We start from the raw sequence: 144,179 nt of genomic DNA on the forward strand, positions 1-144,179 counted from the left end.
TTTATAATAACTTCCTAAATTTGGTTTAAGTACAAAATTTTCAGACAAATGACGTTAAAACAACTTTAAAAAGAATAAATAATGTCAGATAAGAAGTTCAACGTTCGGATTCTAAAATCTTTGAAAATCATAATTAATTTATTAATAGATTCAAAGAAGATTAAAAAGAAAACCGTCTGTTTTCTTTACCCAGAAAGCAGCCCCAAATATTCCCCTCTTGGTTGCTCAGCAATGGAGAAACACGTATTTTGTCTTGTGATTCCTTCACCTTCTATGGCGAGGTAATTTGGTATTTTCGTTTTTTAAATTTCCGCCATATATATAAATCTTTATTGCCACTCAATTTTTTCGAAAGTTTGTCTACCCCCCCCCCTCTTATTTCAAGGGTCAGGATTCCAAATATGTAAAAAAAAAAATGTTTATTCAGAGAAAGTACGTTTTTGTGTCTGATTTCGCAAGCACTAATTAATTAGCATATTTGAGGTCACCCCCAGGAACTATTAAGATTGACACTTAGTTCGTGAATATCCGATAATTAGAACGAAAGTTATTCAGGGTGATATCTTTTTTTTGCCGACTGTACATTAGGGTAACCCTTAAGAGATATGTAGGTGACAGCGCGGCTATGAAAGGATGAGGCTGACAAGAGAATTTTCACATAGTTTATTGATTCATATGAGAAGCTATTCAAAGTGGTTAAAATGACACTTCAAATCTTAGTTATGAATTTCAGCAAAAAAAAAATAAAAACATCAGATATACAATCTCATAGTAGAGTCCCATTAAAAATACTAATTATAAAGGTGAAGATTCAAATTTTTGTTACTTCATAAAGCAAACTTTTAGTCAATTTCACAATACATTTGAGTGTTTCAGTTAAACAGTTCTGCTGTCTCAAATCTTGTGTCATAGGCTAAACTGAAAAAGTTTTCAGTATTTTCTAAATTGTTTGGTATTTTTTAGTCTCACTAAAATCAGCTTTAGGCCAATTAGTAAATGGGCGAATTACAGACTGAATTTGTTTAGGCTTATTACAATTAACCTTTAAAAGGCCATACTTAAGGTATGTGGACCAAATGAAAAATCCTCCTAAGAAAAAAATACTGGGCACTTCTAAAGCTAGTTCGCTGCATTGCAAAACGATGATAGCTGTTTGCAAATTATTTCATTAACCTAAAACACACACAATTTTTCCAACACGTAGAAAGGAAAGTACAAAATGATTCCTTCAGTGCAAAACAAAAATAACATGAAAGGTGTTTAAAAATAAATGTTTACTTAGAATCACACTTATGTGATGGTTATTCTAACCCAAATGCTTTAAGTAACAGGGGTGATTGTGAGCCCAAGTCAAAATTCCGGAAAATTTCTTGAGTTTAAAAAGAAAAAAAAAGTTTAAATTGAAAAATTAGAAAAAAATTTAAACAAGTTTTTTTTCCTTTTTCTCAATATTTCTTAGTTTACTTAAAATATATTAAAAATTTTACACATACCTGTGACGACCTGGAGAAGTAATTAAAATTTACAAATATGTCTTTCTTTCTTGATTTAATGATTATAACTATTTACTGATAAAAAAAATGAATATTAATCATGAATATAAGCTTATAAAGTATCTCTCTGGCTCTCCCTTACAAACAAATAAAAGAAACTGTGTTTTTAAGTTCCACCTTAGAAAATTTGATTTCCGGAAACTTCTGTGATCAATGATTTTTTTAAACGTCTGGACCTTCGATCTCCGGAAACTTACGGATAACTGTTAGCGAAAATTCCGGAATTTTTCCGGAGCACAATCAGCCCTGAAGTAATCCTTATTTAAAATTTTATTTTATTTTGATGTGTTTCCCTCTAAACAAAAGTTTTGCTGTCATAATCAAATTAGGTATAATTAATAAAGTATACATAAGGGTATTTATAAATACCTTATTACATAAAGTATGCATAAATAGTTATATATTATACGAAATATACATTTCTGTACTAAACTTCTACTTGATAAGTCATCTCACAATTTTCGAATCAGGGTGAAAAGTGCCTGGCCTTTAAAACAAGAATTTAAAAAATTGCTTATACTTTCTAAAAAAAACATCAACTAGTAAAAATTTTTACACCAAGTCGATGCAACAAGTCAACAAAAAACAGCAAGATACAATTTAATCTGGGTTAACTAACAGCTTTTTTTTTCCTTTTCTGAGTGTAAAGGAAAATATCTCAAAATATCGGAAAATATCTCATATATCTCAAAATTTTACAAATTAGAAATGAAATTTCTTTTTTTAAAAAAAATCAGACACTTCTTAAGGAAGAATTTAGGTTCAAGAGGCCCGATTTCGGAAGACTGAGCTTGTCATTTTGAAATGCATGAATGGATAGTCCTAAAACACAATCACTTAAATGTTTGACTGAAACACTCTAAATAGATCAAAATCATCAGATATGCATGTATAAAAAATGGTTTCTTGTACAATTTTTTATAAAAAATAGTCAATTTATACACTTGGAAAGGAAGAACTGTTTTTTTTTTTAAACTCCAATTTACAATATGTTGGTGTGCGCTCAACAAGCAGTTTTTGAGAAGAAAAAAAATACTTTTCAAATGTTTTTTAAAAATGGCAAGTTTTTTTATTTATTAATATAATTGAAAAAATTGAAAATTTTTCCCCCGATCAGTTTTTTAATAACTTTATTTACAGTTTTTAACGCAATAACGATGCTATTCTATTTGAAATTAAAACTAGAATACGGAGTTGCCAACAGAGAAAGCAGACATCTCATTTGCAGTCTTCTGCCAAAATTTTAAATGTTTTGGGAAGAATAGATTTGAGTTTTGAAAATCAATGAAGCCTTTAATTACATTAGACTCTCGATTGAGATATACTCAGATTTAAACAAACTTCAATGATACATAAAAAAAATTAGTAATAATTAAAATAAGAAGAGAGAGAATATAAATGTCATTTTTAGTATAGAATAACTTGCAGTGCAAATAAAAAGATCTCCCTGAATTCCCAGTCTTGGGATGCTCCATTCGATATGATAACAGTTGGTAACTCTGCTTAAGATATATTTTCTCTCAAAAAATAACATTTTAATGTTTCCAAAATTTTTTTTAAATACATGACTTAAGTTCAGTCAAGTATCAAAAGGTCCTTTTTAAAAATTTATGTTCATTTATGTTTGTATCGATTCGCGTACAGTACATCTAAAAGCGCTTTCCAGATGTTTTGCACAAAAATCAACTGAACTATTGAAACTCTTTTATGCAAAATATCCACAACAAATCTTGTACTGAAAAATACCATTTGTTCCAATCATCTTTCAACGCAAATGGAAGCATTACACGAGTATAAACATTCACGAAGAAACATATTATTTCACACATTAAATTGCTTATTCAAAATTAAATAGGAGAAAGTGAAATGCTTTATCACCGATATCCAAGACACATTAATATTTTACAAACAAGATTGAAGATTTAATTCTCTGTAAACGTAGCTGCTACAGAAATTTAAAAATTTCTATCAAATCTTATACAACACATCAGATCTTCACACAAAGGAAAAATTAACACACAGACATCCTATACACACACTTTAGAATTCAACCTTAACAATTAAGATGGATGATTTTCAAAACATTTTACTTTAATTTTATTTGCATACGTAAGGAAAAGAAAATCTAAAATAATATTACAGAAATTGTTTAATAAAAAGTTATGAAGCTCATCAAATTGAACAACTAAAATAAATTATAAAAGAATAAATAGTCTTTAATAAAACAAGTTTAAATTAACTGGTTTATATAATATATAATTCAAACACTCATTATCATATATTTACACAAAATTTCCATTTAAAACAAATAATCAAAAAAATTTCCGATTATTTTTTTGGAAAAAAAAGAATGTTTTACAAAATATTTCTAAATAAACATTAACCTTAGATAACTTAAATCAGAGTTAAACTGTAACTTATATGACAGATTACAAATTAAAATTTTTATATTTCCATTATCAAACAAATTAGCATAATTTTAAAGGGAAACAGTCTTAAATTTTAATTAAAATCTAAATAATTGATAAAATTTAACTATCGCAATCTTTGAAGATGTTAAAAAGTTAAGGTTGCTTATTAAAGACATTTTAAGAATGTTGCACTTTAAAAAGGAAATGAGACCTCCAAACAACTTATACAAATTTGTTTTGAAATTAATTTACAAATGTTCAATGAAAATTTTTATCTATTGTTCTAAGGAAAGAGACAACTAAAACTTTCTTTCTTCAGCTAAGAATTGTTTTTACTTGGTCCCATTTCATTGAGTCATCAACACATTTAACATAATTATTAACATATTTAAAAGAATCCAAATGTCTCATTTGCTTCACTAAAGTAAATTGAGAGGTACGTATATAAGTTCTTTTTATCTAATATTTTAAATCTTGAAAACACATTATTAATCAAATACATGCATAATTATACTTTATTTACGAGTTATTTATTAGTCTTATTTATGAGAAATATATACAGTAAAATCTGTTTGAGTTCTCCTTTAAGTAGTTCATATTCTCATTACATATTTTGTTCCGTCTTTCTACAAAACAAAAATAACCGTTCTGAGAAATTTAGTTTTAAACTTCTTTTTCTTTCAAGCTACAACATTTTCTCAAGCTGTTAATTTTTATTTCAAAACATTGGAATTCCTCACAAAAAAGTTAAACAAATGTCTAAATAAATAAAACTTAGCCAAGCAAAACAATGGATTCTTAGGGAAGGGGGACACAGTCTTGTTCGACATTTGACTTACTGTGAACGAAACTTTTCTTTAAAATGAAAAAATATTAAGAAATATTTAGTAAAACTAGTTTTATTATTTTTCTTCCTTTATTAATATTTTAAGCCTGCTAAAATCTAAATGAAATTTCTATAAGTATGACTCAATGTGCATGATATTACAACATAAACAAGAACAAAACATAATTGATATCTATGATTTTTTGACTATTTTATTCCTGCCAGCTCAAAAAGTTATACTGCTTGAAAAGTTTCTTTTAAATAGGTTTTATTGTATAACTCGCACATTTCATCAAATAATCATTTTGCAAATATGCATTTTTCTTAAAAAATAAGCGTATGAAAAGCTTGGACAAGTAGAAATATACATCAAAGCAAATGTAGAAATATTTTACAATGGCTTTACATCTCCTTAGGAAAAACAACATTTCTACAAAACAAAGATAGATAATAGTTTGTTTTTTACATGATGAGTTTATTCAAGTAGTTTAAAACTAATGACACTTTTACATTCCATAATTAATAGTGGTTGCAAGATTTTTTGTTGGATATTTGAAAAAAACTAATTCAAATTAAAAATTTACCCCTCATTTCAGTTTTTGCTAAAACTAATAATAAACAAAATAATAAGTGCTTAGTTTAAAACTTTAGTTTAAACTAAACACTAAGTGTTTAGTTTAAATTCATACAATGACATTTTCTCTATTAAAACACAAAATTTAATTTTAATATTAAATATAATAATGCTGCTAAAATTTTATCAATAAATGACCATCACCTAGAAAAAATGTACACAAGAACACAATTCAATCACAAAAGTGAATTTGGACGAGTCTAAGTAGCAAAAAATAAAATTTTAAAAAATGAATCTGATTAAGAAATTATATTAGAGAGAGACTACATTAGCATGAGTATTTTGATATTTTTGAATTATTCTTTGAATTCGACGAATAAATATACACACTTTACAGATATTAAATACATTGTAGAATAAAAGTTTGTAGTTTGAAGTTTGTAGAATAAAATGATTTCAATTTAAATATATTACTCATCACTGGACACGAGAAATATTTTAAATAAAATGAAAGAAAAAAAAAAAAAACTACTTGAGTGATAAAAACCAACTTAAAATTGCACTTTCACTTAAAATCTTAAAAGGTTGATTATAAAACTTTGTACATAAAACAGCAAATTAAATATTACAAACACCGATGAAAATAGTTAACAGTGTGAACACAATGTCAAAGTAACAAAAAATTACTAATACGTCAGAAAAAAGAAACTACTTGCAACAGAAGTTTAACCAAAATTGACTTTTTAACACCACATAAAATAAAAGTCTAAGCATAACATAATAAAACAAATATTTAATCGTACCTCTGCCATAGATTTTTTAAAAAACAAATTATGATTACTTCGACAAAATATTAAAATTCAGCAAGTTTTTCTATGAAGCAACATAAATTAATTTACGTTAAATATTCTTAATCAATAATAGGTGTTTAAGCCAATAAAGTTATAGCACAATAAAACGAAAGTTAGAAAAAACTAGATCAAAGATATCAAATAAACTCTTAAAAAATAAATTCTATTGGTAACATATAAAATTTAAACAATATTTTCAACAAATCTCAAGATTAGACTGATATCAGGTATCAGCAATTTAAATGCATTAAAATATTAGATCATTACTATAGTTTGTAAACATAAAAAAGCATGTGAGTTAAACACAACTACACACAAAAAAAAAAAAAAAATTAATAATAATTAAACTTTATTTTTTAATACTATGTTTGTCCAATCGAACACAAGTAATTATTATTTGTTCCAGCAAAACTGTTGTTATATAAGGGTAGACACTTGCATAATTTTTAATTAGAACCATAGAGACATGCACAAGTAATTCTGAACAGTTTAAAAAACTAATTTGAAATAGTTATTAGTTGTTCAATTTAAACCATTTCACTTTATACTGAATGTATCACAAAAAAAATTGGTCTCAACATGTAAGTAGAGATTTTAGGCAAATTCCATGTGATGCATTCGTATGAAAATATATCACAATGTGTTTGGAATGGCATAAAAAGTACACATAAAAATTTAAAAAAAAAAAAAAACAATTTCATTGCAGATCGGCTGAAGTGAACTGATTTGTGAATATTGCAAATTATAACAGCTCTCCAGCATAAAAAGCAAGCATAAATTGATTTTATACAAAGTTGCCAACACAGGTAATAGAATAAGATGGTAGAGATTTTCGGTCACCCATGCAAAAAAATAATAATAATAATAACTGGAAAATGGATTTTGTTCAATTATTATTATTGATCAAAGACAAAAAGAAACAATTGCAATGTTAAACAAGTCATTCGGATGTTAATAATATCATTTGGATGTCAATAATATCATTAGACAAAGTCATTTGGATGTTAATAATATAACCCATCTTTATAATTATTTTATCAACAACTCATAACTTTTTATTTCATTCCTCTAAATTGAATTAATTTTTAATCCAAAGTCAGAGTCATTTGCAGGGTATCTGCTACATTTTAGATTTTCAAATCCATGACTATTTCCAGGTATTTTTCATGACTTAACGAAGTTACTATTTTCTCTGACAAAAATACAACAATAAATTCAAAAAAAGCATTGTAATAACATTAATCGAAATGATAGGTATAACCAAAACTGTTACACTCTGCCTTCTCATATTTAAAGATTTTAAATTTAAAAAAACAGAGTAAAGAAAGATAATATTTTTTTTCTTTTTTTTTCTGCAGAACTATATTCTTAAGATATTTTTCTTGTTCGTTGGAAAGGAAAGAAATACTCCCGAGAAATACTGGCTTGCTTCAGCTAAAATTTTAAATTGCTAAAATAAAATAAAAAATAATAGAAATTCTGAAATCACAGAAGTTTAAAAGAAAATCCGCTCTAAAAATGCTTTTTCTTTTATTTTTTGAAAGAATACCATAATTTTTAAAGAACATGATAAAAACATTTTATTTTTTAATAAAATATGACTGTCAGAGGGGATTTTGTCAGAAATTAAGAACACCATGAAATTGGGCAGGGGGGGGGGGGAGGAGATTCCATTTTAAAAATTTGATTTTTCGGCAACCTAAATCCATGATTTTTTTTTTTTAAATAGTTAAAATCATGACATTTCATGACAAATTTTGTTCAATACCGAAATTCCTGACTTTCCAAGATTTTTCAAAACTTTCTAGATGCGTGGATACAAAAGAACAAAAGTAAGAAAAAAAAATTTAAGTGAAAAAAAAAAGTTCTTTGCATCTTTATACTAAAATCTTGAAAGAGAAAAGTACTTTTTAAGGTAAATAAAATGACTGAAATGAGATCAAAAGTGAAACAATTATTAACTTCTAAAGCAGCTGCAAGCATGAAGCAACTATGTTGCGTGATTCTCATATACATGTGCACAGTCAGTTTACTTGCAGAGTGAAGACAGGGGTGAAAATGCAAAAATTATGTGTTGTCCCCAATGGAATGACTTCATCCAACCATTTTGTAAAAGATGATCATTGCCATTTAACAAATCCTTTTGTTAGGTATTTTAAATGTTATATTATATATACTATAGCTCAATTGGACTTACAGCATTTTTTTATCGTTCATACTTTATTTATATCAATTTATTTTAAAATGCTAATAGCTTATCTAAGCAAAAAACCATTTTCTTGACTTCTTTAAAATAAAATCAATTTTCTTTAAGGATGTTTATTTTTACACTATCTCTGAAGAGAAAGTTGAAATAATTTTTTTAAAGGAAATTTTTATTCTTATTTATTGAAAGAAAAAATTTATTTTTACTATAACTTTTAAAAGATTTAATTTTTCTTTTTTTCACTGTCACACCTATCATGATTAAAATGAAAAAAAAAATTAAAAATTACAAAGGAATTAACTTTACAGTTAATTGCATATTTAAGATAACTAACAATGTCAAATTTCACTTAAGTTTTAAATCTTGCCTTAAGATTAAGTTACAGGAATCACCTTCTATTGAAAGCAGAATATTTAGGTTAGTTTAGTCTCAACATGACATTTGAACAGCAGCATCTTATTTACGGCTGACAAACAAGACTCAAATGTTCGCTTAGTAGTGTACTAAGTTTATCTTGGACTAAAATAATAATGCAAATGTTCGTTAAAAAGCTCTTTTCTTTTTTCAGATTGAACTTAAAACTAAATCTGAATTTAAGTAGATGAAAGAAAATAAAGATTTGAGATGTATTTGCTAAATATTTAAAATAATAATAAAACAATCTTTTCTAAAACATCTAAATTGCTTCATTATTTAGCAACTTTATATAAAGCAAACTAACAAAACGAATTTCAGATGATTTTCACTAATAAAAAGAAATAAATTAAAAAGAAATAATTTAAAAAAATATTTGTTTTTAATCAGAAATAATGAATGCAGTTTCTAGCAGCCAAAGAAATGCTATTCAATAAAATAACTGTCCATTAACAAATCTGATTTGCATAATTTCATTTTTCTTTTTAGATCACACAAATCAATAATAAAAAGATATTTTGTTTCAAAAGAATTTTTTTCCATCATGCTTATGTACAAAATTGTATGCAGTCCACTAAAATGCACATTAAAGTTCAAAATACAATTTATAAAATAAGCCTTACACAATGTGAAGTTTCAAACTCTATTAAAGATATCAGCTCAATATAAAGATTTTCATGGAAGGTTCTTCATTTCCACTAACTTAGGTGCATTTTTTTCACTGTTCCGGTAACATCACCATTTAAAAGTCTGGTATCATCGCAGCTGCCATTGCTTTTTGCACTTCTAAAAAATAAAAACACTTAATAAAAAAAAAAGAGAGCATTTTTTTAAACTCAATTAAAACAAAATATGCCCTTTTAGAAAAGGGTAAAAGGGACGAAAGTAAAGAAAAATACGTGTAATTGAAAAACCAACAAGAGCTACAAAAAATTTGAAATTGAGAATTTTATATATTTGGCATCTTTGTAAAAATAGCTACATATTGCAAAAACTTTTTCTTCTTTCAAAAATCAGTTTTTTGTAATTTCGTTTCAACGTAACTCCGACTAAATCTTAAATTTGCAAAAATGTTTGTTGCTGCAACAAAAAGTAGCTATCTATTCAAGATGACCTTTTTGAGCTGTAGAAAAATGGACTTAACAATGACTTTTGTATCACAAGTAACTGATCGAGGGGAAAGAATAGCCTGGCAACCCTCGTACTTACACTGTTTCTTCTTTTCTTTTTTTCCATCTGTGGTGTCATTTCTTTAGCATCTTGTGCTAATTGAGTAAATGTTGATTTGAAAATTGATTTCACTAAGAAATATAATTTTTTTCAAAAGTATTACAAATCAGATAATTTCATACTACCAGAGAATTTTGTGAAAACTTCATCAACATTACAAAGTCTCGTTTTCGACTATGTGATCCGGCGAGAAAGTTTTTTTTATTTAAATGTAACAAATATGTCTATTAATAAAAACCAACTATTATTAACAATAAACAAGTTTTTGGTAAGTGTGTTTGGTAAGCTATGTACATTCACACTAAATAATTAATAATTGCCATTAAAGTTTGGTAAGTGTAATTAATTAGGTATAATTTATTGAAACTTCAACTCAAACGTAATTTTTATTTTTCTATGTGCTGCGAAAATAAATCTGCCAAGTAGAATTAAAAATAATGAAATGACTTTGTAAAATGCAAATTGTTACCTAAGTTTAAATTTAAAATGGTAGCTTTAAAAATTCAATCTTAACATTTCTATTGATGATGAATAATGTTTGAAATCTTGAGTTTATAAATTTTAATATTCTTATAAAAGACGAATGAAAAAACTAGAAAATAGAAAACAGCTATTATTAATAATCAGATTAGTAAAAGTTGCCCAGTTTACTCTCAACTGATGTTTTGTAAGGTTAAGTGTCTGTTATATGCCCGCACTGATAGTTCTTACTTAACATTTTTAGTTCACTGACATTCTTAGTTAACCTTCCGTTAGACGTGCGCACCTCACAGGTGCATCCCTACTGCACTTCCACCTTCTTTGCCGTCAATAGATTTTTCCGGGGGTCGAGCCTAATGTTATGTTCCTAACTTTGGATTACTCAAATGTCCGGGTAAAACCGACCTTAGAACATGTCGATGGAGAGTTGGAACAGCTCAAATCACCCCTCTGGTGCAGCGCGACCATTGACACAAGTATTATGGATATAATATTTTTATGAATTAAATATATATATTTTATCTCATTTTCTGTCCTACTCAACGTAGCAGGTATAAATGGTCAAGTTATATACACAGAAAATGGTTACGGAGTGAAAAACCGCAGAACCTTCTTGCGTCAATTGGCTGAACATCTTGTGATGGAGGAAGAGATCCGACGCGGGAGCAAGAAAAATTTATCTTCGGTACTTCGCTAAATAAGTTTTTTGATATTTATCTCTCTAAAGAGTCTTAAATTGGTAACAATTAACTATTTAAACTAGACTAAATTTCATTTGGCTTTCAAAAAATCAGAAACACCTCATAGGTGCAACGCGATTAACCATGTCGGAAACAAGTGCGCGACTAACGGAAGGTTAAAGGCAACCAAAATCAAGCCAAATGCATTGAAAATTATGAAACTAATCAAATTTCATATATAACCTGTAAAAGATGAATCAGAATGTAGTAGTCACCTGTAAATTTGATCAATTCAGATAGATTATTCACTTTAACAACAATTTATCATACTTGAATAACATGGTGGAGTTCCTAAAAGGAATTAAAATTTTCTGAGAACTTTTTCAAAGATGGGCAGATGTTGAGTTCTTAAAACCGTCTGTAGCAAATAAGAATCTCTAGTAAAACTTTATGCACAAGACACTCCTCACATAGACAAAAAAAAAAAAAAAAAAAAAAAAAAAAAAAGAAAATACGGCATTAAAAATTTTTTGGAAATTTGATTCCTGAAGCACAGTTATGATTCTGAATCAATTTAAATCATCTGAAACATCGAAAGATTTAATTGATCTCTAATCAAGATTGCTGATAATATGAATATAATATGAACATATATGCATTATTGTATGTATAGTTGAATTAAATGTTCTTAACCTTAATTCCCTTTTGTCTCTTTATTAATTTTTTTTTCTCCTTTGATAACGGTAAAAATCTTAAAAATATAATTAAAAAAAAGCAAATAAAAATAATGGAGATAAATACAAGAAATGTATTTAAAAAATTTTTAAAAATAAATAAATAAAAAACACAAAAAAATTATCACATTGTTGCAAGAACATGCAGCGCACGTGCAACTCATAAAGAGGAGAAATTTGTGAAATACGTTGATTTTTAATTTGTACACAAAAGTATAACCCGTTGCAGAAAATCATCTTAACTCCTAATTTGTTTAAAACTATTCATGAATAACATATTGGCAAAATTTTTTTCACAATAATTTAATATTAAGGTAGGAGCATAACAAATTTGAAATATTTTGAATCGATAGTATTGAAATGGCAAAAAATAGCTGTTAAGTCATTTTTCACAAAATTTTCTTGAAGCACTTACATTGTTTTTTCCATTGCTCGTCACAATCGTCAGGGAATAATAAATCAGATTTTGAGGTAAAAAGTTCCTAACTTTAGTATCACTTTAAGAGTCTTTTCAGACTTTTTGTAAATGCTTTCTACTTATAATCCTGTGCATCTACAATCAGCATTAGGTTCAATTAGCCAAAATTATGCTATTCATTTTTTTTTTAAATGTCATTATTATTATTCAGTTTAGTGAAAGAAAATCACAGAAACCATTAATCTTTCATGTTGCAGTTGTTTAAATTAAAAATAAATATAATTTCTAAAAGAATTCAAAATATGTGATTTGAAATGATGCTTCACAAGCATCTCCTTCCAGTATCTCTTTTGAATGATTCATCAAAAATACCATTTCTAAGGAGAATAGAACGATTCAAGTTTTGGAAAGATAAATTATCTCATGACTGAAACACTGTTGCCGCATAGTTTTGTATCCTACCTGCAATGCCTATAATCTGGATGACCTCATCTTTTGCTAAGCTCTCTAGTGAACCACTACTTTGAAGCTTCATCGCCACAGCTGCCTCTCTACAGTTTAGACACCTCAAACACACTTCAGAGTCTTCATTTTCTGAACAATAATTGTTTCTTTGTTACATTATGAACCAGCAGAAATTTTAACGGTTGGCTCCTTTTTACTAATCGCTTTAAAATCACAGTCTTTTAAAAGTAACTCAGATAATGAGTTGTTTCTTAAGGTTAAACACAGTCACATTAGTGCTCATGAGGGGGAGGGACATTAAGTCCAAAATCAGTGATTTTCAAGTTAATTTTTCTATCAATTTATATTATCCAGCAATCAACAACACAATTTAAATTAGAAAGAAATTCTTTTTTAAAAAAATTAGGGATCTTATCAAAAAGTGTTTTTATTGATATGTAAACCATCCTTACCAATATTTATAAACAACAGTTTGAAATATCTTTTTATGAAAATTGTGTATAGATGGAAAAATTTGTGAATATTACGAATTATTTAAGAAAGATCAAAAAGAAAAAGTTTCTAAAATGTAAACTATTTCACTTTTTACAGAACGTATCACCGGAAAATTGGTCCAAAAAAAGTACTGAATATTTAAGAGAAAACAGTATAAATTTCTAGCAGCGACAAACAAATTTGTGTTATTAAATACTTTTGAAAAAAAGTTGCATCTGTAATTTTAGTATTAAATAGTACAACATTTTACAACAGTTCTTTTGTACAAATAATGGCAACATTATTAAACCAAGTAAAGTAAAGTAAACCAAGCAAAGAATTCAAACATTGATCAGAGCCATAGAAAGGATTTTTAAAATAAACAAAAGAAATATCTCTGAATAATAATCTAGATTTTGTATATCACAAATTGTATGTCACAATGAACATTACCAAATACATTATTTTAAATCAGGCTTAGTGTTAGAACAATTTACAGCACCAATTATTAAATTCATTGTCACTGTTTCGATTGGTAAGTTTCTGAATTAATATCAAAATCGGCTTACCTAAGATTTCTTGCTGCTATAAAAAATAATGTTAGTTATCTGAAGAATAGTAATTCGATTTATTATACCAAGAAATGGGACAATAGCTACTATCTTCATTCGACATATTTTGATTTGTGAAGATGAATACCACTATAGGAACCTCGCTAGCCTCGATTTGAATGGTAAGCAGAAGAAAACAGAATGATTTTTTTAATGTTATTAATAAAAGTAAAATTTTTTCATTGAAATTGAAAACAGCGCCATCTATCGGCGAAATGTTTTATGAACTAAACATCCTCCTCCGCCTGAACTATGTTCAGCAATCAAGAGGAAGAGGACAACATTTAGTTATCGGTCTCTTGAAATTTCCTTTCACAGTCTTGATTTCTATCACCCTAACCACACCATCACTGCCTGGAAATGTTTTCACAATTCTACCTAAACTCCATTTCATAGGTGGATGATCTTGATTCTTTAAGAGAACTAAATCATTCTCCTTAAAGTTATTGTTCAGTTTATTCCATTCACACCACTGCTGCAAATGGCTCAAATAGTCGCTTCTCCACCTAGACCAAAATTGATTACGGAGCAATTGAATCAGGTGCCATCTCTTTTTTAATGAAATGGATTCAGTAGGGGCCTTTTCTGGAAAATAATTTAAAGGAACACCAATAAAAAAGTGTGCAGGAGTTAAAGGTTCTAAATCATGAGGATCGGATGATAATGGTGTCAATGGTCTGGAGTTTAGACATGTTTCAATTTGTGCTACGAGTGTACAAAGTTCCTCAAAGTTCAATGTGGCTGATTTGCACGTCTAGGTGAGATGATGTTTTGCTGATTTAATTCCTGCCTCCCATAGTCCACCAAAATGAGGAGCTGCAGGTGGGATGAAATGCCAGTTGATTGATTTATGTGACACATCTTGAATTTTTGGTGAATGAAGGGAGTCTGTTCATTTAAAAAAGAAGATGTCCCCTTGAAGTTAGTAGCATTATCTGAGTAGAGGTTGGTAGGCTTGCCACGTCTAGAAATAAAACGACGCAATGCAGCTAAGAATGCATCTGTTGAAAGATCAGAAACCACTTCAAGGTGCACTGCTTTAGTGGCAAAGCATACAAAGAATGCAATATAGGACTTCATCTTGATTCTACTTCTAGGTACATTAGGTTTAGTGGTAAATGGTCCACCAAAGTCCAGCCTAATGATTAAGAAAGGTCTACCAGTGTTGAATCTACTAGCAGGCAGGTCACCCATAATTTGATTACCTGACTGTGCCTTAAGACAGGAACAAATCAGACATTTTACAAGGATTCTTCTAACCACATCTCTGCCAGAAGGAATCCAAAATTTTTGTCGGATGATACACAATGTCAGCTGAGGTCCACTATGCAATTGGATGCATCACTAAATTTTGGTGAAATTATGATTTTTTGGAAGAAGCATTGGGTGCTTTTGATTTTGGTTTAAATTTGAATTTTTCAATCGTCCACCAACTCTAATAATGTTATCTGTATCTAAAAATATACTTAGCTGATGGAGTTGCTGTTCTTAGGGAGAGGGATTTGATTTTTTAGATGATTAAGCTCCTGGTAAAATCAGATTCTTGAATGATCTTAATAACTGTTTTTAAGGACCTATTAATTTCTTTGAGATAAAAGTACGCTAGAAACTTTAGTTGACCAGCAGTTATTAATAAATCGCAAGCACCAAGAGATTACTCGAATCAGACATGTAAATGATAAGTTCTCAATAATTGTTAAAAAATAATTGTTTTTGTTAGAAACTGTCATGTTATTGAGAAGTACAACTGATTGTTCTTCACATTTTTTATCTTCTTCAGTTTGCGATGAGGCAATAGATGGGAACTTGGAGAAATCTTGTCTTAACCACTGTGGTCCGGTCCACTACAAATCATGATTTTTCAATTTTGATGCAGAAATACCACGAGAAGCCCAATCAGCAGGATTTTCTTGACTTTTTACATGCTGCCAAGTTACTCCTGATGCCAATTCTTGAATTTTGGAAATAAGATTACAAACAAATGTTTTCCATTTAGTAGGATCCGACTTCAACCAACCCAAAACGACGAAAACAAAATAGTTTTCTCGATTTGAATGACTTTCTGCAAAGATTCTAGAACTGCAACATAAAGTTGTGAAAGAAGAAGAGCTGCCATGAGTTCCAGTCTAGGCAACATTATTGGTTTTACAGGAGCAACTCTTGTTTTTGAAGCAATCATTGCAACATGCATTTTTCCAGAGCACAATGTTGTTCGTAAATAAAAAACCGCAGCATATGCGCACTGAGATGAGTCGCAGAAACCAATTAGTTGAATTTACTTTATTAATGGATCATCAGAAAGATATCTGAGAATCTTAATGTCTGCTAAATGTTCCATCTGATCTTTGAATTGAAACCATGTTTTTTCAATCTTGTAAGGCAATGGATCATCCCAAGAGAGGTTCTCTTTCTACAGCTCTTGCATCAGGATTTTTAACTGAATTGTTGTAGGTGACAGGAAACCAAGAGGATCGTAAATTTTACCAATAATAGAACGAAGTTGACGTTTTGTCAGAGTGTCTCTGGAAATAGGATTTATTTTGATTCGGAAAGTATTTTCCTTGGCATCCCAGATAATGCCAAGATTTTCAAAATGTGATCTCCTTCAATGTGTAAAGATCCTGAGGAGCTGCGCAATTCGGGTGGTAAAGACTCAAGGACTGATGATTTATTAGAAGCCTACTTTTGACCTGAAAATCCTCCTCTTTTCATAAGCTCTATCATTTGACTGACTAGTTGCTGAGCTCCCAGTATTTGCTTCAGTTAGAAGATCGTCAACATAAAAATCTTCTACGGCGGTTCTAGAAGCTTCTGGAAAGTGCGCTGATTCATCTTTCGCCAGCTGTTGAATAGTGCGAATAACCAAATAAGGAGCCGGAGCTGTACCGTAATTTACGGTGAGCAATTGGAATTCAAGTAATGGATCTTCAGGTTGTTCTCTCCAAAGGATTCACTGGTAATCCACATCGCTACTGTTCACTTGAATTTGACGGAACATTTTCTCAATGTCACTGGTTAGAGCAACAGGATAACATCTGAATTTTAAGAGAACATTAAATACAGTGGAAAGTCGCATATCCGGAATCGGTGGGACTTTTGGAAGTTCGGATATTGGATTTTTCCATATAATAGACCCCCAAGGTAAACAAAGCTTAAAACGATCTGAATCTAAGAAGCAAAAAATAAATAAACATTATTTTTCGGGCAATGTTTTAGTATTAGAATGATATCTAATCAATCAAAAACAAAATATTAGAAAAAAATAATTATTGCTTATGTAGAAAACGAAAAAAAATTGACAGTTATGAAAATATTAATTGCTCTCTCCGCCATTTTGAACTAGAAGGATTCAAGCAAGAAGGGGAAATTCCAGTCATTCATTAAGGTGGGTAGGTGAAGAAAATTAATTTCCTCCTTATTTGTCATTCAAGTTGAGGGCGGGGCAGTGATAAATTCTTATTTTCTCTCCCATCATTAGCCATCAATCAAGCATAAAGGCGCGGCATGCTAATTGGGTTCTCTTTACTATTTCTTGTGTGACTGAAAGTGACTCCCCCTCCAAGTTAACATTTGCTATGTTTACCCTTTTTCACAGTATTTCTTCTTCCCCTGACACTCTAATAAAAAGGTTCCAGGAATTGCGTCTTTCACTAGCCGCATGCATAAAAAAGATGGGGGGGGGAGGGAGGAGACTCAGTTGTGCTCTTTTGAAAACAAATCTCTCTCCTTTCCTGATTAGGAGCATCACTTAAGGTCTTGGAAGGTCTTCTCTTCCTCTTTCTGTAGATTTATGGGTTCAATGCATGAACCACTAGAAGCTAGAAAAGGAAAAAAACGTGTGTGCAAAGACATTTTTTTTAAAAAAAAGAGAGGGGAAGATAGATGTTTGTTTATTTTGATTGTCAAAAAGTGCCCTGGAAATCGACCCTTCCAGATACGGAACGTTACACTGTAGTTCGTTTTGTAGTTTCGGACCCACAAGAAGAAGGTCATTAAGAGAAATGCCTGTCTCGGATTTTGCGGATGCATCAAAGACAACACGTAATTTGGTTGTCTCACTCTCTTCTCGAATGATACCAAAATGTGGCAAATAGAAGCACTCTGAAGTTGGTTTGGAAAGTTCATGATGCGGAGCAAGTTGCATATGACCCAGATCTTGATATTTTCTTATAAAATTAACATATTGATTTTCGAATTTAGGGCTATCACGAAACCTTTTTTCCAATGAAAAAAATCGTTGTTTTGCCTGATTCCGAGAATTTCCTAAAACTCTATCTTTCTTAAAAGTTAAATAACAATGTATCTACCATAGCGATTTCTTTTTGTTGCTTGAAGGTAGAATTTTTCGACTTTTTGATCATCGATAGATAAAGTAGTAGCATTTGGGACAGATTCAATTTCGCAGAATTTGTTCATAACATTATCTAATTCCACTAATGCATGGCAATTAATTAATGACATACTCCTTCTTTCACTCCTAGAATCAGCAGAAATTCTACCAGACAGTAACCAATCTAGTTTCGAATTTAAAGCAGGTGGTTGATTTTGGAACCCTGAAATTTTTCCATTTTGAATTAAATCAAAGAATATGTCAGTGCCCAAGATTATATCAATAGGTCGACTGATATAGAAAGTAGGATTTGCTAAGTTTCAATCCTTGAATATGAGGGCAGTCAAATTCTGAGATTCTAAGTAAGGCAGATTTTTGACAATAAGGGCATTTACATTAAAGATCTCTTGACTAAAATACGACGAAAAGTTCAAAGCGACCTTTCTAGTTGCAAGAGCTGTAACTTTTATCATCTAATCCTAAGATTGTATTTTCAGATTTTTGAAATTGAAGATTTAAATTCTTGCAACATGATTCCGTGATTAAAGAAGCTTGAGAACCCCCATCAATTAAAGCACGGCAGTTAACATATTTTTACAGTTAATAGTCCCCGACTATTTTTAACTCTTACAATTGCTGTTGATAGCAAAATTAATTTTGAATCAGTCATATGACCTGTTAGACAAATTGGATTATTTTCAGCATTTGTACTTGGTCGTGTGAGCTCTTGGCAGCTGATTTTGATTGGATTACAACGTCCAACCGTCCTGAAAATTCATTTTTAAAAAATTTTCACATTTATGTAGAGAATATGGTAAGAAACAAAGCTTGCACGATCCCCTGTCAGATAGTTTGATTTAAGTTTTAAGTGCTAACGTTCCCCGTGGCAGGATCGCGGCGACATTGTCGCAGAGCATTACAGAGTTCTTGCAGAAAGAATTTCCTTTTAGAAAGTAAAAAATTTTGGTTTTCTTTTCTGCAAAAATTCTTACATTTTTCTTCTTCTAAAATTATGTTTAAGAGATATTTTTAGCGCATCGGAGGGGAAAGAAATGTTCCGAACTTTTCGATTCCCATTTGAGAAGAATGAAAAATAAAGAATATAGAAGCAAAAATTTCTTTTCAGTAGAAAAGTTTGAAAGATTCTTTTCCCTCCACAATTACACTCAAGAGTAGGACTGGGCTATAAATCGATATATCGCGACATATCGATTTAACGCCTATATCGGCAAACCGATACAGCGAATTTCATTCCAAGCGATGCATCAGAAATCTGATTTAAGCCGTCGAGTGAAGAAGACGATATAACGATACACGCAAGGACTTTCTCTTACGCTCCGATGCCAACTCGCGCTGTGGAAGACGATATTGTTTCGTTATGTTGAGACGGCCTTGACTGATGAGCGGTAGAATCAGAATCACTTTTGAGACCTTATATCGTTATATCACATGTTCGTTTTCGCAACTTCGCGATTTGAAATCGTTTCTTGTAGATTATTTTCAATGGGATTAACTTCGTGATCGCCGTCGTAACCTTGTTCTGAACGCAATCTATTATTGAAAAGAATTTATAAAGAAAAGTTTCTTCATTAATTAGGTAAGTTTTTTATTTATTTTCTGACAAAACTTTTTTTATATTTTTAAATGTGAAAATTATCGGAAATCTAATTTAAGGCACCCATAAGGAATTAAATTACAAAGTAAATAAATTTGTTAGGTTATTTTTTTACTTTCTTTTAATTTATTAAAAACCTTTCGGATTAAACTTCTAATAATTTAATGGGCTTCTATTACTGATTTTAAATTTATAAATATTGAGTTGTTTTTATTTTTAGAAATAAAGTTAAAACAAAACTTATTTTTTGGACATAAGTCAATAAACTTTATTTGTTCAAAAGAATTTGAAAAGTTTGCGAATTTTATTCATTTCTTTTTTTTATTTTATCAATTACTACTTCGTTTTATTAGAGAGAAAAATCATTATTTTTTTTTAATTTTCGTTTTATATTATTAGTTAATTAGCTAAATATATTACCGAATATCACAATTCTTTTTTTATTTTTAAGAATTTAATTAAGAAACTTTGCCTTACTTTGTTTTTCGTTCATAATTCGGTCATTATTTAATTTAATTTAATTATTTATATGAAATAATAATAAAAATAGTGTTTAAGAAGCATTTTTTTTTCTAAAATTTATTTAGCTCTTTGTTTTAAGCGTACAAATAATTTTTTAACGAACTTATTTTTTAAATTTTGTTCCTATGCTGTTAGGTAAATATATTGATAAATTTCACTTTTATTTATTTTTTTATTTTTAAACTAAGAAATCTTTTGTTATTTGCGTGATCATTTTTAGAAAATATAACAAAACTTGTGTTTACTTCTTCATTAAGAATTTGAACATTACGATCGAACTTAATAATTCTGTAATTATTTACGCATAATAGTACAAGCAAATATTGATTTGTTAAAAAAAGTTTCTTTTTTAAAAAAAAAAAAAATATTTTTAAACACTTTGTTTTAAGTGTATAATGAATTTCTTAACAAGTTTTTTTTTAATTTTTTAAATTTTCTTTCAATAATTTCAGCTAGATATCTTTATAAAATTCCCTTTTTATTTTTAAACTGAGAAATCTTTCAGAAAACGAAAATTTTAAGAAATTATTACAAATCTTATGTTTACTTTTTAGTTTAAAATTCGAACATTTTTAATTTTGAACTTCGGCTTTTAGTCAATCTAACTTTTATTTTAATTAAAATATATTTTGAAATTTTAAAATCAGCTTTTGTTTAATAACAATATTTTTTTTCATTAAGGGTGTTTTAGGGGTTAACTTAAATTAAGACTGCTTATACCTTATAAACGATAAAGAAGTGCAAATATTTCATTCTGTATCTACACACATTTTTTCAATAAATATTTTAAGTAAGATTTGTACATCTTAGTCAATTTATTTAATATCTTTCTTTAGCAAAACATATATATTTTCAAATTTATAAATTGATTTAAATCAATATGCGTATGAAGTCTTGATAGAAATCTGACTTTCTGTGCCTTAAAGTAAATGAAATTCAAAAATACTATATCGCGATACATCGCGATGCAAAACTGACGATATATCACGATATATAATTTCTAATATCGCCCAGTCCTACTCAAGAGGTACCTTTTTCACTCATAAGAGGGGAAGAAATGCTGGTGTTCTTTTTATTCCCATTTGGGAAAAATAAAGATAATTTGGTTTTCTTTTCTATTACTGATTTTACAAATTTTAATTACTATTTTTTTAAATGATTTACGAGATGCGAAAAAAGAAATAATTAGTGTGTTTTCCTCTCACAAAATGTGAGAATATCGCCCATGATATTAGAATAATAAAATATTACATATTCATTAAAAAAAAAATACATACAATTTTATTATATCCAAATAGGCTTTTCTTTGCAAATAAAACGTTTCTGTTACTTTAAATTTAATTAATAACATGTATATTAGTTATTATTAAAAGTATATTGCAGAAAGATATTAGTGCTAGAGAGTTTTGTTGCAGAAAGCCCAAAGAAATTCTGCTTCAGGGCTAACGTTTTATTTATGTTTCTATTTGATTTTTCTGGGGTTTGATTTTGTTTAATCCCCTGGAGACTCCTAGCTTGCTTTTCTAGGAATGAAAGAAAGTTTTTAAGCGATGGAAAATTAGTCTCTTCAAGAGTTAAATCCCACTTAACTGAATCCTCTAATTTATTCTGTAACATGAAAACCAACAATAATTCAACCAATTTGTTCGATTCTAAACCTAAAGTTTCAAAATTTCTAAGTACTTCATTACACGCATCAATCATTACTTGAATGGAATCTGCTGTTGATTTAATATTTTTCATGTAAAACAATTTTTTACCCTGTGAAAATGCTAACTCTCTTTTATAGCCATATCTATTTAAAAGTGTTTCCCACGCATGTTTATAATTATCACTAGCTATAGCAAATCCCTTAATTAATCTTGACGCATCACACGCTACTGAACTTTGCAAATATTGCAATATTTTAATATCATTTAAAGATTTATTTGAATCAATAGAACTTAAAAAAATAGATTTAAAACTCAACCAGGAATCAAAACGTACAGAAAAAGTAGGGATATCAAATTTTGGCAAATTAACATTAACATAAGGATTGGGAGTGGAATTCATCTAACTTTAATTTATCATTAATAGAATCTAAAAATGTCTCAATATTTTCGATTGCTAAATCAGCAGCATCTTTTGATTCAGTGAATTTTTTTATATTCAGCTTCTTCTTCGAATTCATCAAGAAGCAACAAATCATAATAAACTTCTTCGAGCTTATTGCGACATTTCAAAATGTTATTTTTTAACACAATTATTTATTGCGCTTTTTTAGAATTAATAGCGTCATCAACGCAATCGATATCTTTTGATTTCTTTAACTTGAGTATCAAACATAAAAGGAACAGAATTTTTTCCTTTCGGCATCTTCGATTTATGGGGAACCCCCTTTTCCACTTAAAAGTTTCACTTCGGATTTGGAAAACAGGAAGTCGTGATAACCTTGACCGAAATTATTTGATTTGAATTAGTAAGGAAAATTAAGTTTCGAAATAAGATTAAAGTGACATAAATATTTAAAAAATATATCACACAAACTAACCATAAATATTGATTACAGCTCTATTTATTATAAAGTTAATGTTAATTGATTCATAATCATAGCAGCAAATCATTAAATATAAATATAAGACTTTCGATTTCAAATGATAATAATTTTGATTTCTTATCTTCATTAAGGCATATAAATTTTAGATTCCGAATTTACTTATAAATAGAAGTCCTCACTGGTGGCTCCAAAATGTTTCGATTGGCAAGTTTTTGAATTAATATCAAAATTGGCTTACCTAAGATTTCTTGCTGCTATAAAGGATAATGTTAGTTATCAGAAAAATAGTAATTCGATTTATAAACCAAGAAATGGGACAATAGTTGCTATCTTCATTCAATTTATTTTGATTTGTGAAGATGATTACCACTATAGGAACAACATCGCTAGCCTTGATTTGAATGGCAAGCAGAAGATAAACAGAATGACTTTTTTAATGTCATTAATAAAAGTAAAATATTTTTTTAAAATTGAAATTGAAAACAGCGCCATCTATCGACGAAATGTTTTATGAACTAAACAGTCACACTTATTACTATTTTGTTTATCAGAAAATGGCATCTGATAATTATTATCATGCTTTTGTTTATAATTAGTTAGCTAAAAATAAGAACCATTAATATGATAATAATAATCACTCAAACAAATAACTACAAATGTTTTGGTATCAGTTAAAAAATACCTGATATTTAAGTAGTTTATTGAAATCTAAAACAAAATAACAAATATTTAGTTAAAAATTTACATATTTAGCATGTAAAAATTTGGAAACCTGCAGTTGGAATTAAAAATCAGCTAGCTTTTTTTTATTATTATTTTAATCATAGCTATGATTAAAGCAGTACAATATACAACTGATTTAAAAAAAATTGGTTAAACTACCATTTCCTCTCTTAGTAAAATTATCTAACAATAATTTAATAAAATCGTATAAACAATTTGCCTTAAAGAGATTATAAAACTGTGTCTAGTAAAGCACGAAAAAATAAATTTTTATTTTTATGCTTACATGTTTGTATGCCATAAAAAAAGTTTATAATAAAAATTATTGTTCTAAAGCTTATTAAATGCTTTCTTATCATTCTAAAAGTTTCATGCAATATTCTTCTTGTATTTTTTCAGACGCTAATTCCTAAACATGAATTCTCATGATTTACGTGTTATTTTTCTTTAAGAATTCAAAAGTGGTCATAGTGCCTCAGTAGCTGCTCAAAAGGTTAATGCTGCATTTAGGAAAGCCACTGTTAATCAACTAACAATTTAATGTTGGTTTAAAAAAATTTAAAGACTGAAAATGAACCATGTGGTAGACTCGAGTCAAAGCTTTATGACTCGTTTATGGAATCAAACTCTCACATTACTGTTCGAAAAATTGCACAAGAATTAGGAGAAAGCACAGCAACAGCCGCCTCTTAACCATTGGCAAAGTAAAAAAAATTGGATAAATGGATTTTGCCCAAACTAAACGAAAAAAAAAAAGCTTTTAAATCTCCTGTACTTGGTTTCTAAGAAATAAATGAGAACCATTCTCTAACAGCCCTGAAGCAGAATTTTTTTGGGCTTTCTGCGACAAACCTCTCTAGCACTAATATCTTTCTGCAAGATTCTTTTAATAATAACTAATATACATGTTATTAATTAAATTTAAAGTAACAGAAACGTTTTATTTACAAAGAAAAGTCTATTTGGATATAATAAAATTGTATGTATTTTTTTAAAAATGAATATGTAATATTTTATTATTCTAATATCATGGGCGATATTCTCACATTTTGTGAGAGGAAAATACACTAATTATTTCTTTTTTCGCATTTCGTAAATCATCATCATTTAAAAAAATAATAATTAAAATTCATAAAATCAGTGAAAGAAAAAAAAAACCAAATTATTTTTTTTTATTTTTCCCAAATGGGATTAAAAAAATCACCAGCATTTCTTCCCCTCTGATGAGTGAAAAAGGTATCTCTAGGGTGTAATTGTGGAGGGAAAAGAATCTTTCAAACTTTTCTGCAGAAAAGAAATTTTTGCTTCAATATTCCTTATTTTTCATTCTTCTCAAATAGGAATCGAAAAATTAAGAACATTTCTTTGCCCTCCGATGCACTAAAAAGCATCTCTTAGATATAATTTTAGAAGAAAAAAAATTTAATAATTTTTGCAGAAAAGAAAACCAAAATTTTTCATTATAAATTTCTAAATGCAAGTGAAACAATAACAACCAAGAAGTACCATGCAGAATTTGAAGTTATGCGTAAAAAATCAATTCAAATGCAGCTGGCACTGGTCAACTGAAAAAGACCCATTTTGCTTCATGACGATGGACAATCACATGTTTCATTGATCGTTGCAAACAAGTTAGTTGCATTAAAATAAGATGTTCACCACATCCAACAAGCATATCTCTTGCTTAGCACAACTTTTTTCAATGATAAAAAGTTCACCAATCTAGAGCAAATCAAAAATTACTTTTTTTTGACATTAGAGAGCCCAATTTTTATGAAAGTGGTATAAAAAAACTAGTAACATGTCGATTATAATGGTTTTTACTTTGATTAAAAAAAAGTTATTAAAGAAGTTATTTAAATTTACAATAAAAAAAAATCTGACACTTCATATGTAGCAATCTAATACAAAAAAATTTTTTTTTATACATAAGTAGTTATGTAAAATTGTTTTATAATAATAATAGACTGAAACATGTTCATGAAAATTATAATTTCCCTGAGAATTCCAGATTTTCAAATGGTATTCTCAACTTTTTTGATAATTTATTTCTGTTTTTTCTTGTTCCAGAGAGAATGGCAGCTACTGGAATGCCATAGAATGAGAAAGAATAAGATGATTTCCTCTACCCCCTAAAAATTTCAGCTGGAAATTTTGTAGGAAAAATTTTCAACTCACCCATTTTGACAAATAATTGTTTCGCTCGAATAAATTTTCCTACCAAGCAATTTCTCCTCCACATCATATTCTCTTGTGTCATCCACTTCCTTCACTTGCCCAGTAGCCACTCTGAATAAAAACTGTACAATAAACTGCAATAAAACAAATAGAGTCTTCAGAATATGCACAATTTTAAAATGAAAGAGCTTAAAAAAATACATTAAAAATGTTAATTAAATTGCATTCAAACTAAATTATATTTAAAACCCTTTTTTACATTTCTATGACATCATTACCAGTAAAAATAGATGGTCACTGACAATCATTGCCTGTAACATCACACTACTAAAGAGATACAAGCCTTGAAGAAAATTTATCATAGTTAATTTGATATATGTTACACATTTAAATGGTGTAAAAAATTGCTTAAATGAGTAAATTGTTATGATATGTATAAAAATTTGTCAGTCTGCAGATAAGGTTAGATAAATGAAGACACAACTTTTTTTTCTTTTTTTTTGTGAAATAAAGAGAGAGGTTAGTAAAATTAGTCTAGCAATTTGTTTATTTTAGCCTGTTTTTCAGCAATAATATAATTTTTATTTGTTTACAATAAATTTAAATCACACTGTTAGTTATTATTACCATGCATTATATGTCACTATAAAACAATTTTTAATGCATAAATATAGTTTGAAACAGGGTTCCCACCCAGTTTTTTTAAATAAAATTCAAGGACTTTTCAATGACTTTCAAGGACCTAAAATCACATTTTTCAAGGACCTATTCAGTATTACAATTATATGCCAAATTACACATCAACTAGATTTTACAATTACATAGAAGCAGAAATTGTATATTTTTAAAACACAAAGCTTATTTGACAACAAAAAATTTATTTATTAAATTTATCATCTAATAATACAAATGGTCGATAATTACATTGCTGTTTCAAATCACTTAAAGAAATTCCAATTGACTAAAAAAAAAAAAAAACTCCAATTGACATAGGATACTAGCCAACATTTAAAAACTTGCATTAGTGAAACTTTTCTTGAAAAATTTAAGGAAGTGAATTAATGAAATTGAGTGAATGAATAATGCATATTACATTAAACAAGCATATTATAATTGATAAAGTTTGCGTAATTGCACAGTTATTAAAATATAAATAATTTTTTTAATATGTTAGATCAAATTTCAGGTCACAGGAAATTTATATATTTAGATAAAATATCAAAATATATCCATTTAACATATCTGTTTCAATTTTAATAACAAGTTATCTATTTTGTTACTTCAGAAAATGAGTAATGTATTTTAAACATAACAAAATCTATTGTAGAACTATATTTTACAGAAAACTAGCTAAGACTTACTAAGCTTTATTTTCCTTAAAATATATTCATAAAATGTGAAGCATGATTTTTAAAATTTTGTGAATATGCGTGATTCTTAAATCACATTTAAACGAATCTAGATATACTATATGCAAACTAAAATTATAGGAAAGGTGAAGTAAGCCTCAAAGATTACTTAAATCATGTATCACAATGTGTGATTTGTAAATTGAAATTGAATTGCTGTTTATGTTTCTTAAAACGGAACAATATGAATAGCAAATGGCATAAAACGCACTAACTAATAAGACTTAAATCACAATGTGTGATACATAAATCAATTCAATATAAATTTTGTTGCGAGATTAGATAATAGTTTTCATATGAATTGTGATCATTATGATGAAAACTGCAATTTCTGATTCGAAAGGTGCTTAATATAGAACAGCTATGTGTGATTCTTAAATCATTTTGATGAGAATTGCAAGTGGTATTCTTAAATATCTCTTTTGTGAATCACAATGCGTGAACTACTAGAATGAAAATTTTGAGGCATGATTCTAAAATTACTTTAATACGTATCAAGTTCTATGATTCAGAAATAACTTTAATTGAAATCATGATGTGTGAATCCTGATGAGTAATTTGAAAAGCAGTTTTAAGTAATATTTGATATGTGATTCATTAATCACTTTCATTTAAATGGCTATTCGTAGAACATTTTATATGAATTCCGATCCGTAAATCATGAATCAGTTAACGTGAATCATGATGTTTATTCATAATCAATGAAACCTGTAGAACTAAATTTTATTTATTAACAGTAAAAACTAAATGTAAAAATTTGATCATAAATGATAAAAAAAAACTAATTACCCTTTGTACATAAATTAAAAGAAAAAATAGGATAACAATATTAACCTGTCGTAATAACCAAGCTAACTCATTGAACATATTTCTAAATTGTTTAAACACTAAATATCATGCAAAAACTATGACCACAAAACCTTAAATTTGCTAGAAATTTCAGCTTTCAAAACATCAGAGAGATGAGCAATAATCTGGTGTGAAAAATCTAGGAAAGAAAAGTTTTGCATCTTCTTTAACAGCTTTTCACTTCAAGCATTAAAAATTGCATCTATCAGAATTTCTATAATTTTCCTTTGAATTTATTTATTATTTTTTTACTGCTTTTTGTAAGAAAGATTAGTACTATTTTAATTCCTAAAAAATCAAGTACTTTTCAAGTACCCTATGGCAGAATTCAAGGACTTTTCAGGGCCCTGATGTTTTTTAACAAAATTCAAGGACTTTCAAGGTGAAACAGATTAACTTGAATGCCCACAGATGGCGCTCGAACTGAATGAACATTAATGTTTTTTTCTTTTCTGTTTTAGTTTGATTTCTATGAAGGATGATCGTTTTTATGCTATGTCCGTCCTCTCATTAAATTTGTTTAATTATTAAAATTCGTTTTCTTTTGAACACAAGCGACGCAGTAGCGAAGTTACGGTAAAAAGATTGAACCAGGTAAGAGAGAAAATTAGAATTATTTCTACTGGAACCTTTTTCATGGTGCCGAAAACACAGAGACTATCACTGTTTATTGCTTGCTGTTTATAAGAATTTGAAAACGAAAATGACGGACGAAGCAAAACTAAAAACGAGAAGAGGCGGTTTAAGAACAAGTGCCACTAAACTCATGACTAAAATTGACGAAGCTTTAGAAAATTCGAATTTAGAATATTTAGAAGTAGCACTTGTACAGTTAAACGAAAATGAAAAACAATAATTGAACTAGATAAACTCATTATTGATAAAATCGAAGACTGTCAACAAATAACAGCAGAAGTTGAATCAACTGAAGAATGTAGAGATAAAATTATTCTCCACAAGTTTAAAATTGAGAAAATTCTCAAAAAGACTGCAATCGAAAAAGAAACTGTTAGCGTTGAAAGCTCAAATGCAACAGTTAGAGACTTATTCCAAAATTCAGAAGCTCAAATTAAAATTAAATTACCTAAGATTTACATTGAAAAATTTGATGGCAATCATGAAAACTTTCAGGAATTTTGGTCTCAGTTTAAGAACGCAATTCATAATAATCAAAATTTGAATAAAATCGACAAATTCACATACTTAAAAAGTTTTCTGAAATCAAAAGCACAAACCGGGATACAGGGTTTGACATTGTCTGAGAAAAACTACGATATTGCAATTAATATTCTTGAAGAGCGATATGGTAAAAAAGAAATTTTGGTTAGATCACATATTAATAATTTATTCAATTTGTCGCCTATTCGTAACACTTCTAACTTAATAGCGCTCCGAGAATTATACGATACGTGTGAAATTCAAATACGTAGTTTAGAATCACTTAGCATCGAACTTGAAAGTTACGGTAATTTACTTTTCCCAATTATAACTAAATTAATACCCGATAGTTTAATTTTAAATTATAATCGCGAATATAAAAACTAAACAGATTCATGGAACGTAACAAAATTGTTAGAGTAATTAAAATCTGCAATCGAAATAAGAGAAAGAACATTTTCATTGCAGAAAAAAGAATCTAATTCTTTTCAGGGTTATTCTAAAAATAGAAATGAAAGAGAATTTTCTGGTTTCGAAAATAATAAATTCCCAAAATTGAGATACGATAGGAATGTGAGTGCTGCTGCTTTAAATGTTATTAGCAATGAAAATAAATGTGTATTCTGTTCCAATGATCATAAAAATGATGAATGTAAATTAAGTGTTGCCGAAAAGAAACAATGTTTATTACGTCAAGGTAGGTGTTTTAATTGTCTAGAAAAATTTCATATTGTCAGGCGATGTGTTAAGAAACCTGCTTGTACTATTTGTAGTAAAAAACATAATGAAAATATATGCGATAAACTTTTAGAATCAAAACCCGAAGTCGCCCAAAATGAAACTATTGTGTCTTCTGTTGCAGAAAGTAAAAATTCGAGCAGTAATATTTTACTCCAAACCGCGACGGTATTAGCAGAAAATAAAAAGCAAACGAGCTGAAATACGTATCTTATTTGATTTAGGTAGTCAAAAATCATTTATCGAATCGGATCTTGTTAATCAGTTAAAATTAAAAATGATAGGGAAAGAAACTATAAAAATATATCCTTTTGGTTCGATAGAACCCCAGAAAGAAACAATAGATCGTGTTTTAGTAAATTTAAGAAATATTCATGATCCTACAAAAAAGATACAACTAGAAGCGTTAACTATCCACGCTATTAGCAATGCAGTTATTCATCGGCCAGAGAGAGAAATAAGAAATTTATGCTGCGTAAAAAATTTTACACTCACAGATGAATCACCGTGGGAGCGAAGTGAAAGTTCTCCTTGTGTCAGACTACTGATTGGCGCCGACAATTATTGGAATATTATTTCTGGTAATATATGCAGGATTCCACATACGCCTCTGGTTGCAATGGATAGTCTTTTCGGATGGGTCTTGAGCGGTTCATCTTATTTAGAAAACAAAACAAAAAGTGAAAGCGAAGTAAAAATGATGAAAGTAGTCGTAGATTCTTCGCGTGAAGAAAATTCAGATTTAATTCTGTAAAATTTTTGGAAATTGGACGTATTGGGTATCGAAAACGAAAAAAGGGATTTGTCTAATAATGATGGGGAATTTATCTTACAGGATTTTGAGAAAAATATAAAATTTCAAAACAATAGATACGTGGTAAAATTACCGTGCAATGAAAATGCTAAAAATTTAGAAAATAATTATGAAATCGCGAAATACCGCTTAGAAAGTTTAGTTAAGAAATTTGATGAAGATAAGGAATTTTACGATCGGTATAGGGATGTATTATTGAAACAGATTTGCGAGGAGATAGTGGAACCCGTTGAAATAAATGAAAAGGGCGAAACGAATATGGATAGAGAATATTATATGCCTCATCATGCCGTCATACGTAATGATAAAACTACCACGAAGTTAAGAATAGTTTATGACGCCTCATCACACTCGCAAAATAAATTATCATTGAACGATTGTTTACATTCCGGACCGAATCTGAATCCCGACTCTTTAAGATTACTTTTAGATTTTCGAAGCAAATCATTCGCGTTAACTGCCGATATAGAGCAAAGTTTTTTGCAGATATTGTTAGATGAAAGAGATAGAAATGCAGTTAGATTCTTATGGTTCGAGGACAATTTTGAAAGTAAAGAGAAGTCAAAAATTAAAATTTTTCAAATGACGCATTTATTATTTGGTGCTACTCCAAGTCCATTTTTATTGGCTGCAACTCTCAAATATCATATAAGAAAGTACGAACGTAAATATCCGTTAGCATATAAAATTTTAAATTCTAAATTGTATGTTGATGATTTGATTTTTGGATTAGATAACGAAAACCAATCCCTTTTAATTTATGAGGAAATAAAAGAAATTTTACGTGAAGGTGGATTTAATATGCGTAAATGGAAAACAAATTCGGAATCTCTTCAGATAAAACTAGACCAGTTCGAAAATTGTAACAAAAATTTAAATGAATTTTCTAAGTTGTTAGGTTACGTTTGGAATTCGAAAGATGATACGCTAAAATTAGAATGCAAGTTTGCTGAATTAAGTAACAAATTTAATCCTTTAACTAAAAGATTAATTTTAAAAATTGCATCGAAAATATTTGATCCTCTTGGATTTATTAGTAGACCAAAGATTCTTCTTCAGGATATTTGGGAACAAAAATTCAAGTGGGATGATCCTCTACCATTAAATATAACGAAAGACTGGAACAAATGGTGTGATGAACTAAAAGACTCAAATAACTTTGAAATACCTAGATTTTATCTGAAAAATGCTAAAGAAAAGTGAAATTTTCAATTTCATTGTTTCGTTGACAAGAGCAAACGAGCGTATGGTGCAGTCCTATATATTCGATATACAGACTATGATGAACATTTTCGAACATCGTTAATTTGCTCTAAATCCAGAGTTGCTCCTCTTCGAAAGTTGACACTTCCGAGACTTGAATTACTCTCAGCTGTAATTAGAAGTCGATTATTTGAATATGTAAAGAAAAGCCTTTCATCTGTGACAGACTATTCCGTTCGATTCTGGACAGATTCGATGATAGTACTTCACTGGATTCGTGGAAAACCTAAAAGGCTGAAAACATTTGTCCAAAATCGTGTGACTGAAATTCGTTCAAAGACTGACATTTCTTCATGGTCGCACTGTCCTGGCAACGAAAATCCATCAGATTTGCTAAATCGTGGTGAATCCTTAAGAAATCTGCTTGACAAAGAATTGTGGTGGAGCAGTCCACAATGGTTGATAAAAAGTGAAGATAATTGGCCTAAGGAAAATCAAGAGCTTGCAACTATCGATAATGAAGAGGTTGACAAGTCAGTAGTTCTTTCAATAGATTCAGAGGTGGAGAAAATTATTAATATTGAAAGATTTGGAAATTCAACGAAAATTTTACGTATCACTGCGTGGATAAGAAGATTTATCTTTAATCTTAAAAATAGAGAAAACAGAAAAACCGGAACTATTAGTTGCGAAGAATTACAATCAGCAGAAGAATATTGGATAAAGACAACTCAGGAAGAGCATTTTGGAGAAGAATTGAAGGCACTAAAAAGAGGAGAAGACATATCTTTAAAGTCAATATTGAAAAACTTTTTTATTTCGTTAGACGAAAATAACATCACTCGCTTGCAGAGCAGACTTCGATATGCTGAAATTAGTCACAACGAAGTATCTCCGATGCTACTGCCTAGTAGAAGTCACTTTACGAATCTTGTAATTCGCAGAAGTCATGAAAAATTAGGACATTCAGGAGTTGCCGATACATTAACAGACGTTCGAGAAACCTATTGGATTATTAAAGGAAGGCAAAGAATTAAGAGTATTATTTTCAACTGCAATCTTTGCAAGAAATTTCGAGCTAAGCCCTTTACCCAAGACGAAGCTCCTCTCCCTCCAGACCGCATTAAACAGGCTCATCCATTCGAAGTAACAGGAATCGACTATACAGGTCCTCTTTATGTGAAGAGTATTAACAGAATGAAAAAAGCTTACATTTTGCTTTTTACCTGCGCTGTCACCAGAGCCGTCCATCTTCAGCTCACTGAAGATCTGACTACAAAAACGTTCCTACTTGCTTTTAGAAAATTTGTATCCCGCAGAGGACTTTGTAGAAAACTGTACTCTGACAACGCAAAAACTTTCAAAAGAGCAAAAATTTAGATAAATTTATTGTGGAAATTTTTAAAGGACGAAGAAATTTAGAATTATTTTGCCACCAAAAACATAAAATGGAATTTCATCGTTGAAAGAGCTGTCTGGTGGGGCGGATTATGGGAAAGACTGATAAAATCTACAAAAATATGCCTTAGGAAAATATTGGAAGAACATCTTTGATGTTTCCGGAATTAGAGACCATAGTTATTGAAGTTGAAGCAATTATAAATTTCAGACCTTTGTCTACAGTGATATTGAGGAACCTGAGCTGTTAACACCTGAACATTTCCTCATAGGCAGAAGGCTTGTTGCTCTCCCACCTCCCACAGCTTCGATTCAATCAACTTCTAGCAAATCCAATCTAGAACAAGGATGGAAGCAAAAAAATTCCCTCTTAGAAAGAATATGGAAATCTTTGTATCTTCTAGAACTAAGAACGACCCACCAGTTAAAGAGACAGAAAGAAAATGTTTTACCAACCAAAGACTCAACCGTCCTAGTGTACGACGAGAAACTTCCTCGACTCATGTGGAGAATGGGGATTGTCACCTGTGTCCATCCTAGACGTGATGGAAAGACTCGATCGTGCACAATTAGACTTTCTAATGGAACTAATTTAAAAAGACCAGTTCAACTACTATATCCTTGTGAACTTGGCTAAGAATCAAAAGGATCGAAAACTGTTTGTCCAATGGTCCTTTGGGGCCGGAGGATGAAGCAGATTAACTTGAATGCCCATAGATGCCGCTCGAACTGAACGAACATTAATGTTTTTTTCTTTTCTGTTTTAGTTTGATTTCTATGAAGGATGATCGTTTTTATGTTATGTCCGTCCTCTCATTAAATTTGTTTAATCATTAGAATTCGTTTTCTTTCGAACACAAGCAACACAGTAGAGAAGTTACGGTAAAAAGATTGAACCAGGTAAGAGAGAAAATTAGAATTATTTCTACTATACCTTTTTCACAAGGTGTTTCAAGTAACGTGAGAACCCTGTGAAATGTACTCTCACTACAATTTATTTTTAATAACATTTTCAATTTCTATTTCAAATTTAGATATAATTAACAATAACTAATAATAATTCCTAGTTTTTAAAACATCTAGAGAAAAAAATATTGTTGAAAAAACTGATATATATTAAATAAATTAATTAAAAGAAGAAACCTTATTAATAATGGCTGATGAATTGCATTATACCAAATATAAGATATTTATTTCAGATAAATAAAGAGTGAAAATAAAAATTTGTTTTCTATTTAAATTATTGCATATTTTAATAATTGCCAACCAGATTTTACGGTTTTTTCTTGCTTTTTTTCTCAATATATACATAATTTAAAATGTTCGGCTAGATATATCAGGTTGTGTAGCAAAATTTCCAAACAAATAAAGAGCACTTCTTAAGCACTCAAAAAATATTTTCAAGCTCTTTTTTTAAAAGAAAATATTAAAAATATTGCAATAAGTATAAGCGCACTAATTAAAAGCTTTTTCTTCCTATTGTTAGAAGTTCAAATGCGTGTGTGTACATAAAATTGTGCAACAATATGACAAAATGGATTATAAATTTAATTGTGAAAATGTTGTACCAAACATTGTGAAAACTATGCTTTTTGCTTAATTCATGGCAACAATTGCTATGGCAAGAAAAAAATTTCATTTTGGAGAAGAAAGAATTAACCACTTTTTATAAACACTCAATGAAAAAGAATATGCCTTTAAGAGCTTTTACCAAAATCTCAAACAAGCACATGTAAGCACTTATTTTCAAAAAATGCTAAGCACAATCCAACAGAATTCCAGTATACATGCCCAGGTATATCATTCTGGCAATTTGCTAAAACTATGTTATTCTATTTCAACAAATGAAAAAACGGATTAAATAAATAATAAAACTAAACAAAAAAACAATAATCAGATGTATTTAAAATTCGTTTCAAGATCTCTGCAGGGAAGAACCGAGGGTGCCATCTTCCCTTCAGAGGATCAAAATTGTGGCCTCCTCGGATCAATCTCAGATGTTTCCCAGACCGTCGCCAATAGCCCATTGCGCAGCTCTAGTGTGACATAAATGAACTACAACAACATCAGGATCATTGCTTAATAAGGAAATTAAATTATTAATCTATTTAATTCTTTTATAACATTGCTAGCATGTTTAAAAATATTTATTTACCTTTTCACTTTCAACTTTCCATTTTTACTCCAATAAAATCAGAATGTTTTCTAAGAAAAGAAAACAATACACTATCTAATGAACTCAGATTATATGACCGATCCTTTACGAATCCATGTTTCACTGTCATCATTCTCTTCAAACTTTTAAATTTAGTTATACAGTTTATTTAAAAAAAAGAATTGTTCGTAAACAGCAAATTAATAAATGCCACAAAATGGCCAATTGAAAACAACACAGCGCAATGCTTTGTGTAAAGTGAAACTATATGCCATTTTCAGTCATGTAGCTTTGTTTACCAATTTTGGCCTTTTTATTTGTCTTAAACATTTGAAGTTTTCGTGAATTTGTTGAATGGATTTTTTCATGATTAATTATAACTAATATAATTAGATTTTAATAGGTTTTACAACATAGTGCATAAAGATACAACTGCTTCATTTTTGAGGGGAAAATAAATTTAATTTAAAAAATATTAAGATAAACATTTTGATAAATATTATGAAGACAATTAGTAAAACATTTCTTATCAATATTTATCATAATACTATTAGAATATTGAAATAAAAATAAAGTAATAAAATCTCACTCCCTCTTCCTAACAATTTATATGAAGCGTTTTATGAGGGGAAAAACAATTGGCAAATGGTCAAACAGGGGAAAGTTAAGAAGCTTGATTTCATTTTAGTAGTAAAAATTGTTAGTCCAGTTTAGCTTAAACTAGTTACACTGGTTTTAAGCACAACTTTTTTTTTATTTTGCTATCATTTCTAATTGTTTTTAAATATTTTTTAATAAAAAGCTGTAATGTTTTCTCACTATAAAATTTCAAATAAAATGATTTCATTTTCATACTTAATAACAAAACCTGATAAATTCCATAGTCATGAAACGGAGCAATTGGATTTAATAAACTAGATAAAAAAATTTACACTTTGAACCAAAGTTTACCATATAACACTGGAAAAAAATGGGATATTATGAACATGAGCTATTCAAACTATAGCAAAAAATTGAACCATTTCAGAACACCATTTCTTGATTAATTAAACAAAAATATGGTTCATATTTAAATCATTAAGACAATTAAAAAATTTGATCTTCAAATAATTAACGAATCTAACTGCCTCGCATGCAACAGTATCGGTATAAAGCTGAACTTTGCATGGTAACAAAACATCAGAAACAAGTTCTCAAAATTACACAATAATAAAAATAACAATTTTAAGGAATTATTCTATTAATTCACTTCAATTTATAAGATTCTTTTGTTAGCTACATCTAAATGCCATTAATTTAAAATATCAAGTGAAATAATTTCTTACTAATCTTAATATCCTCTTTAAATCAAAATTTGTATTAATATTTCTTAATTATTAAAACAAATTCCAATAATTAAATTAAGTGTTTCAGTAGTTTTAATTATAGTTAAACATTTTTATTTAAAAATTCAATTCGTGAACGATCCTTTAGCTGGCCATTTTTTAAATCACTATGTATATTGAATTGTTACGTGGGTTAAAATCATTTAAAAATACTGAACACACAATTCACGTTTTTTTAAAACATCTCCATCAGACAAGATTTGATTTTATCTTTTAAAAATATTAAGTATAAGGTCGACTCTCCCTTAAAATTCCACATTAAAAATTTTTATTTTTATTTTAAATATTATTATTCAAGAGTCATAAAATTCAGAAACAACATAAGAGGCAGAGTAGATACTTCAATCACTAATGAACAAATTGTGAAAGGACCCTTACATTAAGATTCAATTTTAGAAAAGGAAAAAAAAAATAATTCAGTAGAAAAGTGGAACAGACAACTCGCAAACAATAATTTACTTTTAAAAAAGCATTTCACACATAAAGGTACATTGCAAAATAAAGATACATACAAAGAACCAATAAATGTTGAGCAGCTGCAATATCCACAGCAGACTGTTCATGAGAAGAGCACACGGAAGAAGCAGCTGCAATCTTTGCACATCTGATGTTGCAGTGTATAAAACTCGAAGCGGGTACCAATAGAGGCGTGCTACATACCTACAAGAAATCACATGTACTTAACTGCCATAAAGGCAAATTCAGATGAAATAAATCACATTTCTACAAGAAAGAAATAGGGATAGAGAGAAAACTCACGCAAAATATATTGCACTGAAATTTTGAGGAATTTTCTCTACGCAATATAATCAGTAAAAATAGTGTAAAATAGATATTTTATTAAAATATCTGACAAAAGTAAACCTTCTGATGTAACTTAATGCATTCAATTGCCTTAATTTGCATTTCATTGATGAAAAAAATCCTTTAGCTATAGAAATTATTTCATGTAAAAATAAAAAATTATATTTTAGAGGGCAATTACTTAGTTTTTTGGAATATATTAAAATTTTGTTTTTTTCATTCTAGTCTGATAAAACAGGATGAGTACATTAAAAAGAAAAAATTATCTCTTTTCCCAATGAATTAATTTTTTGTAGCAACAAATTAATATTATAACCCTTCTATGTAAGGTTAACATTCACGAGTTTTAAAATTACAGGAAGGATGAACTTATTGTTAATTATGCTAATCAAATGCAAGAATTAAGAAATCACAGAAACAAAAAAAATTAGCATGTTCCTTTTGTAATGCTACACGCAGGCTTCATGTGCTTATTGTTTGCAGTCCAAACGCTATAACTAGCCTTCCAGGAATTTTGACAAAGAATACTGCAAAATATAGCTACACAATTAAAAAATGTCTTAGCTTAATACAAGAGAGATTCCACAGGGGAAAAAACGGCATATTTTAAACATGGCTTATTTGATCGATTGAAAACACTAGTAAAAAACTCAGATGTTGAAATCACTAAAAATAATTCTTTAAGCAATAAGAGAGCACAGAAATGAAGAGTTTTCAGTCATCTTTAAATTAAATGGCGACAGCCCTCTACTAGTTTCAGTAAATTATAGCAGTATTTTAATCAAAAATACTGTCCCGGTTTTACCGAACTCTTCCCAATTAATATGAACTACGAAATTTTTTTTTAGACAAACTAGCTTATAATTTATATAAATTCCTATTACCTTCTAGAGAAGAGATAAAAATAAACAGGGAGATTGATATTTTAAGCAATTATAAAATAATGATATAGGAAATTAGGAATTAGCTTCATAAAGGCTCAAAATAAAAATTAGAACAAAATTTTTCAAAACAATTATAAAATTTTTTGGTGCAATACATACATACTAGATTTTTAGGAAGAGCAAAAAAATATATAGTGTAATTCGCTGATTTGAAAATTTTGTTTTATGCGACATAGTTTGTTGATTCTCCACAAAAGGAAAGAAATGAGCAATAATCAAAGTTTTCAAATAAAAAATTAACATTTGAACAAGTTGATGGGAGATGGCTAAAATATGGCGTAACTTCGCAAATGTTTACATTCAAAGATAAATCTCGGAACCTAACTTTTCTTGTCTTCAAAAAATAGATTCCTCAATTTAAAGATAGATCAAAATAAGTTAAAAAGAACTGATAATTATAGTTATTTTCATGTAACAAAAAATTACTTCAAAACAAGATCGTATATAATCTATATGCTAAAGAAATGTATACAAAAATAAACATATGATAAAAAAATTCAATGTTACACATTGTAATCTGGATAGAAAGACCAATTACTCTTAGAGTACTTCGAAAATAATAAAAAGAAAAGTAAAATAATGCTTTCACCAACTTGATGGACAAGAGGAAAAGAAATTACAATGGAAAAATGTTAAGTTTATCTTTAACATACTTTTCTACATAGCGATCAGCAGAGGTGCATATCCCCCCCCCTCAAGGCTGATAGGGACACCCCATCTAAATATAAAAAATCTTTTTCATTTCTGCGTACAAAAATATATAAAAATTTTTTATTTAGACAAAAATTTTTTTTTAGCTATATATGGTCTAACTCAATTGGATTCACTGTTAGAAATAGTCTGTAAAACATTATTTTCAAATGACGAAATTAATATTGCAAAAAAGAATTAAAAAAAAACAATTTAAAAAATAGATAGTGAAACACTAACATACAAAGTGATGTGTCCCTTAAAAAATTATACCAATTTAAAGACTAATTCAATTCATGCCATTGAGCCTAAATTTAATGTAATTAAATATTTGTTCAAATGTGACTAAATGTTTTTTTTTAAAAAAAAACTTTCATACAAGAATTAATTTGAAGATGGCGGAAAGGAATTTTATAATTATATAACTCTTACGATATATTTTCATATATTATGCATGAATTAGCAACATACTCTTTCGATGTTAATCTTATATTTACAAAAAGGATAAACATTTTATCACAACAGTTTTTTTTTTTTAAAAAAAATCATTTTTATATGATTATCATATCACAGCACGATAAGTGCTAATATTAATATTAAAAAATTTTGAAGCTCATTTAACAGCATGATATAAAAGTATTAAAAAGTATGAAACGCAAAAAAATCTTTTCAGCAATCCTCGTATACTATTTTTAAAATATTTAATTAATTTATCAATATGTAACTGCTAAAAATAAATTTAATTTACTTGTAATATTTAATTAGTTCAGGCTTACTTTTACACTGTGATATTCTTTTTCTGTGGTTTTATTTTTTGTTGCTTTTTTTTTCATTAAACTACTTAATTTTTAAAATTATTTTTCATTAAAACCAATTCTCAAACATGACGGATTTTATAAGTTTAACTTTTTTTTATATATAAAACATCGCCCTTTATCATCGATAAGAGCACTTTCCCCTGAACTATTAGTAACAATTGATGTAAGCAAGTGTTTCCCAAACTTATGACTTTTGTGTACCCTTTCACAATTTTTCGTTACACTGTGTACCACTAATAAAAAAGAAAATTATATATTTTTTACTATAAAAAAATTGTACAAAAGTTAAAAATCACAACTGGCTGTTAACACCACTAATTATTAACTGTTAACTCCGCAAAAAATAGCCAATAGAAAAATACGTAATCGTAATTTTCATGGCTAGCTTTGTTCTCAAATGAAAATTTTTAAAATTTTCGTTTATTGCAAGATATTTCGCATAGGAACGCGTACCCCCACTAAACTGTTCCCCTACCCCTGGGGGTACGCATGCCACACTTTGGGAAACACTGATGTAAGCAACTGATAAAATAAAAAAAGAAATTAAAATAAATGGGAAACATGAGAATTGGTTGATTAAGTGAAGTGGTTATGCATATAAAACTTTTCAAAATCCATAGGTTTCTCTATTTTACATCTAACTCTTTTTCCTCATTACATTCAGGAAAATCCTTTTCTTCTGCCCCGATCTTTCACACCATCAAATGTTTGCATTACTTCATTATCTGGTACCAAGGAATTTTTTCTTCTACCAAAATTGAAGAGTTATCGTTGAAAGGAGGCTTAGTAACGCTACAGTCACACAAAAATAAGGATGTGTTGAATAAAAACTTAGTTTTTTTAAAAAACTTCCAACTTTTTTTTCCAATATCATAAGGATATAATACAAATGATCAAAATAGCCACAGCAAAAATGGTTTTAAAAAATATCCCCATTAAAAAATAACAAATATTAAAAGTAATGCTTTAGCTCAACAAATGCACTATTTATAAATGTGCTCCTCTCATTATGTAAATTTCAAGTTAAAGATATAAAAAAAAATTAGCTGGAAAGAATAGTCGCCACTAAAAACAAAAATCAGAGTATTAAAAAAATATTTTTTTAAAATTTAACCTGAGAACTCCTGTTTTCTCAAACAAAGCCACAAGTCGTAAACGCACTTCTCTTGTCATTATTGTAATTTTTTTTTTTAAGCTGTAAAAAACATTACCTTTTGCTAGCATGCTATTTTATTATACTTAAGTTTTATTGTTGGATTATTAAATATAGTTTTCAGTCATCATGATTCTTCCTTAAGCATAACATCAAAATGCACAAGCACACAACATAACGTGTACATAAGAAACGCAATACTTTAAAAAAAAATTTTAAAAACGTCTAAAAAGGAAAGCAAAATAATACAAGGTTGAGTCATTTACATTGCTTCAATAATCACAGATCATTTTGGCTACAAAATGATAGTTAATTTTTAACAGACAATAAACTTACAATATTTTACAGAAGAGGAGCTAAACAGAATAGTCACAGCAGTACTTAACTTTATATCAGTCATACATAGAAATTCTGCAAGTGTTTTGTTAGATTCTTTTATCAAGGTAAAAAAAAAGGGGGGAAAATGTAATACACAGGGATGAGAGCAGTTAGAAAGTAAAAAAGAGGAAATCCAAGAGTGAGTGAATATATTTATAATATTTATTTTTATTTGTGCGTATATATGTATACATCCATCCAAAAATTTGACAAAAAAACTGCAATTTTTAAACTTGTAAACCAATGGATTATAAATCACGAAGATTAATTTTAAAATTGTATGAATATATGTGGGAAGCGTATTCCACATGTCATGCACACGTACATATATCATTGCGCACCTTCCCCACGCATATCATGGCGTAACTCCCCACACATCGAATGATGGTAGCCGACGAGGCAGATGGCCTCTTCTAATAAGTAAAGTGTGTTTTGTATATTGTCCTGTGCTATGTCCTATATGTGAATAAATGTTACTTAACGTAGTTCTGATGCTCCTTGCCTTTCCCCATATTTTGGGGGCTCGTCCTTCCCTCCTGCAATCCTAAGACAACAATACCCCTAGACACCTGAAGCTGTCGAAAAATAAAATGCACCAAAGACGTTCTACATTTTATTTTGATGAATTGCATTAAGACGTTAACAAACAGACGTGTTGTTTGAGTTGAATTGAAGTTCTTCTTCTGGACGATATTAAAAGATGATATGTTACAATATTTTTTTTGACGGACGGACTGCACCCAATACCAAGGTAGGCGAAATTTTATTAATTTCGTATTCAGAATTTTTATATTAAATAGAATTGAATTCAAAAGATTAGTAATTTTGAACAGTTCCACTTTCTGCGTTAATATGTTTAGAATTGTTTAAAACTTAATCTCTGTTTATCTAATTTCGATTTGTTTAATTTTTCATTGTAAATTAATCACGGCACTAAAATTAGGAGACATCCCCCTAATCGCCAATTCCTTAAAGTACGGAACTACTCAGGCTGTTAAAGCTTTAAATTCAATACTAGCACTCCCTGTTTTCGATAGAACATCGAGAAAAAAGATAAGAAACTTTTCAGCATTTCCTGATGATTTTGATTTCGAAAAACATAAGGAAAATTTGTTAGCTATTCTCTCTTTAAAAGAATTTATTTCAGAAGCTAATTTGTTGCATTTAGAAATTGAAGGTGATGAGCAAATTTTATGTCAAAATATTTTAAATGCTTTATCGAACATTATTGAATTTCAAAAAACTTTAAGCACAGATTTTTTATCGGAAGACGAAAATGAAACTAATAATCCGATATTCCCGCCGAATCCAATAAATCAGAATACTAATGTTTGTGGTTATTCAGTAGGTGCCAATTAAGGTCAGCCAACTACCCTCGTTAGTGAAGAGCTTGTATCAATTATTCAAGGTCTTTCTTTTTCTTCAAAACAAAACAACGTAAAACCTTTTTCTTTTTCGAATGAGTTAGTGAATTCGGAAATGAATCCACAGTTCTGGTTACTTTTAAGAGACATTTCTTCTAATTGTAGAAAATTTTCGGGTGAAGATTTTTATTCTATTAAAAGTTTTTTTCGAGATGTTGAGGAAAATTTTGATTTATTCCCAGCTATAAGTTCCTCTCAGAAATTAATTTTTGCCAAACGTTTGATTTGTGGAACTGCCAAATCATTTTTGTTTTCAAAAAGAAATTTAAATACGTATGACGCTTTCAAAGATGAATTAATTAAAGAATTTTCAGATACTGTTACTTCAATAGAAATTCATTAAGAACTTGAAAAGCGCAAAATGTTGAAATCCGAAACTTCAATACAATATTTTAATTCAATGCGTGAATTAGCTAATAGATGTGATTCTACTATTGACGAATCATCAGTAATTCAGTATATTATAAATGGAATTTATGGAACACATTCTGACAAAATTATTCTTTATGGAGCGAATTCTTTTTCGGAATTGAAGCAAAAATTACGTGTGTATGAAACTGTTGTAAACAATAGGATCAATATTCCAAATTCGTCAAATTTTCCCCATACACATGATAGCCTAAAACAAAACAACTATAGAAAACCTTCAAAACTGAATGTTTTAGAATCAGCTAAAGCTCCTCAACGTTGTTTTAACTGTAATGATATCGGTCATTTATCTAAATCGTGTCCTAATCGTTTACGTGGTCCCAAATGTATATCATGCAATCTGTTTGGTCATAAATCCACAGAGTGTAGGCGAAATAATCGAAATTATAATTCTGCACCACATGCCAATGTAAATACCGTTCACGAATCTCCTTCTCATATTAATATGTGTATAATATCTGATATTAATCTAAACTAATATCTGATCAAAAACTAAACGGTTTAGCAGACACAGGTAGCAATTTGACATTGCTGAGAAAAGCGGCATATACAAACTTTGCCGCGCCACTATTAAAAAGAAACAATAAATTGTTAACTGGTTTTGGATTTTCACAAACAAACATCATCGGTTCTTTTGATTCCGAAATTATTATTGATGATCAAAATTTCCCTGTAACTATTTCTGTTGTGCCGAATAATTGTACAAATTATGATCTAATAATAGGTTGTGACGTTATTCAACAAGCAAACCTCTCTATTTCACCTGCCGGAGTTCAATTTTCAAAAATTTCTAAACCCTCTGATAATATAATTAAAAATTTCGTTATGACAATTTCTGACGATTCTCCCTCTTATGATATTGGTCTTAACGTTTCGAAACACTGTAACTCGTATAGAAGTTGAGCAACTTTTAATGGCTTATTCGCCAGAGAAAAAGAAAACTGCTAATATTGAACTTGATATCGTACTAACTGCCGACGAGTCAATTTTTCATAAACCCCGGAGTTTGCCATTTGTTGAGAATAGCATAGACGAACAAATTGAGGAGTGGGTTAAAAATGGAATTATTGAACCCTGTTCATCCCCGTACGCTAGTCAAGTTGTGGTAGTTCGTAAAAAAGATGGTATTGACTATAGACGTTTAAATCGAAAATTAATTAAAGATAACTACCCTCTTCCTTTAATTGATGATATTTTAGATTGTCTTCAAAATTCTAAAATTTTTATTACACTTGATCTGAAAAATGGGTTCCTACACGTTCCGGTTAATGAAAAAAGTCGTAAATTCACTAGTTTTGTTACACATAATGGTCAATATCAATTCCGACGTATGCCCTTCGGTCTTAGTAACGGTCCATCAACTTTTATGCGTTACATAAATGCTATTTTTCGAGACCTAATTGCTAAAGGTATTGTTTTGCCGTACATGGATGATATTATTATCCCTGCTGCTAATGAATCTGAAGCTCTTAAATATTTAAAAATTGTTCTTGGGGTAGCTCGTGATTATAGACTTGAAATAAATTTTCAAAAATTCAAATTTTTACACAATAAGATTGAATTTTTTGGATATGTAATAGAAAAAGGAAAATTATCACCTTCTCCGTCTAAAACTAAAGCTGTTCTTAACTATCCAGATCTCAAAAATGTTAAAGACGTACGACGATTTCTCGGACTCACTGGCTATTTTAGAAAGTTTATACCCTCGTATTCCACTATAGCAAAACCTAAGTGACCTCCTACGTAAGGACAGCCCCTCTCAGTTTAAAATTGATCAGAAAGCCGCATTTCAGAAATTAAAATACTTACTTTCCCAAAAACCTGTTTTAAGTATTTATAATCAAAATTTTCCTACTGAGATTCATACTGACGCATCAATAGATGGTTTGGGGGCAGTCCTACTTCAAAAATCTATACATGACAACCAACTCCACCCAGTATTTTTTAAGTCAAAGAAAACATCGGACAATGAAAGAAAATATACAAGTTTTGAACTAGAAGTACTTGCAGTTGTAGAAGCACTAAAAAAATTTCGTATTTACGTGCTCGGTACCAAATTTAAAATAGTAACTGATTGCGACGCCTTAGTGAAAACTTTGAACAAAAAATAACTTAATTCCCGTGTTGCTAGATGGGCACTATATCTTCAAGAATTGGATTATACTATAGAACATAGAACTGGCACAAAGATGTGTCACATAGATGCTCTTAGTCGCTCTCCACAGTGCATGGTCATCCAAGATAGTTTACATCTTCAGCTACTAAAAGCGCAACAAACTGATGACCAAATAACCGCCATAAAAACTCTTCTTCAAAGTACACCTCACGATGATTACATACTAAAGAACAAATTATTATACAAAACTGTTAATGGAATCGATTTAATTGTAGTACCTGACGAAATGCAGACCAACATCATCAAAACTGCTCACAAACGAGGTCATTTTGCCGTATTACGTACACAAGAATTGGTCAGCAAAGACTTTTACATACCACATCCTAAAGATAAAGTTGAGAAATGCATTAAAAATTGCGTCACATGTATCCTTGCAAATCGAAAACGTGGCAAACAAGACGGTATGCTTCATCCAATCGAAAAAGATGACTCACCTCTTCAAACTTTTCATTTAGATCATCTAGGTCCGCTGGCAACCACATCGAAGAAATATAAACACATTTTCACAGTTATAGATGCTTTTACTAAATTCAGTTGGCTCTATGGCTCTATCCCATTAAATCCACAGACGCGGCAGAAGTCATCAATCGACTAGAAAAGCAAAGTCATATCTTTGGAAACTGACGGAGGATCTGCATTTACCTCTGCTGCATTTCAAGACTACTGCTATAAAGAAAAAATTGCTCATGCTGCCATAACAGCAGGTTTACCAAGATCTAATGGCCAAGTTGAGAAACAAAATTCCACCCTTATTGCCGTCCTTTCTAAACTCTCAGCAGACAATCCAGAGAAATGGTATACCCATGTTCCCAAACTGCAACAGATACTGAACTCAGCGTTTCAGCGAAGTATTAAGATGACGCCCTTTGAACTCCTCATTGGTACGAAAATGAAGTCGAGAAATGATATTAAGATCATAGAACTGCTTAACAATGAGACAACAGCTAATTTCCAGCAGCAACGAGATGAACTACGCAAAATCGCAAAGAACCAAATTTGCAAAGTTCAAGATGAAAATCCCCGTTATTATAATCTCCGCCGTAAGCAAGCACAAAAATTCAAACTTCATGACATAGTAGCAATTAAGCGAACACAGTTTAGTCCAGGTTTGAAGTTAAAGCAAAAATTTCTAGGACCCTATAAGTTGACAAAAATCAAAAATAACGACACCTATGACGTAGAGAAATGTGACTTCGTCGATGGACCTTTCAAAACCTCTACTTGTACAGAGTATATGAAACCATGGCCTCACGATAATAAAAAAACTTAATTTTTTATTTGAAAATAATCACTTTTATTTTCATGAAAGACTCATTGACTTTATCAAGAAAGTAAACTTTTTTCCCCTTCCTTTAATATCATTGACTCTAAATTTTATATTTAATGATTTATTTTTTATCTTGTTTTAGAGAATATTTACAGTTGCAGATTAATGTTTCATTGAAATGTGAAAAAGCTGTTACTGATATTTGTTTTACCATCAGTAATGTATGAAATTTTCTTTTCTTATATTCTAGTATTTCAGAAGATTGTAATGCAAACAGAAAATTGTAATGCTGTGTTATGAAAATGTTTCATAATTGTTTTGCTAAAAGTTTTCAGATTAATTTTCAAACTAATTGATTGTATTGTTAAATATTAGTCAACTTAATTTTCAGATTTTTTTAAAATTGTATTGGTAGATAGTTTTCAGATTTAATTTTATTGCTTGTAACACCAGGCGAGGTCGCCTACCTGGTCACGATGGCCGATGTGGGAAGCGTATTCCACATGTCATGCACACGTACATATATCATTGCGCACCTTCCCCACGCATATCATGGCGTACCTCCCCACACATCGAATGATGGTAGCCGACGAGGCAGATGGCCTCTTCTAATAAGTAAAGTGTGTTTTGTATATTGTCCTGTGTTATGTCCTATATGTGAATAAATGTTACTTAACATAGTTCTGATGCTCCTTGCTTTTCCCCATATATATGAATATGAATCACGCGCATGATTTTAAATTGAGAGAATATGACAATCCCAATATGAGGCTTTTAAATCACATGAATATGAAACTCTATATCGAATTTAAAAAATGCGAAAATACAAATCATGACGCGTAATTTTTAGATCATGTAAATACGAATCACAATGCATAATTTTTAAATCACACGAATACAAATCCCAATGTCTAAATTTCAAAGCACGTATAAATACGAAAATCGATGTTTGATATTGCAACCGCAAAAACGAATCACAACAATGGATTTCAAGCACGTGCAAATACGAATTGCTACATAAGGTTTCAAAAGTGAGTAAATACAAATCGCCATATTGGATTTTTAAATTTCGTAAATAAGAATCATAGTGTACGATGTTTAAATAACGTAAATAAGAATCGCAATGCGCAACTTTTAAATCAGGTAAATACGAAAGTCGATGATTGATATTAAAATCGCTTAAGAATAGAGATATTTGCAGAGTCTGGACTCTTGATTTTTGAAACGCTTGTTTGTTTTGTTTTTGTTAAGACATAATAAATAAAAATTTACAAGATTAATTGAATGAGCAAATAAATATTTTCACCGCAAATCCACCACTTTTTTTTCGTTTTCTTTCAGGACAGAAAACAGGAAGCAGCGACGTCTGAATTACGAACTATCCGGCAGACGGATAAAAATACGGAAAATCTTATTTTTTTCGCGTAAAAGCAGAGAAAATAGCTAAAATAAGTACAAATGCGGAAGGGTTAGCAGCTAGGACATAGTTTGAATTTTCTGTTAATCTTTGAAAATCGTAAATAAATATAATTATTTTATTTCAACGGCTGAATTTAAAAAAAAAAAAAAAAGCGGGATATTTATTTAAAAAAAAAACAAACTTTTAGAGAATCGGAGTTTTTGATAATAAAAAAATCTCATCCCTGCATAAAGGTCAACCTGTAAAAGGTTTATTCCAAGGAAAAGATTTTTAGAGAAACTTCAGAGGGAGGAATGGGACTACAATACTTTCTCTCCATGGAAAATTAAATTCCTCATAAAATATTTTAACTTGTGCGAAAAAATTTTTTCCATTGAAATTAGAGGGAAAAATCTGAAAATAAGTGGAAATACGCGAATACGCAGAAGAATCACATCCCTGAATACAGAAAAAAAAAATTTCATTTCCTTCAAAACATTTATTTGCTCTTCATTAGAAACCAATGTGCTTGCTGAGGGGGAGATTGTGTTATTAGTTAAGAAATTTTTGCTCGATCAAATACTGATTTAGCAATGATTTATTCTGCTGAGGAAAAGAGGACCAGTTTCGCTAATGCCTTTTCATATGGAAAAAGTTTTGGATTTCAATTTTTGGACTTGACATTGAGAAGTTTAGTTTCTTTTCCATTGAAAGTAATTTTACTAAAATTCAGACTATTCTTTTTAAATCATGTGTCCATCAAAATTGTAAGTTCTGAACAAACAAGAAAAATTTAGAATATCAGGACAAAATGCTAAAAATCAGAGCAAATAAGGACAAATTTTTTATCAGGAAATTCAGAATAACTACAAATCCTGTTAATTATTATTCTAGCTATTAGTACTAGTTTATGCAAGAGGTACAATATGATTTATTATAAAGTTTTTAATAACTTAAAATATTAATAAATTTAATTAAAAAAACTGAGATAGTAACACTAACTCAACACACTTGCTCTTAAGATAAAGTCAAACAATTCAAAGAAATAAAGAAAGCTAAAAAAAAAAAATTGCTCCAACATGAAAAATATTTCAGAAAATTAAAACCACCCCTGGCACAAAACTTAAGTTTGGAATAAATATTAAAGAAAGTGCAAAAACTATTTCTATGAGGTCACTATAGATCATGCACATGTGTGTGTGTCTGTTGTGCCAAAAAGTATTAAAATACTTACATAAGATCAAAACACACAACCCATGAAAGCACATCAATGGATTTCACTCAGAAAAGGAGAACCTAAAAATCTATCATTAGAATTTATAAGAGTTGCTGCCAATGAAAAATTTGGCTTTTCATTTTGTGTACAAATTAGAAACATCAGTGCAACAAATAGCAACCCAAGTTTTTTTTTTTTTTTTTAATATTTAGAGCAGCATGTTTAAAATACTATATCAAGAAATCTATTAACTATACCAATAGCATGTCAAATATTTAAATGCTTTATTACAGTCTAATAACTGAGCAACATGCACTGCAGATTACATTTTTAAATCAAAAAGATAGATGATAGAGAATAAGAAAAAAATTTAAAGATTATTTTTTTCTAATCACATAGACAAAAGAAAATAAACCCTTCTGAAATCTAACATTTAAAAAGACACACCAATCCATCCAGCAAGTGTATGACATGCGCCTCACTTTCTAAACATTGTTGAGGAAAGGAGTAAAAAATTTTTGGAATAACATTTACCCCTTTACGTTCTTTCAAATTTTAAAAATAGAAAAAAGAATAGTTTGGTTTAAAAAAATTAGTACTAATTTATTTTTTCTAATGAAAGTTTTAGGTCAAGTGTTATGAAAGTTTTTCATTCACTGCTCCCAGGAAAAAAAGATTGCAATAGAGTACCAGAGACAAAATGTTTGTAGGCAAGAACATGTTCAGCAGAAAATCTTCTTAGGAATTTCTAAAGCTAAAATATTTTAAATATTACATTAAAATACTTTGGCACTATCTCACCACGAAAAATAATGTGCTAAAAATCTTCTACTCTTCATGGTCTCGTAAAGCTGAACAAATAATTCTGTAAATCTCTTAAACTTTACACACACACACACACATATATATATATATATATATATATATATATATATATATATATATATATATATATATATATATACACATATATATATATATACACATATATATTATATTGAAATTCTTCTGTAAGCAATATTGAAACAATTTTTTTTTTTTTAAAAAAACTTCAAATAAATAGAAAACATTGAAAGTACAGTCCTCAAAAAAAAAAAAAAAAAATCACCCTGAATAACTTTTGTTCTAATGATCGGATTTTCACGTACTAAGTGTCAATCTTAATGGTTTCTGGGGGTAACCTCAAATATGCTAATTGTTTAGTGCTAACTATTATTTAAGTTACGAAATCGGACACAAAAACGAACCTTCACTGAATAAAATTTTTCTTTTTTTACACATTTGGGTTCTTAATCTTCAAAATGTAGGGGGTAGCCGCAATCTGGGAAATGTGGACTCCATAGTTTGGTCAGGAGAGCGCTTCAAAAGTTGGACCCCTTAATGTAAATTTCACTTTTTGCGTTTTTAGTCATATTTAAAATACTAATGAAGCAATTCAAAAAAAATTACACGCAGTCATAGAACTCATTTACCCAAAGATAATTTCAAGAAAAAAATAGTTTTTAATAATTATTTATTACTTTTTATTACTTAATTAAATTAAAGATGAAAAAATTTTGAATTATAAGGCATGAATTTTTTTTATACCATATTAATCTACATATTTTTCAATTGAAAAATCTAAAGTTTCAACTGTTTTTATTTATTAGAAGCTGAGAAAAATTAAAATTATTTAAAAAAAAAAAAAAAAAAATTGGCGACAATGAAGAAATTATTAAATGGGGCGATTAATATTAAAATGTGATAAACTTATGAGCAACTTGACTTTGCGCGCGTAGCGTAAAATTTCATTCATATATTTTTCGCTAATAACCTATTGCTAATTTTCTGCTTTTATTTCTTTTAAACTATAAAATACGATGTTTCTTTTTTAGTCGTCTAAAATTCTATTTGCAATTTAGTAAAGAAATTTGAATAAAACATTTTAATCAATGAATGTCGAGATTAATAAAAGCATGCTTGTGATAGAATATGATTATACAGCAGATTTTGCTTATTTAATGTGATTATTTTTTATTCTCAATAACTGATACAATTTCTATAATACACATACGTATGAATAGATTTGGAATAAAATATTTATCAATTTCTTGAATATATTTTTTAAAAATAATAATAAAAATACGTAGTCAACATTTTTAAGCATCTCTCACATCATTGCAAATTTCTCAACATCTTATATATCATCTTAATCTTAAAAGAAATTTTTTAATTACCTGTCCGGGAGTGTTTCGCAGAACTATTTTACCAACTATTTAATAAAATTTTAACATTTTTAAAAATCTTATTCTTTACCCTACTATGTATATCATTTCTTCAATACTATACTAATCAATTTTTTTAATACTTTAATTTAGGTTTTCTTTAAAGTTCTTTTTAAATTATTGTCAAGTTTTTTTATGAAAGAATTATTGTCTGCTAGTTACGAATAAAACCTTGTTAATAAATTAAAAACATTTCGCGGCTTAAAATTATTTGATGCAAAACAGCTGATTATTTACTAAGCATACTGTTATTTTTTCGAAAAAAGAATATAAATTATTATTGTTTTCCTTTTCTTTTTTGTTTCTAGTGACTTCAACATAGATTACCTAAAATAGTGTTGATGTTTTATAAGTCACTAGAAAGAGTATAAAGATACCGAACATAAAAAAGCTGTCCAACACATAGCCAAAATTTTTAAGCGTCTTAAAATATCTCAGTATCTTAAATGTCTTCCTAACATCTTAGTTGCTAAATTAAATTTTTAATTATCTAACCACGTGTGATTCACAGAACTATCCAACAAATTATTTCATTATATCGCTTACTCTTTCTTTATGATATCATGTAGATTTTTTTCCAGATAATATACTAAACTATTTTATTTTATTTTTAACTTTAGCACGATTCATAAGATATTATTGTAGCACAATTTGTTATCAGGAAAATGCCATATTTTGGTAAGCAGTTTGTGAGAAGATTCTGAAGTCGTGCCAATTTTAGAATCATCTGATTTTAAAAAAATGCAATAAAAAATATGAAATTTCCAAACATATTTTGATAAAAAAATTAAAAAAAACGCAGCAATAAGGCTAACATACTTTTTACAGAAACTGTGAAAACCAATTTTTTCTATATTTTGTCAATAGAGGATAAGAATGATATTGCTTCAGGGAACCTACCCAATAATTTCGTTATTTCCAGAATGAAATCTGTTTGATTGAAACATATTATTACTTGAAAATTAAAACGAGAAAAAAATTAACTTTCATTATTTATCTAAGTTTATTTCATTTACTTAATGACAGCGGTATCAAGGTTAAGGATATGAGATGAAGCCTGTTTACTATTATACTATAAATGCATTAAATCATGTAGCTTGAATAATTTATTTTAATCAAATTATTTAATAATTTTAAGCAAATAAGGGTGTAAAAATAAACTCGATCGAAATACTCCGAAAATATATGTAGAATAAACTCTTTGGAATCGCTATATATAAAAAATACCTACTCAAACAACTTCAAGTAGGACGGAAATGCTAACTTGTTTGAAATAGCTGTCTTTGTAACTATTTAATTTCGATTCCTGGTGATAGGGGACATTCCATTTTCAAAATTTCAATTGTAAACGGAATTTTTTATGTCCTTAAAGATATAACGGCTTGCAGCAACAACAAAAAAATTTACAGCATTGATTTTTTTGCAAAGTAGTAAATTATTTTTTTCAATCTAAGAACCTGTGCCTATAACTTATGTAAAACTTATTTTAATATTGAGTGAAATAATTTAATATGTTGTGTTATAAAATGGATAATCCTAAGAAACTGAATCGAAAATATAAAAACTTCATTGATTTAAAAAATAATAGACAATAAAAATAGACATGTTTTGAGAGTCCAATAATTAAAGTCACAAGTTATTCAAGCCTGACAAGTCTTGAGAATGGGCGCTTATATTTGAACGCTCGAAACATGTCGACTTTTACTTCCCTCTTCATATTTTTTTAAGCCAGTTTAGTTTTTATTATCAATTATACTGTTTTACATTTGGGTTTTGATCATTATTTTGATAAGGATTTTACTCTCGTTAAAGTAAACATATGCATTTTAATATTTTAACAGGATTCATGTGGTGTTTAAAAATGCAAGAGCATCAATATTGGGAAAGTTATATTTAACTTTAAAATTAAAATTTTGAGTTAATAAAATTAAATATTGCATCTTTTAAGTTTTTGTGCCCCCATTTCAGTATCTTAAGGACCTTAAGAGCTCGGTTTAAAAAGAGAGTATCGTAGCAGATATATATATAAGAAGGCAAAAATAATCACAGTAGCAGTATTTGGTGGTAAATGTAGCTTATCGTAATTGAAGAACATGCTGTGCAACATTTTTTGGTGAATTTGCGAAGTAAGTTTCAGAATGTATCGAAACATGAGGATGCTATTTGCAAATCATCTTTATCCAAAGAAAACCATGTAACCTAAATATCTAACAGAATGAAGCGATTTTTTAAACAATGAATCATACATTATGCAACATATTATTTCAATATCTTATTCTTAAACATAATATATTCCAATGTTTTTAGAATGCTACTAAACATTCAGCAATTCCGTGAGTTATAGAAAAAAGAAATATCGTAAATTATAAAAAACCTTGTGAATGTGCATTAGAATTGCTATACAATCTACATTTTATTTTTCAAGCACTTTTTTTTCCTTCATACTTTCTTGCCTAGAAGACTTGATTAAAGATGTTAAAATGATTATCCCTAAAATTTTGTTTATAGCTATAATAAGTTATGTCAATTTGATTTTAGTATGAAATCCTCGAATAAATATAGCAAAAACATAATCTCAATAATATCAGATAAAAAGTTCATGTATTTAAATTCTAAAAGCTTAGAAAATAATTTATAAATTAATTCAAATTTTCTTTTCAAAGAAAGTTAAAAAAAAATTTTTTTGCTTTTTGGACAGAATCTTATTAAAAATTGTCTATTGCCTAGAAACTTCCGAGATATTTTCTCTTAACAATAAATTAAACCTCTCCGAGCAATCACAGAACATTATTTAAATTTTTTTTACAGTCAGAACTTGGTTGGTTAGCAACCTAGTAAAATTAAGTACCGTAATTTCGCGCGTATAGTCCGCGGACTATCTGTGTTTAAAATGCGAATTTTTGAAGCTGCGGACTATCCACCAGTGCGGATAATACGGTGGTTGTTCACGGTTAAAATCATTGAAATTTAAAAAACACGCTGTCGTGAACTGCCGATAATCAAATATAAACAGCGCAAGACCTTTCTTGGAATCAAAGAGAACTTAATCTCTCTTTCCCTTCTGCCATATGAACAGCTATTGAGTGTAGGAAATGGGCGTGGAGTAGAGAAGCATAAATCAGAAAGGAATGAATGAAGGAAATCAGGGTGGGGCCAGTGATAACGTCAACTGTAAAACAAGCACTTTCTCCCCCCCCCCGCTTTTTTCAGGAAATATGTCTCTTCCACTTGTCATGAATGCCTCTCTCCACTCCACTTTTTTCTTCAGCTGCTTGTTAAAAACATGTGAATGTTTGATGAATAAAGGGTGCTGATGAACTTGGAATAACCTTGAATAATCTTACAATTAAAATGTTCCAGAAGAATTTCAAACGTTCAACTGAAGGTCAGTGAAGAGGGGAAAAAGCTAAGTGTGTGAGAATTTTAGACAGGGGATAAAAGAAAGACCGTCCTAGGCGGAGTTACTTAAAAAAAAAAAAAAACCTGATTGGAGAAGCAAAAATAGGGGGAGGAATTGCTAAAAATAGAAACTTGTTTTAAATGCTTGGGAGAGCGCTTTTTATCATTTTTTTTTTTCATTGCTCACATTTCTGTCTGATTTCGACCATCGTCCTCCGCTTATTATTATTTTTTTTAAATCGTTGTATCTTCAATTCTGATGCGTTTTTGTCTTATTAATGCACAGTATTTTGTTTTCGTATTTTGTCTTTCATCTTCATTAACGTTGATCCAACATAATGTCTGTGAAACATCGCCGGAGTTTTACTGCTGAGTTTAAACTCAAGGTAGTTGTGAAAGCTGAAAAAGATGGAAACAGAGAAGCGGGCCGTTATTTTGAAGTGGACGAGAAAGCGGTGAGAAATTGGCGCAAACAAAAGGGTGTGAAAAAAAGAATGGGAAGAAAGCTATCCAATCGGCACGGAAAAGTAAAATGGCCAGCTTTAGAGGAAAACTTACTAAGATGGGTTCTCGACCAAAGAAATGCCGGACGCTCCATTTCAACAGTTAAAATCCGTCTCCGAGCGAAGGCCATGGCAGATGAGATGCAAATAACGGATTTCAAGGGAGGAATAAATTGGGTTTACCGCTTCATGCGTCGTAAAAACTTGAGAGTTCGCAGCAGAACGACAATGTGTAAGGCTGTTCCGCACGACGTACATGGAAAAAAAGTTTCTTTCCTTCAGTTTAAAAGGAAAGTTATTGCAGAAGGGAAGTATTCCCTAAAAAATATTATAAATATGGACGAAGTTCCATTAACATTTGATTGTCCACCGAATCGCACCGTCGATACTTGTGGAGTGAAAACAGTATCCATAACAACAACTGGTCAGGAAAAGACCCATTTCACAGTGATGCTCGCCTGCTCTGCTGACGGCACAAAGTTGAAGCCGCTCTTAATCTTTAAGAGAAAAACAATTCCGAAGGAAAATTATCCTCGAAGCGTCGTAATACGATGTAATGAAAAGGGTTTGTGCAACGAGGACATTATGCTCGATTGGTTTCAAGAAGTTTGGAAGAAGAGAGAAGGTGCCTTTTTCAATTCCAAAGGAGTACTAATTATGGATTCAATGAGGGCACACATAAAAGACAGCGTAAAGGCGGAAGCTAAAAAAAAAAAAAACATTGGTGCTGAACTTAGCGTTATTTCAGGAGGTTTAACAAAAATCCTGCAACCTCTGGATATTAACGTGAACAAAAGTTTCAAGTCCCACGTACGTGTTTGCTAGGAGAACTGGATGTCGGAAGGTTTACATACTTTCACAAAAGGAGGAAAAATGAGACGCGTTTCATACACTGAAGTTGCCGAATGGGTCGATAAATCCTGGAAAAGTGTTAAAGTGTCAACCATCCGATCGGGATTTATAAAAGCCGGGATTGTTAGTGAAAGCGAGGAAATCACTGACAGTGAAGATAGTGACGCTGAAAATGAACTTTCGGACACTCTTTCCGAAAATATATTAGAACTGTTTAATTCTGATACTGATGAATCGGACTTTGAAGGTTTTCATTAATGTAGTAGAATGTGTGATTAATTAAAATATGATTAATTAGTAAGCATTGTTTTTTTTATTTATATTTAGCGTTTTATTTCAGAAGGTATATTAGTAAGTACTTTTTTTCTATTTATACTTAGTTCTTTGATTCTAAAATAATTCGGACGTATAGTTCGCGGACTATCTGACGATTTTTGAAATTTTTCTACTATAAAATTGGACCTGCGGACTATACGTGCGAAATTACGGTCTTCCTCTTTTGAATTAGTCTATGGGTAATCTTAAAATATTCATTTGCGGTGGCTACTTTTCTTGGTTGTTTTCTGGACTATCGCCAAATATATAAATCTTTATTTCGACCCAATTTTTTCAAAATTTTATCTACTCCCCCTCAAGGGTCAGGATTTCAAATATGTAGAAATAAATATATGTTTATTCAGAGAAAGTACGTTATTGTATTATTGAAAGTAGTTATATTTCGTAACTTAATTAATAGTTAGCACTAATTAATTAGCATATTTGAGGTCACCCCCAGGAACCATTAAGATTGACACTTAGTATGTGAAAATCCGATCATTAGAACGAAAGTTATTCAGGGTGATATCTTTTTTTTTTGCGGACTGAATATATTTTTTGTCAAAGCAACTTATCAATGTAGACTGAATTAATAAATTTTTTTTTGTGCATGTGAAATGACAGATAGAAAGTTATAAATATAAAAAAGCTCTGGTGTCTGAAGTTACAAAAAAAATATTAGCCTTTTTTACTATTACAAAATACTTAAAAACTAAAAAAATTGAGAATCAAAGAATGCTATTATATGTTTATTTTTTGTTATATTGCGCTTCATATCATGGATTTGCCCTCATATCACCACACAAAAATTTATTTGAGTGAAACTTTGTATTTAAAAATAGTTTATTAAGATATTTTGTATTGAGACACAATAAGAATTATTTAATATTTCAATTATAGTTATTAAATATTGCTGATGTGATATTTATTTAAAGTCACAACCACAACATCGGTTTAAATCTAAACGAACTATCAAGCAAATTTATTCAAAAATGTGTTGGAAAACATGTAGATAGCAACAGTAACTATACCCTTTGATTAAGTTGTGTAAAACCCACTTAATAAATCAAAATAAGTATTATTTCAACATGAGTGCAGTTTATTAATTCAGTCTACATTGATAAGTTGCTTTGACAAAAAATATTCTTGTAAACAATAACAATATATGATTTTAAGAAAATAAATGAAAAGGTATGAATTCTATTAAAATTGAAACGAACAAAGCAAATAAATTAGCAAAATATTTTATTATTTGATATTTAGCAGCTTTTTTGTTATTCTTAGCTTTTTAATTTTTTTTTTAAAAATATGTTAGCAGCAGCTTTTATTCTCTTTTACTCCAATTAAATAAAAAGGAATAGGGAAAAAAAATAATTGAAACTCTAGATGCTTAGAGTTAAAATAAAACAAAATGTAACATAATTAACTTAACCCTTTCGAGCCGACTGTCACATATATGTGACAGCAAGAAACGCGCTCACTTCCCGGCCGACACACCCGCGTGTCAGAGAGTTTTCTCGTTCACCCCCGACCGTCACTTATTTGTGCCAGCGTTTCGGAACGTTTTAAAAAATGAAATTTCTTCCAAAAGATGGCATTGTATGTCCATATGGTTTCAGATACATGTAGATTTGACCTTCTACTCAAGATGAAAGTACATTCACGTGGTTTTTAGGGGAAGGAGGGGAAGGGGGAATGTTTTATGAGGGCTCTTTAAATTAGCATGTGATATTTATTTACAGTAAGTAAGGGAGTTTTTTTTATCTCTTGCTACTTTCGATTTTCGGATTAGTTTTTAGTGGATAATTAGATCTTGTAGGCTTGAATTTTTTTTTTTTTTTTTTTACCGTTAGAATGTTGAAGCGTCGAAAATTTTTAACTGAGCTGGAAATAGAGGAAATTATGCAAAATATTTAAACTTATTAATATTTATATTACATTTAAACAAGAAATAACTTAAGTAAATAAAGTATCCATAGAAATATATATAAAGCATATGTCACTTAAATACTCTAGAGAACAATATTAAACAACGCGCTGATATTTCGGTAATTTCATGGAATTAGGCTTAACATCAAAAAACCCTCCGGCCCTGGGGAGACACACGCTAGAGAGACTGCCGGCCTCAGCGGTAAGCGCGCTTTCGCGCTTTGCGTCGCGAAAGGGTTAAAGATTAAAAATTTCGAATCACTTTAAATAATAAATAAGGAAAAAAATTTTTTTTTTTTTTTTTTTTTTTTTTTTTTTTTTAGAAGTCTATATTTATGCAATTTATACATTTTTTTTTTCTTTAGCAGAAGAATGAATAGCAGAGAAAAATCCCAAAATCATTGGAAAAAGATTAAAGAAAACCCTCATAATTATGCTGAATATCTATCAAAACAGAAAGTAAGAGATAAATAACAAGGAGGCAAACGAAGAAACAAAGAAAAGAAAAATGTAATGGCCAAAGAGGAATATACAATTACAAAGCCAAAAGCAGTGTGAGAAGCAAAGAAAATTTATATTATTATCGTATCATTCATTAATATGTTAAATAAAAAAAACTACTTTGCATCTGTCATTCTTTTGTTGGCCAAGCCTCAACCACAATAAAAGCTTTGAATATTTCCTACACAAACAAAAAATTAAAAAATTATTTAATTTTTTCAGAGATTACTTAAGTATTATTGTCTAACATAAAAAAAAACACAGTTGTAGTAACGGATAGCAAATTCCTAGTAACAGATGGCGCGACCCCTCTATCCACATAAACAATAACAATAGTCTTTGTTCCGACTTACTAAGTGAGATGACGCAAGATGAGCTACCCAAACCTATCCTGGTTCCCTTTTTCCCCAATCAGTTTGGGTACAACTTTAAAATACTTTCTATCTTAATACATTTTATGTTGTTACTCATTATTGTAGAATGAATGTGTGAATGTATAATTAAAGCTGAGCTCTTCGTGATGGTGTTTGTTTCCAACTTCTGTCCTTACACAGTTATAATTCATAGAATTTTTAGTTTCTATATATTGAAAGGTGAAAATGCATGTTCCTTTTATGTCTCACGTGCAACTAGTGGAAACTATTTTTTTTTTTTTTCAAAAATAAATATAAGGAAATTTTCAGATTTTTATTATGTATCTGTGAGAGGTATCCATTGAAATCCATTAAAATTTAAACCAATGCCCTAAATATTTTAGCTAATGGCTAATTTAGATTAGGCAAAAAGCAACAATTGAACAATTTACTTAGTGAATAATAAAAGGTAGGCATAAAATTAATGATGATCCGGGATGACTAAAATTTGACTTAGGCTACCTTAAAATAATTATTACTGGTCCCTGGGACTCACAATGGATGTAAAGAAAAGGTAAGCTATTTTTTTTATTTATTTACAGTTATATGATTAGTCACAAAATAGAATATTTCATCATAATTGTGAGCATCTCATAACCTTTGTATAGTAATTTTTCTTTTAATTTCACTTAAAAAAAAAAAAAGTATAATAGACATGTGCAAAAGTGCCAATGGAAATGGGTACAAACTAGTTATATCTCAGAGTCCGGTGAATCAGTGACTAAATTTTTTTTATTTGTTTAATTTTCTTCAATAAAAATATTTTAAAATAATGGAAAAGTGCATGAAATGATCTACCCATGTAAATAGAAGGAAATTTAAAAAAAAAAAAAAAAAAATTCACCTGCAAATTTATTGTTTTTACCACTCTCAAAAAGTCCTACTTCAAGAAGAAACAAGAAATATGACATAAAACATAAATTAAAAATTTCTTAATATGTTAAACAGAAACAAAATAAGTCTTTTAAACATTAATAAATGATGCATCACTTATCAAAAACTGCTAATAAAATAAAATTTTCAAGAAAAACTGAGAGGAAGTTTCTTGAGTAATTTTCAAAAAATTGACATTTGAGCAATTGCTTCTTAAAATGGCATTCTAATTAAGCATTAAAATTGGATGATAGACTAACAGAACAGTATAAAAGAATATGCAAAAAATAATGACTGAATACCCACCAAGCAACAGTGAAGCAGAAGAAGGAAATGTTTGCAAACAGTTCATGCTTTTTAATTATTCTGCTTCCTTGTATTTTGAAGTAAACATTAAGCTTCGTGAATTCTAAAAAGATGTCACAAATATCATGTGTGAAAAGAACTAAGGTACCAATATTGTGGTATCTGCAAATAAATAATAAATTTTATACACCAAGACACACATAAAATTTGACATTATGTTATATTTTGCAAGGATTGCAGTTTGTCGCAGTACACAATTAAACGACTGTCACATTTTGCTTTTAAAAATTAATATTTGAAATTTTACATAACCATGTAGCATAAAGCACAGTTGACCGATAATCATGATTTCTTGAAGAAGAAAAATTTGATATTTTTATTGAAACAATATTTTTATTGTGAAAACATTGAATAGAACAATGTGAAAAGCATGCTTTTGCATAATACATGGCGAAAATCGACATGGTAAAGCAAAAAATCTCATTTGAAAAGGGAAAATTAAGCACTTTTTAAAAAACAGCAATGAAAAAAGCACCTTTAAGGGCTTTTAAAAAACACAAATCAAAAACAAGCACCCTTAAAACTTTTTAAAAACACTACGCATCATGATGCCTTAATGGAAAACAGGTTGCTTTCTTTCCCCCCTTTTAAATGATTTTCTTAAAGCTGACGGAATATTGTTTTTTTTTTTTTTTTTAGTTATTATTGATCACTGTTGCAATTGTTCTTCCCACAATACTGACAATTATTTTTTCAATTATTTTATGATTATTTTCCTATTCATTATTATTTTTCATTTTTGACAAAACCATAGCTAGATAAATATAATTTTCATTGATTAAACTTTTACTATTAAATTGCAAATTATCCACAAAATAAATGCTAATTCTACTAATCAATAGTAATCTTTCAATAATTGTTTATCAACCAAATCTGATATTGAATACTTTAATTTTTGCCCCTAATCATCATATTTGTTATATATTTCTTAATATAAATAATATGTTAATAATAAATTTAATATGATACACAAGGTTCTCACTTAATTTTAGAAAAAAAAATTCCCAGACTTTTCCAGGTATTTCAAGAAAATTTCAATGCAAATCCTGACTATATTTTATCTATACCAAGCAATTTTTGATTGGAAAACTTTAATTGTAATATTTATAATGCCAAATTAGATTTTGTGAGCAAAAAAATATCATTGAATGAGGATGGAAACATGGAAAAGCTTTATTAAATGTGAGTATTTACCAAAAATAGTTATAGATGTTTGAATTATTCAAATCAAATTTAAATAACTGATTATTGTTACTAAATATTCTAAGACTGGTTATTTTCCATATAGGAATTTTCCAGGTTAGTGTAAAAAAATGCAACTATCCCTAGCCATTCCCTGTTTTTAAGAATCAAAATAAAATTCTTTGAAAATTCCAGGTTTTCCCTGCTCTGACTGACTTGTAAGAGCCCTGTTATGAACTAATCACAAAAAAAATAAAATCACAGATGTTTTTTATTCAAGCTCAATACACTCACGGATTTGTAAAAACAAAGCTATAATTTGTCAGTTATATATCAAATTAAAAATAAATTAATTTAGATCAAGAAACTTTCTTTAAAAAAAAAAAAATAATAATCAAAACTAATTGTGACAGATTAAGTCCTTCTTCATTATGTATGCCAACTACAAGTTTAAAAGCTTCAAAGAAATTTGTATTTAAATAAACAAAAAACTAATTGAGTATAATTGTTGCATATATGTTGATTTAGTAGTAAATTATTTTGCATCAGCTAATATAAGTTATAATTTAAAAAATTTGCATATCTTAATCCATATTTAGTCATTTATATTTTATCATCATTTTTTAGTTTATAGTGAGCAATATATAATATTCATTACCTTCTCATTACTGCTCCACATAAAACCTAGTCAATGAAATCATACTTTAAAATATCCACAGCCTTAAAAATATATTTACAAAGTATTCCAGATAGAAAGAAAAAAAATTTGCTTTAAATTAATGCATTTTTTTATAAAGAAAATCAGCTGATTTAAATTTGTCATTTTATTAAAAAAACATCAAGTAATTTAAATCATGTCAACATGGTCATGGAAGGAGTTTCTTTTCAAGCAATCCCAATTAAAAAAATAAATAAAAATTGTGTTTTTTTGGTTAAACTCAGACATTAGTAAAGCAAGTATGCTTGTAAAAATTTCCATTTTTGGGGGGAATTTTAAAATTTTGTAAAAAAAAAATAGAAATTAGCACCTCAGAGAGTAGGAGAAGGATATCAATGCCAGTGTCAAGACATGATGAATCATCATTACGAGAGAATCTTTCCTCCATGTGTCCAAAAACACTGTAGCATACAGGGAGTGAAGGTAAAAACCACACTGAGCCATGTAGATAAAATATATATTAAAAGGTGGTGAATCATCTAAATTCCAACCTAAAAATGATATATCATGTCAGTTTCAAGAATATCTGAAAAAAACACAAATCAGTTAGTTTACAGAAATAAATTTGGATTTTAATAAAAAGTTTGTTCCCACTGGCTTAAAATAAATTTCTATCACTAAAATGCTAACCAATTATTATTTTTTTATTTATTTATTTACACAAAAATTATAATAATATTGCAATTAAATATGATTTCTTCAAATAATTGGCACAAAAAGACAAGTGATTTTTTAAGAAAAGGAAAAGCAGATGCGGCAAATTAATGTAAAATATTAATTCCTCCTTAGAGAAGGGTCGTAACAAATACAGAACAATTATTTCATGAAAAACAAATTCAGTGGCAAACATTTTAACAAATTCAAAATTAAAAAGATAAAAGCAAGAGATTGCATTCAATACAAGCGTACAATTTTAATCGAGATAAAATTTAGCCAAGGGATTGTTTGAGAGTTTGGGAAAATATCAGCCTGTCATACAAAGGAAAAAAAATCAGGTTACAGAAAAATATGAACATGAAATTGGATGAGATATTTTAAAAACCTAAAATGGGAAAAAAAGCGCATTTTTTATACCACGGTGAAACCTTGGTAAAGAGTGTAATGTTCCATCAATTGACATTATCAATCGCATAGTTTCGTTTACAATTGGATAATACTAGTTTACACCTGTTTGGGTATATGCACGATCTATCACCAGTTCAGAGGTCATTGAATGCAGCATCATATTGTGCCTTTTTACCTTATAGTTAAGTTTAGAATTTGTATTTATTTTTAAAATAGACAATCATATTATAGTACAAAGTTCCACTTACGGACAGACATCCGTTTACCGGAAACATTTTTAGAATTAAAAAAAAAAATCCATTTTCAAAAACAAAATTTGAACGTTTGCAATTTGCTAAAAAAAGATATTAATAAAAAAATTTCTTTTCTTCTCCTTGCTTTTCCCATACCTAAAAATTTATTCTGCTTCAATCTAAAAGTTACTGAAAGCAGTGGGAAGAAAAACTTGGATGAGAAGAACTAACTATGAATATTAATAATGTTATAAATTTGTAAATATGTGTATAATTTTGTGATTATTCTTTTGTTATGCGGCTTAACATCTCAAATGAACTCTAAAAAAATAATTTAATTAGAAAATTTATAAGAAAATCTCAGAATTCTCATGTAATTTTGCAAGAAAATAACACCTAATGTATTTCTAATAGGGGACTCTGTTTGGCGACACTTTTGCATACGTGATGATTTGACAACACTTAGTGATCATTTCTGTGACAAAATGAATATTCTGGAAACTGAGTTTCAAAGTGATAGGAACAATATTTATGGAGTTATGCGAGAATCATCTAGAATTATTGTTTTGCTGTATTACGCTTTGAGCAGTAATCGAGTGCTAGAAATAGCTGATGGAAGATTCTGCTAATAAATTTTTGAAGAACTGTTTCATACATCTTCAATCAAAACAAACTCTTCTTGGTACAATAGCATTTTAAAAGAGTGCAAGAAGACAAGTTTTGTTTTCCTTTAATGCTTTTATTAACAAAATCTAATTAATTTTGTTCCTTGTTTTTATTTTTTTACTTAATTGAACTGATTTATTTTTGAAATATGAGGTTATTTTTAAATGTTACTTTCATCAGATTATTGGCCCAGATAACTCTTCACATCAAATGGGATCATTATCTGCTCACTTTTATCTATTTTTCTTTTTAGTCGATAAGGTAACCTTGTTGTATTACTTTAATTATTGAGATGCCAGCCGACACCACTATCCGTCATCACTAACAAATCCATGACGATAGTCTTTCGTTGCGGAACAGTGAAGCTGCCTCCCGATCCAGTATATGAGAACTTAACTAATTGATGTTTGCTGCTATTCTTCTGTAACCAATTAGCTAACATGTAATTTTGTACATTTATGTGGATAAATATAGTTTTAAGTCGTCACGATTCTTCCTTGAGGATATCTCGTCAAAGATGAACACAATATAATGTTAATCATTAACTGTTTATTTTTTTATTGAATAACAACTGTTATGTTTACCTTATAGACCTATTATCCAGAAAAAAAAATTCTTTGGACTTGCTGAAGTCCCGAACAGTTCCATTTTTGTCGAATAGAGTTGGAATCGACTACATGTAAATCGAATGCAAGTTTAAATACTTCCATGCTTTTTTATTTGGCTGATATGTGTGATAACTGTGATAGTCTTGTATCCTTCGCCATGTTCAGTTTTAAGTTTCCTTTGAATGATCGTCATTTATTTATGTGATTTAATCATAAGAACCCTTCCGTGTTGATACTTGAGCCTACTTGACATTATGAATCAAAATTAATTATAAAAGAATGTGCAATTAACTCCATTTCGGATAAAACAGAGCTTTAAGGTAGCAAAATTAATTATATTATCTTTAAAATAATTAAAAAGAAAAAGTGTTCACAGCACTTAATGCAAAACTTATATAAAAACGTTATTTTTCAAAAGGATCCTCTCGAATCAAGTTATTGAAATTTTTAGGACATGGTGGTAAATATGCCTCTTGTATCTGCTGTCTTAACATTAGGACCTTAGCCCAAAGAAGTTATAAACTAGAACTGGATTTATAAGAAAGTGACATCCAAGCACACACTGACCCTTCTATTATTATAATTAACACTAAATATAAAGTAGTAACTATAGTAGAAAATACACCCTTACTCAAATTTCAATAATCTATTTCATCATAAATTTAGTGTTAACATCATTAATTAGTGGACAGTTTTAAAAATTATTAAAATCTTGAAACTTAAATATAACGAATTTCAATTAAACAATTAAAAAACTTATACTTCTCTTTAAAAAAAAAAATAGCAAAAATCTTTCTTACTAAACAAAAAACATCAGCATTTTTAGTAGGGAGTTACTTTTTGATTCAAGCAGCTTCAATTCCTATCCATCCCAACTTTTATTAATATATGTTGAGTAGACAACAGAGAAATGTCATTTTTTGTTGACAAGAATATTAAAACATACTTAAATATTTATAGAGTGCACTTATAACAGATGTGACTAAATTATGAGGCATAAATTTAAAAAAAAAATTAAAAATATTGAGGTAGAATGATGATGATGCAAGTTTAGCAACATATCTAAAGATATTGATGCATCACACAAGTATATGTCATGGAAAACTAAACCATTTCCCTAAAATTGAAATCTGAAAAAATAACAAAAAATTACAACTCCGTTTTACTTTAATTTTCATATTATTTGAATGAAAATATTTTGCTTCATGATTTGGATGCTTCTTTATTTAATTTATTTTTTTCTACTTAAATAAAGAAATTTATTTTAAATCTTATGACAGCACGAAATCTAAATAATATTAAATTTTAATTTATGAAGAGAATTGTCTAAATAAAAAACTAAACGAGAAAGTAAATATGTATATATATATGAAAATATATATACATAGGCACAGAACTGAAAAATTAAAAGAAGTTTTAAACAAGGGCAATTCCATGGGGTCAGACATAAAAAACTGAAATTTCTCAGAACAATTACATTTAAATTAAATTCAATATTATTAAATTTGGTAAAATCAAGTAGTTAACACATAATATTCTATCAAGAGACTATTTTATAAAATTAAAGATCAAATTAAATGGATTAGACAGTTGGTGTCCAACATAAATCACACAAACGTAAAAAAATATTAATATTTCTTTCTGTTTCTTGTAAATTCTTTGAATAAGTTTGTAATTTAATTTTAAGCTTAATTAAATTTCGAACTTAAAATTTTAATAAAGCATTTTTGACTGTTCCGTAATATAAAATAAATGCGAAATTATTTTATCTTGGTAGCAGTAAAATTTTTGGTGTCGAACGCAATTACTATAAAATTAAGCGTAATGGATAGTTAATTCGTAGCAACAGATGGCGCTACCTCTATCCGCAAAAACAATAAGAATAGTCTTCGTTCTGATTCTTACCAAGCGAGATGATGCAAGATGAGCTAACCTACCCTGGTTCCCTTTTACCCTAACCAGTTTGGGTAAAACTTTCAGTTACTTTCTATTTTAGTCGATGTTATGTTGAATATTTCGCTTCTTGGTTTCGCTTTTCATTTTCTAATAAAAGGCTTCTTTAAAATTAAACTGCTTTTTTTTTCTTGTCGAATAGATTGGACTAATGCGTTTTATTACATTTTCCAACTTGTAGAATATTTTACTTTTTGGAATATTTAGCTTCTTGGTTCTTTTTTAATTTTTTTTTTTTTTTTTAATTATTATTATAGCACAGCAGATAATAAATGCGATTAAAATTTTGATGAAAATAAACAAAAAGGTACAAAAAAATGAAGTTAAATTACTAAACAGAGGTTAGTTTAAAATTTGACAAACAATTAATTATTTATTTAAGTAGAAAATAAACTAATTTATGTTATTAAGTGAGAAATTGTTAAGAAAATTTTATGCTTTATAAAAAGAACTAATAAAAAAATATTTTTAGTAAACTCATGTTATAAATATGACAATTAAAATTTATAAAGCAAAGATATTTAATTACAGAATTTCACTTGATTTAAAAAGATTTTATGTTCTATTATTTTAAGTTTTTTATCTAAGGTTGTGGCTGTTTCTTGAAGTATGTAGATTTCTTTTCAATATAATACAACTGCTTTTTTTTTCTTGTCGAATAGATTGGACTAATGCGTTTTATTACATTTTCCAACTTGTAGAATATTTTACTTTTTGGAATATTTAGCTTCTTGGTTCTTTTTTAATTTTTTTTTTAATTATTATTATAGCACAGCAGATAATAAATGCGATTAAAATTTTGATGAAAATAAACAAAAAGGTACAAAAAAATGAAGTTAAATTACTAAACTGAGGTTAGTTTAAAATTTGACAAACAATTAATTATTTATTTAAGTAGAAAATAAACTAATTTATGTTATTAAGTGAGAAATTGTTAAGAAAATTTTATGCTTTATAAAAAGAACTAATAAAAAAATATTTTTAGTAAACTCATGTTATAAATATGACAATTAAAATTTATAAAGCAAAGATATTTAATTACAGAATTTCACTTGATTTAAAAAGATTTTATGTTCTATTATTTTAAGTTTTTTATCTAAGGTTGTGGCTGTTTCTTGAAGTATGTAGATTTCTTTTCAATATAATATACGGCCTGATACATGAAGTATATAGTTTTGATGTACTATAAATCAAGAACAATGCTAAATATTATATATTACCTGCAACCAGGGTTGACACAATATTTACCATGGTTTTTACAGTCTTGGGAAAAACCTGTTTTCCTCATGGTTTTTAGTTTATATATATGTGGAGGTAGGCGTTAGGTATAAGATGAATCATAAGCATGACTACGGCTTTTTGTAACAAACAAATTTAATTAAAAAATAACAAGAGATATAGAAACAACCGCTCCGTCTGAGCGTTTGGACAGAAGTGTGTAATAAGAGAGGAGGCGCTGTGGGAGCTGAGGTTGGAATCCCACATTGGCCATCAGACAAGAGGCACCTGCCCTCAGGTGGGCGTACATAAAATAAAAAAAATTAACTCACATAATAGATAAATATTATTTCACATTCTAAAATACTTATACATCATCTGAAAAAGATTTTAAAAGACATTTATAATCAAAATACTAAAGAAATAATTTTCAAAATAAAAAAAATAAATCTCTGGGAAAAAAATAAAAATGTTCTAAAGAATTCTGAAGAAAATGTCATTTTAAGTAATAACATCAGACCAATGTTTGATGTATTCTGCACATGTACTGGTCTTAGAAGGACCATAAAAAAAGGCACATTTTTCGACATCAAAAGTACCATTGGGTTTAATTTTTGTTATCGTATAAAGTCCCATGTATTTCAGTTTCAGTCCTGGTCCAAATTGTGTGAGTTTTATTGCCACTAGATCGTTAATTTTGAAGGATGCGAATGGTTTTTGCCGAAGATTGTAAGTTCGTTTGTTTTTATCTTGGACTTACTGTATTTGTAGTTTGGCTTGTTTCCGTAACTCATCACGGCTGTCAACGAAGACGGCTTGAATTTCCTCATTCAATGGTACAATTTAAATTTTCTATTTGTCCATTTGCTCTCGGTAAACCAGTAGTTACAGGAAAGTGTTCAATTTGTTCAGCACTTCACAATACTCAAGGAACTGTTTGGAAGTAAATGCAGATCCACAATCAGAAATAATTCATCATGGATTGCCAAAAACATATTTTTGATACTCCAATTTTGAAATAACTTCAGTAGCATCTGTAGATTTTGTTGGATATAACCAGCAAAACTTTGGGAAAGCGTCTATAACTGCAAATATGCTTTTATAATTCTTGTTTGTGGTAGGCAATGGTCCTAAATGATCAATATAAGTGTGCAGAGGAATGGATTCTTTTTCGATCGGATGTAATAATCCTTCTTGTTTTCCACTCTTTCGATTTATTAAAATGCAAGTGTGGAGGAATACTTTTTATGAGAAATAAGTAGACTCGCTTCTTATTATAAAATATAATATATTAACAGCTTTGAATAATAACAATAACGTACATATTAAAAACAGGAGAATTATCAAGCAACAGAAAGAAAACATTAGTTTTCTTTTTTTGTGTTCCTCGTTGCTATGGGATACGAGACTGGCAGCGTTAAGTTGTAGTAGGCAGGTCACCACAGTACTCTCCCTTCAGTGGTAACGATTCCTTTCTTACAAATATTTCGGATTGAAGCGCACTCGGCGTCCGGAGTGTGTTGTTGTCGTAGCATTTGCAAAGTTGGGCGTCGTGGTTTCAGATGATGTTGATGACGCATGTGTTACAGTCGCTTCAGGTTTCCAGAGGAATGCTGGTTTAAAGCGGTCGATATTAACATTAACTTCGTTTTCGTTTACTAAAATTTTGAATGTTTTTTCATTTCGAGCTAGTACTTGAAGTGGTCCTGAAAATTTTGGTGCAAGAGAAGGCTTTGGAGCATCACATCTGAGAAAAACATGAGATGAGTTTCTAAGTTCTTTGTGTACGAAGACAGTTAGTTTGCAATGAGCGCTGGTAGGAACTGGTCGTAATTTTGACATGCAGTTTCTAAGTTGATGCACGAATGTAAAAGGGTCATTGCAGTTAGGTGGATTGACTGAATGTACGAAATCTCTCGGCAAACGGAGAGCAGTACCATATACTAGTTCGGCAGAAGAGGCATTCAGATCCTCTTTCATTGCTGATCAAAGACCTAGAAGCACGGTAGGTAACACCTCAGTCCACTGTATTGCAGTGTGGCATCGTATTGATTGTTTCAAAGAGCGATGAAATCTTTCGACAATTCCATTGGAACTTGGAAGGTAAGGACTGGTTCTTACTTTGTAAGTTCCCAAATACTTAGCTAGCGACGTGAACAGTTGGGATTCGAACTGACGCCCTTGGTCAGTAGAAATTTGTTCCGGAACTCCAAATCGTAAAATGCATTTGCCACAGTACTAGCTGGAATATCCACTAAAGGAACGGCTTCGGGCCAGCTAGTAAACCGAAAAATGCTAGTAAGAAGATATGAATATCTATTAGAAGGCAGCAATGGTCCAACCAAGTCGAGATGCACGTGATTGAACTGAGATGATGGCAAATTAAAAGTTTTAAGTGGGCTGGTGGTGTGTCTGACAATTTTAGATTTATGGCACTCCAAGCATGAACGTCTGAACACTCCAAGCATGAACGTTTTGGCACTCCAAGCATCTTTTTGCATACTAGGCCACACAAAACGTTGTTGTATAAGTTTCCTTGAAGCCATGATGTGAAAGACGATGTAATTGACTAAAAATGACACGCTGAAACCCAGGGGGAACATACGGTCGAATTCTTGAATCCTGAACATCACAATAAAGTGATTTTCCAGGTGTTAGTCGCATAGGCTGCAAGTTGAAATTGTTGATAGTTTTGTTTTTCAAGAGGGTTTGTAGTTCTGTGTCCTGATATTGTTCATCTGCAAGAGCAGCAAAGTCAATTGGCGAAGGAATGGCTAATTCTTCGATACGAGACAAGGTGTCTGCTACGATATTTTGTGAACCCTCCACATAATGGATATCTGTTGAAAATTGGCTTATGAAGTCTAGGTGTCTCATTTGACGAGGGGAGGCTTTATCCAAACGAGGCTGAAAAGCATAGGTTAATGCTCTGTGATCAGTGGAGATCATAAAAACGTGTCCTTCCGGCATATGTCGAAAATGCTTTACAGCTTCATAAATTCCTAATAATTCGCGATCGTAAGTGCTGTATCTGGTTAGGGCTGGTGAGTTTTTTTAAAAAAATATGAAAGTGGTCACCATGCTTTTTGATCTTTCTGTTGTAAAACTGCTCCTATACCTGTTGTCGATGAGTCAACGTTGAGTGATAATGGTTTAGACGCTGAAGGATAGTGCAAATTTGTTGCCGAAATTAAATCATTTTTACATTTTTGGAATGCATCGCGTGATTCTGTGGTCCAGGTTATAACACGTTTGTCATCTTTCTTGCTTCCAACCAAAAAAGAATTTAAAGGTGCTGGTATGGTCGCGGCATGAGGTAAGAAACGTCGGTAAAAATTGAGCATGGCAAGAAATCTTCTTAAGTCCTTTACTGTAGATGGTTCGGGCATATCGCGGATAGCTGTGACTCTATCTGAAAGGGGTCGAACGCCATCAGTGGAAATTTCATGGCCAAGAAAGGATACTTTTTGTTGGCCAAAAACGCATTTGGAAGATTTGAGACTGACTCCGTAACTTTGAAACCGTTCAAAAATAGTTCTTAAATGGGATAAGTGTTCTTGTTCTGAAGAGGAAGCGATTAAGACGTCATCAAAATAAGGTACACAAAAGTCCAGGCCGATTAACGCCTGATTCATGAAGCGTTGGAACGTTTGAGCGGCTTTGCATAAGCCGAAAGCTATGACTGGAAACTCAAATAGTCCGAAAGGCGTTATAACCGCAGTTTTGGAACATCAGCTGGATTAACGGGTACTTGGTGGTATGCCCGCTCAAGATCAACAATTGTAAAAATAGTTTTTCCCTCTAAGACTTGCATACAGTCTTGAATGTGCGGGACTGGGTAACGATCAGGAATTGTAGCTGCACTTAACCGGCGATAATCCCCTCACGGGCGTCAGTTACCGTTTCGTTTCTGAACTAGATGGAGCGGACTGGCCCATGAACTTTTCGATGGGCGGCAAATTCCCTGTTCCATCATGTATTGAAATTCATCTTTGGCGGCTTTAGGCTTGTCTGGAGGTAAACGTCTTGGTTTAGAACCAATTGGAGGTCCGGTAGTTTCAATATAATGTAGTACATCGTGCTTGGGTTGTGAATTACCCATAACTGGGCGTGTGATTGTAGGAAATTCTCTGAGAAGTTGATGCCATGGAGAAGTATCGGAAATCAGTTTAATGTTTAAATCTTGACTATTGCGAATTTCTCCCGGGTAAGATAACTTCGTTGAAGAATCTACTAAACGCCGATTTTTAAGATCAACAAGCAAAGAAAATTTTTGCAAGAAGTCAGCGCCAATAATAGGACTTGAAACGGAGGCAATAATGAATGGCCACTGGAATTTGCGGCGCAATCCTAAGTCAACAGATATCAGGTGTTCACCAAAAGTTTGTATAGGAGTTCCATTTGCTGCGTAAAGTTGTAATTTGGTTTGGCGCTTTTGCTCATGAAAATGTGGTGGAATGACAGAAACATCAGCCGCGGTGTCTACAAGAAATTTTAAACCCGAATTCTTATCGATGACAAAAAGGCGTGCAATATTCCGGCCGCTGTCGTTCACGATTTTTAGCGATGGCCCATCTCGTTTCCCTGGTTGTTATATATACAAGGTTGGCGGCATTTGTTTGCCTTTTCACCAAAATTGTGATGGTAAAAACAAATACTCGGAGGAGGGCTTTCATAACGTTTCCTTGATGGGCTACGACGTGCATATCGACCACGTGATGGAGAGCGATGGCGCCGAAAAGTTTCAGCTTGAATGGCTACTAATTGAAAGACCTGTTTGGACAATTCATTAATTTGAGCCTGTAACGCCACAATACCTTGATCAAAAGTCTGAACTGCATGTATTTGCGTTGGCATGACCAGCTCGTGCATTTTATCAGCGATTTCGGACAGTTTCGTAAGAGGCTTACTACTGGCAGCTAAAATGGCTTGCATGTTTGATGGGAGTCTATTCATCCATAATGTTTTAAGAATATTGTCCGTTAGGTTACCGGCGGATAAGTCTGACATTTTAGACAACAATTGAGAAGGCCTCATATCACCCAGCTGTAAATCTTGCAATAGTTGCTTGATTTTAACTGTTTCGGATTCTGCATAAACAGAAATTAATTTTTCTTCTAAAGATTTGCATTTTTCCATCGCCGATGGACTTAAGATAATTTCACGAACTGATTGAAGTACTTCTGATTCTAAAGCGGCGATCGCTGTATAAAATTGAGTTTCGGCAGCAGTAATATGACTCAATTTAAACTAGGCATCCAGCTGGATGAACCATAGCGATGGGTCTTGGTGACAAAATGGCGGAGGCTTAACAGCAACTCGCGCCAATTGTGAAGAAGCATTGTTGTCAACCATTTTAGATCAGTCAAATATACTCAATAACACAGAAAAATAATCAATATACGTATATAGCGACACAGCTTTTTGGTACTTTAAATCAGAGAAATTGGCGACTCAAATTCAACACACCATACATAGATCCGATAAAATTCTGACAGAAATATGTTGACTTACCAGAATGTGACAAAACACTTTAAATCAAAGGTAAAATGTCTTACTTGAATTTCATCGCACTTAACAACTTATTGTTGCTCAGGCTTTTGCATATAAACTCCATATTCGTACAACATTGCAGGTTGTGATTCGTAATAAATCAGAGGTCACCAGTTTGTGGAGGAATACTTTTTGTGAGAAATAAGTAGACTCGCTTCTTATTATAAAATATAATATATTAACAGCTTTGAATAATAACAATAACGTACATATTAAAAACAGGAGAATTATCAAGCAACAGAAAGAAAACATTAGTTTTCTTTTTTTTTGTGTTCCTCGTTGCTATGGGATACGAGACTGGCAGCGTTGAGTTGTAGTTGGCAGGTCACCACACAAGGAACACAGTTTTTAATAAAATGGTCTATTTTTTCTTTCACTTCAGGGATATGGAATTGATGTTTCAATGATTCTTCAGTACGCTTAGAGGCATAATGTCCGCAATCATGAGCATTTCGTATAATATCATTTTGCATACTTTCAGGAACGACAAGAAGTTCTACACCATCTACAAATTGATATAGTATGCCAGATTTAAGAAAAAAGTCATCATAGGGTTTAGTTTTCAAAAGCTCATTAATCGTTTTGATTTCATTATCTTCTTCCTGAGCTTTTCTAATTTTGGTAATGAGACTATCCTATACTATCATAATGGGCTATCTACTTAGCGCGTCAACATGATACATTTTAGAGCCGGAACGGCGTTCAATGATATAATCGAAATCCTGTAGCAATAAAGCCCAGCGCGCTATGCGAGTACACAAATCCTTTTTATTTAATGTCATCGCAAACACATTACAATCAGTCACAATTTTAAAATGTTTCCCTAGCAAGTAAACTCTAAATTTTTTTTAAAGCCTGTACAATAGCTAAGACTTGGAACTCATAACTGCTGTATTTCGGTTCGGCATCAGCGTTTTCTTACTCATAAAATATACCGGGTGAAACACATTATCTTCTAACAATTTTTGCATTAAAATACATCCATAACCATGACTACTACCGTCGCAATGTATTTCAGTATCCGCGTTTTGATTGTAAATACTAAGAACAGATGGAGAAGAAAAATTATGTTTTAAACTACTAAATGCTTGTATTTAATTCTCGGTAATTTTAAATTCACAATTTTTCTTTAAAATTTCAGGTAAAGGGTGTGCAATAATGGAGAAATTTAATATGAATTTTGTCAGACTATGAATTTCAATGAACAAGGTTCGAGTAAGAGATCACAAGTTCGAAAAACCTCTGAAAGCATTTAAAAATAATTTAATGACAGAATTTGCATAGTATTAATTTTGAGTGTGTAAGTACCCTCATTATGCAACTGTTATTTTGTATATATATAACAAATCAAGATTGGATTTTGAGATTGTTTCTTTTGATTTTCATGACTGTATGTATTGAATTCGTTACCTCATGTTATGGAGAGGATTGTTTTTCTTTTATGATGTTTAAGTTCAGTTATGATTTTTCTTGCTTAATAAAATTTCTTGTTAGTTCAAAGAGGACTTTTTCATTATGCTTGCTAAGCATTTTCCACAACGCACTGAACTCTGCCAGCAAATTTTCGAAAATAGCTAGCTAGACCAAGAAATGATTGTAAATCCTTTCTATTTTTGGGTTCGGGAAAATTAAGTACAGCTTTAATTTTTTTGATGACAGGTACATTTTACCATTTTTAATTACATGTCCGAGAAATTCTATTTTTCTAGCTAAAAATGTGCATTTTGAAAAATTTATCTCCAACCCATAAGCAGAAGCAAGTGAAAATACCGATGCAAGCCTCTGAAGACCTTCCTATTCATCTTTCGATGGTATAGTCATTTCATCCATAAAAATAATAATATGACCTTTAATAATCAAATCCCTAAAAATAGTGTTAATATAAAGCTGAAAAGCTGCCGGTGATTTGCAAAGGCCAAATGGTGCATGTTAAAATTGAAATTGACCACTATGAGTGACGAAAGACGTATATTTACGACTGTTCGGCTCAATCTCCAGATGAAAAAAATGCATTACGTAAATCAATTTTACTAAACGTAGTTGTTCCTTGAAGATTTTCTAATATATCGTCAATAAGTGGTAAAGGGTAATTATCTTTAACTACATTTTTATTTAACGTTCTATAATCAATACAAACTCTTGGGGTTCCGTCTTTCTTTCTTACCACTACAACCTGACTGGAATATTCGGAAAAACATGATTCAACTATACCGTCAGTCAACCATTTTGTCACTTGGTCATCAACAATTTTACGTTCTGTAAAAGGTAATCGACATGGTCTACGAGTTATTGGCAGTTCATTTTTTAAATTTATAGACATTTGAATATCGCAAGTTATAGTTTTGATACGTTTATAATTTGACACCAAATTTTGAAGAGTTCTTTTTTGTGTTTAGATCCAATTTCTAATTTGAAATCATTTTTAATGGAAATATTTGAAATAGAAAATTGCTCAACGGGTTCCGTTCTACTATCTTCGTTAAACTTATACCAGCAGTATTAATTTTTATTTCTGCCTGTGTTAAAATATCCATGCCAATTATAGCATATTATGACACAATATCTCTAACTATACAAAAATTTGTTTGAATTGTTGAATTGTTTTAAATTCTTGATCATCTATTACAAATTCATGAGTACAACTACCTATTGGTTTAATAGGTCTGTTACCAAACGCTGCTAGTGCACCATAAAGAGAAGTTAAAGGAGGTGAGCCTATTTTATGATAAGTTTGTTCCCGCAAAATTGTTTTCATAGTTCCAGTATCAATAAGAGCATTAAATGTAGTATGATTTACATTAACAGTTTTATGTTAGGTTGGTGTTAGGTATAAGATGAATCATAAGCATGACTACACTTTTTGTAACAAACAAATTTAATTAGAAAATAACAAGAGATATAGAAAACAACCACTCTGCGCTTACAGTGTTATCAGTTTGGTTAATAGATTTATTATTACACTTAGAAGCAATATGTCCAAATTTCTTACATAAATTACATTTCAAACCTCGTTGTTTATTAGTACAAAAACGTAAATTATGTCCAGTCACACCACAATTATAACAAGTTTTCTGTTTATGAAACTTAATATCATTTTGAAAATCATATCCTCGTAAATTGTCACGTACTAAATTACTACGCTCACGTTTGGGAAACTCAGGGGGAGAGCAAGGATTTGTACGGAAAAAATATTTTTTGCTTCTATCATTAACTATTTCTTCATAAATACACAATTTATCCTTAAATTCAGGAATAGATTTCGCGCCATACAAAATGGATTTATTAGCGAGGGAATCGGGAATACAGTCAATAGTATAATCAGAAAAAGAAAAATTGTTTATTGGGTTTGAGTTCCCGTACAGCAAAAAAATATTCCATAAAAGAATTTTTTTTTTGCAATTACTTAATTGACGATGAATTTCGGCAGTATTTAATTGGTTGTTAAATTCATTTAATAAAGCATTTTTAAACAATAACCACGATTTTAAATTACGTTGGGTAAAAATAAAAGTTTTTGCTTGATCGTCAAGTAAAGTTTTACAAAATATTATTTTCTGTATATCACTTAAATGTGGAATAAAATTAAACACGTCCTCAACATCGTTAAAAAACAAATGTATCCCATATGAATCACCAGCATTGAAATGTTTCATTGAAGTTAATATTTCTTTTAAAAGAAAGTAATGCGAAGAATCAAATTCTTCATTCTTTGTTTTGTTACTGCCGGATAAGAATTTGGGTGCGGCTTCAAGGTCATGTACTCCAGTTTCACTTTCGAATTCAGCTTCTTCACTCAATTGTGTATTAAAAGATTTATTGCTTTTAAGATCATAAGCGATTGATAAATGCTATCAATTAATTCAAGCTTTTTTCCTTCAACGTCCAAATTTAACACACATATTAATTAGTTTTCTGAAAAAGTATCAGCTATTAACTTTTTTCTTTCTTCAATGTTTACGTCAGGGTTATTTCCACTAATGATTATTTCCAAAATGATGGTAAGGTGAACATCTTGCAAAAAAAAAAAAAAAAAGATCCAAAAATCATATGAGGAAAAAGAACATTTTTTAAAAAAAATTGCAGGAAAATGTATCGAATTCCGTTCTGGTTTTTTGGTTTTCTGATAACGGGTTCTGTACTGTATATAAATATATATGTATAAATATATATATACATAAAAATATATATACATAAATATATAATATACATAAATATATATATATATAAATATATGCGTAAATATATATATATATATATATAAATATATATATAATACAGTGGTGGCCAAAAGTGTGGACATTTTTTGAAAGTTTCATATTTTTCAACTTTGTGTGCTTGTAGAATATATTAATTTTCACTTAAATTAAAACGTTTAGATATCAAATTCAAGGTAGTTTAAGGTAGAATTTAATAATAAATACAGTATTACAATATCTGTATTACAAAAAAAGTTATGCAGCTAGTAGTAAGATCTATCTTAGATTTGCATTTTTTAAAGTGATACTTACACAATCAATACTTAGTAGGATAACCCTTATTTTTTAAGACAGCTTCACAGCGTCTTTTCATCGAGTGAACGAGTGTTTGGAGTTCATCTTTCACAATCACATGGTGCCAAGAATCAATAAGCTGTCTTTTATTGGATGGATGCTTTTTTCGCACAAGAATTTTCAAACGTCGCCGCAAATTTTCAATTGGATTGAGATCAGAGCTGTTTCCTGGCCATGGTAGTATAATTATGCCTTTATTTTGAAATCATGCTTCGCATACTTTTGCTGTGTGGCATGGAGCTGAATCCTGCTGAAAAATAAATGGTGCGTTGTTGGGGAAGAGATCCCTGATGGAAGGTATCAATTTTGGTTTCAGGACAGTTTTGATGCATTTTTTGGCATTCAGGATGCCAAATCAGGCCGAAAAAATGCACAAGTGCTACTGCCGATAGAAAAATTAAACGGCTATGCCTTCAAGATAGAAAAATTTCATCAGATGCCATTAGATGTGAAATGAATGCAGCGGGTATTTCTTCATTGACTTTATTTCTTCATTGTCCTCCGATATAGTCCTTAATGGCTTTTTCTGGCCCTTTTAATTGATAGTTTATTTCAACAACTTTTCAGATGCGGCTAACTTTGTTTTTTATTAAGGCCATAAAGTAGAATTAACCTTTAGCCTACAGCACCTGCTCCCATAGCAGAATCACAGCAACATTATCGTGAAAGGTAACAAAGTTCTTGCAAGAAGAATTTTCTTTTCGGAAGTAAAAATTTTTTAGTTTTCTTTTCTGTAGAAATTTTGGAAAAATTTTTTCTCCATAATTATATGCAAAAGATGCCTTTTTTGCACATCAGAGTGGAAAGAAATGCTCATGATTTTTCTATTCTTATTTGGGAATAATGAAAAAGAAAGAAAAATGAACTTCTTTTCTGCTGAGGTTCCCAAACTATTTTTTTTTTCTTCAGGATTATTATATATAACATATATTATATAAAAAAAAACTTTACTTCATTTTTCAAAAGATTCCTTTCATGCGCATTGGAACGAATAGAAATGCTCGCGATTTTTAGCTTCTTATTTAAGAACAAATAATTTTTATAACGACTGGGTTTAGAATGGTTTTGCACAGATATCCTTGCTAATCCATGCGGTATTTCAATTGTTCTTTCGACAGTTATAGCTACGAATTTTTTCATTTAAAAAAAAATCATAATGTTTTTTATACTACAATTTAATTATACGTGAAACTCAAATTAGTTATTTACTTCTAATGTGACGATTTCATCAATGTTTCGACTTTCTGTTGTTAGTGCTACTGAATTCCACAAAGTTTTTAAAATTACTATATTATTAATTAATTACTATATATTAATGAAAGAACCAACATATCAATAAAAGGACATGCTTTATTCCTCTTGCCATTGGCCCCCTCTCACACACCCCTCTAAAATGCTCTACCCTGTATAAACTAAACTCAGCGGCGCGACAGCCCATAGAGGGCCAAGGCCTACTGTGCCCATCTCAGTTTTCTTGACCTTGGGCTCTGGGGTGCAGGAGCAGATGTTCCGGTTAGGTGGTCAGCCGAACATGAAACCCCCAGTGTTTAGTTCTCAAGCATGCTTGGTACTCTACCCTGTATACAGGGTGAAATTCTAGGTGATTAAAAAAAGATTTTTTGTTTTAAAAAATTGTTCTTACCAACTATAGAGATGCTGAAAAATTAGGGACTTTTAAAAGCCTTGTACTTATACCAAAATTAAGTATTTTTAGGGCCAAAATAAAAATTTAGCAGTTTGAAAGGACTTTTAAGGACTGTGGGAACCCTGCTATTATTTCACGAAAATGTGATGAAACATTTTACTTTCTCTAAATGGTGGAGTATGGAAACCCACTCATGTGGGAATGAATACAAAAGAATCTGCCCATTTTATGGTTCAGTTAGCTGACTGTCCAGCAAGCTCGGCACCTATTGAATGCATATTTTCAGTGTGTGGGGGGGGAGGGTAATGCCTGCCGCCTCCACGTGGTACACCCTAGATACCCCTCACTGAGTAACAAGATGACAGGCAAACATCATGATGAATGTCAGTAAAGTTTGAGGTCTTGCATTCTCTTCCGAGTGCTGGTGAGGTGCCCAAAGGCACAGGCCCTTTTTCTGTAGGAGTAGGTTCAGCGAAGGGTCTCATGGCAACCTAATATCTTTTCTACATGGTATGTTTTTTTTTCGGAACAGGTCATTGTATATTTTATAACATGGGAGCGAAAATCTGTCCTCGTGATTTAGGGTAAGATATTTTGTACATACATTTCTTTGTCTTGTGGAAGCCCTTTCATATTAAGAACCAGTTACTATAACTAACATGTTAGAAAATTAGTTTATTATTTGTTTTCATCCTTGTCCTGAATGCTTCTACACAGAAATTTTCACTCTCTACTTCAGAATGAAATAACTGAAATTCAGCAAGTTCAAAAATTATTTCTAATAAAAAAGAATTGTAAACATACATTTTCTTTTTATATTCAAGAAATAAATTATAAGCATGAAACAAAGAAAAAAAATTTATTTTCAATTCAACGTTTATACCTTGCAAACAATCAGGTTCTTAATGGGCCACTGATAGCCTGAGTGGTGTCATTGGAAGAGAACAGACGCAACAAAAATTGCATAGAAAGGTACTCTTACCGTCCCACACAGTGCTGGGCTTTTGGAAGAACTTGTAATCACCACTCAGAATCACTACGTAAGAGGTATAACACCAGGCACTGAGGTAATAAAAGAACTTCCAGGCACTTTCTGGCATCTTCCCTTGGTTGGTCGGTGTCAAACCATAATGCTGAGCTAAAGGCTACACCAAATACAAAAACCATTAGTAAATGAACATTTCAATAGAATAAGTTGAGAAATATTAAAGAGATGCCTACATATGCAATATAACTAGCTATAAACTTCAAAAAACGACAGCTTTTTGGGTTGTATACAATGTAGATATTTCAATAAGCTAAGAATGTTATTATTGACCAATTATATAATGAATGGTGAAAATTCATTGGCGAACTCTCAGGTTTAGTACAGGATGAGGAAATTAGATTACCAAACATCTTAAAATGGTTGATATAAATATTAGACAAAATCTTCTAAATTATTAAAATTTTCACAATAAGGAATGATTTCCAGAAATAAAGGTCAATAGGGGAAGAGCAGTATTGAAGCAGAAGAAAATTTATGATTCCAACAGAGTGAATCAATTGAAGATTGTTTAATATTCTGACATAATTTTCAAACTGAAGTTCAAGGGTACGTTTAGTTTATCAAATGTACCCAAGACCACATTGACAACAAATATTATCAGCAATAGGGTCTTTAAGATTGGTGAAATTTAATTTGTTTAAAGTGGAGAAAGAAAGGGACTTTAACAAGAGGTCTGTCCAGGCCAAATTTACTACTGCTTAATGCAGAGGTCGCCAAAGTGGTCTATATAGACCCCCAGGGGTCTATTTAACAAAAGAGGGGTCGATCTGAGCCAGGGGGTCGATCCGAATCGGAAGTGTCGATTGGGGGTCGAAGAAAAAGCAGTTCTTAATACCCAAATCACACATACCTAATTAAGTATGTAAAATTCGTGATTTTTTTTATAATTGACTTCAGTTTTATAATTGATATCAGTTTCTTTATAGAACATAAATTAATTAACATGTACTTATTCAGATGAAACAAGTATTTACGTGCCAGAGCGCAGTGGCACGAACTCTGCACTTCTGGTTTATAAGTCATATACGTATGTGCGATTGTCCAAATGTCACGTGTGACGAGCATTGACGTCACAAACGCAAATGTCAAACGCAGTTTCAGCTATCTTTGCAAACTGTGAACAGTGTTGAATACTTGCAGTGTCGTTATTAAAACTTTTATAGTTTTGAATAATTAGTTATTGTTTTGATAAAACCATTCGTTTAGTTTAGATATCAATTTTAATTATCAATACATGTAAAATAGAAGGTAAGCATTAATATTATGGATTAGTACAGCCCGCGACAAAACTGCAAGATGAGCTTGCTGAATTATTATCGGATCATGAAGCAAAGACGCTTTTTAAAAATTTAACAATAAGCAAATTTTGCACACGCATCTCATTGATTAAGAAGCAATAAATCTGTAGTTGCTTTACTTATCATTTCTACTAATTTATAATTACTTATTATTCAATAAATATTAAGGTATTTAAATTTCAACATTAATATATTTTTCATAAAACTATTGTTACACAATGTACTATTACTTTAATAAATTTTTAAGCTCATAAAATAGAGTTATTTTAATTGACCGAAAATTACTTTTATGGGGGTCGATGGAGATTTCGAAAAATTATGTAGGGGTCGATGATCAAAAAAGTTTGGCGACCCATGGTTTAACGGTACCTTCACAAATTCAACTTTAGGATAATTCACAAAATACTTTTTCCTAAAGTTTTACTTTTGTATCCCTTACGAAACGATTAATCCATATTTTTCTGTTGATTTTTTAATATAATTTTTAATTTTCACAAATTATAACTAAATTTTTACTAAATAGGTAGCTCTCAGAAAAACCTAGACAGACCCTTGTCAACACAGGTCAAAAGACTAGTTATGAAATTTTGCATTGAAATTTGTGAATAGCATCTTATTGCTTTCGCAGATTTGAATTCATGACTTTTTCTATTTAATTACATACAGTAATATTCTTTTCTTTTTTTTTAATTGTATTTTGTTTATTTTGAGTAACACTTGTTGTATACTATACCGTTATCCACCACAACTGGTCTTTTGACCTGGAGAACAATGTATTGCTTGATGAGGTTATAGAATCAGAAATTATGATGAGCAGAGCGGGAAAAAATAAACAGACCACCTTGATTAACTTTTGATCTAATGATCCAATCTTCATGATCTAGGACTTAATTTTAATGGCTCGAGACGGCGACTTCAAATAAGCTAATTAATTAAAGCAAACAATATTTTAAGTTCTGAAATAAGACAGAAAAATTTACTTTCCCTGAATAAACATATATTTTTTTTGACGGAGTCGCATTTCTGACCTCCAAAATATAAGAGGCAGCCGCAATCTGGAAAATAGGGTCCCGATAGTTCGGCCAGGAGAGCAGTCCAAAGTTTAAACCCCTTTGTTAATTTTACTTTTTGCGTATTCTGCCATATCTAGAAATTTGAAAAGCAAATTGAAAACTTTTTACACGCAATTATAAAATTCATTTATCCAAAGATAATTCTATGCAAAAAATAATTTTTAATAAATGTTTATTATTTTATTTCATATAAGTTCAAAATATTTAGAATTGTAAGGTATAAAATTTTTTACATCATTTTAAGGAATATAATTTTATATGGCAAACATTTAATAATGTAATTTTATTTTCAACATTTGAGCCAAATTGGTCAAATAGTTCTGGAGAAATCGAATTTTAAGTACCTGAGTTTTCTGAAATTCAATTTCACAGGAACTATTTGAGAAATTTTGCTCAAATTTCGTCTTTTGACATATAAAATTACATTCCTTAAAATTATGCAAAAAATGGCATACCTTACAATTCAAAAATTTTTTGACCATTCTTAAATAAAACAATAAAAAATAACAACTATTTATTAAAAGTTATTTTTTTGCATTGAATTATCTTCGGATAAAGGAATTTCATGATTGTGTGTAAACATTTTTCAATTCACTTTAGTTAACAAAGTTTTAGTTCACAAAGTTAACATGAAGGGGTCCAATTTTCAGAAGGCTCTTCTGACCAAACTATTGGAACCATATTTCCCAGATTGCGCCCCCCTCCCCCCATATGTTGGGTGTCAGAAATCCGAATTCTCAGAAAAAAAGGCAAGTTTATTCAGAGAAAACATGCTTACTTGTAATTTCGTAATTTAAAATATCATCTGCACTTATTAATAAGCATATTTGAGGTCACCGACTACAGGAATTAAGTTCTCGAGAATGAAGATGCGATCATCATATCAAAAGTTATTCAGGGTGGTCCGTTTTTATTTGCACTTTGTATAGGTACAAAGACTCGGTACTCTATAAGACTCGGTAACATAGAAAACTGTGATTTTAAACATTAAGTTAAATTTTAAGAACTAAGAAATTTCTTTCTGTTCCTTTTCTGCTTAGTAGTTAGTAGCTAACTTTTCTTTTTATCAACGTTTTTATTATGAAACAGCACTTAAAGGGAATTTCGAATTAACATTATTCTTTTGTCGTTACTTTTTTAAAAAAATATGACCATGTGAAAAAGTTAAAAATTAACGATGATTTTCATTTTGGTTTCTATCTAAATTTTTCTTTTTTAAAAAACTTTTGTTTTTATTATGACACTGCAATTAAGAGGACTTCTTTTAGACTTTACTCTTCACTTTTTTTAAAAATACAGTAATTGGGAAACTGAAAAGCTCACTGCTTTAAGATTTTCTTTTAAAAAATTTATTATTTTATTTTTTCTGTTTTGCTTTTGTAAAACTTTTCTATGGGTGCTTTTTTAATAGTGCAGCTTTTTTAAAAACGCTTCTGATAGACTGCTTTCTTTTAACATTTTATGGATACTTTTTCCAGAAAATACTATATTCAGCATCAAAGTTTCATTTTAATATCTAATGAGACCTTCTTTTTTATTCTCTTTATTTTTTTTTACAACTTTAGTTTTTTTTTTTTTTTTTTTAAATAGTTGAACAGATTTTTCATTTATCTTAAACATTTCTAACGGATAACTGTTAGTTTTTCTTCCCTTTACCCCATTCCAATAATATATCCAAGTTTCGATTATTTTTACATTTAAAAAGAATAATATATATGAATGATTTTTTTCTTTTTTTCAAACGTTACTATGCAACCCCCGAATATTTGGTATTCGGGCGACTCATTTGGCCGAATATTCGGTATTCAGCCAAATTACTGTTCTTTACATCCCTACATAATAATATCGTAAGAAATATATTAGAATTTAAAAAACCATGCGCAAATCAATGGCAATACCGAAAAATAGATTGTAAAATTGGGAAATCATCACATCAAAAATTTAATTATCAAATGCACGACTCCAATTTGTTGTATATGAAAAATATCAGACATTAAAAATAAAAAAACATGAGAAAATTTGCGGCAATATCTGTCAAAAATTTATATAAACTGAAGGTGGATTTTTATGAACGATTTGTTGCAAATTGAGCATGCCATGAAGTGATTACTTAAATCAGTACTAATTCATGAAGTGAAAAATCCTCTCAGGGGTCTGTCTAGGTTTTTCTGAAAGGTACCTATTTTGTGAAAATTTAGACATAATTTGTGAAAAATTAAAAATTATATTAAAAAATCAAAACAAAAACATGGTAAAAATATAGATTTATCATTTCTTAAGGGATACAAAAATAAAATTTTAAGAAAAAGTATTTTGTGAAACTACAGTTTTTCCTAAAGTTGAATTTGTGAAACTACCGTTTTACCTAAAATTGAATTTGTGAAGGTATCGCTAAACGGTAGTAAATTCGGCCTGGACAGAACCCTGATTCTACATCAATATATAGAGCAGATGTTAAATTATGCTAAATATTCTATATCAATATATAGAGTATTTAACATAATTTTTTGAACTAACATTTATAATTATATTATCTACTAAAGAAGAATATCACTTTTATAGCGATCAATTCAAGAAAAAACATTACTTATTACAGGAATCGCGACATTAAAAATGCGAAAATCCAAATTGCGATTTTGAATTTTTAAATCGCGTGAATACAAATCACAATGCATAATTTTTTTAGATTGCTGGAATACGAATAGCAATGCGTAGTTCTCAAATCATGTATTAATTTAAAAATTGAGATCTGATATGACAAATGAGTGAATATGAATCGTAACATTGGATTTGTAAATCACTTGAAAAGGAATCGCAAAGGATTTTTGAATTGTATAAATACGAATCACAATGCATAACTTATAAATTAATTAAATATGAAAATTGATGATAGATATTAAAAATGCAAGAATAAGAAGAATTGTGATTGATATTCAGGGGTCTTTCCAGGTCAAATTTAATACCGTTTAGCAGTACCTTCACAAATTCAACTTTTTAAAAAAAACGGTAGTTTCTAAAATTTTTACAAAATAGGTACCTTTCAGAAAAGCTTACAGACCCCTGATATTAAATACGCATTAATATTAGCAGTTTCCCTGTTCAGTTCCAAATATTGAAAATAGCGAAAATTCGCCAAACCAAAAGAATTAAATTGGTGGAAGAATCACATGTATGTATATGTCATGTTAATGGGATTTAACAAAAGTTTCAACATTTTGTTGATTATAAGTTTTTGAATCGCAGAAGTCGGCGATCCAATGATTGGAGATACGCTAAATTCTGCGATATTTGCAGAAAACTCACACTCACTGCTTCTAGCTTTTAACTTAAATGAACAATGAACAAAAAAAAAAACTGGAATTTCGGGGTACGTTCAGAATGCCCTGCTTAACGCTGATTTAAATCAACAATCTCAGCATTAAAGAAAATAATAAATATTTATATTACTAACATAATGCACTTGATACTGATCATTGAATCAATTACACACATTCACATACCCGTTAAAACAGAAAAATCTAGGATATAGATCGAATGGAAGCAAGATGATATGTGCTGCCTTAAATTGTATATTAGAAGGAAATTTTAAATTGGCAGATGAAAAGCATTTTTATGTGAACTAACAGAAGTGTTAGGCACAATTAAAAAATATTCCTTCTTAGCAATGGCCCTCAAATTGTGAAAAACCAGTTACTAAAAAATAAATAATTCAAACGGAAAAGACTACATAACTTACACAAAAAAAATTTGGTCTGTACTTATTTAAAGTAGGCCATAAAAAATATTGGAGACAGTGTTATAAAATTAATTGTTGTAATACATAGGGGAGAGGGGGGCACCTTTCAACAGTTTTTGCTTAAGAATTATTTTCGAAGTTTTATTGCTTTCAAAATCTAAGTTCTAATTTTTATTTACTAAATTGATATTTGAGGTAACCTCCCAATTTTTTCTAAAGGTCTAAAACAAAGACAAAAAACACTATTTTACATAATTAGTGAACCATGTATTTTGTTAAAATCTACCCCTGATGGGGAGGGGGCAGTTTTCAACGGGTGGTGGGGCACATTTCAACAATTGAAGAGAACGTAAAAAGATCATACATTTTGGAAAATTAACTTTATTCATAAAATAATAATAATGAATGAACATATTGGATTGATTTAGGTTTTTTCCACATTATTTTGTCTTTAATAAAATCAAAGTTTACGGAGAATGTCATGAAAAATACAGCTCGAGCTGTTACGCATCTTAAACTTGGTTGAGGCAGTTTCATTTTAATGTCATTTCTTTCTATACTACTAATATCCTCTTTTTCTGGAAAACAAAGCATTGATTATCATGCTTCCTCGCTCTCTAGAAATTACCTGCCCCACCAGAGGAGCTCCTAGCTTGGCAACATTCGGAGCTGGAACAACTGTTAAAACTCCAGTTTCATCCAAGTTATAAATTTGATCCACTGTAAAATGAATGGCCAGAAGTAAGAGCTCTCTCATAACTGTTGAAAAATTCTGGAACATTTTCTTTATTAAAAGCTATAGCTCTTGCAAAGCTGGTGTTTTCCGGTTTTCTTAAAGAAAGCTGTGGGTGACGCTTCATAAAACCTTTAACCCAGTCAATTCGAGACGTTTTATTTTTGTCCCAGCTACTTGGAATTTTGGAGTTGAAACACTTTGCGTTATCATAGCATAGCTGCCAACATAGAGAGAAAAAAATCCAGTAGATTTTACGAAATAATATAAATTTCACGATAATTGTTGCATAATGTACTAAATATTTTAGAAGTAGGAAATTCTAGAGATTTTCTTAGTCATCAAAATAGAAAAACTGCAATATTCTATAGTTATGATTGGCATTAAACATACTTGAAATGTTATGTATTACGTTTACTCATAATTTTGAACATTAATAGGCATTTAATTCACCAAACATAGTTCAAAGATTTTTTAAAAGTAATTTAAAAAGATTACTGTGAGTAAAAATAAACTGAACATTTTAGAACAAAAAAAGTTTTGGACTGATTTCTATAAATGAAGTTCACTTCATTATGTATTAGTAATACTTTTTAATTATTCAAGCAATAATCTGCACAAAAAATTAATTTCAAAAGGGATTTTTTAAGGAAACTTACACAATTTTTGGAATTTTCTAAATTGTACAAAAACCAGGAGAATTTTAAATAAACCAGTAGACCAGGAGAAACTGGCAAAATCCAGTAGTCTACTGGAAAATCCAGTAGAGTTGGCAGCTATGTCATAGGAAAGTTTTCGGACTTGTCTGTAAGTTAGACTATAATTGTGAATTGAACATGTAATTATGTATTCACAAAGCAGGGTTTCTTGCTAGACATCAAAAACTTGTTGGCTTGTGTTGGCAAAAACTTGTTGGCCTCCCATCTGTCTTCTTTTCATTTACCAATGGGAGCATAAGTTCTAGTAAGGGGGATCTTTTTTTTGGGGGGTTAGGAGAAAAGCCTCTTTACTTTCTTTGAATAGTTGAGGGGTTAAATAGCCTTGGGGTCTTCTATTGTGGTTGAAAATAGTTTTTATTTCATTTGCTTTCTTTATAATGAGTTAGGATGGAAGGCTTTCTTTCGAATTTCCTTGTGTTTTTTATTATTGTTTATTTTATTTATTTTTTTAATTTCGTTAAAAAATAATCGCTTACTAAAACATTTCGGATTTTAGGATATATATATATACATTCTCTCAGTGAAGTAACCCCTCTATAATGAAACCGGGATATAGTGAACAGTCATTCATTTAAAATAAAACGTATGACATTCTAATCTAGATAATACGTTTAAAAGTATATAATTATAACTTTTATTTAAAAATGGAGTAATGCACTTTTAAAGCAGTGCTTAAAATAAGTTATTTCACTAAAATGAATAATGTGTGTGGTCCAAAGCTAGACACATGGCAGAGCAAATCGGTTGCACAGAAATTCAAATTTGAAAAGCGCAATGATTTTTCTTCAAAAATGACGCAAATAAAAAAGATAAACGTCTCAACAACTTGTAAAATAAGACAACTACTTCACTATACTGAGAATATTTTGAATGTTATTTAACATTTTGACTAAAAATTTCGTTATAAGAAATAATTATTAGTAAGGAAACTATTGTAGAGAGAATCTGTATACTTATCTACTTAATGATTTATGCAACAAATTATGTGCCATTGCAGTCCCTATTTCCCACAATACTTGAGGAATATGCGAAAAAAACATTTGTTCATTTTTTGATATACTGAACCACCATATACAGTGAACTTATCATTGGGTCTGCTGACGATTTATTATAGTGACATATAATAACTTATACTTGACATAATAACTTATCAAAACATTTTAGGATAAAGGTAGTTAATCAGTGATAATTTGTGATATATATATTATATATATAAAATTAAGCAACTACAAAAAAATTTGGTAGTTACCCCCATAGACAGAGCTAACAATAATTATGCAATCTTCTGTAAAAAATTCTATGTCTAACTTTTAAATTTGTAATTTAAATAATAATATTGTCATTAAAAAATTTTTAGCTTTATATAAGAGGTTAAAAATTAAAATTAGCAATATACACTTTCCTTACTTAATTATCAGTCCTAAATTTCATAAAATTACTATAAATTTCAGAACAGTCACATGTGGGTCGAATACTTGCCTAATTAAACTAGACACCTTTTTCTCTAACTACTTAAATAAAATTATTAACAATATTATTAAAGGTTTTTCTTGGATTATCACTAATAATCAACCGATTTCAGAATTTATTAAACACAATAAAATTAATTCTATTACCACTTTTGATTTTTGACCCGCGAAACCTTAGGTTTTGCATCCAAGAAAATATTTATTCAAATACAAAAATAATCGTGCATGTTGCTCTTTTTTGGTTCATTTTTTTGTATTTTGTGAATATAATGTAGCATGTGTGTATCAGAAATTTTCTCGAAGAAATTCTCAGATTTAACTTCTTGAAACCATTAATTTTGGACGAAAATATTTACACACATATTTCTAAATTTTAAATTTAAGATGTAAATATCTATTCTCTGGTGGTTGCAGCAGACAAACCTCAATTTTGTCATTGTTCATTTTGTGTGCTACTATGTAAGTTTTAATACCAACCTTATTAAAGTTTTATATCTTAACAATTAGATATCTGTTGCATATTGTTAAATACATGGATGCACATTAAAGTTATTGTAGCCCGAATTTTTTAATATGCAATTAAATATTTCTAAAAATCTACTACTTATTTTAGTTTGTAATTCAATACTTTTGTTTTGTACAACTTGGTAAAAATCTGTGAGTAATATTCAATGCTCCTTCAAACATAAAAGAGTCCTACATAAAATTTTGATAAAGTTTCGGCCCGCCATTTGATTTGTGTTTTTAATTGTGGCCCCCGATATCACTGGCGTCGGAACCATAGGTGCCCGGACCCCCCCCCCCAATAATTGGGAAGCCAGAGTCCATTATTTTGAGAAAATATTTCTGTTTTGTTTCCATAACTTTTAATTTTGTTTTCTCTCTCTCTTATTTTAACATAGCGCAACTTATTATATTACATAACTAGCCGCCAAAGGCGGCCAGCTGTCCGCCACGCTAAAGGTTTTCACAAATAAAGTTTTTTAAAACATAGCAGGAAATCTGAAGATTAGTGGACAATTAAAGTGTTCCTGTCCAGCAATTTTGTCTTCATATCCAGTTCTGCTGCAGATGTGTTATAGCTCTTGAGGATGTTTGAAGATGTAACTTTGCTATGGTAACCTAAGGCCTATGGTAACCTAACCTATAATATAACTATCAGGTGGAGACTTGTTTTTTTTTTTTTTTAAAAAAAAAAGGCCTCAGAAACTGTAAAAGCATACAAAAGTTGCTTTCGAAATCGTCATTGACCAATAGCTGAAAACCTCTTCTAATCTTCTTTGACGTTTCTCTGATACTTCTTGGTGTCGAAATTCGGTCATGTTCCATCCTTCTTTGACGTTCCACAGACGTTTCTTGGGCCCTTCTTCTTCTTTGAGAATCTCTTAATATCCGTTTCTTTGACAAAATACAAAGTTTTTTGGAAGGTGATTCTGCCATGTCAGTAATCGGGTTTTTAAGAAGTCAACGAATACTTTAGAACAACAATTATTATGAAAGCAAATCATGAAACTTCAATATTAAAATCTAAGTGCTTACCTGCAAACTGAAACTTTCTGAAAATAACTAACTACATTTAATAAAAACTGTTAAAATAAAGAATAGAAAAACCAAAGAGATCCAAGGTAAGTGTGATCGTTCCTTCAAAAACAATTAAATTCCTATTTTATATATTATATAGCTACAACGCTTAAGAAAAAAAACTAAAATGCTAAATACATGAAAAGAACACAAAAACAAATTAATTTTTTATGGTATCAATTTCTATATAATTTTTTATGGTATTAATTTCAATTTCTATATCGCTACAAAAATTATCGTCTTCGCTTAAGAAAAAGAAAAAATAGAGAGTGGAAAGAAGAAAAACTTATTATAACAATTATGAACAGCGACAAATATATCAAAGCGAAGCGTTCTATTTACGTATCGAATATGTTGCCATATTTTTAATACAAAAGTTAAACTTTTCTCCACTTTGATAAATGTAAACTAATGCGAACCTTACAATTAAATTAGTAATTCCTTCGTATATTATTGGTTTAAGTTGTCGAAAATTAATATTTCAATTGTAAGGTTCGCATTAGCATGCATTTATAAGAGTGCTTTTTCTTACAAAATGACTGATAACTAAAAAACTAATCCAAATTTTTGAAAGAGAAAAAAAATACTTCTTCATTATGTCAAAACACAATTATGTGCCGAGTTTCGTGCCTGGGCGAGGCTTCTGGGGCGATATATTGTGATTACAGACACACACACAGCCGCGTTTATTATTATGTATAGATTAAAAGAAAATTAGTAAAAAGTAAAATATACACAAAAATATGCACTGTATAAAAAAATAAAAGAGGTGTTTAGAGAACTACAAGAAATGTTACTGCCACCCTTTCTTTCAATAAGCAATAAAACACTCTTCCCACCATTCTTTTTCTTCACAGTGTTAACTGATAAGGATGATTCTCCCTCAACATCACACATGTAGTCATTAGATACCCCAAAAATAGCCGCCTTAGTTTACGTTATGGGAAAATGGTCTTAGCATTTTAAAATTATCTTTATTGTATTTACGGCCCTGGGCTCTTTTGTCCTCTTTTTTAAAATGTCAAATATCAACAGACCTCTACTTATTCATAAATTGTCTCAAACTGGCAATTGTCTAGAATTTCTAGAGGGGATTTCTTTTAGGGATTTCAATAGGGGGAGATTCTTGTAGACATCTTCTATTTATTTATTTTTTTATTTTTATTTTTTTGGTGGTGGTTTTGTGAAGAAAATTTCTGTGATATACAATCATTCTAAATCTTTTATTACGTATAAGCGCTCATGTGTTATTCCATCATTATTTAAACTAGGCACTTCCAGTTTAAAATTTTGATAAATATAAATAATTCTGTTTACTTTTATATTTCTTTCATTTATTGTTTTAACTTAAATTATTAGTTGTTATTTTTTTAAATAAAGTTTATATAAAGTTTTTGTAATAAAGTTTATCGTTTGATTACAAGAAGTCATTAAATAAATTCTGGGGAGGTAAGCAAATGTTTATACTAAATCACTTAATACATTTATAATTGTATGTTTATATACTGCAAGAATTGTTTTATAGTTTGCATATTAAATTTATTTCTATAGTACATTAGTTCATGGTTTTACTGTTCATTGTGCACGAATTTATTTTGAATGCACGGAGTTTCTTCTTATTTTATATTTATAAAATCAATGTAACTTTTAAATTTTTAAAATTATAAATCAAAACTTAGAATTTTTATGACCTTTCTATAACTTTGTTTTCATTCAGAAATTTAATGTCACGTTTATGTTTATTTATAATTATAAAGAAATTTACATATAATTTAAATTTTTTTTATATAAATATTGATTATTTATGCCCTGATATAAATAATTAACATTAACTTGCATTTTAATTAATTAAAACAATGAAGAATTACTTTAAATTCAAAAGTTTCATAAAAAAATTCATATGATTTTATTACGGTCAGTAATACAAAACTAATAAAAATATTTATTTTTATGAATGGAATAATTTGTTAAACTTAATTTATTGTATGAGTGTTTAATGCTTACCTCATGTAATTTTATTTATTTTGTTTTTATCAAAATAATATGGGATTTTTAAAGTAATTATTTTGTGCTAATTAACATTTTCATAATTTGGTATTTTCAACAAATATTTTTTTCTGAATTAAAAGTATTAATTTTTAAGATTTTAATACTGAAACTATAAATACTACCGGCAGAGGAAGGAAAATAGGAGTTCTGTGTTGTCTTTTTTATTTCTTCGTGTACATTTATATGAAGTTTTTATGGTTACCAAAATGGATCATGCGATCCATGAAAACAAAAATATCTCATCTTGTCTGTTCCTTTGCTTGGAAATAATGAAAAGGTAAATACATTAAATAATGCATGTGTTAAATGTGCATAAAAATTATTCCCATCAGAATTATTATAATTTATCATTTCTTCAAAATATGAATACTAGTTCTGTCACTCAACTGAATAATTTTATTATCCTTTTTGAACACAACAATTTCGATTTTTAAAACTATATAAGTTGAACCGGAACAAGATGAGAAAATAGCTAAACTTAAAACTGCCTTAATATTCTTGAATTTCTAACTTTTTTTCTTTTGCAATTTAGGGTTTTATACATATTTTTATTTTAATCATGATAATCTCTACTGTAACCAATATTAAAGATAGTTTTTCTAGTATTATTTTTAATGTTGTATCTTTCATCTCAGAAATTCAGATCAATTCAAATTCATAGTAAAGAAGAAAAAAAAATTATTTTTTTCTTTAGCGAAGCGTTTTATGACCTTTTTGTTATATTTCTTTAAAAATTCAACTACAATTTAAAATGTTAAAATATGTCCCAAAAAATTTATCTCATTCGTGATTGTTTTATCACGTTGATTACATGACATAATATTACGCATTAATAAATTTCATGTCATTCTCATCAAAAACTTTAATAGACAAAATGTTCTTTTCAAAATAAAACTATATTTTTAAGAAGCTGTACATATTGGATTTAAGTAACTTTACTTTTACTTCAATGGATTATTTAAAGAAATTATGCTTATTTTTCAATTGAGACTTTTGAAAAAGGGGACATACGTGATACATAAAAATGATACGTGATACATGATTACTTCATATATTTTTAATACTTTATATGCTTTAATTTTTACATATTTTTAATTATTTAATATATAGTATTGTTATAAATAATGTATCAATCAACAGTTTCTCAGGGGCAAAATCTTTTAATTAGTTAAAAATATAAACAAAATTTCAAGTATTTTAATTTAACAGAATCTTTAAAGCAATACCTAGTCGAAAAAGCATTGTTTGATATTATTACATTGCCATAAGTGTGTTTTAGAGAACTTAAGAACAATTTTGAAACTATTTCATCCTTTACTGCACATTTTCCATGTCCACACACCTACAATGAATTGGATTTTTTCATAAAATATGTATATATAAACCTCTATTCGTTCTTCATTAACTTGTACATCCCGACAAAAAAAATTTTTTAAATAAATGAATAAATAAAACTATACCAAAAATATTGGTTCGGGAAAAAAATCTAACTTTTCTAACATTACTAATCTCAGATTTGAAATCCCCTTATCCGAATTCGGTAAGATCAAGCACTCTTATAAATGCAGCAAAAAATTTGGTCCCCAGTGTTATTCTTCTATTTTAAAAAAATGCATAGTGGAGGAGTTAAGAACCGTAATCATTTTCCTAAATACTATGAAGTGTTTAAATTAATCCTCATGTATTAAAATTTTTTAAAAATATTTATAATTTCATTTGAAAAAATATTTCATTACTTTTAATTGTGGTTTAACGGGCCCATTGAGTAGGCTGTTAAATTCATATACTTACTTATGAGGTGTTTTTTACTATATCTTTTCTTCAAATGTTTATTTTTCATCCACCGTCAAAACAATTGGGAGGGCATACCTAATTATTAATTAATATCAATTTGTTTAGTTTTAGTCGTTTCTATGATACAATTCATTTTATAATCATAGAATAAATTTGCAGCATTTGTTGTTGCTGCACTAGAGCTGCACAATGGGCTATTGGTGACGGTCTGGGAAACATCCCGGAGGATGATCTGAAGACATGCCATCACAATTTTGATCCTCTGCGGAGGGGAGGGCACCCCTGCTTCGGTAGCCCGACGACTTGCGCGCGAAGTCGAGCACTTTACGGTAGCACAGTTTAACGAGAACCAATACCGCACACCCTCGGTCCGTACGCAGACTGATCCAAGTGGTCACCCACCCGCACACTGACCGCAGCCAGTGATGCTTGACTTCAGTGATCTGCTGGGAACCGTGTCTTAATGATCAGTCCACTGCGGGACTGCAGTATTTCATACATTATATAGTAATCAAACATAGAATACAAAAATATGAAAGGTTCAAAAGTTAAAAAATAAAATTGATGAAATTTTGTTTTTAAATAATGCTATTTTATAAAAAATTTATTAGAAAAAGAAGAAATAATCATTTAATCAAAAAATGGAAAGTAAAAATAGTAATTATCAAAAAATAAAATATTCATTTGTCAAAATTTTGTTATCATGCACTATTTTGCGGTTTCTGCCTATATAGCAAAAATTTGACTAACTGATCTGTTTTTTTTTTGCTTTTTTTTAGTATGCTAATTGAAATAAATAGTATTTTTAATTAGAAAATATTTAGCTACTTTAGACTAACAAGCCTAGCTCTCAAGACTCTGGCTTGAACAAGGCTCGAACTCCCTTTAACTTTTTGCTCTTGAACTCTCTTTATCATCGCAATAGCACTAATATTTATTGAAGAAAAAGCTTCTATCTGTTCTTTTCATGATCAGTTAATCTCTTTATCTTTGGCAATTTTCACAAAGAGCACCAAAACTTCAAAAAAATAAAAAAAAATACATAGCAAATATGGCTGGCAAATTTGCAAATAGAAGTGTTGTTTTTACGATCTTCGTAGTAGCCTAAATATTACTAGTGGCCATAGTTGCTTAAATATAAAGTTTTTACTCAGGCTAAAATACTAATTTTGAGCACAAAAATTTTTTCTGAAAATTAGGTGATTACAAATGTTATATGCAACTCCTTTCTGCTCTGCCAGTCGCGATAGTTTTCGAGACTGACTGTCATTCGCAAGGTCCTTACGCGATGATTCTGGAATCTTAGACGTTCTGTCGTCTTAGAGACAATTCGAGAATTTTGGAGATGTGGTGAAAAATTATATAAAAGGGGGAATGGAGTACAATGTAAGTTTTTCTGTTGCACAGAAATCTGATACTTCCGTTGAAGAATACGTTTCTAGCATAACAAAATCTGATGGATGTGAAAGTGGCCCTCAAAGTGTTACTTCCCATCCCTATGACATTGGACTTTTTTCAGAAGATATTACATGCGAGAAGATATTACATTATGTTCTTAAACTTAAAAAATCAAATCAAAATTTAACTAAACAAAGTTGTCTAAATAAAAAGTCAAAACTGTCTAGCTGTCTAAATTAGGGAAATAATAGTGCTTTATTACATACTCGAATTTCTTTTAGTAGCTTCAGAAAATTATGAACACCCCCCTTGAAAAAATTCTGCGTATTCCACTGTATGCAACATTATTTCTTAATAATAAGCTTCAAGAATTAAATAAAAGGGATTTAAATTGTATTTTTCGATTTTCTTCAATGCTTTCACTAGTCTGAAAATTTCCACTCAGGCGGCACTTTATGCTGCATTCCATTAGACATACTACAATTGATAAGTAATTTTCTGCGCACTTAATAGTATTTTTTCATAGAATTGTTTTCAGGATGTTTCGTAAAGACTAGTACTCTTTGGATAAATTTCTGGAATTCTTGTCATAAATTAAGTATTAAAAAAAAGGATCACAAATTAACACTTAAGGGGAGAAAAAGAAAACCAAAACATGATCAATCATCAATTGAGAAGGTGAGATTAAAAATGCATGCTTAGTTGCCGAAAAAAACATAGTGGAATTGAAAGACACATATTTGAGACACTTCAAACTAAATTCGGCAATCAAACTGGTTTTAAAGTTTTAGTTCCGTTTATCTTAATAGTGATTCTTACTACTTTCTTATCGCTCTTAAATGGTAGTTTGTGATTTCTAATTTGTATATTTTTTTAAACTTAATTCGTGAAGATGATTCTAAAATTATATATGAGGACGTAGACTAATGAACACTCTACATCATAGAATCAAGATGTTTCAATTTTCATAATTATATATTGAATGTTAGTAAAAGATATTGATTTGATTGTGAAATATAAAAATATAATTTTCTTTTGTTTGATATCATGTTGTTGTCACACATTAAGATATATATATATAAATATATATACATAATAAGGGCAAGGGTAATGGAAATATTTTTCTCAAGAAACTTGAAAATAACAGTCTTAAGTATGGTCTCCCCCCCCCCAATAAATTTTATCTGACGACGCCAATGCCAGACCTCATGTAAGTTGGAAATCCCTGGTCTATACGATAAAAGAAATTATTTTTATTTTAATATAAATAAACTAACTACTTGAAATTCTAATGTTTTTAAAAACTGTATGTTATTGTTAATAGATTTGTTAAAAAACTTCTTAGTTAATTTATATAATTTTTAATGTGTGCAAATCCGTGGCTAAAATTATGTGAACAGGCAATTCATATTTCCTTCTCTCTCTCTCTTTTCTGTTTTTTTTTCTTAAATAAAAGTTAAATTCTAAAATTATTAATTTTCTAAAATTATTAATATTACGGTATTGCTTAATTAAGTAACAAAAGTTGCTTCACTAAAAATACTATATCTCACAAACTGTCAGTCCGACAGCTGTCAAATTTATACATGCGTCTTTCGAAGGTTAGAACTAACTAAAAATCATATGTTTTTAATAATAGTAGCCCCATCTTTGTGTCAGCCTACGAACTTTTCAGCCCAACTGTTATGTGTCTTAAACTATTAAAAATGAAAGGAGAAAAATTCTCAGACAAATACAAAACATAAACTTCAGCAAAATTACAAAGCAATCCAAATAAATTATAAAATTTATCGAGAAATTATTATCCTTATTTAACCAGCCAGCACGCGCGCCGGGTCCAAGAGACCCCGTCGCCCCAAACTCAAACCGTAGAAATACCCCCTTTTCTTCAAAATGGACCAAGTCCGCAGTAGCTGCCTTCAAGGTCAACTTCTTTCCGCCGAATGAAATTTCTTCATTCCACTATTCACTATTGTTGTTATTTTTCGATAATAGGGTCTGACAGACCCGGCGCGCCTGTTCGTGTGACTAGTTTTAGGAAGATATTTCAGTGAGATCGTTTATGTGGAGTGAGTATTATAAAAAATAATATCTCGCTATTTGTGTTACGATGAGGAAATGAAGCGATTGCAAACATTATTGGCGGAAGTTTCAACTGATGAAGAATCAATAAATGAAGATGAAGAAATTATAAGTGAAAACGAGCAAAATGATAATTTTAGTGAGCATCAATCGTCTTTGGAGGAAGAATTAGAGTCCGATGATAGTACAGGCACCGGAGAGAACGAATATTTCGTAGGAAAAGACAAAATTACGAAGTGGAAAAAAAATGCCATATCAACAAAATGTGCGAACCCCGGCTGTCAACATAATAACTAGATTGCCAGGAAATGTCGGAGAAACCAAAAATCTATTGTCTCCTATTGAATCGTGGAAACTTTTGATAAATGAAGAGATGCTAAACAAAGTAGTGGATTTTACGAATATTTACATGGATACGATTGCTGACAATTTTCAAAGAGCGGGATGCAAGAAAAATGACTCTGAATGAAATTAGAGCACTTATTGGACTATTGTATTTTTGTGGAGTGCATAAATCTTCCCATGTAAATGTCCTTAATCTTTGGGCAACAGATGGAATTGGACTTGATATATTTCACAGCACTATGTCGTACAAACGATTTCTATTTCTATTAAGATGCTTGAGGTTTGATGATGTAAGAGATAGACAGGAAAGAAGAAAACTTGATAAACTTGCACCTATGAGAGATTGCTTTAAAACATTTATTGCAAACTGTCAAAAATTCTATTATGTCGGAGAATATGTAACGATAGACGAAAAACTTGAACCATTTAGAGGAAGATGTTCTTTTAGGCAATACATCCCAAACAAACCGGCAAAATACGGGATTAAAATATACGCCCTGGTAGATTCCAGAACATTCTATACTTGGAACTTGGAAATATCTGCCGGGACTCAGCCAAAAGGTCCAGATGAAGTCAGTAATTCTCCCAACGATATCGTTAAGAGATTGACACAAAAACTCAATAATTCTGGGCGAAATGTAACAACAGATAACTGGTATACAAGTTTTAGTTTGGCACAGGATTTATTGAAGAAAAAAATCACCATGGGTGGAACTGTAAAAAAAAAATAAACAGGAGTTACCGATCGAATTTGTTACTGGAAAACAAAAAGTAGTACATTCCTCATTATTTGGATTCCAGAAAAATATGACATTAGTGCAGTGTTTTCACTACAGCGCGAGAACGCGAGAATCTCGCATATTTTTTTCTTTTCTCGCCTTAAAAAATGATTACCGCGAGAAATTCGCGCATTCTATAAACCAATTTCAAAATTCGCGAATTTCTCGCATTTTGAAAAAAAATTCTCATTGCGCCAATTAGAATAAAATCCGTTTTACTTTTCTTCCTGGATCTTTCATTATTTTCAACATCTGCCCCATTATCTAGCCTCCCTGCTACCAGTATTGTTCAGAATCTTTAAGAACTACAGAACACCATTCCTCCGAACCTCTTTCAGAACGCATTTCTCTGCAACCACGTGTTTACTGTAGGTAAGGTTTCTTCATGTAAGACGTTCAAATTTTTTGCGCATTAATGCAAGATGGACAAATACCTTGTAAAGGCAATATCTTCTACTCCGAAACGGACTAATGAAAATGAAACAAATGTGGGTAGAAGCGATCAAAACGAAACAAGTACGCATTTGAGTTACCTAATGAGAATAGCTGATGAAAAAGTAGATATAGAACATTTTCCATATGATGATGCAGCAAAAATATTCAATGCTTTAAAAATTAGAAGATATTAAAAATGTATTATAATTAAAGAAATGATTTTTTTCATGTCTCTTTATGTTTTTGTTTTTTAATTTTTAGAAATTTCACTTAACTTTTTAAAATCTCACCCTGTTTTTGAGAAAGGGTGAGAAATTCTCACCCATTTTTTCTCTACGATGAAAACACTGCATTAGTGTCATATGTTCCTAAGAAGAATAAGTGTGTTAACCTGTTATCAACAATGCACAATGATGGAACAATAGATATTTCCAATGGTGACGCAAAAAAGTCAGAAATTATTACTTTTCATAATATCACAAAAGGCGCAGTACATGTCGTCGATGAAATGTCCGCATCATATTCTACTGCAAGAATAAGCAAGAGATGGTCTACGGTTGTATTTTTTTCAATTTTGAACACAGCAACAATAAATGCAAGAGTCTTATTGCTGTCAACGAAAAATCCGCCCACTGCATATAAAAATAGAAGAGCCTTCTTGAAAGAAATTGCCATGGCTCTTATAAAAGAGCATATTCAAGAACGGAGGGTTCAACCATCCATACCCAAAAAGCTGAAAGAAAAACTGCAACATTTTTCTGCGGAAGACGTAGAGCCGTCACAAAAGAAACAAAAGTACAATACCAAAAAAAGGTGCTACATTTGTTCCTCCTCAAAAGACAGGAAAACCATAACACGTTGTGGCAAATGCCAGAAGAATGTATGCAATGAACATTCAATTACAATGTGTGATGTATGTGCTTAAAATGTAAGTTTTTTTTTTTTATTAAAATATAAATTTCTCATACAAACCTTAGAAACATATTGTCTCCATGTTTATCTATTTAATTTTATTATTTAAGAACAAATGCTATCAATTCATTGTCCTAAAACAGTTAAAAAGTAAGAAAGGGCCCATTGGACCCACCACGCTTGCTCGCGTAATATTGTGAGCGCGCCTTCTGCCGGGTTAAAGAAAATTAGAACTTCTCGGACGGCGAATGTAAGATTGAAAACGATACGCGAAAACAAAAATTTTCTTTGATGCAACCTAAAACGAGTTTGATTTTTCTTTTATCATTTTTTATAATTAATTATTATTTTTTATATTTATGACTTTTAATTATATTAGTATAAGTTTTAATCATTTTATTAATTCTGTATTATGACTTGATAAATTGCCTACGTTTTTAGAAATTATATTTTTCTCAGAATTTTTATAATTATATTTTTTCATATATTTACAGCTCAATATACTTAGCAGTTCCAGCGCCGATTATTAATTATATTAATTCTACACACATAAATAAAAATTTATATTCTTCTTGGTGTTCTAATTTGAAACGAATTAATTGTAAGATATAAATTAATCCCCATTATCTTGCAAACACCTATTAATTACTTACATTTTTAGTTAATGCAAATAAATAGTTAGAATGTTTATTCTGGATATTTCACAATGAAACTACGAATAGGTTTAAAAACAAAAGACAGGGAACCCAGAATCACTTTTCGAAACTAATGCTTACAATGTTCAGCTTTGCTTAGGGAGGGATGGGATAGTTTAACTGACCCTCTATCAAATATCACTGTGCCAATTCACTCCTCCCTCAAAGCGACGTCCCCAAAGTGTGAGACTTACAAATGATTTTGCCAATTCGGGTTTTTTATCTGGGTATGGCGTCCTCTTAAACATGCACCATTTCTGACAGCTTCCATTGCTTTTGCAATGTTTTCTTCACTAACTTCTGGTTCAGTGTTCTTTTTTTTATATGTTCCCAACATTTTTATAAACTGTAGGAAGGTAAGATAACAGGATTAAGAATTTTATTAAATATAATGTTACACGGTAAGCTTATCAATTTTCTTAGAATTAAATTATTATCATTCTAAATAAAATTTTCTTGAATATTTTTATAAAATTATAAAATAATTATTTTATTGACGCTTTTAATGAATTCTTTGTAAATAAATTCTATTTTCAACAACAATGCAAGAAACTGAATCTTGATTTTAAGCTTTTAAAAAAAATTTCATATAATTGAAATTTTTTTTACAAACATGCTTCCTTGAACACATTCACATGTTTTTCAAAAAATTTAGAATAATGCCTTGCAGAAAAAGTTGAGTATTTTAAATGTAACAACCATAATTAATGGGCTTCTTGCAGATTAATGACTTCTGCAAGATTACTTAACAAAAAAATAATAAACCTGGGGCACCTTTCAACACTATTGTGCCCCCTAAGCTCTGTTGAAATCTGCCCCTGGTACAGACATTTTGGTTAAAGTATTATCAACCACTTTAGAAAAAGACTTTTTACTAATAAATAATACAGTTAGAAGCAGAATTAAATAAACTAGCAGATGAATAAATATCATTTACCTTATTAAAAAATTACTGGTAGATAAACAGTTTTATAATCAAAACTGTCTTTTTACTTTCGGAATGTTAAAACATGCCACAGAGTAACACAACAGTGGTAAAAAGAAAGTGCTTAAAACTAAATGTCAACAGTTATGCATAGTTAAAGCTTATTGTCTGGCATATTGGCAAATCATTAAGCAATATTAGAAGGCAGAAATTCTAGTTGTTGAAAGGTGTCCCATGATGAAATGTACCCCCCTCTCCCCTACTACTATTTAGTTAATTATAGGTGCTGTGATATTAGGTACTTAATGTACTTAGCTAGGTGTATAACAATTTTTAAAAAAATCAAAATTACTAAAATTCTGCAATTCAGGATTATCCTATATGAAAGTTTGCATTTTTTTTTTTTTTTGACATATTGAATTTAATGTTTTGTATTTCATTTAAGAAGATTTCTATATCACGATCAGTGGCAGAATTATCACAATATCTTGATAACTTAGGGGTAACAGCTTGCAAGAAAGTAAAAAAAAAAAAAAACTCAGAAAAGACAGTTTTTTTTAAAAAAAACTTCCTGTCAAAAATCAATTTGGCGACTTGGCAATTGTAGTTTGGCATGGCAAATCACGATACAGTAATAAATTTCTTTCAACCAAAAACATATGTTTAAAGCAAATGTAGTTCAAGGAATTATCTAAAAAATTAAAATTGAGGATAAATAGAAATAGGTTTATAAATTAAAAGTATAGGTTCATAACGAATGAACATTAAAATTATTTATACATAGAAGGGAATTAAAGTATAATTTCTCTTCAGATATATTATGAGTGTCATCAGATATTTATGAAGGATCCTATTTTATAAGCACAACACATTATCTTACTGCAGTTTTCTATGGAGCAACTAGATAAATTAACCATAAAAAAGTTTTATTACAGTCTCTGAAAGCCAAATTATTTCATACAGCAGCTCCCATCGCAAATTAGTTTTGCAATCCTAATAAATGTCAAAAAGTGATTAATCAATTTTATAACAATAAAATATTGACAAGAACGCAATTGAAAAAATTACGATTTCAACGAAGTCATAAATCTGAAACAGTCAAAACAAAATAAATTAAATGAGATAATCGAAAGAGTAAATAAAAAATGGCCTTTTAATTTAAACTGGCAATCTTTACCTTGAAAACATTTTTTGTAGCTATATGCCGCAAAACTGTCCATACTACTGCTAAAAATAAGACAAATAAAATGTCACAAGTTGTAAAATTATAATAACGCCATGTGAGTTCTATTGGTTGAGGTTCTCTTTGGTCTATAAAGGTTTCACGATATGTATTATATATAAACTCTCGTATGCCTTTAATTAATTCAAAGTAGGATGGAAAATTCTCCCAGTCTGAACTAGTAGCAGCCATGACAGTTCACGTCAAAGTTTATCATAAAAAGGAAAGATACAAAACACTGGATATTAATCAACACTATTATATCGCATGTTTTTACAGAAAAGTGACTCATCCGCCATCTACATTCCCAAAAAAAGGGCCGGTACAACTCGGCACCAAAACAGGGTTGCCAGACTGTGAAATTAAAAAATACTACAACTTTGTCTGAAAAAAATACTAATGTAGTTGCCTTTTACAGTAGTTATTTGGAAGTTTAAATAATATTAAAAGGATAAAATACTATTTAAAAGTAGGTACTTTATTTACGTCGCACTAGAGCTGCACAATGGGCTATTAGCGACGGTCTGGAAAACATCCCTGAGGATGATAGGAAGACATACAATCGCGATTTTGATTTTCGGCAGAGGGTATGGCTCCCTTGCTTTGGTAGCTCGGCAGCCTGAGCGCGAAGTCGAGCACTTTACGGTAGAACAGTTTCACGAGGATCATTACCACGCACCCTTGGTCCCTACGCAGGCTGATCAAAGTGGTCCGCCTGCGCAGCCAGTGTAGTGTTGCCAGATTGGGCTACTTTTAAAAGTGCCCGCTACTGAAAATCAAATTTGGGCTACTCATTATTTTCGAACGCCACAAATCTTAAAAATGGGCAACATAAAATATTTTTCTATTTAACAAAATTTTTATTTTCCCATAATAAAATGATTCTGAAAAGCCTGCAGTTTTTTTACCTTTTTTTTAAACCCATTCTTTTTAGTTTCGGATTCTTCATTTGTTTTGTTGACTCGTGAAGTCGCGAAGATATGTATTGGCAATCGAAATGGGCTGCAGGTGGCGTAGAGCAGAACTCTCTTCCTATGGCAACACTTCACATGCTTTCCCCATTAGCGTGTGGAAAGTCATAGAGGAAGGAAGTACGTTAGTTTCTCTCTCGATTTTCATATAGATTAAAATCTTTTAATTTGGAAAACTATATGGAACTGAAAACTACATTAAACATAGTTCTAAGGAAAAGTATCATGGAAATTTTAAAAAATATTTTTATTAAATAAAAAGGAAAAATATTAAGAAAAGGGAAAATAGCGTAGTACATTCCTATACAACTGAAAAGAGGAGGAGAAGGAAGGGAGAAGGGCTGAAAGCATGAAACCGGTCTCTCCCCAGATGGCGTATTCGAGTGTTGCGATCGCCAATGGAAAAATGCACGGCGAGTATGATGGGGAAAAAATCTTTAGCTCTAACCATCATATATGTCATGTATTTTATCTTCAGTGTAAATGCGCCTTGCAGCGACTCAACTCAGCTCAACGTTTTGTTAACCCGCGCTAGTCAGTTGTTGTTCAGCCTTAAACGTAACTAGATGTAAACCTCACCTTCTCCCTAATAAAATATGATTTACCTTGATTCTTGTATATAATAATTTGGCGACGAGGATGGGATTTGTCCAAGATTTGGATGGAACTATTGCCTACTTTGATGATATATCATCCAAGGAAAAGATAAACAAGATTGCCAGCAACGTTTAATTAAAGTATTAGAAAAGTTCCTAGAACATAATTTGCATCTTAACCTTAACAAATGTAGATTTTTCGAGGAAAAAGTTCAGTATTTGGGACATGTTATCAGTTCTGCTGGACTACACAAATCACCTGATAAAATTCAAGCCATATCCGAAACACCTCGACCAAACTCCGTTGATGATGTTCGTAAATTCATTGGACTTGTCATGTATTATTCTAAGTTCATTCCAGATGCTTCCAGCCTACTTCATCCACTAAACAAACTCTTATGCAAAAGCGCACGTTTCCGATGGACTGCAGAATGTGAATCTGCATTCATAAAAGCAAAATCAATTATAACCAGTGACCAGATTCTCCCATACAGCCACAAATATCCACAACACATCTTAGAGATATCTCTTGGATAAAAAAACTGGATATTGCCATATCCATCAGAGATCCCCGAGACGTCTGAATATCCATGAAATATCCAACAGAAATCCAGGGGTCGCATCTGTGCGATGTCTAGCAGATATTTGGATATTGATGTCTGCTGCATATCCAAGAGACATCCGACAGATATCTTTGACCTACCACAGTCATCCAAGGGATGTCCTAAGTTAAACATTGATATCTCTCACACATCGTTCAGGTGTCTGTTATATTTAGTTTCTGGATATCCCAAGGATATTCTTTTAGATATCTCAGAGACAACCCTGAATGTCTGAGAGAGATATTTCATTTTTGTTTACTAAAGTATTTAAAAAATGCTTATTTACTAAATTTGTATTATTTATTATTAAACGATACAAATTTTTAATTGAGAATTTCTCATTAAATTGATTTATCTTGTATTATGAGTATATTTAGATTGTATATCACGTAAGTTTTGAGAATATTAATTGCAAAATGTAAGGATATATGTAAAATACTCATAATATCCGATTCACTTTATTTGACAAATTATTTCAGAATTCTAATTTGAAATATTTGTATACTTGAAATTATTTTTTGCTTTGATTGCTACCTTAAGAAATTTGTTAAAGTAGTAAATTTTATAATATACCAAATTTAGTAAAATTTTATTAAAATACATTTTTTTCCAAGGTGTTTGTAATATTCAGAAAGAGTGTTTTAAATTAGAAACGTAATTACAATTACGGCATAAAAAATTTTATTGGAAGAAAAGAACTGGTTGTAGTATTTGAAAAATGAAGGTTGAAGGAATAATATGAAAATATTTCAAGATTCTGAATTTTTTCAATTAGGAAAAAAAAAATTGTAAAACATAAATGATTCATTTTCTAAAATTAAAAAAAAAAATTAAATTAACTTTAAGAAAAGTTTAAATTATTATTATGAGTTTTAATTTAAATTAGAAAAAAAGGAAAATTTCTGAAACTGAAATTTTTTTACATTTTCATGCTTATTGAAAAAATGTTAAATAAATAAGGGTATAAATCGAAACAATCATATATAAATAGTTTATTTACAAAAAAATAGTTTATTCACAAGAAAATAGTTTATTTACTAAAAAGTAAAATTTACAATTTAAAATTTTTTAATGAAGAAACATTTCTTGCTTTTTGCATGCCGTTTTTCATACATTTTTCAATTTCATGGTCTGTTGCTATGTCTTGGATCGAAGGATTTCTCCTCACAGCACCTAAAAATAGAGCAATGGCATAGCATACGTTTTAGAAATGATTGAAATTAAATATTTATTAATGACATTCAAGAAAACTACCTATTCTTTCCTTAACAGATTTTTTTACCCCTCAATTCTCCATCAGAAATTTTTTTTCTCATAAAAATAGTCAAAATTTTAAATTTTGTTTCGGTAGTTTAGTTTGTTTACAGAAATGAGTTAAAGTAAAAAATGTGTATAAAAGTTAAATGTGACTTTTTAAAATAGCATTTACTCTCAATAAATGTTAACTTTTTAATTGCATACAGAATGATATGATGCACTATTTTGCCACTATAAAGTACACATTAATTTTTTTAATAATCTGGTTAAAAGCAATAAGCTAAAACTAATTTGATTGATAAAAATAGAAGGAATTATAGAGAAGTCTACCAGAAAGAGCATAAAAATCCTTTTAATTTATGCTAAGAAGAAGAAAAAAAAAATTCTAAAATTTGTGCTGGTGAAAATTGAAAGACCAGGGCTAATTTATTGGCATATTAGTTTAAACATTTTTGTTGTAACCTTTCTCCATATTTTTGCTTCTTAAAATTACCCAATCGTACTTTATCATTTAAGGATACAGTAAAAATATTTATACAGCATGCATAATCAAATTTTTCAACAAAAAATGAGCACTCAAAAAATATTTTTTATCACTTTCCAAAAAAATACAAACACATTTTTGAAAACTTAAACTAGTTTCGGTTAAATATTGCAAAGAAAATCGTGAATATCACGTTTTTTTATGTTTTTGTAATTTACGATAACAATCGCCACACAAAAAAATTTCTTTTTAAAAGATAGAAAATTAAGCACTTTTTTCAAACCCACAATAAAATAAAAACACCTTAAATATCTTTTAAAATATGAAAATAAAAAATAAGCACCTTTAAGCATTTTTTAAAAATGCTAGGCACCCTGTTATGTTAGAAAACGAAGATAGATTTCATCACATTTAATTACATACCTTGCTTGCTTATATATATTAGATAATTATGTTTCAAATTTAAAAAGTTAAATTTTTTTCTTCTACAAATGCCATGAGTCAGACAATGAACAAAATAATTAAAAAAATTTTTGTGAATTGATGCATTGTAAATAAGGGCACATTATTTGAGTGATAGCTCATATGCTTTTGTAATTATGGTTAAATACTAACTCATAAAAAATTTTACTTAAGGAATACAGTTTTTTCTTAAGAAAACAAATAGTAAAAAGTGACAGCTATTTTTTTTCTTAATTTTATGATTTTTTTTCTTCTTTTCACTTATTTTATAAATGTATAATTTTTTATGAAATATGTGTGCATACCTACACATATATATATTTCTTTTTTATCACATTAAAATCAACTCATAAATAAAAATGTTTTATACTTCTTATGTCATTTTGATTTATTTAATCAAATCGGTAAACATATGAAATAAATGAAAATTTTGTTGGGAAAGATTTGTAAAATATACTATTTTTAACTTCCAAATTATTTTGTTGAGAGATGGGAGTTTTAACAGTGTCTAGTATTGGGTCTGGTAACAGGTTTAGATAATATGAATAGGCTTTAACTTTCCAAAATTGGTTAAGAACAATTGTATCAGATTGAATGAATGTATATTCAAACTTAACATCTAGATCTGGGCTAGATCCAGTGGTGCACTGTAAAATTCTGAGTTAAAAAACTTCATAACAATAACAATATTGAACACTCAAGGTAACACAGGAAAAAACCAAAGGGGAAAAAAAAGTAAGAAAAGAGCAAGGAAGTAAATAATAAAATAGTGAAGTATACAGCACTCTGAGATTGTACCTGAGAAGAACAAATTAGTAATTAAATAACAAAAATTATACAAAGTTCATCACATCCTATTTAATTATATACAAACATTGTGTCTTAACTGGTGTATACATACCAGTTGAAATTGCATTTGGACAACAACAAAAAATTTCTTTTAGTAAAAAGTTATTAAAATATTCACCCAAAAGTTTTGCTTCATGGCAAATTCAATCTGGAGAAGGTTTAGTTAGCTTCATAAGAAGTTTCATTACTTCATACGCTTTTAAAGGAGGACACACACAACCTTTTGTTGACGACCAGGTCACTGGCACAACTGCAACCTCATCAGTCAATAGAAACTTAACAATTGAAAAATTGTTCGGCATTATCTATATAAAGCAAAATTAAAAATACTTTTGAACACATATTTCAGATATATACATGAATACAGCAATTACAATATCAAAAAAATGAAAATAAAGAAATTCTAAGTTAATGTTTTTTTTAAATTAAAAGCTATATATACAATGATAATCCATTGCATTCAAGCAATCATGCCCGTGCATGGAAACATTGTTTTAGATGCACTTGGTCATTATCCATATAATGCAAAATTAAACATACTTTTGAACATTTACATATTTCAGATATATACATGAATAAAGCAATTGCAATATTATAAAAAATGAAAATAACAAAATTCTAAGTTAGACATTTTTTAAATTAAAAGCTATATATACAATGATAATTCCTAACACTCAAGCAATCATTTCAGTATGTGTGGAAATATTGCTTAAGAAATATGATTTTTTTTAAAACATGCAAATTGCACAAAGATAATATAATGACCACCCCTGTGGCAGAATTTTTTCAAGCTATTTGCAACAAAACTGTCTGGCACTAATATCTTTCTGTAAGATAACTTCAATATAACAAACATATATGTTAGTAATTTAAAAATAACAAAAAAGCTGTGTTTCCAAAAAAACTATAATTTTTTTAATTAAACATGTAATAATTTTTTATTCTAATATTATGGGTGTTATTTACGCATTTTGTTGGAGGGAGAGGATGTCACACAAATTATTTTCTTCTTCGCATTTTGTAAATAATCATCAAAATTTTAAAAAATAATGTAATCCATTATATAAGTAGAAAAAAACGAAGATTAACGATGAAATAATGCGAATTGGACTCATCAAAAATGGGTTACTCAAATGCGTAATAAATAATTTTAATACCGCATAAAAATATCTGATATAAAAACTATTGAGAAATCAATAGCAGTCAACAATTAGACAGAATCATTGCCTTAAAAGTAAATACTCAAATGCAAGATTCGAATTTTCTATATAGTGTGAAATAAATAGAGATATTTATAAAACCAGGTGAAAATCAATATCAATAACTGCCGAAAATATAATAGAAACTTTAAATGGATTTACGATACTACTGGTGCAAATTAAGCGTGTCAAAAAGTGATTATCTAAATGCATGGTTCAAATATTATGTGTAAATTTCTGTAGAAAAGAAAACTAAATTTTTTTACTTTTTGAAAGAAAAATCTTTCTGCAAGAACCGTAACATTCTGTGACAATGTCGCTGCGATTCTGCCATGGGGATGACCACAATAATAAAATATTATTAACAATTTCAGCAGCCAATATTACATATACAATATATACAAATAAAATAATGATGTATTAATATCATCAGCCTGACAAATGGCTAATGTATTCAAAATTAAAAATTTGGCTCAGCAATTTGTAAGTGGGTAAACAAAATAGAAGAATCGTATATATTTATATATATTGAACAGAATTCAACGCTAATATTAAAGGAATGATTTTGTGAGGAAAACAGGAAATGAAATCTTTAAAGAAAATTTTTCAAACAGTAACTCTTCATATTGTAAGCCATAACAATTCATCAAAGTCTGACTTATATCCAAGTTCATACATTTCAGAGATATGAAAAATGCATATAGGAGAAATAAAAATGACAATATAACCAATAAGAAGAAAACAAATATTTCAATAATAAAAAACTCTTACTTACTTCAACAATAAATGATTTTTATATCAAGGTTGTAAAAGAAGACGCTCGCTAACAATAAATTCTGCAGTTTCGTATTTGGTATCAGGTTTCTATTTTTGTTGAGTACGGTTAGAATTATAATTATCTAAGAATATTTAAAAATTCAAAATTCTGTTTTAATTCAGAAAAAAAAATCTGCATCAGAAAAAGAAAATTATATCAGAGTTTGGAATTGTAAATAAAAGAATATCAATATCCAAAAACTGAAATCTCTGAGATGTCGAAAACTGGATCTGCGTCAGCTATTGAGTACGATTTGAAACATCTCTTAGACATTCTACAGACATCCAGTGATCCATGTCTTAAACTTATCTATATTAAATATCCAAAAGATATCCAAAATGTCCATATCTAGAACTTAGATATGCCTGGATATCTCTATAATAACCAAATTACCACATCCCCCAGATATCCAAAAATGATATCCCAGAGATGTCTAAAATATCTAACTCATGGACTTAGATGTGTTTAGATATCTGTAAGAAGTCTGGAACATATCCGAATATCCACTGGATATTTGGATAAGTAACAGACGTGTTTGGATATCCCTGGGATAGCGGTGGCTGTGTGGGCTAGTACCTTTCAATCCAGTTCTTCCAGTAACATTAGCTACGGATGCCAGCCCTTTTGGACTTTCAGGAGTTCTTTCACACACTATGCCAAACGGTATAGAGCGTCCTATCGCTTTTGCTTCCAGAAGTCTCACAGTTGCCGAGAAAAATTACAGTCAATTAGATCGTGAAGCTACAGCTGTGGTTTGGGCTTGCAGAAAATTTTACGATTATATTTTTGGCAGAAAATTTTCCTTGATTCTCGATAACAGAGCCATTTGCGCTATCTTCCATCCAGAGAAAAGCCTCCCAGTTATGACTGCTTCAAGAATTCTTCGATATGCTCAATTTCTTTCGAGTTTCGATTACACAATTATACATAGAAAATCTGAAAAGCATACAAATGCTGATTACCTTTCAAGAAATCCTCTTCCACTACCAGTTAATTACGTCAACTGTACTGATGAATCACAAGCACTCCAGCAATTTATCATAAATTACATTTCAACTGAAACAATTACAGCAAAACAAATTCAAACAGAAACAGAGCTTGATTCTGATCTTAGAAAAATAAAATACGATATTGTTATTGGAAACAAGTTTGATCCCAGTATAACCATTCAAGATGGAATCCTATTTAGCGGAAATCGAGTAATCATTCCCAAATCTCTTCAACCTGAAATGCTCAAGCAACTACATTCTACACACATAGGAATTGTGAAAATGAAAGCTCTATCTCGAAACTACTGCTATTGGAAAAACATTGACACCGATATTGAAAACATGGTTAAGAGTTGCCGTGAATGCTGTGATGTGAGAAAAAATCCAGTGAAAGCACCTCTTCACATATGGGAAACACCGGAGAAAAATTGGCAACGCGTGCACATCGACTATGCCGGACCCTTCATGGAGCATCAATTTTTAATTGTTGTGGATTCACTTTCAAAATGGCCTGAAATTTTTGCTATGAAGACATAACGCAATTTATTATTTAGAAGAAATTTTTAGTCGTCATGGATTACCTGAAATTTTAGTTTCTGATAATGCCGCATTTTTTAAGTCAGCAGAATTCCAACATTTTTGTAAGCCAAATGGTATTAAACAGCGTCTTATTGCTCCTGGCTATCCAGCTACAAATGGCCAAGCAGAGCGCTTTGTCCAGATATTAAAAACGAAACTAAAATGCATGAAGTATCATCCAGGTTCCCTCCATAGTAAATTATGCAAACTACTTTTCCGATACAGAATAACACCACTTAACAATGGAAAAACTCCGTCAGAAATGTTATTTGGTAGAAACTTAAGATGTGAATTCGACTTAATCAAACCAACTAAAGGACAAAAACATAATGCCTTGCAGCCGGAATTTAACAAAAATTTCAAGTTAGGAGAAAGAGTACAGTCTCGCAACTATACATCATCTGCTAAATGGAAGTATGGAACTGTTGTTGAAAAACTTGGACGACTTCACTATCTCATTGAATTAGACGACGGTTATTGATCAAGCGTCATTTTAACCAATCGAGAGCTTGTCAAGTTGAAAAATCAATAACTCCTTCTTTAAAATTTTCTATGCCCAGGACAGTACACTTTTCTCTTCCAGTATCCAGGTCTACATCCACCATACCCTCCTCTCGTCTAGTATCCAGCTCTACACCCGCCATACCCTCCTCTCTTCCAGTAACCAGCTCTGCACCCATCATACCCTCCTCTCTTCCAGTATCCAGCTCTACACCCATCATACCCTCCTCTCTTCCAGTATCCAGCTCTACATCCACCATACCCTCCTCTCTTCCAGTATCTAGTCCTGTAACCCAGAGAAATCCAATGCAATTAAGGAGATCAACTCGGGAAAAAGGACCAGTCATCAGATTAAATCTCTAATTATACGGTATTGACTCTTAAATTTTAATAATTCATAATTAACCTTTTATTTAAGCGCCAGAGAATTGTCATGTATTTTATCTTCAGTGTAAATGCGCCTTGCAGCGACTCAACTCAACTCAACCTTTTGTTAACCCACGCTAGTCAGTTGTTGTTCAGCCTTAAACGTAACTAGATGTAAACCTCACCTTCTCCCTAATAAAATATGATTTACCTTGATTCTTGTATAATATATATATATATATATATATATATATATATATATATATATATATATATATATATATATATATATATATATATATATATATATATATATATATATATATATATATATTCGAGAATGGTTTGTATCTAATTTTTTTTCATTTTTTGGACAGATTTAACGTATATTTTAAATATATCTTTATTTAATCGTATTCGGATCCAAATTAGACATAGAAACATAATAAATCAAAAATAATATTCACGCACGTTGCAACAAGTCATATTAAACTCTAATACTTATGCATGCCCTTAAAAGAAGAGCATCAAATATATTTGCAAGTATGTGAATAAAGGCAATGATATAGCAGTATTTTGAGTTGAAAATACCAATGTGACTGCTCTTCCAGTGAATAACAACGACGAAATAACGCTGTACCAAATAGGCCGGTACATCAGCTCCAATGAAGCTGTTTGGCGTATCTTTGGTTTCCCAATTAATGAACGGGATCCAACCGTTATTCATTTAGCCGTCCGTCTTAAAAACGGTCAGAGCGTATATTTCACGAATGAGACAGCGATTGACCGAGCTATAAATCCACCAAAAACTACACTCACCGAATTTTTTGAATTGGGTAATCGTACGGATGCTTTTGGCGTCTTTGCACGGACATTACTCTACTCAGAAGTACCACCCTATTTCACATGGGTTCAAAAAACTGGACACCCCACAAGCAAGGCACACCGGTTGATGCATGTCCCGGTTTATTCAAATCAAACGCCTTGGGACAGTCAATCCAAGGCAGACTGAGTGCTTTTATGTTTGACTGTTGTTGGTTAATTACACCGGCTCATTGTCATTTCAAGATATATGTAAAGTCGATGGAAATCAGCATCCAACGTATAAAGATGCATGCTTTGCACTCGGCTTGCTGGAAGACGACAACCAGTGGGAATGTATGTTTGCTGAAGCAGCATTGAACTGTACTGCAAAGCAAAATCGTCTACTATTTGCTATAATATTAGCTACATGATTCCCAGCCCGTATAGAAACGTTATGAGAATATCACAAAGATTCGATGACTGATGATATACGGTATCAATATCGCACACGTTGCAACGATCTAATGATAGTATTCAGCGATGCTATGTACAATGAAGCACTGATTGTTATTGAGGATCTTTGCATTATTATTGCCAAATTGCCACTCAGTCATTTCGGTATGCTTTCTCCAAATCGAAGTGCATCTGATTTATTAAACACTGACATGAATCGTGAACTTCAATACAATACGATAAAAATGGCAGCGATTGTTACTCGCAATGTTCCACTAATGAATGAGAAACAAAGGAGCATTTATGACCGCATTATGCTCGCAGTTTTAGCAGGACAGTGTGGATTTTTTTCCTGATGCACCAGGTGGAACTGGCAAAACATTAATTACTTCGCTAATTCTCGGTGAAATACGATCAAATAATGGCATCGCGTTGGCCGTTGCATCATCTGGCATTGCGGCAATTTTATTGGACGGAGGCAGAACAGCTCATTCAGTATTTAAGCTGCCACTAAATATTTAAAACAACCCAGATGCAGTGTGCAACATAAAATATATTTCTTCTATGGCCACAGTGTTAAAACACAGTAAAATTATCATCTGGGATGATTGCACTATGGAACACAAAAATCGCTTGAGGCGTTGAACAGGACATTGAAAGATATAAAAAAATAATGACAAATTATTTGGCGGCCCTCTGTTACTCTTTTCAGGTGATTTCAGACAAACACTTCACGTCATTCCGCGTTTAATGTACGCTGATGAGATCCATGCTTTCTTGAGATCATCTCCACTTTGGAGTAATGTTGAAAAAGTTCTACAAAAAGTAAATATGCGCGTCCAAATGCTTTAAGATCCATCTGCTGAAACATTCTCAAAACAATTGTTAGATATCGGCGATGGAAAGGTTACTAAGGATGAGACTGGATGCTTAAATTACCGGACGATTTCTGCACAATCATTGATTCACAAGATGCTGTCATTAGCCTAATATTTCCCGATGTACACACGCAATGCATTCATCATGAGTGGCTGGCAGAAAGGGTGATTTTAGCAGCAAAAAATGTGGACGTCAACGAATTGAATCTGTAGATGCAACAGTTATTGCCAGGTAACTTGGTGACATGCAAATCCGTTGATGCAGTTTGCGATCCCATTGAAGCTGCAAATTTTCCAACAGAGTTTTTAAACTCTTTGGATTTACCTGGCATATTACCGCATAATTTAGTACTCAAAGTTGGATCTCCGGTTATTTTGCTTCGTAATTTGGACCCACCTTGGCTGTGCAACGGCACGCGATTAGTCATTAAAAAATTAATGAACAACGTCATTGAAGTCATTATTTTAAATGACAAATTCCGGGATGAAAGTATATTACTTCCACGAATCCTTATTATGTGTCAATCCCTATTATGCCTATTATGCCCCCACAGATGTGCCAATTCAATTTAAACGCATTCAGTTCCACATTAGATTGGCATTCGCAATGATAAGGCTAAACAATGTCTGTTTGCGTCTTAGATTTGAACACACCATGCTTCTCGCACAGATACGTGGCATACTGTCGAGTGGGCAAACCATCCAGTTTATTTGTGTTAGCTAAAGATGGAATGACAAAAAATATTGTACACTCCATTGCACTAAGAGATTAATATTGTTGACTAATATTTTCAGAATTCGTTGTATATATAATTTATAAGAAAAAGTTGCAATAAATTTTAAAAAAATTATTTGGTGTGTTGTTACTTTCACATTCCGTCATCGTTCACAGCGCTCCATGCCTCTTCCACTCATATACCACATACGCACACATTTACAATAAATAAGATATATTTTCATACTCTAGAAATAATTATTATGGCAAAACATCGTTTGATCGTTTGCCGGGTCAGCTATATATATATATATATATATATATATATATATATATATATATATATATATATATATATATATATATATATATATATATATATATATATATATATATATATATATATATATACTAGCTGACCCGGCAAACGTTGTTTTGCCATATGAATTATTTCTAGAGTATGAATATACATTTTATTTATAGTAAGTGTGTGCGTATGTGGTATATGAGTGGAAGAGGCATGGAGCGCTGTGAACGGTGTCAAAATGTGAAAATAACAGCACACCAAATAATAGTTTTTTTAATTTATTGTAACTTTTTTTTATAAATTATGTATACAACGAATTCTGAAAGTATTAGTCAACAATATTAATCTCTTAGTGCAATGGAGTGTACAATATTTTTTGTCTTTCCATCTTAAGCTAACACAAATAAATTGGATGGTTTGCCCACTCGAGAGCACGCCACGTATGAATTATTGCACGTATGAACGCTTATTATCCACGTATGAATGCTTAGATTTGAGCACACCGTGTGAAAAACATGGTGTGCTCAAATCTAAGACAAAAACAGACATTGTTTGGCCTTGTCATTGCAAATGCCAATCTAATGGAAGTGTTTGTCCGAAATCACCTGAAAGGAGTAACAGAGTGCCGCCAAATAATTTGTCATTGTTTTTTATATATTTCAATGTTCTGTTCAACGCTTAAAGCGAATGTTTGTGTGCCATAGTGCATTCATCCCAGGTGATAATTTTACAGTGTTTCAACACTGTGGCGTTGAAATATACGCGTTGAAATATACGTTGAAATACACGTTCATGAAATATACGCTCTGATATACGTTTTCAAGATGGACGGTTAAATGACTAACGGTTGGATCATGAATTGGGAATCCAAAGTTACGCCAAACAGCTTCATTGGAGCTGATGTACCGGCCAATTTGGTACAGCGTTATTTCGTCGTTGTTATTCACTGGAAGAGCAGTATTTTCGACTCGAAATACTGCCATATCACTGCCTTCATTCACATACTTGCAAATATGTTTGATGCTCTTCTTTCAAGGGCGAGCATAAGTATTAAAGTTTAATATGACTTGTTGCAACGTGCATGAATATTACTTATGATTTATCATGTCTCTATGTCTCTTTTGGATCCGAATACGATTAAATAAAGATATATTTAAAATATACGTTAAATTTGTCCAAAAAATGAAAAAAAAATTAGTTATAAACCTATTCTCAGACCTACTGAATATACGTATAAAATTTCGCCAAAATCGCTCGAGCCGTTTAGGAGGAGTTTAACCACTAAAACTGTGACAAGAGATTTTTATATATATAGATATATATATATATATATATATATATATATATATATATATATATATATATATATATATATATATACATATATAAGTAGCACATAATATTATATAACATCAGAAAATCGGTAAAATCTAACGTTATCTTGCACAACTTCTAATATTAGAAAGATACAAAAGATCGCTGTTTGCTCAGCCTTTTATAATATTAGATTCTATACAAACTAATATTATCTAGCGTTCGCCATAATATTATTTTGCATTAGTTTTGATGCTATATAATATTAGGTTTTGAATTTTCTGATATTATTTTGCTTCGCTTTTTATTTTTTTGGAGTAAGCAAGAGGAAGATATGGTAGTAGTAGAATAATTCGGCGATATAATTTTACTTAATTTTCTATATTGTTGTGAAGCAATAAAACATAGAACATAGTTTTATGTCATTCCATGCATTATTTACTTAGCAATACAGAAATACTAAATAAAATTATATCAGTGAATTGTGCTACCTTCCATTTTTCTCCTCTTACTCCAAAGTATATCTTATGTTCAGCTGATTTTTTTGAATATTTCAAACTTAATTAGGAAATACTATTTTATTGCAACTTTTATTGATATTTTTTTCTCTTATTCATACAATGGGTATTCTGACAAATTTTATATCATTAATAATTTTCAAGTCTTTAATTTTAAAATGTACTCATTTTTTTAAAAAAAACTGGGCTTATTTTATCAAAATCTCAATTTAATTTGTTAGTTCGTAATAAATATATATATTTTAAATGTGTAACTTAAGCCATTTGTAATTTCACAATTATCATTCATTATTTATATTCTGAAATTATATAATAGAAATCACACTATATAAATATATAGTTATGTATTTACATTTGAACTAAGCGGAAATTTTAACTTAACATCCCCCCTTATAATTCTAAAATAAAATTGTTCAATTTTTAAGTTGTCATTTTTTTCAATAAATGACACAATAAAGAATTATCATTCATTATTTATATTCTGAAATTATATAATAAAAACCACACTACATAATTATAAAATTATATATTTACATTTGAACTGAGTGGAAATTTAAACTTAATTTTTTTCCCTTTATAATATTAAAATTTTTTGATTTTTAAGTGGACATTTCTTGTAATAATTGGCACAAATAAAGAACAAAATTTAAAAATATTCAAATTACTTACTTCAACAAATTTACACATATTTTTTCCCCTTCTCTTTTCACTGGAATTGCTAAATGGAGAAATACTTACATAACTTTACTCTTTTAGTATTTGAAATTTTATTTAGCAAAACACATAAAAACAAAACTTCAACGCAAGGTAGAAATTTTTCCAGGGAATGAAACCGGGAAAGCAACTAATATCATGAAAATTGCTAATATTTTTTTATAATGTTAAAATAACTATAATGGGCACATCAGAAATTTTCATCAATTCGATAATTGTTTAAAGGTGTTAAGCTCGATTAAACTAACAATCTTTGCAAAAAATTTACATAACATTTTAATTTCAAAACTGTCAGTAAATATTATGTGTTATCTGAATTAAATTTGAACAAACATATAATTGCATACAAGAATGAGACGAAAAAATAATAAAAGTTTTTACATTATCTTTTAAAAGTTGCCTTTAGTATTAAAGACCAAAATTTGACTACAATCAATTACTCTTTTGAGAAAGTTACTATAACAAAATGGATTTTTGATTAAGACAATTTCATTTCTCGTTTTTCTCTGAGTATATAGTATGCGTTATGAAGAATTAGCCTTAAAAAATATATATATTAGGCATTTAAAAAAGTTGCTTTTACAAAGAACCTTATATATAAAAATTTAAACAAGATTCTTCGCTGATTTAAATTTTTTGCTTTTTTTTTACAATAATGTAAATAAATGTTCTGCTAAATTTTAAATATTAAGCTAAATAAATTTTTACTATTATCATTATTTTACAATTACATTAATTTAAACATCATAAAAATATATATACACTTATCTCAAATTTGAACTGCAAAATTGAAGTAATAAATACAATGCTAGTAGTATAATTGCTCATAAGTTAGAGTTATTGTTTAACAATGATGTTAAAATAAATTGCTTCTGATATCTTTAAAATTTCTTGAATTTTCACAATACTTAAACATAACTATAAGGAATAGAATAAATTGCACAATGCAGTAGATAAGAATAAAAAAATGAATTAAATCAAATCATGACAAACATTTCACTACTTAATTATTTTATTTTAAAACAAAACACAATATAAATATAATTTCACTCAACTATAAAAGCAATACATTCCTACCATCATTGTTTAATATAAGCTTATAAATATTCTTTTGTTAAAATATAAGTTAAGAACACGTATTTGTAATTAAATAAAATTATTTTTATTTTTATTTCAAAAATCAACAGTAGGACCATGAGTTATCATTTTAATTATTATTATTTTTAAATTAAAAAAAATTCCAAAACTTTACAGTCATTTCATACAGTTTAAAGTTTTTCTTCAATTCAATTTTTTGTTTTTGTGCAACTGAACTATATTTCAGAGCAATAAACTGAAAATCTTTGCTTTGTGGAAAGATTTTATAAAATGGTCCGCAACAATTGCGCATATCACACAAACACACAGCAAGGATGAATTGCACAGGGATGCACCTTTCTTCAAACTTTCAGCTCCGGCAGATTTAAAGAGAACCTCCAGTTGTTTTGCTTTCTGTCAGGATCGAATATATGGCTCCCAGTTTTCTACCAGAATATTAATTTCCGTTTGCATTGCACAGCACCTAATCTCAAATGTGTATGCCTCCTTCTGGGTAGATAAGCTTGCTTATCCAGCAGACGAAGCTAAAATTATAAGAGAAAAAAGTTAACATTACATTGAAAACACTAAATTTAAATCTCTACATTACTTAATCTAATTAAATACTGAAAACATTAAATTAAAGTAAATTGAAAACTATTAAGCATTGAATATTTCTTTAAAATTTAAATCATTTCATTTGAAAATGTTTACAATTTAAAGGGTAGATTTCCGTAACAATACCTGCAGCAAAAAATCTCAGTGTCACCGAGCAAGAATAGAAAAATATTTCACTTATAACCGCTTTCAAATAATAATTTTATTCTTTCTTAATTATTATTATTTTTTAAAAAAGGAAGAAATTATAGTTCAATACGCTTAAGCCTATTTGCTATCATTTATAAATTAATATAATAAACCATACATCAAAAACATCTGTCTATATTCATGAAATGAAAATAAAGATATTTAACTCATCATTTTACAATATATTAAACAGGAAATTCAAATAATGTAACAACAGTGTTTAACTTGTGAATAAAATTTCAAACATTCTAAAATGCAATAGTTTTAACTAAAAAGTAATTGATTAATTAATAATTATTTAAACATGGCAAACTTGTTTACAAAAAAATTATTTTTATCTTTATCGCTGCAATGAAAAAAAATTCAAACAGCAAAACTCTTTTGTGACAAGCCAACAAAAAAAGTGGCGAAAAGTGTTAAATAAACAATTGCTAATTTTTTCCATTGCTTATTTTAAAATTTGATTAATGTAAAAAGATACTATGAGAATTTAAAATCATCAATTCATGGATGGAAAAATCATATAGAAGGAGAATTCTCTAACAATTCACATATTTCAAAGTTGTAAATATATATTAAATACAGTTAGCCCCTTCCCCCAAATATTTTGACATAGCATTCTTTAAAAGTCAGTATGCATACCCAACATTTGTCAAATATTTTTTTCTTATAGTTTAACTAAATTTTTACAGCATTAGGTTATTTCTAATAGGAATTTATTTAAAAAATATAATTTAATCAAAGCTCTACATTCACCATAATCACCATTTTGAATAGACCATATATTATTGTTTATTTTTTTATCATTTACAAATTAATATAAATAATGATGCATCAAAAACATACAGATTAGCCTATATTCAAATAAAAATCAGTCTATATTTAAATAAAAATGTTTAATTTATTGTTGTACAATATTTCAAACATGAAATTTTAATATATAATTAAAATTTCTTGAAGATGAAGAGCTATATCTGAAATTGTAAAAAAAAATTAACTTTACAATGGAAAAACCAAATTTAAAATTATTAAATAATGAATATTTATTTTAAACTCAAATTATTTAATTTGAAAATGTTTAAAAAAATTGTAATATCTTTTACAATGAAATTCAATGAGTAAATTGCGGTATCAATACTTGCATCAAAAAATCTTGGTAGAGCCAAGCGAAAAGTAAAAAGTAACATAGTGGGAAGGTAACTCATAAACACTCTCAAGCAAACTATCATATGTCTTTTATAAAAAAAATAAAAACTCTAACTGCAAAACTCTTTAACCCCTTTTATTAGACCTGAAAATAAATACTCACTATGTGGCAAGTGGGAATAAACAACTGCTTACTTTTTTCCATTGCTGATTTTAAAAATTAATTAGTGAAAGAGAATGTCAATGTAAAAAAATGCTATGAGAATTCAAAATCATCAATTCAGGATTGAAAAATCATTTAGAAAGAGAATTCTTTAACAATTCACATATTTCTATGTTGCAATATATATATTAAATACAGTTCGCCCCTGCCTCCAAATATTTTTACATATTGATTCTGAATCCGCTCAAGAATATTATTTAAACATGAAAGAGATCTGTAATTTTGGAAAAATAGATGCTGCTGCTTTTATGCATTATGTAATTAAGGGGATTAATGATAAACATGAGAACAAAATTGTTTTGTACGGCTGCAAAAATTTGTCCGAATTTAAAGAGAAAGTCTATGAAATAAAAAAAAGTGATTCTTCAAAGAATAAAAGTGCTTTCGATAAAATCAAAACAAAACATGACTTTGATAGTAAATATAATTCTTATGATAGAACAAAAGCAAAATATGATGATAGGTATAATGTAAGAAAAGATGTCTCAAATAGGAATAAAAATAAATATGAAAATAATAATGAAAAGATAAGGTATAATACTGATGTTGAAACTTCTAATAATAAATTGTGTTACAATTGTGGTTCAAGAAATCATATTTCAAAATATTGCATACATAAAGAAGGGTTTAAAGTGTTTTAAATGTGAAGCGTTTGGACACAAAGCTTCGCAATGTCCAAAATCAAATGCAAAAACGGAAGTTGCTACTTTAAATGTTAGTATTGAGCCGAAGTTGTTTAAAATGGTAATAATTGATAACTTAAATGTGAAATCTTTGATTGATACAGGAAGTCAAGCCTCTTTAATCAAAAGATCATTTTTTAATAAATTAAACTCTAAAGAACTATTTCCATTTAATTCTACTCTAAACGGATTTGGTAAATCAATAGTGACTCCATTAGGTTATTTTAAAGAAAGTATTAAAATTGATGATTTCAAATGTTTTTCTGAAATATGTGTTGTAGAAAATGATATGATGCCTTATGACGCTATTATAGGCCTTAATGTCTTAATGCACGGTGAAACAATTATCAATGAAAAGGGTATCACAATTAAAAATAAAATTCAGTGTTTTGATGAAGTAAACTATTTGTCTATTTTACCAATCGATCTTACTATATCTGATGAGGTTGAAATTAACATAGATCCTTGTGTTCCTAATGTTTTAAAAAATAAGTTACAACAATTAGTTTTAGATTATGCGCCAGATAAACTTACGACAACTAATGTAGAAATGAACATTTTGGTTAAAAATCAGGAACCGATATTTTACCAGCCACGTAGATTGCCGTTTTCTGAAAAAAAAAGACTGTAGAAGCTCAAGTCGCTGAATGGTTAAAACAAGGAATAGTAGAGCCTAGTTCTTCCGAATATTGTAGCCCGTTGTAATTGTTAAGAAAAAAGACGGATCTCCTCGTGTTTGCATAGATTATAGAAAATTGAATAAGATAATTGTCAAAGATAGCTTTCCCTTCCCATTAATTGAAGACATATTAGATAGACTACAAGGCTCGAAAATTTTCAGTACAATTGATCTTAAGAACGGATTCCTACATGTCGATGTAAATAAAGATAGTAGAAAATACACTTCTTTTGTGACACATGAAGGACAATATCAATTTCTTAAAGTTCCGTTTGGTCTATGCAACTCTCCTGCCGTATTTCAAAGATTCATAAACACCATTTTCCGAACTTTGATTAATGAGGGTATAGTTTTACCATATTTAGATGACATAATTATTTTGTCTTCCTCCCTTGAAGAAGGTATATTGAACGGCTTTATCGGGTGTTGAATATTGCTAGTGAATATGGACTTGATATTAATTTTAAGAAGTCCCATTTCTTAAAGAAGCGCATTGAATTTTTAGGTCATGTGATAGAGGATGGAAAAATATTCCCATATACCTTAAAAACCAAAGCAGTTCTCAACTTTCCAGAGCCAACAAATTTGAAAAAAATTAATCGTTTTTTGGGATTGACTGGATACTTCAGAAAATTCATTCCGAACTATTCTATAATAGCTAGACCGTTGAGTGACCTGCTAAAAAAAGATCGTAAGTTTAAATTTAGCATTGAAGAAAAGAAAGCCTTTAATCAATTAAAATCTTCGTTAGCCCCAAATCCTGTTCTTTCAATATATAACCCTAAATATGAAACCGAATTACACACAGACGCCAGTTTAGAAGGATATGCTGCCATTTTAATGCAAAAAACCCCTGATGAAAAACATTTTCACCCCACTTACTATATGAGTAGAAAAACGACTGATGCTGAAAACAAGTATTCCAGCTACGAACTTGAAGCTCTTGCTATCGTAGAAGCCCTCAAGAAATTTCGCATCTATCTATTAGGTATTCCATTCAAAATAATTACTGACTGTGCTGCTTTTGAAAAGACTATGTCAAAACGAGATTTGTCAACTCGTGTAGCTCGTTGGGCACTTTTGCTGCAAGAATTCAACTACATAACTGAGCATCGTTCTGGAAATAAGATGGCTCACGCAGACGCCCTTAGTCGATTTCCAATTAATGTATTTTGAGTTACAGTCGATAATATTCTACCAAGACTCAGATCAGCCCAAGATAAAGATACTGGAATTAAGACTATAAAAGAACTACTTAAAATTTCGAATTATGAAGATTATTGCAATAGAAATGGAATTTTGTATAAATTTGTTAATGGCAAAGAATTGGTGGTTGTACCAGAAAATATGCAAATCGAAATTATAAGAACAGCTCATGAGAAAGGACATTCAGGAATAAAATATACGGAAAAAGAAATCGAAGAATATTATTTCATACCCAAACTTAGACAGAAAATAGAAAACATCATAGCAAATCGTGTTCATCGCATACTGGTGAATCATAAAAGAAGAAAGAAAGAAGGACTATTGCATCCATTGCATAAAGAAGATATGCCTTTGAAAACTTTTCATATTGATCATCTCGGACCTTTGGAGAGCACCCATAAAAATTACAAATATGTGTTAGCGATATCATATGTGTTAGCGAAGTCGTAGAACAGTTGCAAGGAGAATTTTAGTGTTTGCCAAGACAAAAAAATAAAGACTGTAATTTTTGAAGATGAAAAATTCATTGCTAAAGAAGTGAATTTCAATTTTAAAGAAGACGAAAGAATTTAAAGACGAAAGACGACGTAAAAGAAGACGAAAGGATTTAAAGACGTAGACGAAGTTCAAGACGAAAGACGTTAAAAAAAAGAAGAAAAACGTTAAAGAAAAAAGACGAAAGACGTTGAAAAGAAAAGAAGACGAAGCCGTTGAAGAAGAGACAAAAGACGTGTAAAGATGGAAGAGTGAACGTACCTGAACTGATACACTCTTACCTGAAATTTTTTTTTTATGAAAGACAATATTAATCTAAAACATTCATATTTTCAGATATCAATTACATTTTTCAGTCTGCTCTGTTTTTTCTTTTTTTTTCTCTTTAGAGTCGCTGGAGGACCAAGCGAAACGCAGGAGGGCCGAATCTGTGGTGCCAGTTCCTGTGCTGTAAGCCGTAAGCTGATCCCGCCAGTCAATGTAAGCCGTAAGCTGATCCCTGTGCACGACTAGGAAGCAATGGGAATTTCCCTAAGACGAGAGAGCGGGATTGACAACGAACCGAAAAAGACGTATGGACTCCAAAGAGGAGTTATGATTATACCAAACATTAAGAGACGAACTCTTACTTATTATTATTTTTGTTATTCGTGTGATTGTTAATCGTCTGTCCTTATGTAAATTTAATCTTCAATATATATTCTTTGTTTTAAAAACAGTGCCTATTTATTCTAAGTAAAAAAAATAACAAACAACAGCTTAAAAGAAAAGAAAAAAAAAAGAAAAAGGGATGAAATTTTATTTAAAAAACCGGGAAAAAAATCCGGAAAAAAAAGATATAATCTTTTCATCAGCCCACACGATTGTATCTGTAAAACAGAGTGCTTTCTGATATTGTATCAATAAAGCCAAAGTAAAATATATTAATACAATAGTGTGAGGAGCACTCAAAAAATTTTCTTATAAAAATTTCAACAAATAAAATAGAACACAAAAAGTAAAAATAAGTAAAAACAACATGTAAAAACAGAAAATAAAATAAAAGGAAAAAACAGTAAAATTGGACTATAAAGCGAGTAGCGAAATCAGATCAACTTACATGGACGGAAATTTTTCAAGAATGATTTAAAAATTTTTTCGCAGAAAGATTGCCAGATTACGAAATATGAAAACAAAAGATGAAAACAAAAGCGCAAATTGAATGTAACTAGAGGGTTTTAAAGTGTCGTTCTTACTGCACTGCTGAAGTTATTTGTTATTCAGTGCATTGATTTGTTAGTTACCAAGGATGGGCCCGAAATGGATGTGCGCAAGGTAGTATTATATTGGATAATTTTAAAAATTGACCATAAATAGTTTTAGAAAATAGATGCTTAATTAAGAAAATATATAAAATATAAAATGGAAAAGAGAAACATAAATAGCCTGTTTCGCAAATAATTTTAGCCACGGGTTTGCACGAAATGGATTAGCGCATGGAAAATTATATAAATTATCAAAGAAAAAAATTTTAATGGATAATTTTAACACGGATTTGCCCGAAATGGATTTGCACATGGAAAAATTAGCAAAGAAAAATTTTAGTAGATAATTTTAGCCACGGATTTGCCCGAAATGGATTTGCACATGGAAAAATTGTATAAATTAATAAAGAAATTTTTAGCAAACAATTTTACCCACGGATTTGCCCGAAAAGGACTTGCACATGGAAAAATTGCATAGATTAACAAAGGAAATTATTTAGTAAAAGAATTTTTAGTAAATAATTTTAAGCACGGATTTGCCCGAAATGGATTTGCACATGGAAAAATTATACAAATTAACAAGGAAATTATTTAGTAAATAATTTTGGCAATGGATTTACCCGAAATGGATTTGCACATGGGAAAATGGGATCTAAGCGACTTTGATAGAGGACAGATTGTAATGGCTCGAAGGCTCGGAACACGTATTTCCGAAACTGCAAGACTCGTGGGTTGTTCGCTATCTAATGTTGTTAGTACTTATGCAAAGTGGATGAATGATGGTGAAACTAGCAGTAGACGACATGGTGTTGGACGTCCACACGCTATCAAAGAAAAAGGTCATCGGAGATTGTCTCGCTTGGTGAAGCAATATCGGAGCCAGACAGTGGCTCAGCTGACAGCCCAATTCAGTGCAGGGTCAAGTAGAATAGTATCAGAGCACACTGTTCAGCGGACACTGTTGGATATAGGGCTACGCAGCAAACGTCCCACTCGGGTGCCTTTTCTGACCAAGCGTCATCGCCAACTACTGCTGCGCTGGGCCCGGGAATATCGTGACTGGTTCATGGATCAGTAGGAGAGAGTTGCCTGGTCAGATGAATCACGGTTCGTCATTCATCATGCCGATGGCCGTGTCAAAATACGCCGTCTTCCAGGCGAACAGTTTCTCCCTCAATGTACAGTAGGTCATACACAGGCCGGTGGTGGCGGTATTATGCTTTGGAGAACGTTCTTTTGGGTGTCTCTGGGACCCGTGGTTGTGGTAGAGCAGACCATGAATGCTACAGAGTATCTGAACATCATTGCGGACCAGCTATCCCCTTACATGGCCTCCGTTTTTCCAGCTGGAAATGGAATTTTTAAACGGGACCTCGCCTCGTGTCACAAGGCTCAAATTGTGTTGAAGTGGTTCCAGGAACATGATGCCGAATTCCAGTTAATGTCCTGGCAGCCTAACTCACCGGATCTTAATCCGATAGAACACATTTGGGATGTCATGGAACGGTAGCTCAGAGTTCAAAGACCACTAAGTCGCAATATCTCAGATTAGCGTGACCGTTGCTAAAACATCTGGTACAATCTGTCTCCGGCCATCTACCAAGGACTTGTGGCATCCATTCCATGACGGGTTGCAGCTGTGTTGCGGTTAAAGGTGGGCCAACTCGTTATTAAGAGGTGGTCATAATGTTTTGGCTCTTGAGTGCATATGTCCCGCAGTGGACTGATCGTTAAGACACGGTTCCCAGCAGATCACCGAAGTCAAGCATCACTGACTGCGGTCAGTGAGCGGGTGGATGACCACTTGAATTAGCCTGCGTAGGGACCGAGGGTGTGCGGTATTGGTCCTCGTTAAACTGTTCTACCGCGAAGTGCTCGACTTCGCGTGTAGGTCGTCGGGCCACCGAAGCAGGGATGCCATCCCCTCTGCAGAGGATCAAAATTGTGATGGCATGTCTTCGGATCATACACTGAGCCAGTGGGGCTTGACTTCGGTGTTCTCATAGATATAAAGGCATAGATATATATTCCCTATATTAGTCCCTGGGTGTTCTACTAGGAATCGTGTCTGTACGATCAGTCCACTACGGGACACTAATTGATGGATACTATTAAATGAATAAAATAAAAGGATATATTACTAAGCCAGTGGCCACAGCGTTCTTTTCATGGAGTCATTTTCGATAATGACGACGTCTCCACCCTTACGAAAATTTAAGGTATATTTAAGGTTGATTTGAGTTATTTTTGAGGTATCAAGATTGATTTGAGGTATATTTGAGATATATTTGTTGCTGAGAAAACAGCAACTTTTATCAGCTGCTACAACGCCAACATACATTGTATCACTTTTTGTTATTGCTACTTATTCTGTCAAACTTGAACCTGTGTGCAATCAGTTGCAAAAGGTAAGCACAGATCTAAAAGAAGCAACTGATTGTGTAGTCAAATTGATAGAGGTGCAGCAAATTAATCAAAGCAATGCTTCTGAAGAGTTTACTGCAATTTTCACGAAAGCAGAACACATTTGCGAAGAATTAGGCATTGAAATGAATCGACCTCGAGAGGCATCTGGACAAGTTCATAGATTGAATGTGCCTTCTGAAAACGCAGAAGAATTTTTCAGGAGATCAATCTTTATTCCTTATTTGGACTCCATTATATCTTCTTTGAAAGACCGTTTTTCTTCTACACAAAGAAACGCATTTTCACTCTTACAGCTTTACCCGAATGCGATTAACAAACTGGACAAAGCGTCATATCCTGAAGTTTTGGAAGATATATATACTATGTATAAAGATCTGCTCTCATCGAAATTCATCACTGAAGCTGCAACGTGGTACGAAATGTGGAGGAATAACGAACATTCTTACGAATCCCTCGAATACATCGATTTAGTTATTGAGGCCATACCGTTTTATCCAGCTGTAGAGGAGGCAATCAAAATTGGTCTAACTCTTCCAGCTGTTACGTGCACTATTGAACGCATATTTAGTACAATATGAAGCATCAAAACATGGAATAAATCTACAATGTCTCACGAGAGATTAAGTAGTTTGTGCATACTTAGTGTGCAAAAGAAAAGAATCAAGGATGACTCAGAATTTATTGAAAACGTTATAAACAGATTTGGACAGCAAACAAGAAAATCATAATTCTTGTTTGATTAAACAATTCTTTAATTGTTTATGTATTACTTAATAATCAATGATTACTTAATTATTTGATTTTGAATAAAAATATTTTTAATAAAACTTTTTTTATAACGAAATTGTTTTTCCGTATCTCTTTAATTGTTTAAAAAAAAGTCAGGGGGTGCAAATGCACCTCCTTGCACCCCCCTGCCGGCGCCCTTGCTTCAGGCTGATAAATGAAGATCTCTACTAGTGAAAAAATGTTATGATATACATTATTCCTCATTTAATGTATATAATATCTCTATATGTATTATATTTTTCACATAGTGAGGTTAAAAATTAATGAACTAGGTGGACCGTATAACACCTCAAGTTTGGGAATTATTACCTTCAACTAAAACTTAACTTAACTAACTTCGTACTAAAAAAACAGCTTTAAATTGAGCTATATAAGCCTGAAGTCTAAAATGTTGCATTTTAGGTCGCATCTAAGCGCTTAATACTTCAAGTGTATACTTCAAAAATATACACTTGAGGTTACGAAATAATAACCTAAGGTAGAGCATGGAACACCTCACGTTCATAAAAATCAAGCTATCCAACTGTCGAAAAATACACTTGAGGTTGATTTATAACAACCTGAAGTGTAAAACGGCAAACCATTGGTTGATAAATAAATACCTCTACAAGCATAAAATTAAATACCAGAGGTTGAAAAATAATTACCTGAGATCGAACATAATACACTTCACGTTAGTAAAAAATTTCCTTTTCAACTGTCAAAAAATACATCTGACCCTTATTAAAATTTAAATTATTTAAGGTTGATTTGAGGTATTTTTGAGGTATTAAGGTTGTTTTGAGGTATATTTGAGGTATATTTAAGGTTGCAGAGAAAACAGCAATAAAAATTATACCTCGTAAAGGTTGTAATTAAGGTGTACGAGGTTGATTTATATATACTTCAGCTTGTTTTGAGGTTGTTTAAAATTCACTTCAAATCAACCAGACTGATAAGGAGATTTTTAAGGTATACCAGGGTTATTTTCTTACACTTGTAACAAAAGAGGTATTTATGAGGTATAAAAATTTTTACCTTATTTCAACTAACGATAAAAAGGTATTTATTGAGGTATATGAAGTCATTTTATTTATACCTAAGCTTATTTTGAGGTTGTTTTAAATTCACTTCAAACCATCCAGACTGATAAGATGATTTTTAAGGTATACGAGGTTGTTTCTCTTACACTTGTAACAAAAGAGGTATTTATGAGGTATAAAAAAATCAACCTTATTTCAACTAACGAGAGTGAGGTAATTACGAGGTATAAAAAATTTACCTTTTTTCTACTAACGATATTGAGGTATTTATGAGGTATAAGAAATATACCTTATTTCAACTAAAGAGAGTGAGGTATTTATTGAGGTGTTGAAGTCATTTTATTCATACCTAAGCTTGTTTTAAGGTTGCTTAAAGTACACTTCATATTAACTAACTCACTTCCCAGAGTTCCATGCGAGCCGGCAAATGGCGTGTGTGTTGACAATCGAAAGTCTATTCGAAATTCGGTAAGTGTGCTTGACATTTATTAATTTAGTTTTATCACTTTTAATCAAATATGCTTCGATTTTGAAACTTAAATTTTATTATTTTTGTTTTAACGACGCGTCCTGATCTTAAATAATTTAAGTTGGAGGATATTCTTAGAGGCTATCGTTGTAGGCTTAGCAATAAGAGAGAATACCCGAAATATTTCTCGTCACTGTTTTTGGTAACATTACTGGTGAATCGTTGCAGCAGGTTATGCACAGTATATTTTACTGTTTGTAGTTCAGTCAAATAGAACTATTCTTTTTATTTTGCTTAAATGTATATGTTTTAACGTAGCAGTATGCACGCTGATTAATTGAGAAAAATGTTCACAATTTCTGTTATAAATAAATCATTGAAAATTGAAAGATTTTTAAAATAGCAATTTTGCTTTGAAATTCTACTATAGCTGTATGCTTATCGTTTGGATATTTGTTGCAAAGTTTATATTATTGTTTATATATATATATATATATATATATATATATATATATATATATATATATATATATATATATATATATATTTACAGAGCTTATCCACAGTTCCCTGATATTACTGTGTTGGCCTGGGCTGTAAATAGCACATGCGCGGCGGTGCAGAAGAAGAGACAAGCAAGCTACTGCTCAGCCTTCCCCTAGGATATAGTTCTGAATTTATACCTAAAAGAAAAAGTAGTCTCTCCTAATAAACTACAGAATTTATGTAATTGTTGATAACAATAGTTTGCTAGATATTTGATAATTGAAAACTAGTAACTGTACTAGCTCACTTCTTCATGTTTGATCACAAAACTGCTATTTTCACTACATGTTATTTTCTCGCATTTTACCCACGTTAATTATTTGCTAAGCAGATTGTTATTACTTATTAGAATATTGGGCAGAAGGAAATGAAATCCGATTTCAAGTTTATATGGCAATTTGTTTCAAGGTTATGAGCTCACTACTTCAAAAATGTGCGAATTTCGGAAATCTTAATTATTTTAGAAATAAGTCAGTATAGTATGCAATTTTAATCCTTAATTGAATAAAATCAATTGCAAATAAAAACATCTATTGTTGAAAGTAATATGCATTATTTTGAGTTTCATCCTATGGGATGTGTATTTATATTTAAACAAGTGTTTGTAACAACTAACTATTAGTTTTATTCTGCTCGGTATTATAAGTTATATAGGAGATATTATACTTATTTCTATATTATACTATATTATACTAAAAGTATTATTTCAAATCATTCTCTCTTAGACATTTTCCTCACATAAAATTACTCACAACTTTAAAATAAATGCTCCTTATCAGCTTGTAATTTATTCAATTTGATTGAGTGTAAAAAAAGAATAAAAATTGGTACATAACTTTAAAATTTTAATTTATTAAACGATTGTAGATTCTTGATTACATTGATTAAAAATTATTAAAATAACTATTTTTTAAGAAACTCTGATGTGATTGACAATAACATAAGTCCTTTTCAGAATCAGCGTCAAAAATTTAAAAAAAAGCTGCTAGTTTCATGAAGTCTGACAAAAAGTTGAAAAATATAGACTAGGTTTATTGAGTTTAAAGATTTTTAAAAAAGAAAGGGAAGGAAATGTAATTATTAAACTTACAAGTACCATAATGTTACAGATGTATAGAAAAATAAAAAGTGTTAAAATTGCACAATAAGATTGGAATTATACAGGGTGTTTATAAAGTCCCGAACCCATTTTGATGTTTAATAACTCATAAATAATAAAGATAGATTAAAATTAATAACATTGATGGTTAGATAGACTCAAAAAGTTTCATGACCCTTGTCAATGAACTTCCACGTGTGCCCCCTTCGTCGCACGGAGAATATCAAGTCGATAGTCAATTTCACGAGAGGTAGCTTTCTTTTTTACAGAAAAGACAATCTCATCAGTCGTATACTTAGACATGTTGGAAAACTTCGTATTTCCACAACTAGAAAAGCTTCAGCCACATGTCTTTTTGCAACAAGATGGTGCACCACCTCATTGGGGTATCATCGTTCGTAGTTCTTTGAATGACCATTTTACAGGAAGATGGATTGCGCGAAGAGGTCCAATTCCTTGGCCACCCAGATCACCTGATATAACGCCGCTGGACTTTTTTCTTTGGGGATTTATAAAGGACAATGTTTACAGGAGGATCGTGTCGAACATTGATGGCCTAAAAGCCAGAATTACAACCGCAATAGCCTCTGTGGATGCCGACATGCTTGCCGCTACCTGGCGTGAAATTGACTATAGACTTGATATTCTCCGTGCGACGAAGGGGGCACACGTGGAAGTTCATTGACAAGCTTCATGAAAGTTTTTGAGTCTATCTAACCATTTATGTTATTAATTTTAATCCATCTTTATTATTTTATGAGTTATTAAACATCAAAATGGGTCCGAGACTTTATAAACACCCTGTATATTTGAATTTCTGTAAATGTTGTTAATGGTAATACTGTCTTCAGTGTATTTTATTTTGTGGCTGTGATACAAGTCATGCTTTTTAGCTACGAGGAATGAATAGAAATGGCAGAAGATATTTATCTGAAAAGGAAAATTAATTTCATCCAGTTATTTTAAATGATAACAAAAACTAAGACCTGCCATTATTATTGTAAATATGACTTTCTTACTGATTTATATTTTTTTTTCCTTTTAGGTTCCAATAATTACAAGTTTCAACATGTAGACGGAAACAGTATTTAAAATAATTTTGTTGGTTTGTAAAAAAAGTGAAATTTTAGTTTTAAATAAAAGTACTTTGAATTTCAGCTGACTAATTATTTAAATTTGTAGTTTTATAGCTTTAAAAATTCAAGCACCTTAGACAACTATCTTCTAAAAATACGAGTATGAGCTCCCATAAATAATTTTTACTAACTGTAGAATTTGGATAAGTGTTATTTTAAGATGATTTAAATCAATCTATTGAAATTATAGAAGAATTATGCATTTGAAACTTTCTTTTATAGTTTAACAAAAGAAGCAATTACTGCCGAAGGTTTAATATTAAAAATTTCAGGTTGATAAATGATCTCTACTAGTGAAAAAAATGTAATGTACATTATTCTTCATATAATATATATAATATCTTTATATATATATTATATTTTTTATTTAGTGAGTCTAAAAATTAACAAACTAGGTGGTCCGTATAACACCTCACCTTCGTAAGTGCTAAAAAAAACATCTTTGGTTGATAAATTAATACTTCTAAAAATACAAAAATATATACTTGAGGTTACGAAATAATAACTTAAGGTAGAACATGGAACACATGACGCTAATTAAAAATAATCTTTCCAATTGTTGAAAATACACTTCAGGTTGATTTATAACAACCAGAAGTGTAAAATGGCCCACCTTAGGTTGAAAAATATATACCTCTACAAGCATAAAATTATATACCTGAGGTTGAAGAATAATTACCTGAGGTAGAACAAAATACATTTGAGGTTGATTTATAACAACCAGAAGTGTAAAACGACACACCACAGGTTAATAAATATATACCTCTACAAGCATAAAATTATATACCTGAGGTTGAAAAACAATTACCTGATGTCGAACAAAATACACCTGAGGTAGATTTATAATAAGCTGAAGTGTAAAATGACACACCATAGGTTGAAAAATATCTACCTCTACAAGCATAAAATTAGATACCTGAGGTTGAAAAATAATTACCTGAAGTTGAACAAAATACACCTGAGGTTGATTTATAATAACCTGAAGTGTAAAATGACACACCTTATGTTGTTGAATAAATACTTCCACAAGTGTAAAAAAATATACTTCAGGCTGAAACATATATACCTCTGGAGGTATATTTAAGGTATATTTGAGGTTGATTTTGAGGTATTCATTTGCACCCTTTTCAACCTTTACGACGTATTTAAACAACAACCTCCTTTATACCTTTAAAATATACCTCGTTTATACCTCATTTATACCTCGATTTTTTCATGAGGGGAGGTAGATTTATAATAACCTGAAATGTTAAATGAAACACCTTAGGTCAGGGGTGTCAAACTCGCGGCTAGCGGGCCGCATGCGGCCCGAGATGAACATTTTTGCGGCCCAGTCAATATATCCGACGCAAAGAAAAAATAAAATAGAAATGTGAATTAGAAAGAAAACTAGCATATAAAATTAGAATATACTTTATTTATAAACTATATGGATCATTTTAAATAGTACGCGCGAAAATGTAAAGTTCTAATTGGCTTGCGACTCCTGCCATTCCAGGGATACTGCATCGTATCAAAAATACGCAGAAAAATTTCAAATCTTAGAACAGAATTTGACGACGTATTTAAACAACAACCTCCTTTATACCTTTAAAATATACCTCGTTTATACCTCATTTATACCTCGATTTTTTCATGAGGGGAGGTAGATTTATAATAACCTGAAATGTTAAATGAAACACCTTAGGTCAGGGGTGTCAAACTCGCGGCTAGCGGGCCGCATGCGGCCCGAGATGAACATTTTTGCGGCCCAGTCAATATATCCGACGCAAAGAAAAAATAAAATAGAAATGTGAATTAGAAAGAAAACTAGCATATAAAATTAGAATATACTTTATTTATAAACTATATGGATCATTTTAAATAGTACGCGCGAAAATGTAAAGTTCTAATTGGCTTGCGACTCCTGCCATTCCAGGGATACTGCATCGTATCAAAAATACGCAGAAAAATTTCAAATCTTAGAACAGAATTTGAAACAAGGTTTAAAGATTTTAATTCCTTGGAAGACAAATTTTGTTTGTTTTCTTCAATTTTCCCAATAAATATAGACTCAGTACCCAGTAATATGCAAATGGATGTGATTGAGATTCAGTATGACTCAAATTTGAAGGCAAAATTCATTGAAGTGGGTGTGACTGAATTTTACAAATATTTACCGGCAAGATTTGAAAATACTCGAAAATTCGCAAATGAAATTATTTCCATGTTTGGAAGTATTTATCAGTGCGAGCAATTATTATCTGTTATGAATGGAAATAAATCTCCTGTTGGAAACTGTATTAATAACGCTCACGTTGGGTCAATTTTGAAAGTAGCCTCGGCCAATAAAATTTTTCCCGAAATAGGAAAGATAGTAGCAGAGAAGAGATGTCAAGTATCAAACAATAATTTAACTTTATATATGTTTATTACAATGTACTATTCAAAATAAAAATATTTGCTTCTATGAACATTAATTTTTTTTTTCTTTTTTTTTTTGCGGCCCACCAAAAGTAAAGCATTGTTTATTTGGCCCAAGTTAGCTTTTGAGTTTGACACCCCTGCCTTAGGTTGTTGAATAAATACTTCCACAAGTGTTAAATAATATACTTCAGGTTGATTATTAATAACCTAAAGTTGAAAATGAAACACCTTAAAGTAGTAAATATCTACCTCTCCACAGATGTAAAATTAAACACCTCAGCAGGACCGGATTTTAGCTTGGTGGGGCCCTAAGCTACTGAAAATGATGGGGCCTTTATAAGTTCAACTCCATTTTTATGCACCTAAAGTAAACTGCCACTATTTTTTACTGTTGAGTATTAGCATTACATAATTGAAAAAATTGATAATATTACTTTATTCTTAAATTTATTAATTGTGATGAGACTATTATGTAGAACCTTTCTTTTATTGCACATATTTTTTGAACGAGGGGATAAAGTTACAAAAGAAACACATTTTAAGCACGGAGTAAAAATTTGGCGTGCTGGGCCACTATATACTTAACAGAGTTCTTTTTTTCTTTCTTTTTTTTTTAGATTCATTTTAAATATATTTTATTTGCAATTTTGAATGATTTTTTGGCGAATTTTTTTTCAATTGTATTTTCTTTACGTTACAAAATCTATAAGACTTAGAAACATGAAATTTTGAATGTGCGTAGAAAATATGCAAAGAGTTAGAAAGAAAACAAGAAAATATAATTTGATTATTAGTTTTATTTTTTTTATAACCGCCGTTAAACAACCGACTCAATTTTGAGTTTACGCCCTAAAAACCAGGCTATCCCGGCCAAACTTATTAGTTTATTTTGTAACAGTCATTGCACATCCGACCCAATTTCGAGTTTACGACTACTAATATTCAACTCCGTAGCCTTGTCATTTTGAATCCAATCCAGAAGACAAGGGAACTGCTAGATCAGTACCCAGAGGTATTTATTTGTTATGAGAACTTGGAGGACTTTGTGACCCCGACAGATTTAACATGCACCAGTCTCCATTTTATACATGGGTATTCTTCTGCCGGCTGGATTCAAACTCCCATTCTCATGAACGCGAGCCCAACGCCCTATCAACCAGGCCATCCCGGCCAAATTTATTAGTTTATTTTATAACAGTCATTGCACAGCCGACCCAATTTCGAGTTTACGACTACTAATATTCAACTCCGGAGCCTTGTCATTTTGAACCCAATCCAGCAGTCCCTGGAACAGGTGAGGGTCGTTATATTAATACTGTTTGTAAAAATAAAAAGAACATTTCGTAAGCTGATATTATTTAATTGATGCTTATATTGAAAATATTTCTTAATTATTTTTGCTTTCTTTTTAATTATTTTAAGTACATTTGTTAAATTTTAGTGAAAGAAAAAAATTATCATTATTTATGTAAGTTTTTGGCTTATATTTTTAAGGATTTATTAAAGGATCTATTAAATATCAGAGAGAATAAATGTCAAACGGGTTTAAAGTATCAGCTCTGCTCTTGATGGTGTATAGTGGCTAGGATGTGATAGAGCAACTGTCCCGGTCATCCCGCCAAAACGAGCATTCAACATATCAATGGAACACGCCAAAGCTTTATATCAATTAGCAATTAGTTTTAGATAATTAAAATTGTAGAATAATTATCTTATTATAGAATGAAATGTTTTAAAAGACAAATATCTGTTAATGTTTAACATTTAATCAACGAAAAAACAGAACCAATATTGAAATCTAACTAATTTATTATTTTTAATTACTGATAAAGTTTGTGACAGTAAAAAAAAATTAAAGCCTGATAGGTTTCAGAATTTTAGAAACACCTTCTAGTTATACTATTCAATCAAATGGGTTTCGATGTCTTTCATCCCGGTCTCATTAGTGATTCAGCATATTTCGATATCATTTTTGTTTCGTTCTCATTTAATATTAATTTGTTTGCGACAGTCAAATTGTATACCTCTTTTACTACATTTTCGAGGAGTTTAAAAATATAATATTGAGGATTTTAACTGAAATGAAATTTGCTTTTTTTGTATGCCTCTTTTATTACGCCATCATCATACCAGCACGCAACTGTCTACTCTAAATAATGCTATATAGAATGAGATAGCAAAACAAACGTGTGTAGTTATTTAAATTCTTATTCAAAAGTTTTAATTAATTTTTTTTAACTGACAATTTCTGTCCTTTTTTTATATATTTTAAAGTGCTGTTTAAAACAGCTGCATATCACATGAGAGCATTAAATATATCATTTGTACAATTCTAAAGTAAAATAAAAGGGAATTCTGATTCTTAGAAACAGATTAAATAGTCTGATGATCGAACGATGGGGCAAAAAAAAACTTTTTTGCCTTTCAAACTAAAATTTTTTTTATTAATAAATAATTTATTAATACTCAAATTGCTTGAAAGATGATATGTACCCTACTAGTGACAACGAAGTTTTTTGTTTTATTCTGTCATTTATTTGTATTTATTATGTCCGACAATGTAAACAAGAAAAAAAAATGCATTTTCGGCTTCTGAGGGCCCCAGCTCCGAATAAAACTTTAAAAAAAGAGGGGGAAGTAGGATCTGGTAGCCCTTGTCATCTCGGGGCCCCAAGCTACTGCTTATTTAGCTTATACGTAAATCCGGCCTTACACCTCAGGTTGAAACATATATACCTCAGGTGGTATATTTAAGGTATATTTGAGGTTGATTTTGAGGTATTCATTTGCACCCTTTTCAACCAAACGACATATTTAAATAACAACTTCCTTTATACCTTTAAAATATACCTCGTTTATACTTCATTTATACCTCGATTTTTTCATAAAGGTTGTTGTTTGAGATCTGCTTTTCCATCTGAGTAGGAGTTTTAACTGGACTTGGCTACACCAAGTCCATAGTAGTATCGACTGGTGTTGTTGTCTGATCTACTAGGGCTGGAGTCTCAGCTGGCTCACTAGAGTCACCAGTCTCTGTAGTCTCCGGTTCTGGATTCGTTGAATCAGCCGTTGCTGTAGTCTACGAATTCTTTGACAGCTGAATGTAAAAAATCTTTTGAATCTCTTTAATCAGCTTTAACTCGTGAACCAATATTAAAAATATTTAATCCTTCTCATGAATGTCATATTTTTATTTTATTTTATAACCGTCGTTAAACAGCCGACCCATTTTTGGGTTTACGATTACTAACATTCAACTCCGTAGCCTTGTAGTTTTGAAACAAATCCAGAAGACAAGGAAACTCCTGGTTCAAGTATTGGGAGAAATTTTCCTTCATGGAGAACTTTTTGATGGAACTAACCCGCATTTGCGTTACTTGGAGAGGAAGACCACGAGAACCTCCCACGGTTAGCCTGACGTCAAGGGAATTTTAGTCCATGATCCGTCTACCATTGAGGATATTTCACATCAGCACTGTGGTCTGTGCAAGCCGGATTCAGAATTCGTATCGACCAGCCATCACCGGGATTGATCCCCGGTTCACCTCATTGGAAAGCTAACGCTCTATCCCTTGAGACATCGCGGCTCTTGTCATATATTTGTTGATGCCAGTACAAATGGTATCGGAGCTGTACTTAGACAATGTGATGAATCTGGTGTTCTGTATCCCGTAGCGTTCCACTCCCGCTCATTGAAGGATTATGAAAAGAACTATTTTATCACTGAGCTGGAATGTCTTGCTATTGTGGACACATTAAATAAATTTCATAATAACCTTTTATGAAAAAAATGTACTATACATACGGACCACGCAGCCCTCCTTTGGATTAAAAATGTTAAAAATCATAAAAGGCGATTATATCGCTGGTCTTTATACCTTTGCATGTTGTAAAATATACAAAAGGTAGTACAAATATTGAAGCGGATATGCCTTCGAGAGAAGCACCAGATTCAAATGTAAATGTAAGCAATGATGTAAATCAAGTATCACATCATTTTCAATTAAATGAAATTATTGAGGCTCAAAAATGTGACAATTTAACTGGAAAATTTGTAGAAATTAATGATGCCTTCTTGAAAAAGGATTTACTAAAATTGTAGTACCTTTTTCATTACGGTTAAAATTACTCAAAATTGCTCATGAAAAATTTGGACACCCTGGTATTCAAAAAACAATTAATTTATTAACTCCTGTATATTATTGGCAAAACATTACTTCTGATATAACAGAATTTATTAAACATTGTCACACATGTCAAATGAATAAGAAGCCCCGACAAAAAAAGATTTGGGCTTTTACAATCGATGCCTCCTGTTGATAAACCACTTAATTCACTTTCAATTTATGGTGTTGGTGGTCTTAACCATTATAATTCAACGAAAAAATATTTGACCTTAATTATTGATCATCTTACGCGATATATAAGGGCATTCGCTTCAAAATCTATTACAACAGAAGCTTATACGACTTTTCTTCATCAAATTTTTCAAAATCAAATACATACAAATCTCTTGAGTGATAGAAATGCAGCTTATACATCTTCGCATTTCAGAAAATTTCTTAAGCATCATGAAGTTAAACAACTTTTAACTACAGCCCATAGGCCAGAAACTAATGGCAAAAAAGAGAGATTAGGATAAACAATAATCAAGTGTTTAAAATGTAAAATTAAAGAAAATTCTTTCAGGATACCGTGACCTAAATTATTAAAAGAAGTTGTTCAGGAATATAATTTAACTCCTCATTCAGTTAAGGAATTCCCTCCGGCATGTTTATTAAATGGCATAGTTCCATATGAAAATTCTTTAAGGGTGGATATTTATCCTCCACTTGAAGAAGCTAGGAAAATAGCTATCGAAAACACAAAGCGATACCACGAGGAAGTTTATTTGATAATTTAATATGTGTCTTGTTATAGTTTCATTAAAAATTCTGATGGAAGGGGTTGCAAGTAATTAACCATAATTTTCCCCCTAAGTTCCAAATTTAATATGAAAGGAAATTTTTCTTCGGAGAGGGGGGGCGGGTGTAATATCGAATGCCTCATACGAGTCTTTTTATATTAATTGATAATCTTAAAACTGATATCTCTTATCAATTTTAAGATGTAGAAATCGTTCTTTCACAAAGAGCCATGAAAAGTCAAGAGTCCAATTAAAAGATTATTTTCTGAAGTTAATGGGCAATAATTCTTAGAGAAGTACGCATTAAAAAAGTCCCAAAAATTCCCAGCTTCAGAATGGTGCCATTCTTTCAGCAAATCAAAATCTCTAAATTTTCCCATTTGAATGACGTGAAAATTCGTGGCATTTTCATATTTTCATGGCAAGATAAATCAGTGTCAAATCCCAACATCCCTGTAATGAAAATCCCACTAATGTAAATCTTGCGAAAATCCAACGAACGCTGTTAAATAAAGTAATAAAATGCCTATTTGCTTGAATTAGCCTAAGTCTCTTGAATTATCAAGCCTTTAAAGGCATAATATATATATATATAATAAATAAGTAAATACAAGAAAACACGAAGAAAGTTAAGAAAAACAATAAGTTTCATTTATAGCGCTTAAGCTGCAAGTAAACAGAATTCATTAGATAAGTTCAAAATGAAGAATAAAACAAAGAAAAATTATAGACATATGAAAAAAAGGGGGGGGGGAATAATAAGTAAAAAATAACAAACAACAGTTTATATAATTAAAAAATAAATAAATAAAAGGATGAATTTTCATTCAAAAACCGGAAAAATAAAACCGGAAAAAAAAGATATAATCTTTTCTTCAGCCCACACGATTATATCCGCAAAACAGAGTGCTTTCTGATATTGTATCAATAAAGCTAAAGCAAAATATATTAATACAATAGTGTGAGGAGCACTCAAATTTTCTTTTTATAAAAATAACAACAAATAAAATAGATCACAAAAAGTAAAAATAACATATAAAAACAGAAAATGAAATAAAATAAAAATAAAAAACATTGAAAAGGGACTATAAAGCGAGTAGCAAAATCAGATCAACTTACATGGACAGAAAATTTTTCAAGAATGATTTAAAAATTTTTTCGCAGAAAGATTACCAGATTACGAAATATGAAAACAAAAGCGCAAATTGAATGTAACAAGAGGATTTTAAAGTGTCGTTCTTACTGCACTGCTGAAGTAATTTGTTATTCTGAGCTTTGATCTGTCAGTTACCAAGGATGGGCCCGAAATGGATTAGTGCAAGGTAATATTATACTGGATAATTTTAAAAATTGATCATAAATAGTTTTAAAAGATAGATGTTTATTTAAGAAAAAATAGAAAATAGAAAAGAGAAACATAAATTGCCTGTTTTGCAAATAATTTTAGCCGCGGATTTGCACGATATGGATTAGCACATAGAAAAATTATTTAAATTATCAAAGAAAAAAATTTTGATAGATAATTTTAACACGGATTTGCCCGAAATGGATTTGCACATGGAAAAATTGACAAAGAAAAAATTTTCAGTAGATAATTTTAGCCACGGATTTGCCCGAAATGGATTTGCACATGGAAAAATTGACAAAGAAAAAATTTTTAGTAGATAATTTTAGCCACGGATTTGCCCGAAATGGATTTGCACATGG

General features: G+C 30.2%; 2 protein-coding genes and 1 long non-coding RNA gene across 7 annotated transcripts; 1 reads left to right on the forward strand and 2 right to left on the reverse strand.

The window, feature by feature from the left end:
- Window positions 1-647: 647 nt before the first annotated feature.
- On the reverse strand, window positions 648-105,088 carry LOC107455157 (ceramide synthase 1). Of its 5 annotated transcripts, none has more exons than XR_011636738.2 (8): window positions 104,693-105,088; window positions 81,427-81,589; window positions 63,264-63,444; window positions 60,994-61,155; window positions 37,453-37,600; window positions 25,832-25,965; window positions 9,459-9,621; window positions 648-7,665 (listed from the first exon to the last, which is right to left on the reverse strand). XR_011636738.2 is itself a non-coding variant. In XM_016072627.4 (8 exons), the coding sequence occupies exons 1-7, from the start codon at window positions 104,927-104,929 to the stop codon at window positions 11,531-11,533; spliced, it is 1,071 nt and encodes a 356-aa protein (XP_015928113.3). In that variant the 5' UTR covers window positions 104,930-105,088; the 3' UTR covers window positions 648-9,621; window positions 11,501-11,530. The 5 variants fall into 5 exon arrangements, 4 of the variants coding, with proteins under 4 accessions (XP_015928113.3, XP_015928112.2, XP_087021448.1 ...); XM_016072627.4 differs by adding an exon at window positions 11,501-11,576 and having other exon boundaries at window positions 648-9,621; XM_016072626.4 differs by having other exon boundaries at window positions 648-9,621.
- Window positions 105,089-107,882: 2,794 nt separating this feature from the next.
- Window positions 107,883-112,542, reverse strand: LOC147807454 (uncharacterized). The gene is made up of 3 exons (XR_015434493.1): window positions 111,933-112,542; window positions 110,077-110,263; window positions 107,883-108,079 (listed from the first exon to the last, which is right to left on the reverse strand). It is a non-coding gene; the product is annotated as an uncharacterized LOC147807454 (long non-coding RNA).
- Window positions 112,543-128,297: 15,755 nt separating this feature from the next.
- On the forward strand, window positions 128,298-128,750 carry LOC147807455 (uncharacterized). The gene has a single exon (XM_087166553.1). It carries the CDS (start codon window positions 128,298-128,300, stop codon window positions 128,748-128,750), a length of 453 nt encoding a protein of 150 aa, XP_087022679.1.
- The last annotated feature ends 15,429 nt before the right edge of the window (window positions 128,751-144,179 follow it).

The sequence above is a fragment of the Parasteatoda tepidariorum genome, chromosome 6, assembly GCF_982258835.1.
Source record: "Parasteatoda tepidariorum strain Cologne lab strain chromosome 6, Ptep-v5.0, whole genome shotgun sequence".
Taxonomy (NCBI): domain Eukaryota; kingdom Metazoa; phylum Arthropoda; class Arachnida; order Araneae; family Theridiidae; genus Parasteatoda; species Parasteatoda tepidariorum.

Bases quoted from the DNA above. Each gene is read 5' to 3' on its own strand.
- LOC107455157 (XM_016072626.4), bottom strand. From the start codon at position 104,929: ATGGCTGCTACTAGTTCAGACTGGGAGAATTTTCCATCCTACTTTGAA. The intron at 25,966-37,452 runs GTATGTATCTTT...GTTTTATTGCAG, and splicing joins TCAACATTTATTGGTTCTTT to TTTATTGTACAGTTTTTATT. The intron at 9,622-25,831 runs GTGAGTTGAAAA...TTTATTTTTTAG, and splicing joins ACAATTATTTGTCAAAATGG to AAGTGCAAAAAGCAATGGCA.
- LOC147807455 (XM_087166553.1), top strand. From the start codon at position 128,298: ATGGATTTGCACATGGGAAAATGGGATCTAAGCGACTTTGATAGAGGA.